General features: G+C 51.2%; 4 protein-coding genes and 2 long non-coding RNA genes across 13 annotated transcripts; 2 read left to right on the top strand and 4 right to left on the bottom strand.

Moving 5' to 3' along the window:
• Positions 1-202: 202 nt before the first annotated feature.
• Positions 203-2016, bottom strand: B3GALT9 (beta-1,3-galactosyltransferase 9). Its single transcript, XM_075259817.1, has 2 exons — positions 1967-2016; positions 203-1526 (listed from the first exon to the last, which is right to left on the bottom strand). The coding sequence occupies exons 1-2, from the start codon at positions 2014-2016 to the stop codon at positions 413-415; spliced, it is 1164 nt and encodes a 387-aa protein (XP_075115918.1). The 3' UTR covers positions 203-412.
• Positions 2017-2828: 812 nt separating this feature from the next.
• VAV2 (vav guanine nucleotide exchange factor 2) lies at positions 2829-57619 on the bottom strand. 3 transcript variants are annotated; one of them, XM_075260705.1, is made up of 30 exons: positions 57031-57619; positions 41319-41435; positions 23524-23582; positions 21708-21776; positions 19446-19542; positions 19210-19224; positions 18803-18901; positions 18375-18443; positions 18105-18205; positions 15694-15793; positions 15510-15605; positions 15287-15355; positions 11822-11908; positions 11656-11741; positions 11432-11564; positions 11272-11286; positions 8161-8270; positions 7963-8064; positions 7796-7884; positions 7700-7716; positions 7433-7454; positions 6860-6987; positions 6718-6783; positions 6535-6572; positions 6346-6462; positions 4885-4972; positions 4686-4800; positions 4438-4524; positions 3741-3895; positions 2829-3085 (listed from the first exon to the last, which is right to left on the bottom strand). In XM_075260705.1, exons 1-30 carry the CDS (start codon positions 57232-57234, stop codon positions 3038-3040), a joined length of 2598 nt encoding a protein of 865 aa, XP_075116806.1. In that variant the 5' UTR covers positions 57235-57619; the 3' UTR covers positions 2829-3037. The 3 variants fall into 3 exon arrangements, with proteins under 3 accessions (XP_075116806.1, XP_075116807.1, XP_075116808.1); XM_075260706.1 differs by lacking the exons at positions 11272-11286; positions 19210-19224; XM_075260707.1 differs by lacking the exons at positions 4438-4524; positions 11272-11286; positions 19210-19224.
• On the top strand, positions 57312-57770 carry LOC142185361 (uncharacterized). 2 transcript variants are annotated; one of them, XR_012711864.1, is made up of 3 exons: positions 57335-57409; positions 57522-57568; positions 57645-57770. It is a non-coding gene; the product is annotated as an uncharacterized LOC142185361 (long non-coding RNA). The 2 variants fall into 2 exon arrangements; XR_012711863.1 differs by having other exon boundaries at positions 57312-57409; positions 57522-57770.
• A 4499-nt stretch (positions 57771-62269) lies between these two features.
• Positions 62270-66383, top strand: BRD3OS (BRD3 opposite strand). Its single transcript, XM_075260766.1, has 2 exons — positions 62270-62322; positions 65624-66383. Exon 2 carries the CDS (start codon positions 65788-65790, stop codon positions 66037-66039), a length of 252 nt encoding a protein of 83 aa, XP_075116867.1. The 5' UTR covers positions 62270-62322; positions 65624-65787; the 3' UTR covers positions 66040-66383.
• Positions 66384-67679: 1296 nt separating this feature from the next.
• Positions 67680-98465, bottom strand: BRD3 (bromodomain containing 3). Of its 5 annotated transcripts, none has more exons than XM_075260709.1 (14): positions 98434-98465; positions 83504-83641; positions 81954-82258; positions 80654-80791; positions 80119-80269; positions 76427-76621; positions 75843-76060; positions 75269-75640; positions 74483-74611; positions 73681-73872; positions 73126-73394; positions 70257-70555; positions 69321-69446; positions 67680-68656 (listed from the first exon to the last, which is right to left on the bottom strand). In XM_075260709.1, exons 3-14 carry the CDS (start codon positions 82146-82148, stop codon positions 68538-68540), a joined length of 2403 nt encoding a protein of 800 aa, XP_075116810.1. In that variant the 5' UTR covers positions 82149-82258; positions 83504-83641; positions 98434-98465; the 3' UTR covers positions 67680-68537. The 5 variants fall into 5 exon arrangements, with proteins under 5 accessions (XP_075116810.1, XP_075116809.1, XP_075116812.1 ...); XM_075260708.1 differs by having other exon boundaries at positions 98358-98447; XM_075260711.1 differs by having other exon boundaries at positions 69321-69443; positions 98358-98447.
• Positions 81003-81807, bottom strand: LOC142185362 (uncharacterized). The gene is made up of 3 exons (XR_012711865.1): positions 81429-81807; positions 81145-81257; positions 81003-81087 (listed from the first exon to the last, which is right to left on the bottom strand). It is a non-coding gene; the product is annotated as an uncharacterized LOC142185362 (long non-coding RNA).
• Positions 98466-105043: the final 6578 nt, after the last annotated feature.

Genomic DNA, 105043 nt, shown 5'->3' with positions numbered 1-105043 from the left:
TTCTCCTGCTATTACCCCTGTCTGAGTTGCTGTGTACACAATGTGGTTGGAGTCCGGCAGTGTTGTCACAGGGAAATAGTGTCGCACATCACAATGGTGGCAGATCACAAGCACAAGGGAACACATTGCAGCTCTGGATGTGAATGGATTAGAGGGTCTTAATGTGTTTCATTAGCATAGTGACTTCAACTTTGGATGTGACTGGAGTATAAGACATGATATAGTAACAGAACAGTGAGTACAGCTCTTGCTGTAACTAGAGTATAAGGCATGACTGTGCGACTAGTCCAGTCCTGGATTTCTCATTGTCTTGACCCTCTTCTCTTTTTCGTCTTCCTTCATAGATTGTCGCTGCATCCAGAAGACGGATTCATGGTGGTCATCACATCTGGTGCTGGATGGAGCCGACCCTTCAGAAGGACCAACCCCCATCATCCTCTGAGTTGTAATACTTGATCCTGTCCAGGTAGGACCAGACCTTACAGGACACCAGGCCATAGTAGGTCTCCAGCTTGGAGCAGTCGTGGTTTTGGGTCAGGTCCGTCCACACTCTGGCAAGGTCGTCGTCGGTGACCCCAGAGGATGAGAAGATGATCCGGTAGCAGCAGCGATTGTAGTGGATGTGCTTGGCCCCAGAGAAGCGAGAGCTGTGGATGGGGATGACCCCGGCCTGCTGAGCACAGAGCCCAATGAAGACCTCCGAGGGCACCACCATGGGCACCCTGTGTGAGACCAGGTACATCTTCCTAACAACGTCCTGAGAGATGACCATGGCGGAGCCGCTGCAGTAGTCAGGATAGAAGGTCTCCGAATAAGATGCTATGGGGACAAAGCTTGGACTGAGGGGGTCCCGGTCAGGCCGGGCTTGGTGTATGACCCTCCCGCTATAGACGTCAGCAGTATGAGTCCCCAGCGTCAGCAGGTAGCGGGTCAGGCTCTCAGCATTGACAAACATCTGCTCATCGGCCTTCAGGATGAAGCTGGCACCGGGGCAGAAGGTTACGATCCACTCCATCATCATCATCACCTTCAGCGTTCTATTGAAAGGAGAATCCAGAAAACATCCCTGGACCAAGTCCTGGTGGAGCTGAGATTCGTTGAGGAGGTTGTACTGAGTGGAATCTACCTGTGGCCTCCCCAGCATAAAGACGTGGGCGACCTCCAGGCCCCGTAGCACCGTCATGTTCGCCCAGGTCTGTCGGATTCGCTCCCGTCTGATCCTGTTTTCTGGAGAGCTGAAAATGATGAGAAGCAGGAAGACTTCACGGCCAGTGCAGAGCTCCGATCCGCTCATCACGTAGGACTTGGAGATGTTCTCCCGCTGCAGGCTCATGTTCAGCCGCCGAGCCCGAACTCTCAGCTCTGCAAACTTCCCATCAGTGTAAGAGGACGGAGCGGAACGCAGGAAATATTCCTCTAGGAAATCTGCTCCGAACAGCAGAGCATGGAAGAGGAACAGGTTAAAGAGGATGAAGCAGCACTGGTGGGTGCGGAGCCGGCAGAGGGACACCTGCAAGACAGCAAGACTAGGTCAGGAGGGGGGCAAGTATGTGGGGGAGGGGGTACAGAAAGCAACGCCAGGTCAGGAGGGGGGACAAGTATGTGGGATACAGAGAGCAATGCCAGGTCAGGAGGGGGGACAAGTATGTGGGGGGTACAGAAAGCAACGCCAGGTCAGGAGGGGGGACAAGTATGTGGGATACAGAGAGCAACGCCAGGTCAGGAGGGACAAGTATGTGGGATACAGAGAGCAATGCCAGGTCAGGAGGGGGGACAAGGGGGGGGGGGGGGGGGGGGGGGGGGGGGGGCACAAAAAGGACAACATTAGGATCTGTCCTGTGATGTGCCCTATACACGCGTGTGAATAGGGTCATAGAAATGCATGCCTAGCACTTGTGTATGGAGCACCACTTTCATCATGCCCTCTGAAGGGTTAAATATGACATCATAGTGGATGGTCACTCACCTGCATGGCGCCGGGGACACGTCTGCTCTGGGCACTGCTGGTGTGATCATATCCCAATGTCTTCTGATCCGCCGCTCGCAGGGTTAGGTTACCTCCTGGAGAACCTGAGCCGGCTACAGCGCACCTGACCAAAGCTGCGGTAACCAGACACCAGCCCAGGATCAGATGGATGGCTTGCGGCTGTACCCTCTCTGTCACTAGTCCTGCAGAGGGCGCTCTCATAGCAGCCTCCTCCTATGTTACATGGACATTGTGTTTGCTCTGGGTTACCTGAACAGACCCTTTGTATGGACTTAATGTCTTGTGACTATCTGGTTATCATGGCAATCCCAGAGCAAGCACAATGGTCCTGTACTCATCTGCAGGATGGGAGTGATTTGCTGACTGATGACATCAGGTTCTTGGTGTCGCTTGTGGAGTCAGTTTCATATTTGCTGACACTTCTGTGGAGCGGTAATTCCCTCCAAAGCGTCTCGATCTGCAGAATACTGACTGGGGCCCCACAACCAGTTACTCCTCCTGGTACCAGGTGACCACATTGCCAGACCAGGTCGTGTAGGGTCACACCTCCTTCACAAGAGGAACCGTGCACTAAGTTGTGATTCTATGCCTACATTTCCAGGAGGAATAACACAGTATAGCGACATCACAGAGCTCTGAGGTAAGACACACAGGAGCCGATCCTCTGTAGTGTGCGCGCGTCTCACCACTCCCCCTGCGGACTGTGGGATGGTTTCCAGGTGGCGGCTGGTAAGTGTCCTGTATCATGTGCTCTAGTCCCTGCCAGAGCTGTAGTTCTAGTCATGTAGTGTTCACAGAAGGAGGAGGCAGAGCTCAGAAATGGAATGACTTTATTTCCCTTTACAAGCCGCAGCCGCTCATCAGAATTATAAATCTTATATACAAGTAATACCAGCGAGGAAGACCCCGACCCCTCCCCCGGGCACTGGCGCTGCGGCAACGCTGGGAGGGGATCGGTACAGGAACATCGTCCCTACTGTGCAAACAAATCATGGAAGGAAGAGAAGACGTCATGAGGTGACAGCCCCAGCCGCCATCGCCACCGGCAGCTCACTGCACCCCTTCTTCTTCAACATAAGTGGAGGGGAACCAACCGACCTGCAGAGACAGAGAGACGGGTCACAGCTGAGGTCTGTCCAGGGGATCAGTCCAACCCCCGCCCCAATAAAAGTCCTCTCCGTCACACCGAACCGGCCTCTTACGGTGTAGCTAAACATTCCTGGCAGTAATACATGGGGGGGGGGGGGGGTGTGTGTTATAATACGACAGCTCGGCCCCGTATACAGCCTGTATATATATGATAATATTGGGGGGGAGTGGAGGAGGGGCTGGTTAATGTCACAGACACATCCTAAGAATAAACCCTTAGGGCCCCTTCACACGGAATTTACGCTCCGCTCATTCAGACATGTACACACGAGCGCTTCAAAGCACATGCCATTCATTTCAATGGGAACGTGTGTATAGCCGGTTTTACGCGCGCTCCAATTGAAGTGAATGGGATGTGTTTTGAAGCGCTCGTGTGTACATGTCTGAATGAGCGGAGCGTAAACTCCGTGTGAAGGGGCCCTTAAGGTCAGACTGATGGGGAAGCCTCCGCCAGGTCACATGATCAGAACCGTTCCCCAAAACACGGGAGAGGAGGCAGAGCCACTCCGGAGCTTCTTCTGACCATGTGACCCAGGGCTGGCCCTACGTTGCCCGCCATAGACCTGATCAGGATGGGCTCTGGGGTCCCTTAGTAAATACGCACTTTTCCGTTCGTCTCTCCTTTCCACCATCCCTGATCCCCTCCAATCCGGCTGTAGATCTTCACCACGTCTCCTTCCCGCAGCGAGAGCTCCCTCATATCTCTGGCTGCAAAATTGTACCTGGCGACGGCGGTTCCTACAGGACGTGGCGTGAAAACTGCGGAGAGAAGACAAGAGGCGGAGTTATAAGACGGCCTGGGCTCACCGCGTACGACTGAGCATGCTCACATGAGACAACCAATGGCCGATTCCTGGCGATGTGATGGTGGATCGTCGCCCCCTCCCCCACAGTGCAGATTTCAGCAGATGGATCCCCCGAGCTGTGACAGACATGAGGATGGATGAATGGCGACCATAGATGTGATGATGATGAAGCACAATGGAGACCGCCATCACTGTATAATGAAAAGCTCTGAGCGGATATCGTACATGGCGGCCAATAGCATTGCAGCTTGTTGCTATGGTGACTGCACCAATAATCACCTCTTCAATTACAGAACTTTTCAATGCACTTTGATGAAGATTGTACCGGCCCTTTAAGAAGAACCTTGGCACCCCGGCCCCCAATACATCATCTCCTTACACTGCTGGAGTTTAGGGCCCTAAATTCCTCCAGAATAAGGAGCTGGTGGTGGTTTAGGGGCCCCGGGGGTCACACACAATATAATGCTGACAGACGGGCCGCGGGGGGCGCAGTACCTGACCAGAAGGGTGTGGACGGGTTCTGACAGGGAAAGTTGAGACCCTGAGGACTGAGAAAAGAAAAGTTGTAGGAAGCACAGGAGGCTGCAAGAGTCCAGAACAAGAGAGACCGGTCAACGCTGCGAGAACAGGAAAGGGTTAAACGGCAGGGAGCGGCACAGCATTACAGTAAAGCAAAGAGAGGGAGAGCCAGTGCAGGGGCTGCTGGAGGAACCAAGGAAAGGGTTAACACACAAGCTGCTTACCGGGAGATCTGGGGGTGCTGCGGCCCTTCTGCAGCTTGTAGGGGAACTTCAGGGTGGTGTCCAGCTGCTTGAAGCTTTCCTTCAGTGAGTGCGTCTGGTAATACTCCACCAGCTCCTAAAAAACAGCACCGAGTCACCCCCGACATCACAGCCAGCGCCCCTCCCCGCTGACGGCCGCCCCAGGGCCTAATCCACATACCAGTAAACTTTCAAACTTCTTGGCCTCAGTGATGTGAATCCAACTGTCCTTCTCCACCACCTTTATGTGCTTCACCTCATCATTAAACCTGGGGGAGGAATCCGAAAACTACAACCACCATCATCACCTTTACTAGCTGTGTGCAGTCTGTATGTAGTGAGTCTGTAGAATCTGTATGTAGTGAGCGCCCCCTAGTGGTGACTGTATAATCTGTATCTAGTGAGCGCCCCCTAGTGGTGACTGTATAATCGGTATCTAGTGAGCGCCCCCTAATGGTGACTGTATAATCTGTATGTAGTGAGCTCCCCCTAGTGGTGACTGTATAATCTGTATGTAGAGAGCTCCACCTAGTGGTGACTGTATAATCTGTATGTAGTGAGCTCCACCTAGTGGTGACTGTATAATCTGTATGTAGTGAGCTCCCCCTAGTGGTGACTGTATAATCTGTATGTAGTGAGCTCCACCTAGTGGTGACTGTATAATCTGTATGTAGTGAGCTCCCCCTAGTGGTGACTGTATAATCTGTATGTAGTAGCTCCCCCTAGTGGTGACTGTATAATCTGTATGTAGTGAGCTCCCCCTAGTGGTGACTGTATAATCTGTATGTAGTGAGCTCCCCCTAGTGGTGACTGTATAATCTGTATGTAGTGAGCTCCCCCTAGTGGTGACTGTATAATCTGTATGTAGTGAGCTCCCCTAGTGGTGACTGTATAATCTGTATGTAGTGAGTGCCCCCTAGTGGTGACTGTATAATCTGTATGTAGTGAGCTCTCCCTAGTGGTGACTGTATAATCTGTATGTAGTGAGTGCCCCCTAGTGGTGACTGTATAATCTGTATATAGTGAGCTCCCCTAGTGGTGACTGTATAATCTGTATGTCGTGAGCTCCCCCTAGTGGTGACTGTATAATCTGTATGTCGTGAGCTCCCCCTAGTGGTGACTGTATAATCTGTATGTAGTGAGCTCCCCCTAGTGGTGACAGTATAATCTGTATGTAGTAAACTCCTCCTAGTGGTGACTGTATAATCTGTATGTAGTGAGCTCCCCCTAGTGGTGACTGTATAATCTGTATGTCGTGAGCTCCCCCTAGTGGTGACTGTATAATCTGTATGTAGTGAGCTCCCCCTAGTGGTGACAGTATAATCTGTATGTAGTGAACTCCTCCTAGTGGTGACTGTATAATCTGTATGTAGTGAGCTCCCCCTAGTGGTGACTGTATAATCTGTATGTAGTGAGCTCCCCCTAGTGGTGACTGTATAATCTGTATGTAGTAGCTCCCCCTAGTGGTGACTGTATAATCTGTATGTCGTGAGCTCCCCCTAGTGGTGACAGTATAATCTGTATGTAGTGAACTCCTCCTAGTGGTGACTGTATAATCTGTATGTAGTGAACTCCTCCTAGTGGTGACTGTATAATCTGTATGTAGTGAGCTCCCTCTAGTGGTGACTGTTGAGCTTCTTACTTGATGCTAATGGCGAATCTTTCAGCCTCGGCTGGTCGCTCCCGGATTAGATACGTTCCGCTGAGATGGGACTTTAAGAGATTATCAGCTTGTGGACGTTCGACATTCCCTGCAAACCTGGAGGATAGGACACTTGTGAGACGTGCGGTTCTAATAGTGAGGTGGCGGGCGGGGGAGGGGATCACCTACCAGGGGTATCTGCTGTAATCCGTGCGGTTCACCGGCTGCTGTAAATCACAGATACTGCAGGTTAGTGGATGATGGGGGTTTTACTCCTTTGTCCTGAATATTTGCCCTTGGCTCTATCACCCCACCCCCATATTGTCACATTCATGTATTACTATAGTTTGGGGTACAGGGGGCACCACTCACCACAGGATAGGGCTTCACAGAGGAGCTGGGGAAATAACCGGATTTCCTGGTGAGTACTAAGCGACCCTGTGGGGACAAGGAGAGCGCGCTCAGTCACCTGACACATCGCTGCCGGCGTCCTAGTAATATGGGGGTCACTTACCTCCCACCACTGGGAATCGGGGTCACCCCGCAGCAGTTCGATCACCTCTCCTGTTTGGAAGGTCAGGACCGGCTTCCCGGGCGGCGCGGGGTTTCCATAGTAATTCTGGATGGCCATCATCTTGGGCCCTGGGGTCGAGAGATTATGAACAATATGGTGACAGGTGGGGGCGGAGCCTCCTTGGCCGTCTGGGTATATGTATACTATAGTCACCTTTAGGGCGGAGCCTGTATATGACCATAGGGTGGGGGCGGGGCCTATACAGCAGCTCCACACCCGTAACCCTTTCTCTTGTCTGTGTCTGCTCTAGTCACAGCTAAAGCTGTAAAGGACTGAGCTGTCTCCCTGGCTGCCGTGAACACTACATCTCCCAGAATGCAGCGCAGCAGAGCTCAGGCCAATTAGCGAGTACCGATGACTCTGCGCGCCCCATTGCTGCCTGTGGTCAGTGACTGGAGACATGGAGCCCGCACACACTAACAAACCCTCCGCCTATGCTCATCTGTCATGTGACCCGTCATGTACCATGTGACCCGCCATTTGTGTCCTCGCCCACATTCCGAGTTTTCTCACCTGATACCGTGGTGAGCGGATCCTGCAAGAGAAAAACACAAATGTCAGCGCCATCTTGTGCCCAATACAACCCCCAGCATCCTGTCCACGTGATGGCGGCAGAAGGGAGACATATCTTGCTTGCTCTGGGGTTGCCATGGTAAGCTATTAGACTCCTCCCACCACAGGTGACATGCCCCGCCTCCTTGCCCACTATTATACCAGTGAAGTTCTGCAGCAGCTGTGCCCTGACTCGACACCCTCACCACTACATTTCGGGGCGCTTACCACTTCATCTGCAGGACCTGAAAGAAAAAGAGAAAACCACCATTATTGCTAGAGAAGGGGGGTGCGGGGCGAGGGGGGTGTTGGGGGGGCACTGACCCATCCTGCAGGGGGCGATCTTCTCCAGGCACTCCTTGTGGACCCCAACGCCGCACTTGGTGCAGTAATATCCCTGATAAAAGGTTCCCCTGGAGGAAGAGAGCGGAGCGTCAGCGCAGAGGTAGTATGGCGGCCGCCATGACAGCAGAGCTCCGCCCACCACTCACCTTAGGAACATCTTGCAGGCTTTACAGCTCGTGGTCCTGTCAAACGTGAACATCTGGAAGTTGTGGTGATTCGCCGTGGCCTTGTCCGGTTTGATGTTTGAGCTGAGAAAAAAACAGGAGGAGATGAGCGGCGCCCATGATGACCCAGTGAGAAGCAGCGCCACCATGACAACACTGACGGCATCTGCCGCTACCTACATCGCCATCTCAAACTGCTCCATCCACTTCCTCTTCATCTCCTCCGTCTTACAGAAGAACTGGAATCCCTGCTTACCCTGGAGGTGGATCAGGTAGAAGCCGTACGACCACTGCGGAGAGGAGAGAGGGTCAACCACCGAGGGCACAACCGCCATCCACGCACGCCCGCAGCAGACATACACCTACATACACACCGCCATCCACGCCCACCCGCAGCAGACATACACCTACATACACACCGCCATCCACGCCCGCCCGCAGCAGACATACACCTACATAGACATCTGCAGTACACACACCTACATACACACCGCCATCCACGCCCGCCCGCAGCAGACATACACCTACATAGACACACACACCTACATACACACCGCCATCCACGCCCACCCGCAGCAGACATACACCTACATAGACACACACACCTACATACACACCGCCATCCACACCCACCCGCAGCAGACATACACCTACATACACACCGCCATCCACACCCGCCCGCAGCAGACATACACCTACATACACACCGCCATCCACACCCGCCCGCAGCAGACATACACCTACATACACACCGCCATCCACGCCCACCCGCAGCAGACATACACCTACATAGACACACACACCTACATACACACCGCCATCCACGCCCACCCGCAGCAGACATACACCTACATACACACCGCCATCCACACCCGCCCGCAGCAGACATACACCTACATACACACCGCCATCCACGCCCACCCGCAGCAGACATACACCTACATACACACCGCCATCCACGCCCGCCCGCAGCAGACATACACCTACATAGACACCTGCAGTACACACACCTACATACACACCGCCATCCACGCCCGCCCGCAGCAGACATAAACCTACATAGACACACACACCTACATACACACCGCCATCCACGCCCACCCGCAGCAGACATACACCTACATACACACCGCCATCCACGCACACCCGCAGCAGACATACACCTACATACACACCGCCATCCACGCCCACCCGCAGCAGACATACACCTACATACACACCGCCATCCACGCCCGCCCGCAGCAGACATACACCTCATAGACATCTGCAGTACACACACCTACATACACACCGCCATCCACGCCCGCCCGCAGCAGACATACACCTACATAGACACACACACCTACATACACACCGCCATCCACGCCCACCCGCAGCAGACATACACCTACATAGACACACACACCTACATACACACCGCCATCCACGCCCACCCGCAGCAGACATACACCTACATACACACCGCCATCCACACCCGCCCGCAGCAGACATACACCTACATACACACCTGCAGTACACACACCTACATACACACCGCCATCCACGCCCGCCCGCAGCAGACATACACCTACATAGACACACACACCTACATACACACCGCCATCCACGCCCACCCGCAGCAGACATACACCTACATACACACCGCCATCCACGCCCACCCGCAGCAGACATACACCTACATACACACCTGCAGTACACACACCTACATACACACCGCCATCCACGCCCGCCCGCAGCAGACATACACCTACATAGACACACACACCTACATACACACCGCCATCCACGCCCACCCGCAGCAGACATACACCTACATACACACCGCCATCCACGCACACCCGCAGCAGACATACACCTACATACACACCGCCATCCACGCCCACCCGCAGCAGACATACACCTACATACACACCGCCATCCACGCCCGCCCGCAGCAGACATACACCTACATAGACATCTGCAGTACACACACCTACATACACACCGCCATCCACGCCCGCCCGCAGCAGACATACACCTACATAGACACACACACCTACATACACACCGCCATCCACGCCCACCCGCAGCAGACATACACCTACATACACACCGCCATCCACGCACACCCGCAGCAGACATACACCTACATACACACCGCCATCCACGCCCACCCGCAGCAGACATACACCTACATACACACCGCCATCCATGCCCGCCCGCAGCAGACATACACCTACATAGACATCTGCAGTACACACACCTACATACACACCGCCATCCACGCCCGCCCGCAGCAGACATACACCTACATAGACACACACACCTACATACACACCGCTATCCACGCCCACCCGCAGCAGACATACACCTACATACACACCGCCATCCACGCCCGCCCGCAGCAGACATACACCTACATAGACACACACACCTACATACACACCGCCATCCACGCCCACCCGCAGCAGACATACACCTACATACACACCGCCATCCACACCCGCCCGCAGCAGACATACACCTACATACACACCGCCATCCACGCCCACCCGCAGCAGACATACACCTACATAGACACACACACCTACATACACACCGCCATCCACGCCCACCCGCAGCAGACATACACCTACATACACACCGCCATCCACGCACACCCGCAGCAGACATACACCTACATACACACCGCCATCCACGCCCACCCGCAGCAGACATACACCTACATACACACCGCCATCCACGCCCACCCGCAGCAGACATACACCTACATACACACCGCCATCCACGCCCACCCGCAGCAGACATACACCTACATACACACCGCCATCCACGCACGCCCGCAGCAGACATACACCTACATACACACCGCCATCCACGCCCACCCGCAGCAGACATACACCTACATACACACCGCCATCCACGCCCACCCGCAGCAGACATACACCTACATACACACCGCCATCCACGCCCACCCGCAGCAGACATACACCTACATACACACCGCCATCCACGCACGCCCGCAGCAGACATACACCTACATACACACCGCCATCCACGCCCACCCGCAGCAGACATACACCTACATACACACCGCCATCCACGCCCGCCCGCAGCAGACATACACCTACATAGACACCTGCAGTACACACACCTACATACACACCGCCATCCACGCCCACCCGCAGCAACATACAACTACATACCCACCTGCAGCAGACATACACATCCATTTACGCACGCTCGCCCGCCCGCAGCAGCCACACGCTCTTACACACGCCCGCAGCAGACATGCCCATATCCACGTCTTACCATCTTGCCATGTGACTAGGGCCAGCGTGAAAGAACCAGAGAAAGTGAGTGTAAAACACAAGAAAACAAGGTGAAGAGACAGCAGAGAGCGGGCTAATCTCCGTGCGGTATATACCCGTATACACAGCTCCAGCCCCTCCTCCCTCTATAATGTCCTCACCTTCTTGATGTCCTTATTGTAGGTGGGGTCGTCAGACATCTTGTGATATAGCAGCTCTATAATCTCCTTCAGCTCAAAGTTATCTCCTTTCCGCTTACACACGATGACGACTTTATCAAACAGGAAGAGATATCTGTGGGGGAGGGGGCAGTAATGACATCATCAGTAGATGCAGGGGGCGTGGCAGTGACATCATCAGTGTACGTGGGGCGGCTGTCACTTACCTGTCCTGCTTTGCCTGATTTACTATCGATCGGACCTTTAGTTCACCATCGATCTTTGGTCGCCCGAACTCTTCCAGATTCACTTGCTATAATGAGAGACGAGAACCCCGTGACCTCTGACCTGTAGGGGAGCCTTTATGGGTGTCACATGACAAGGATCACTCACCAGGTTTTCGATGGAGTTCTGGAAATCACTGATCTTCTTCAGCGTCTCTTTGTCCCTTTTCACCTCATTAATGTACATGGCCAAATCCTAAGGAGAAATTGGGAAACGGGGTCAGAGGTCAGCGGAGGGGGTGATGGGAGATCCAGCTGTGCAGGAATGTGCGGAGGAGGGGAGCGCGGCTGTCCAACAGAAGGATTATCGGCCACTCACTGTGCTAGGGAACATGACAACAACGCCCAGAACTGTCATGACCCTGCTGCAGTCCCTACACTGACCAGCCCTATACACAGCGTACCCCAGCCCCTGTAGACTCACTGACCAGCCCTATACACAGCGCATCAAAGCCCCTGTAGTCTCACTGACCAGCCCTATACACAGTGCGCCGCAGCCCCTGTACACTCGCTGACCAGCCCTATACACAGTGCGCCGCAGCCCCTGTACACTCGCTGACCAGCCCAATACACAGTGCACCGCAGCCCCTGTACACTCGCTGACCAGCCCTATATACAGTGCGCCGCAGCCCCTGTAGACTCACTGACCAGCCCTATACACAGTGCGCCGCAGCCCCTGTACACTCGCTGACCAGCCCTATACACAGTGCGCCGCAGCCCCTGTACACTCGCTGACCAGCCCTATACACAGTGCGCCGCAGCCCCTGTAGACTCACTGCCCATCCCTATACACAGTGCGCTGCAGCCCCTGTACACTCGCTGACCAGCCCTATACACAGTGCGCTGCAGCCCCTGTACACTCGCTGACCAGCCCTATACACAGTGCGCCGCAGCCCCTGTAGACTCACTGACCAGCCCTATACACAGCGCACCACAGCCCTTGTAGACTCACTGACCAGCCCTATAAACAGTGCGCCGCAGCCCCTGTAGTCTCACTGACCAGCCCTATACACAGTGCGCCGCAGCCCCTGTACACTCGCTGTCCAGCCCTATACAGTGCGCCGCAGCCCCTGTACACTCGCTGACCAGCCCTATACACAGTGCGCCGCAGCCCCTCTAGACTCACTGCCCATCCCTATACACAGCGCACCACAGCCCTTGTAGACTCACTGACCAGCCCTATACACAGTGCGCCGCAGCCCCTGTAGTCTCACTGACCAGCCCTATACACAGTGCGCCGCAGCCCCTGTACACTCGCTGACCAGCCCTATACACTCGCTGACCAGCCCTATACACAGCGCACCACAGCCCTTGTAGACTCACTGACCAGCCCTATACACAGTGCGCCGCAGCCCCTGTAATCTCACTGACCAGCCCTATACACAGTGTGCCGCAGCCCCTGTACACTCGCTGACCAGCCCTATATACAGTGCGCCGCAGCCCCTGTAGTCTCACTGACCAGCCCTATACACAGTGCGCCGCAGCCCCTGTAGTCTCACTGACCAGCCCTATACACAGTGCGCCGCAGCCCCTGTACACTCGCTGACCAGCCCTATACACAGTGTGCCGCAGCCCCTGTAGACTCACTGCCCATCCCTATACACAGCGCACCACAGCCCTTGTAGACTCACTGACCAGCCCTATACACAGTGCACCACAGCCCCTGTAGTCTCACTGACCAGCCCTATACAAAGTGCGCCGCAGCCCCTGTAGTCTCACTGACCAGCCCTATACACAGTGCGCCGCAGCCCCTGTACACTCGCTGACCAGCCCTATACACAGTGCGCCGCAGCCCCTGTAGTCTCACTGACCAGCCCTATACACAGTGTGCTGCAGCCCCTGTACACTCGCTGACCAGCCCTATACACAGTGCGCCGCAGCCCCTGTAGACTCACTGACCAGCCCTACACAGCGCATCGCAGCCCATGTAGATTCACTGACCAGCCGTACACAGCGCACCACAGCCCCTGTAGACTCACTGACCAGCCCTATACACAGCACACTGCAGCCCCTGTATACTCACTGACCAGCCCTATACACAGTGTGCTGCAGCCCCTGTACACTCACTGACCAGCCCTACACAGCGCATCGCAGCCCCTGTAGACTCACTGACCAGCCCTACACAGCGCACCGCAGCCCCTGTGGACTCACTGACCAGCCCTATACACAGTGTGCTGCAGCCCCTGTACACTCACTGACCAGCCCTACACAGCGCATCGCAGCCCCTGTACACTCACTGACCAGCCCTATACACAGCACACTGCAGCCCCTGTATACTCACTGACCAGCCCTACACAGCACATCGCAGCCCCTGTACACTCACTGACCAGCCCTATACACAGCACACTGCAGCCCCTGTATACTCACTGACCAGCCCTACACAGCGCACCGCAGCCCCTGTGGACTCACTGACCAGCCCTATACACAGTGTGCTGCAGCCCCTGTACACTCACTGACCAGCCCTACACAGCGCATCGCAGCCCCTGTAGACTCACTGACCAGCCCTACACAGCGCACCACAGCCCCTGTGGACTCACTGACCAGCCCTATACACAGTGTGCTGCAGCCCCTGTACACTCACTGACCAGCCCTACACAGCGCACCGTAGCCCCTGTGGACTCACTGACCAGCCCTATACACAGTGTGCCGCAGCCCCTGTACACTCGCTGACCAGCCCTATACACAGTGCGCCGCAGCCCCTGTAGACTCACTGACCAGCCGTACACAGCGCACCACAGCCCCTGTAGACTCACTGACCAGCCCTTTACACAGTGCACCGCAGCCCCTGTAGACTCACTGACCAGCCCTACACAGCGCACCACAGCCCCTGTGGACTCACTGACCAGCCCTATACACAGTGTGCTGCAGCCCCTGTACACTCACTGACCAGCCCTACACAGCGCACCGCAGCCCCTGTGGACTCACTGACCAGCCCTATACACAGTGTGCCGCAGCCCCTGTACACTCGCTGACCAGCCCTATACACAGTGCGCCGCAGCCCCTGTAGACTCACTGACCAGCCGTACACAGCGCACCACAGCCCCTGTAGACTCACTGACCAGCCCTTTACACAGCGCACCACAGCCCCTGTAGACTCACTGACCAGCCCTTTACACAGTGCACCGCAGCCCCTGTAGACTCACTGACCAGCCCTATACACAGTGCGCCGCAGCCCCTGTACACTCACTGACCAGCCCTATACACAGTGCGCCGCAGCCCCTGTACACTCACTGACCAGCCCTATACACAGTGTGCCGCAGCCCCTGCAGACTCAGTGATCAGAAACATCGCAGATCCTGCAACCAACTGTAGTATAAATAGCTGCATGACCTGAGACAGTGGTACAAAGATGGCAGGAGGGAGGGACTTCATGAGGCCAGGGGGTGTGCCATGGAATTTTAGGGTCACACCTCAATTATATTATTGACTGCCATTAAAGAGGTTAAACGACTGAACCAGTGGAAGCCCTGACTAATGATCAAGAGTCAATGAGGAGGCTGGACACCGGCCCTTTAAGGCTAGCAGCGAGCAGCGGGTGGAGGGTTGTGTATTGCAGCGTGTAGGACGTTCCTACCTGCATAGCCTCTAGCGCCTCCTTCAGGGTGTGTCGCTCCGGGCAGTCCGCCGTGTGGCTCAGCAATTCCTGTGTACAAATTTGTGCTGTTGGAGCAGGTTGTAGTGTAACATGACACAAATACAAGTCTCAGCATGACCTGGCAACCATCCCTCTAATCCACATACATATGGGGGAGCAGAGATGTGTACCCCATACTGGGGGATTCCGCCCCCACACGCACCTTTAGCAGCAGGTGATACTTCAGGACTCTCTGCATAGGAATCACCAGCAGGTCCTGCAGCTTGAACTTCCCGTCCTGAACCTTCATGGAACATTCCTGTAAGAGACGACAGAAGGCTAGAACTGGGGGGGGGAGGGGTGCGCTAGGCTCTAGTACTACAACCCCCAGCAGAGCCGGTGCCCACCTCTATCTTTAACCGGACTTCATCCCGGGTGGCGATCAGCTGGTCCAGCGTCTTCTGCGAGTATTCAATGTGGCTGCAGTACTCGCCGTAGATCAGCAGCCTGAGGGAGACACAGGGTTAATACTGCAAATCCTGAACCACCCAGAAGTGGTACTGTGCAGTGTCCGTATATAGAGGGAAGTGGTACTGTGCAGTGTCTGTATAGAGAGGGAAGTGGTACTGTGCAGTGTCCGTATATAGAGGGAAGTGGTACTGTGCAGTGTCCGTATATAGAGGGAAGTGGTACTGTGCAGTGTCTGTATAGAGAGGGAAGTGGTACTGTGCAGTGTCTGTATAGAGAGGGAAGAGGTACTGTGCAGTGTCCGTATAGAGAGGGGAAGTGGTACTGTGCAGTGTCTGTATAGAGGGGAAGTGGTACTGTGCAGTGTCCGTATATAGAGAGGGAAGTGGTACTGTGCGGTGTCAGTATAGAGAGGGAAGTGGTACTGTGCGGTGTCAGTATAGAGAGGGAAGTGGTACTGTGCAGTGTCTGTATAGAGAGGGAAGTGGTACTGTGCAGTGTCCGTATATAGAGAGAGAAGTGGTACTGTGCAGTGTCTGTATAGAGGGAAGTGGTACTGTGCGGTGTCAGTATAGAGAGGGAAGTGGTACTGTGCGGTGTCAGTATAGAGAGGGAAGTGGTACTGTGCAGTGTCTGTATAGAGAGGGAAGTGGTACTGTGCAGTGTCCGTATATAGAGAGAGAAGTGGTACTGTGCAGTGCATATTGTGCACGGCTTGCAGTTACTGTCAGGAACACCACAAGGCAGCACATGCCATGCAGTAAAGGTCTATAAGGCTTGGTTCACACCAGTGCTTGGACTCCATCCTGGCAGACCCTATTATAGTCTGGTCTGCAGGTAACCCAATTGCAAGTGTGAACATAGAGTAACAAGGGATGTTAGTGCTCCATTTATCAGTACACCGGATCCAAGGGTGCACTTAACTCTCTACTCACCACATCCTGGACCTTAAGGACACGCGGCTGTGAATCTGCTCTAGAACATCCTGGAACTTCATGTGCAGTTTGTCTGATATGTGGCAGAGCACTGAGAACAGACACTAGATGAGGCCAATGGTGACATTCCACTATCCACCACTAGATGGCACAAGACGCAAAGCTACAATACATGGCCAAACATCTGTATATATGGACACCGCACAGTACTACTTCTCTTCTCCTGTATATATGGACAGTGCACAGTGCTACTTCTCTTCTCCTGTATATATGGACAGTGCACAGTGCTACTTCTCTTCTCCTGTATATATGGACAGTGCACAGTGCTACTTCTCTTCTCCTGTATATATGGACACCGCACAGTACTACTTCTCTTATTCTGTATATAATGACAGTGCACAGTACCACTTCTCTTGTCCTGTATACATGGACAGTGCACAGTACAACTGCTCTTCTCCTGTATATATGGACAGTGCACAGTACCACTACTCTTATATATATATATATATATATATATATATATATATATATGGACAGTGCACAGTACTACTTCTCTTGTCCTGTATATAAGGACAGTGCACAGTACCACTTCTCTTGTCCTGTATATAATGACAGTGCACAGTACCACTTCTCTTCTCCTGTATATAAGGACAGTGCACAGTACCACTTCTCTTCTCCTGTATATATGGACAGTGCACAGTACCACTTCTCTTCTCCTGTATATAAGGACAGTGCACAGTACCACTTCTCTTGTCCTGTATATAATGACAGTGCACAGTACCACTTCTCTTCTCCTGTATATAAGGACAGTGCACAGTACCACTTCTCTTGTCCTGTATACATGGACAGTGCACAGTACCACTACTCTTGTCCTGTATATATGGACAGTGCACAGTACCACTTCTCATGCTCTATATATGGACAGTGCACAGTACCACTTCTCTTGTCCTGTATACATGGACAGTGCACAGTACCACTACTCTTGTCCTGTATATATGGACAGTGCACAGTACCACTTCTCATGCTCTATATATGGACAGTGCACAGTACCACTTCTCTTGTCCTGTATACATGGACAGTGCACAGTACCACTACTCTTGTCCTGTATATATGGACAGTGCACAGTACCACTTCTCTTCTCCTGTATATAAGGACAGTGCACAGTACCACTTCTCTTGTCCTGTATACATGGACAGTGCACAGTACCACTACTCTTGTCCTGTATATATGGACAGTGCACAGTACCACTTCTCATGCTCTATATATGGACAGTGCACAGTACTACTTCTCTTGTTCTGTATATATCGACAGTGCACAGTACCACTTCTCTTGTCCTGTATATGAGGACAGCGCACAGTACCACCTCCCCTGTCTGGGTGCATTCCGGCCTATGACCAGCAGGGGGTGACACTCACTTCTCCTTGTAGTCCAGGAAGACTTGGCCGATGTTGCTCCCTCCAGACATGATTGACTGCTTAATGGTTCGCAGGAAGTTGAAATGAACCTTTATAAGTTCCTGTGGAGCGGAGAAGACGGTGAGGTGAGGTCACATGACCGCGACTCAGACAATGGTGTGTCCGGTTACCACAGGGCTCAGAATCTATAGGTACAGTAACATGGCAGCCGTTACCCGCAATGGACAGCAGTGGCGGAAGCCATATTGGGCATGAGGTGCCAGCGCTCACCTCCAGGTTTATGAAGATGACGGTGGTCTCGGCGGGCGGCAGGATCTGCTTCAGGGGCAACATGTAATTCTGAAAGAGAAGGCAGTCAGGGCAGAGGTCACAGGTCAGCAACACAAGGTCAGAGCAGAGGTCACCAAGCACAAGGTCAGGACAGAGGTCACAGGTCAGCAGCACAAGGTCAGGGCAGAGGTCACAGGTCAGCAGCACAAAGCCAGGGCAGAGGTCACAGATCAGCAACACAAGGTCAGGGCAGAGGTCACAGGTCAGCAGCACAAGGTCAGGGCAGAGGTCACAACACCTGGTGTTATTTATTGTGTCACATGACTGTGTAGTCCAATTCTCACCCAACTTTCCCGGACTCCTGACTGGCAGCTCAGTTACCATTTAAGGCAGTGGGAAAGCTGGGTGACAGAATGTGGGGCACTGACCAGTTGGATGTCCTCCAGCGTGTGGTAGTAGCGGTCCTCGGTGTCGCGTATCTCCACCAGGCAGCAATGTCTTTTGTCGTCTTCAGTCATTCCCATCTTCTGGAGGAAGAAGACAAAGGTGAGGTGAGCGCTGCCCTGCAGCCGCTGCCCGGTACTGCACATCGAGAGGATCTAGTAATCTGTCCTGATGGCACAGCTGAGGGTTTGGTACAATGTGTCAGTCTGGTTAATGTCACCAGGCTCCTGCGGTCAGGGTGGGGGCGCCCTATGCATGAAGCATGGTAAGCGATGGTAAGGGGTTGGTCGGACGCCTCGCCGTTAATGTCATCACCCCATAACAGAATAACCCCTCCCCCCTGACAGCACGAAGACAGACAACACTACACAACAGCATCGGCCGCCCTTACCTGCATGTACCGAATCTGCCGCATGGGGGAGACGAGGAAACAGAAGAACATTCATGTTACACAATCTCTACATGTACAGGGAGGACATGCTGGGAGTTGTAGTCCCAACACAATCAGAGTGCCAGGGTGTTGGGTTGGGTTGAGATGCACTTTATCGAAGCTAGACAGGCTCAGTGTCAGACATGGACATGGTGGTGGCAGCACAGGGCGGTGGCGGTGTACACCTCAGGACTCACCATCGGTTGCTGATTCTCCACTTTGATGATGTCTTCGTAAATGTCGTCCTCCTCACACGGAACATCGTACGTATCATTCTCCCCCAAATCATGTTCACTGCAAAACAAGAAAGAAAACATCACTAATAACCCCTGCACCCTCAGTCACCCCATCAGTAACCCGGGTACCACCAGTCACCCCATCAGTAACCCGGGTACCACCAGTCACCCCATCAGTAACCCGGGTACCACCAGTCACCCCATCAGTAACCCGGGTACCACCAGTCACCCCATCAGTAACCCGGGTACCACCAGTCACCCCACCAGTAACCCCTGCACCCTCAGTCACCCCACCAGTTACCCCTGCACCCTCAGTCACCCTACCAGTAACCCCTGCCTCCTCAGTCACCCCAACAGTAACCCCTGCACCACCAGTCACCCCACCAGTAACCCCTGCACCCTCAGTCACCCCACCAGTAACCCCTGCACCCTCAGTCACCCCACCAGTAACCCCTGCACCCTCAGTCACCCCACCAGTTACCCCTGCACCCTCAGTCACCCCACCAGTAACCCCTGGAGCCTCAGTCACCCCATCAGTAACCCCTGCACCCTCAGTCACCCCACCAGTTACCCCTGCAGCCTCAGTCACCCCATCAGTAACCCCTGCACCCTCAGTCACCCCACCAGTAACCCCTGCACCCTCAGTCACCCCATCAGTAAGCCCTGCACCCTCAGTCACCCCATCAGTAACCCCTGCACCCTCAGTCACCCCTGTATCACCAGTCACCCCACCAGTAACCTCTGCATCTCCAGTCACCTACAGTAATCTCACCATTAACCCTTACACACAAGGCCTGTAAATTGGGGGGGGGAGGGTGATAATTATAAGTCCCGCCGCAGCGCTGACACTTTTGGTTGGGGCCAGGAGCAGCGGGTGAGATATTTTGGGTGACAGTTATGAGTTCCAGCAAGCGCAGCTACAGAACCATCATTACATATATACTAAACAGCCGAAGCCACGACACTCTGCACAGTCACCCTCCCCCACTGCGCTTCCCACCCGGGATAGTGGTGAACTGTCCCAATACCTGGATGGGGGAGGGATTGGCACAATGACACCATGGGCTGAGCTCCGGCTCCTGCACAGTGGTGACAATATGGCAGCATCAGATAAATGTGATGACTGCCATCCCGCTCGCCACCATCGTCTGCTCCTATGTGGCCGCCATCTGCCCAACTACCATCCTGGGAGACCGCACGGCCACAGGTCACATGACATTTACGTGAATACATATAACATGCCGCACTGTGCTGCTGTATGGCGCCATTCTAGTGCGGGAACTCTCTAATTGCGGTTTCATACAATTAACCCTGTGATGACCCTGACATTCACACGTCAAAAGCGTTCCCGGTTTGCTACAGTTTTCCCTCACCCCTATTCGCCGTTGTGATCCGTTGATAACCTACAGAGCTGCGGGTGTGAAAGGGTTAACAGCTCGTGACATTTCCCTCCTGGCGGCCGGTGGAGCGTGCGCTTCAGTCTCTGCGCAGGTTGTCGGCGCAGCTCAGCCGGCTGCTACTTTCTGCCTCAGGCAGCAACTCGGAAGCCGAGAACCGCACCGGCCGGAGGGCAAAACATGTTAGAAAACCGCGGCCGGAATAAATCTGTGCGAGCGGGAGGAAGCGGCGCCGACAAGCACAACCTGACATGACAGCCGCAGGAAGAGACGGGGCGCCCACAATTACAGCAGCTCTGGATGTGACTGGAGGATAAGCGAATATTCACACGTACAGACTGCAAATAGCAGAATAGTGACCGTAGCATCAACTGTGACTAGAGTATAAGATGTGAGGTGACCGCAGCATCAACTGTGACTAGAGTATAAGACATGAAGTGACCACAGCATCAACTGTGACTAGAGTATAAGATGTGAGGTGACCGCAGCATCAACTGTGACTAGAGTATAAGACGTGAGGTGACCGCAGCATCAACTGTGACTAGAGTATAAGATGTGAGGTGACCGCAGCATCAACTGTGACTAGAGTATAAGACGTGAGGTGACCGCAGCATCAACTGTGACTAGAGTTATAAGATGTGAGGTGACCGCAGCATCAACTGTGACTAGAGTATAAGACATAACGTGGCAGGAGCAGTGGGCACACAGCTGGAAGGGGGGGCAGGGGTTATTGAGATCACTGTCTCTGCAGGATCCAGCTTTCCCAGACTCCTGAGTGGCCACTCCATGTGATCGCTGTGGGCGGTCCCTGTCAGTGGATACTTACTCGGCGAGCTCCTCCAGGCTCCGGTAGACGTCGTCATCGTTCTCGGTTGTGTCTTCTGATGGGAAAGATCTGGAAGGAGAAGAAAAGACAAATTATAGAAGAAGCGACAGGACGAAATATGAACGGCGCCGCCACATAGAGGTCACTGACAGCACCGGGGACACGACCCCCAGAGAGGTCACTGACAGCACCGGGGACACGGACTGCACAAAGGTCACTGACAGCACCGGGGACACGGACTGCACAAAGGTCACTGACAGCACCGAGGACACGGACTGCACAAAGGTCACTGACAGCACCGGGGACACGACCCCCAGAGAGGTCACTGACAGCACCGGGGACACGGACTGCACAGAGGTCAATGACAGCACCGAGGACACGGACTGCACAGAGGTCACTGACAGCACCGAGGACACGGACTGCACAGAGGTCACTGACAGCAACATGACCCCCAGAGAGGTCACTGACAGCACCGAGGACATGACCCCCAGGGAGGCCACTGACAGCACCGAGGACATGACCCCCAGGGAGGCCACTGACAGCACCGAGGACACGACCCCAGAGAGGTCACTGACAGCACCGGGGACACGGACTGCACAGAGGTCACTGACAGCACCGAGGACACGGACTGCACAAAGGTCACTGACAGCACCGGGGACACGACCCCCAGAGAGGTCACTGACAGCACCGGGGACACGACCCCCAGAGAGGTCACTGACGGCACAGAGGACACGGACTGCACAGAGGTCACTGACAGCACCGGGGACACGGACTGCACAGAGGTCACTGACAGCACCGGGGACACGGACTGCACAGAGGTCACTGACAGCACCGGGGACACGGACTGCACATTGGTCAATGACAGCACCGAGGACAAGACCCCCAGAGAGGTCACTGACAGCACCGAGGACACGGACTGCACAGAGGTCACTGACAGCAACAGGAACACAACCCCCAGAGAGGTCACTGACAGCACCGAGGACACCACCCCCAGAGAGGTCACTGACAGCACCGGGGACACGGACTGCACAGAGGTCACTGACAGCAACATGACCCCCAGAGAGGTCACTGACAGCACCGAGGACACGGACTGCAAAAAGGTCACTGACAGCAACAGGAACACGACCCCCAGAGAGGTCACAACCCCCAGAAAGGTCACTGACAGCACCGAGGACACGGACTGCACAAACGTCACTGACAGCAACAGGAACACGACCCCCAGAGAGGTCACTGACACCCCCGAGGACACGACCCCCAGAGAGGTCACTGACACCCCCGAGGACACGACCCCCAGAGAGGTCACTGACAGCACCGAGGACACGACCCCCAGAGAGGTCACTGACAGCACCGAGGACACAACCAGACGCCTTCTGTTTCATGAATACAGTACTAGAGCCAATAACATGGCTGTCTGCCACTCAGGGTCAATGTAAAGTTGAGTTAACCTCACCGTCTGTATTATGTGAGGGGGTGTCAGCCAGCAGAGACCCAGACCCTGAGTATTTAGGTCAGTTCACACACAGAACAAGTCACATGATCCATGAAAAATTGCAGGTGTGACGGGTGCCGGAAAATAGGGCGAGACAGAGAGCAATGGAGGGCGAGGCGACTGGAAAAGGTGCAAAAACATGGAGGCCGAGTGTGAGCGGAGTGTGAAAATGTGAGAGATCCGATGGCCGAAGAATCCACCGCCACTTAAACCATCAGTGACATCAGCAGAATCACCATCCTCTGCTGATTGGCTGTAGGGGAGAAGTGGGCGGGGTAGCAGCCACCCTAATTTACATATGTGGGAAGATAATAGGAACATATTTACCGGATTCCTTTGTTCTGAGCGATAACGTGGTGCGAGATCTTCGAAAGCGCCGAGATCACCTGCAAGAAAGCACAAGAGCGTCACCTACGGAGTGCTGGATGGGGCCCTGACCATCTGCCTGCCCCTCCCACCGGGCTCCACTGCATTAACCCCTTCTGTACAAAACACCCCAGAAATAAAGCAGAAGTAGTAATGTAATGTATGTACACAGTGACTGTACCAGCAGAATAGTGAGCGCAGCTCTGGGGTATAATACAGGATAAGTAATGTAATGTATGTACACAGTGACTGTACCAGCAGAATAGTGAGCGCAGCTCTGGAGTATAATGCAGGATAAGTAATGTATGTACACAGTGACTGTACCAGCAGAACAGTGAGCGCAGCTCTGGAGTATAATACAGGATAAGTAATGTATGTACACAGTGACTGTACCAGCAGAACAGTGAGCGCAGCTCTGGAGTATAATACAGGATAAGTAATGTAATGTATGTACACAGTGACTGCACCAGCAGAATAGTGAGTGCAGCTCTGGAGTATAATACAGGATAAGTAATGTAATGTATGTACACAGTGACTGCACCAGTAGAATAGTGAGTGCAGCTCTGGAGTATAATACAGGATAAGTAATGTATGTACACAGTGACTGCACCAGCAGAATAGTGAGTGCAGCTCTGGAGTATAATACAGGATAAGTAATGTAATGTATGTACACAGTGACTGTACCAGCAGAACAGTGAGCGCAGCTCTGGAGTATAATACAGGATAAGTAATGTAATGTATGTACACAGTGACTGCACCAGCAGAATAGTGAGTGCAGCTCTGGAGTATAATACAGGATAAGTAATGTAATGTATGTACACAGTGACTGCACCAGCAGAATAGTGAGCGCAGCTCTGGAGTATAATACAGGATAAGTAATGTTATGTATGTACACAGTGACTGCACCAGCAGAATAGTGAGCGCAGCTCTGGAGTATAATACAGGATAAGTAATGTTATGTATGTACACAGTGACTGTACCAGCAGAATAGTGAGTGCAGCTCTGGAGTATAATACAGGATAAGTAATGTAATGTATGTACACAGTGACTGTACCAGCAGAATAGTGAGCGCAGCTCTGGAGTATAATACAGGATAAGTAATGTAATGTATGTACACAGTGACTGCACCAGCAGAATAGTGAGCACAGCTCTGGAGTATAATACAGGATAAGTAATGTTATGTATGTACACAGTGACTGCACCAGCAGAATAGTGAGCACAGCTCTGGAGTATAATACAGGATAAGTAATGTAATGTATGTACACAGTGACTGCACCAGCAGAATAGTGAGTGCAGCTCTGGAGTATAATACAGGATAAGTAATGTAATGTATGTACACAGTGACTGTACCAGCAGAATAGTGAGCGCAGCTCTGGAGTATAATACAGGATAAGTAATGTAATGTATGTACACAGTGACTGTACCAGCAGAACAGTGAGCGCAGCTCTGGAGTATAATACAGGATAAGTAATGTAATGTATGTACACAGTGACTGCACCAGCAGAATAGTGAGTGCAGCTCTGGAGTATAATACAGGATAAGTAATGTAATGTATGTACACAGTGACTGCACCAGCAGAATAGTGAGCGCAGCTCTGGAGTATAATACAGGATAAGTAATGTTATGTATGTACACAGTGACTGCACCAGCAGAATAGTGAGCGCAGCTCTGGAGTATAATACAGGATAAGTAATGTTATGTATGTACACAGTGACTGTACCAGCAGAATAGTGAGTGCAGCTCTGGAGTATAATACAGGATAAGTAATGTAATGTATGTACACAGTGACTGTACCAGCAGAATAGTGAGCGCAGCTCTGGAGTATAATACAGGATAAGTAATGTAATGTATGTACACAGTGACTGCACCAGCAGAATAGTGAGCACAGCTCTGGAGTATAATACAGGATAAGTAATGTTATGTATGTACACAGTGACTGCACCAGCAGAATAGTGAGCACAGCTCTGGAGTATAATACAGGATAAGTAATGTAATGTATGTACACAGTGACTGCACCAGCAGAATAGTGAGTGCAGCTCTGGAGTATAATACAGGATAAGTAATGTAATGTATGTACACAGTGACTGTACCAGCAGAATAGTGAGCGCAGCTCTGGAGTATAATACAGGATAAGTAATGTAATGTATGTACACAGTGACTGTACCAGCAGAATAGTGAGTGCAGCTCTGGAGCAGTTTATAGAAATTATTCTTCTACGCAGCACCAGGGGGCTTGTATTATTATTTCGGGCACTCCCCCTTCTCTCCTAGGGTCTCTCTGTACACAGATATATTAGTAATATCAGCTCTTTATGCATCAGTGATTATCAGGTCGCTCCGCACATCACATGCCAACTTCAGGCCACTATACGCAGCATGATACATCCGCATGTGCCAAAAGTGAATGTTATCTCCCCCCCACCCATTAACATGATGAATATTCTCGCCCCTCCCCCTCTCATCTGATGAAGTCATCAGTCAGGATCTTTCTCCACAATGGCCATCTATATAACACACGACTTCAAAGGAAGTGGCGCGGCAGGACGCCACAGAGGAGGCGCACGTGGAGGGCCGAGGGAGGCTGACCCCAAAGCTGGAGGGGACATACATTATACATGAGGGGACGAATCATGAGATTCAGGGGATGATTGGCCCGTTCATCACCTAATCTTCTATTGAGATGTAACTAGGATAATTTGGTAATCAGGAGCTTTGGAAAGCTGGGTGTTAATCTGTGCAAGACTGAATTGGATCCTAGCTTAGAATATACTGGCACTGATGTGGTTAAGCGTGGGCTGTGAGGCGGCCGGCCGTATGAGGAGAATGGAGAGGGGTTTGGCAGCGGCCAGCGAGGAGGAATCCAATATGGGTATTGATTTCTAGTGGATTGCAGGAAGGGTCACAACAATAGAATGACCGTGGGCGGAGACAGAAAAAGGGGAGGAGACACAGGGGCCAGAGCTGGGGCAAGAGGAGGCACATGGGGGCAAGAGCTGGGGGCAGGAGGAGGCACGGGGGCCAGAGCCAGGGGCAGGAGGAGGCACGGGGGCCAGAGCCGGGGGCAGGAGGAGGCACAGGGGCCAGAGCCGGGGCAAGAAGAGGCACGGGGGCCAGAGCTGGGGCAGGAGGAGGCACAGGGGCCAGAGCCGGGGGCAGGAGGAGGCACGGGGGCCAGAGCCGGGGCAAGAAGAGGCACGGGGGCCAGAGCTGGGGCAGGAGGAGGCACAGGGGCCAGAGCCGGGGGCAGGAGGAGGCACGGGGGCAAGAGCCGGGGGCAGGAGGAGGCACAGGGGCCAGAGCCGGGGGCAGGAGGAGGCACGGGGGCAAGAGCCGGGGGCAGGAGGAGTCACAGGGACCAGAGCCGGGGCAAGAAGAGGCACGGGGGCCAGAGCCGGGGGCAGGAAGAGGCACGGGGGCCAGAGCTGGGGTAGGAGGAGACACAGGGAGCAGACAGTCAGGTGCACCAAGGCAAGGTCCAGATGGGTACGGGTACTGGGGCCAGGCAGGGGCACACTCCAGCAGCCATGATGGGCAATATGGATGAAGGTTTAATTATCTACTGACTACAAAAAAACAAAGACAGCTTCATGATATCACAGGCGGCGGCCATCACTGCACTCAGACAACAGATGGCACAGAGTCTCAGCCAAAATGCTACCGGCACTGCTACATCTTAAAGAGACAGAAGAAGTGCAGCTACAGATGGATACAGGGAGCCCGCTATATACATGGGGTCACCAGGCACATGATATAAAACTTCACCTGTCTCAGGGAGGTTTTCTGCAGCACAGAGTGTTTCAGGCACTTAGGATCTCGTGCAGGAATCTTTCCGCTGCGGTGGAATCTGCGCGGTCGTTATAAATAAATCATCAGAATTATCGCAGCGTCTCGTATCATCGCCATCGTCTCCTCCTCCTCTGGACATCGCTTCCTGACATCCATGAAATATTCATCTCTGCCGGCTCCAAGTGCGGCCGGCGAGGTGAGTGATGCCCCGCTGATCATCAGGATTCATATCTAGGCACATTTGCCATGCAGAGCACAGGGAAAGCTGGGTGACAACTATTCTGCAAGCAGCGATAGGGGGGCATGTTAAATAATAAGAATCAAAAAAAGTTGGGTGACAACTAATGTGGACGACCATGCTGACAGTCACCCAGCTTTTCCAAAATCAGAAAAAAACAAAAAAAAAATCCGCTAATACTTTAGAGCGATGGACGGCGAGCGGTGTAATAATAAGGGCGCTCGTATATGTGCTTGTCTGCCACGTGTACATGAATTTGGACGAGACAGACGTGACCATGGAGGTATGTGAGGGCACATGGGTAGTATATGAGAGTATTGCGCAATGGCGGCGTCTCCTGGGTATAGAGTTACTGCCGGTGCATTATTGCTTTATGGATGGTGATGCGCCAATTTACAACTACTTGCTCAGTGCACGCGCACTCGATATCAGAGACACTTTTGTGATCGCGCACAATCATAGTAAAATGTACGTGTAGCTGTGGACTGTTCACTACGAATGGTGCAGCTCGCTATAGGAGACAGCCGTCCCCTATGGAGGTAAGTACCCTCTGGTGATGGGCCATACGTGTACGAGTGCTATGGGGTAAGACATGGCTATTGTCCGTACAAGATTTTAGCTGCAGACACGAGCTGGTTCGTCTGAAATTTCCATTCATTTCAGTGAGATTTTATCTTGCGTCTGTTTACGCCCAAGTCTGTTTTTTCAAGCCACAGCCGCCACCACCGTCAGCCATGTGAATATTCTGGAGCCTTTCGGTCTCTGCAGCGTTCTCCGGTTGTCCGTCCTCAGCGCCACGGTGATGAATGATATGGAACGCGCAGCCGGAGACACCACGGAGAATCCTAACAAAGACAAGCATAGAAGACGCACAGGAGAGAGCGGCGGCGGCGGCTGCCAAGAATAACGCTGATCCCAGGACAGGAAGGGGAAATCCAGAAATAACTCCCATCTGTCACTGACACCCCGGGGCGAGACAAGTACAAGATCTGATCGGAAAGGGTTAATGGGGGTCATTTAACGCTCTGTGTGACCCCTGTGCAAAAATAACTGCGCCCCACTTATGACAGACGTGGTGGGCAGGAGGGGGCGCTATACCTGCTGTCAGGACAGAACCTGATGTACCCCACTGTAGGTCCCCATCCCCCTGCACCCCCTCCTGTGACCTATACGGCGCTCTATAATCGAGAGAGCTGACATTTAGCAGCCACAGTATTGGCGGCCGCAGGATGACAGTGATCCGCCCGCCGCCATCAGGTTGTGTATCATCACTCGCCACGCTCAGGCGCCCGATCTGGAGGTAATGGCCCGAAATAATAAGAGTGACAAGAACCATGATGACTCCAGGAGGGGGGTCACACCAGGACACGGCAGACGCCATGGACACAGGTAGGGGGCAGCATCAGACGTGTGCCGACCACCAGGACACCGCAGACACAGGTAGGGGGCAGCACCAGGCGTGTGCCAACCGCCGGGACACTGCAGACACAGGTAGGGGGCAGCACCAGGCGTGTGCCAACCGCCGGGACACTGCAGACACAGGTAGGGGGCAGCATCAGATATGTGCCGACCACCAGGACACCGCAGACACAGGTAGGGGGCAGCATCAGACGTGTGCCGACCACCAGGACACCGCAGATACAGGTAGGGGGCAGCATCAGACGTGTGCCGACCACCAGGACACCGCAGATACAGGTAGGGGGCAGCACCAGGCGTGTGCCAACCACCAGGACACCACAGACACAGGTAGGGGGCAGCACCAGACGTGTGCCAACCACCAGGACACCACAGACACAGGTAGGGGGCAGCACCAGACGTGTGCCAACCACCAGGACACCACAGACACAGGTAGGGGGCAGCACCAGACGTGTGCCAACCACCAGGACACCACAGACACAGGTAGGGGGCAGCACCAGACGTGTGCCAACCACCAGGACACCACAGACACCATGGACACAGGTAGTGGGCAGCACCAGACGTGTGCCGACCACCAGGACACCACAGACACAGGTAGTGGGCAGCATGAGACGTGTGCCGACCACCAGGACACCACAGACACCATGGACACAGGTAGTGGGCAGCACCAGACGTGTGCCGACCACCAGGACACCGCAGACACAGGTAGTGGGCAGCACCAGACGTGTGCCGACCACCAGGACACCGCAGACACAGGTAGTGGGCAGCATCAGACATGTGCCGACCACCAGGACACGACAGAGGCCGTGGTGTTTCTCACTTTAAGGCGGTTTTCACTCGGCAGTGACATCACTACAAGGACTCCATGAAACAATTCTGTATTTGGAGAATCCACATGAGGACAGGGGCAGTGCGGTAGAGTCGGACAATTCCCCCCTCTGGGCAGTTTCTCTGGTGATGACGAGCGGCGAGGCGAGGATGGAGTAATTGACTCTGCTGTGACAATGCGCCAGGGGCATCCATTATCTACAGTCCCCCAGACAGTCACAAAACCAGCCCCGCTCCTACAACACTGACACCTCGCTCATTAAGCAGAGGTTACATGCTAATAAAGCAAAAGTTGTCAACATGGCCGACCCGGGGACCTGCCCTCAAAATAATCTAAGGTATAGAGCAACCTATTCCAGAGCGCAGTACGGCTCACCATTATATTGGCGCAGAACGTAACGTCACATGGCGAATTCTTCCATATTTGTACTGACCGCCCTCCAGGTCACCCAGCTCGCCCGCCGTGCCGCTACTAGAGGGACGGATTAAACATTCTCACTACCCAAACACGAAGAAGGAATACAAGATGGTTTCCTTGGAAACAAGCTCCACAAATTCTCGCTGCGGGTCCTGTGCCCACCTGGGGTGCAGAAAATTTGCAAATTCGGGTGTAGCTGCATATTAACCCCTTCTTGCTTAGACAGTAGGATGGACTATAGAGACATGTCTGACGCTTCTTATCCCTGGCGGCGGTCACGGGATGTCACTGACTATGGCACCGCCACTTGCTCCTTAGAAACAAAATACAAGTTGTCACTTCTACAAAGAACAGGATGAGACTAAGGAGCAAGTAAAATCTGATCACTTCTGTCTATATCCCATCTAGGAATGTGGCCCCAGGGCGGTGACGTCAGGGGCCACAACTGCACAAAGCCTATAAGAGCAGGGGGAGAACTAGAAACAGGCAGTGACGGAGTTAAAGTCGGCGGTCTCTTTTATTAAGCTGCAGGCGCCATTGTTTGTCTATTAAAGCGTCATGCATCAGGGGAGGTCAGTGCCCCCCATAACACAGACGAGCCCCCATTCTTGAGACCACCTGGGCCGCTGCTGGCACATACGCTGTATATTTAGCAGAGTGCAGCGACCATTAGTGTGGCAGAGGCGTGCTCGCCGAAGCGTCCCCGAGATAGCACCAACTAATCACATTATACATGCGGCTCATTGTGCGGAGTGTCGGCCGGCCGTGGCGCCAGATGAGCCCCTTCATCCTCATGTAATGAGCAGGTGACAATGACAAGTGTGGGAGCGACCACCAGCGACACTGCGGTCTGACAGGTGGCGCTGTATTAAGTGCTGGCGCAGATGCAGCGACATACAGAGGATTCCAGTGGGAGGGGCATCACAGGGCAAACTAGAAAGATCCGACGCTGTCCCTGCTGACCGCTACAGTGTATCACATTACATTACAGGTGTTGTCACTGCTGACGGATCTCATTACAGTGTATCACATTACATTACAGGTGTTGTCCCTGCTGACCGCTACAGTGTATCACATTACATTACAGGTGTTGTCACTGCTGACGGATCTCATTACAGTGTATCACATTACATTACAGGTGTTGTCACTGCTGATAGATCTCATTACATTGTATCACATTACATTACAGGTGTTGTCACTGCTGACGGATCTCATTACAGTGTATCACATGACATTACAGGTGTTGTCACTGCTGACGGATCTCATTACATTGTATCACATGACATTACAGGTGTTGTCACTGCTGACAGTTCCCGTTACATTGTATCACATGACATTACAGGTGTTGTCACTGCTGACAGTTCCCATTACATTGTATCACATGACATTACAGGTGTTGTCACTGCTGACAGTTCTCGTTACATTGTATTACATGACATTGCAGGTGTTGTCACTGCTGACAGTTCCCGTTACATTGTATCACATGACATTGCAGGTGTTGCCACTTCTGACTGATCTCGTTACATTGTATCACATGACATTGCAGGTGTTGCCACTTCTGACTGATCTCGTTACATTGTATCACATGACATTGCAGGTGTTGTCACTGCTGACAGTTCCCGTTACATTGTATCACATGACACTGCAGGTGTTGCCACTTCTGACTGATCTCGTTACATTGTATCACATGACATTGCAGGTGTTGTCATTATAGAACGTTGATAGACACAGTCTCTGTCTCGCTGACGTACATCTTTCATCAGTGTGGAGGTAAAGATGGAGTCTTATACTGCAGCCCTGTCGTCCGGCTCTGTGCTGTAAATTGGGTATGACTGCGGGGCACGACCTGTCACCCCGCGTCTCCTCACCATCACTAGCAGGACAGGATCAGCGGTAACATCTGTCTCTCTTTATTACATTCTGGGAGTCTCAGAGCCCAGAGAGACGACATTATCTGCCGGGTGTGAGGTGAATTGTGCGGTCAGCTCGGGGGTAGCGTCCTATACCAGAGTGCCCAGCCAAGACTAACAGGACCCGGGGCGCCATCCTGGGGACCCCAAACATCTGCCTATACCTAATACACAGAGGGCGAATATCAGCCACCAAGAGGTCACCCCCATATGTGCAAGTCTTTCTGTCACATCTCTCTAATACCGCTCTCTCCGTGTCACATCTCTCTACACCGCTCTCTCTGTGTCACATCTCTCTACTCCGCTCTCCGTGTCACATCTCTCTATACCGCTCTCTGTGTCACATCTCTCTATACCGCTCTCTGTGTCACATCTCTCTATACCGCTCTATCCATGTCACGTCTCTCTACTCCGCTCTCCGTGTCACATCTCTCTATACCGCTCTCTCCACGTCACATCTCTCTATACCGCTCTCTCTGTGTCACATCTCTCTATACCGCTCTCTCCGTGTCACATCTCTCTATACCGCTCTCTCCGTGTCACATCTCTCTATACCGCTCTCTCCGTGTCACATCTCTCTATACCGCGCTATCCGTGTCACGTCTCTCTACTCCGCTCTCTGTGTCACATCTCTCTATACCGCTCTATCCGTGTCACGTCTCTCTACTCCGCTCTCCGTGTCACATCTCTCTATACCGCTCTCTCAACGTCACATCTCTCTATACCGCTCTCTCCGTGTCACATCTCTCTACACCGCTCTCTCCGTGTCACATCTCTCTATACCGCGCTATCCGTGTCACGTCTCTCTACTCCGCTCTCTGTGTCACATCTCTCTAATACCGCTCTCTGTCACATCTCTCTATACTGCTCTCTCCGTGTCACATCTCTCTATACCGCTCTCTCTGTGTAACATCTCTCTAATACCGCTCTCTCCGTGTCACATCTCTCTATACCGCTTTATCCGTGTCACGTCTCTCTACTCCGCTCTCTGTCACAACTCTCTAATACCGCTCTCTGTGTCAAATCTCTACATACCGCTCCGTGTCACACCTCTCTATACCGCTCTCAGTCACATCTCTCTATACCGCTCTCTCCATGTCATCTCTCTGAAATTCCCCCAATGTGGGACTATTAAAGGATTATCTTATCTTTATACCGCTCTCTGTCACATCTCTATACCGCTCTCTGTGTCATCGCTCTATACCGCTCTCTGTGTCACATCTCTCTATACCGCTCTCTCCGTGTCACATCTCTCTATACCGCGCTATCCGTGTCACGTCTCTCTACTCCGCTCTCTGTGTCACATCTCTCTAATACCGCTCTCTGTCACATCTCTCTATACTGCTCTCTCCGTGTCACATCTCTCTATACTGCTCTCTCCGTGTCACATCTCTCTATACTGCTCTCTCTGTGTCACATCTCTCTATACCGCTCTCTCTGTGTCACATCTCTCTAATACCGCTCTCTCTGTGTCACATCTCTCTAATACCGCTCTCTCTGTGTCACATCTCTCTATACCGCTCTCTCTGTGTCACATCTCTCTAATACCGCTCTCTCTGTGTCACATCTCTCTATACCGCTCTCTCTGTGTCACATCTCTCTAATACCGCTCTCTCTGTGTCACATCTCTCTATACCGCTCTCTCCACGTCACATCTCTCTATACCGCTCTCTCTGTGTCACATCTCTCTATACCGCTCTCTCTGTGTCACATCTCTCTATACCGCTCTCTCCGTGTCATCTCTCTATACCGCTCTGTCACATCTCTATACTACTCTCTGTCACATCTCTCTATACTGCTCTCTCCGTGTCACATCACTCTATACTGCTCTCTCTGCGTAATCTCTCTATACTGTTCTCTCCGTGTCACATCTCTCTATATCGCTCTATACCGCTCTCTCCGTGTCACATCTCTCTATACCGCTCTCTCCGTGTCACATCTCTCTATACCGCTCTCTCCGTGTCACATCTCTCTATACCGCTCTCTCCGTGTCACATCTCTCTATACCGCTCTCTCCGTGTCACATCTCTCTATACCGCTCTCTCCGTGTCACATCTCTCTATACCGCTCTCTCCGTGTTATATCTCTCTATACCGCTCTCTTCCCCCTATAGCAGTGGCCCCAGATGTAGTGTTGAGCAGATCCTTCCATTCCATCAGTGACCATGAAAGAGCGCAGTGTTTGGGGCGAGCGCTCTCGGTGACTCAGCCCCTGTATACACTGCAGGCACAGCGAGGGGGGTAAGCTGGGGGGCATTAACCTCTTCACGTCCTGCCGTTACTGACACACACTCCATTCACAATGTACAAATGTTAAAGTAAATGAGCGGCAGCAGGAACCGGAGGTCTGAGCCATTATCTGTACAGCAAAGCCGGTAAGGACGGGGTTACTACAACAGCCAACAAAGACTCATTCATCAGACCCGGAGATAAGACTCAGTGTAAGAGACTGCCAACCGAGCACAGCGCCACCCTCGCCCGGGCACACATAGACCACTCCGCAACAACCAGCCGCACCCTGACACATCTACTGCTCTCTGTTATCAGCCATGTCAGGAGAGGAGAGGCCGACTGAAGGAGAGGGGAATACAATCGATTACTATCTGTTATCAGCCATGTCAGGAGAGGAGAGGCCGACTGTAGGACAGGAGAATACAATCTATTACTATCTGTCATCAGCCATGTCAGGAGAGGAGAGGCCGACTGTAGGACAGGGGAATACAATCTATTACTATCTGTTATCAGCCATGTCAGGAGAGGCCGACTGTAGGACAGGGGAATACAATCTATTACTGTCTGTTATCAGCCATGTCAGGAGAGGAGAGGAGAGGCCGACTGTAGGACAGGGGAATACAATCTATTACTATCTGTTATCAGCCATGTCAGGAGAGGCTGACTGTAGGACAGGAGAATACAATCTATTACTATCTGTCATCAGCCATGTCAGGAGAGGCCGACTGTAGGACAGGGGAATACAATCTATTACTATCTGTTATCAGCCATGTCAGGAGAGGCCGACTGTAGGACAAGAGAATACAATCTATTACTATCTGTTATCAGCCATGTCAGGAGAGGAGAGGCCGACTGTAGGACAGGGGAATACAATCTATTACTATCTGTTATCAGCCATGTCAGGAGAGGCCGACTGTAGGACAAGAGAATACAATCTATTACTTTCTGTTATCAGCCATGTCAGGAGAGGAGAGGAGAGGCCGACTGTAGGACAGGGGAATACAATCTATTACTATCTGTTATCAGCCATGTCAGGAGAGGCCGACTGTAGGACAAGAGAATACAATCTATTACTATCTGTTATCAGCCATGTCAGGAGAGGAGAGGCCGACTGTAGGACAGGGGAATACAATCTATTACTATCTGTTATCAGCCATGTCAGGAGAGGCCGACTGTAGGACAAGAGAATACAATCTATTACTTTCTGTTATCAGCCATGTCAGCAGAGGAGAGGCCGACTGTAGGACAGAGGAATACAATCTATTACTATCTGTTATCAGCCATGTCAGGAGAGGCCGACTGTAGGACAGGAGAATACAATATATTACTAACTGTTATCAGCCATATCAGGAGAGGCCGACTGTAGGACAGGGGAATACAATCTATTACTATCTGTTATCAGCCATATCAGGAGAGGCCGACTGTAGGACAGGGGAATATAATCTATTACTATCTGTTATCAGCCATGTCAGGAGAGGCCGACTGTAGGACAGGAGAATACAATATATTACTAACTGTTATCAGCCATATCAGGAGAGGCCGACTGTAGGACAGGGTAATACAATCTATTACTATCTGTTATCAGCCATATCAGGAGAGGCCGACTGTAGGACAGGGGAATACAATCTATTACTATCTGTTATCAGCCATATCAGGAGAGGCCGACTGTAGGACAGGGGAATACAATCTATTACTATCTGTTATCAGCCATGTCAGGAGAGGAGAGGCTGACTGTAGGACAGGGGAATACAATCTATTACTATCTGTTATCAGCCATGTCAGGAGAGGAGAGGCCGACTGTAGGACAGGTGAATACAATCTATTACTATCTGTTATCAGCCATGTCAGGAGAGGCCGACTGTAGAACAAGGGAATACAATCTATTACTATCTGTTATCAGCCATGTCAGGAGAGGAGAGGCCGACTGTAGGACAGGTGAATACAATCTATTACTATCTGTTATCAGCCATGTCAGGAGAGGCCGACTGTAGGAATCTATTGCTGCGCCTCCATATATGTTGCTGCCATCTGTGGTTCCTCTATTACGCGACTGCTGACATGTAAGGTGAAGCAGGGTACGAAACACATGTTGGTGCTGTGAGTGGAGGTCGCAGTGGTAAGTACATGGATATACAATTGTTTGTTGTACTAGTTTTGTATGTGGTGTCACTTTTATAGGTACTTTATCTCACACAGAAATGAGTCCATTTTGAGGTGTTTATAGGGGGTAACGTGATGCAATATATCCCCCTCTTATAGTCTCACTACATTTACTAATAATGACATTTTGGTGGTTTGGGGGACCCTGTATTTATATCATACCTCCCTACTAAGGCTTATGTCTGAGGGTTCCAGCTATTTTGGATTGATATTGTATTACCTTACTAAGGACTATATTCTGAGTATTTGTAATACACCCCAACCATGTATTAACCCCTTGGACACCTAATCTATTTAGTGTGAGACAACCTCAACTCACACCACAACCTTTGGTACTGAAGGTATCGACATATATGTATTTAATGCATACAATTGTATATGTCCTATCATACACACACTGTTGTTATAGTTGATTATCTATACATGTGTGTGATTACTATATACAGTGCGGCAGTGCGACCTCCACTCATATTACTATATACAGTGCGGCAGTGCGACCTCCACTCATATTACTATATACTGTGCGGCAGTGCGACCTCCTCTCATATTACTATATACAGTGCGGCAGTGCGACCTCCTCTCATATTACTATATACTGTGCGGCAGTGCGACCTCCTCTCATATTACTATATACTGTGCGGCAGTGCGACCTCCACTCATATTACTATATACTGTGCGGCAGTGCGACCTCCTCTCATATTACTATATACTGTGCGGCAGTGCGACCTCCACTCATATTACTATATACTGTGCGGCAGTGTGACCTCCACTCATATTACTATATACTGTGCGGCAGTGCGACCTCCTCTCATATTACTATATACAGTGCGGCAGTGCGACCTCCTCTCATATTACTATATACTATGCGGCAGTGCGACCTCCTCTCATATTACTATATACTGTGCGGCAGTGTGACCTCCACTCATATTACTATATACTGTGCGGCAGTGCGACCTCCTCTCATATTACTATATACTGTGCGGCAGTGCGACCTCCACTCATATTACTATATACTGTGCGGCAGTGCGACCTCCTCTCATATTACTATATACTGTGCGGCAGTGCGACCTCCTCTCATATTACTATATACTGTGCGGCAGTGCGACCTCCACTCATATTACTATATACTGTGCGGCAGTGCGACCTCCTCTCATATTACTATATACTGTGCGGCAGTGCGACCTTCTCTCATATTACTATATACTGTGCGGCAGTGCGACCTCCACTCATATTACTATATACTGTGCGGCAGTGCGACCTCCTCTCATATTACTATATACTGTGCGGCAGTGCGACCTCCTCTCATATTACTATATACTGTGCGGCAGTGCGACCTCCTCTCATATTACTATATACTGTGCGGCAGTGCGACCTCCACTCATATTACTATATACTGTGCGGCAGTGCGACCTCCTCTCATATTACTATATACTGTGCGGCAGTGCGACCTCCTCTCATATTACTATATACTGTGCGGCAGTGCGACCTCCTCTCATATTACTATATACTGTGCGGCAGTGCGACCTCCACTCATATTACTATATACTGTGCGGCAGTGCGACCTCCACTCATATTACTATATACTGTGCGGCAGTGCGACCTCCACTCATATTACTATATACTGTGCGGCAGTGCGACCTCCACTCATATTACTATATATATATATACTATTATATTAACTGTTTTTATTAGGTCTCATTTTTCTTTCTTTTGCCGATTATAATAAAATACTGATTTTTGTGGTTATATTTATTACCTGATACAGATACCAAATAGGTCCGCCATGTAAGGCGAGGCTGTGTACAGATGGAGCGCTCTGTAGTGTACTGTGCCTGGTGCAGTCGGGTCTGTCATGTATTACACACTTATCTTGTATGAGCCCCCTCCCCCTCCTCCCCCAGGTATTGTATTGTACAGGGGGCTCATTTCCTGTGATCTCCGCACTATGAGACGTGTAATATTACAGCACGCTTATTATTACCATCCAGATAACGGTCTTGGCGCTTCGATAATTACCCGCTGCATTGTGAAGATAATGAGACGCTGCGGGAGATGAGAGATCTGTGATAAGATAGGTCTGTAATAACAGGAGTTGCTGGAAACGCATATCTGACTATGGGAAAGATGGGTGTCAGCCAATATGGCTGCGAGTACAGTTTTCACAGGGGCGGCCATGCTCCTCTACATCACAGCCTACTTGTGTCAGTCTTATCTGTGCTCTTGTCATTGAATTCAGAAAGCCTAGGGCAGCAGGTCATGTGATGAGGGCGGAGGTGAGGTCCGGGCGTCCATCTGCTGCCCGGCTGTGACCCCGGCAATGGAGCAATGACTGACCATCTGGCCTTTACACAGCAGATTTCTCCTGTGTCGTCACAATGTATCTGAGCCAGCAGTCACTGACCACCAGCGAGACATAAACATCTCAGGGTCACATGACACAGCTACATGGTATGATGTAGCCGAGACCAGTGCGCGCTAAAGTTACCAGACAGACAATAAATGATGTCACGATACAGCGCAAGATTCTCATAGCAAACGCTGAAGCTCAGGCGACTCTGTGTCCGCGGAGAAGCGTCTAATATATGCGCCGCATCCTATTAATCTCCAGTAAATCTTTGTCTCCTGCGCAGGTGGTGGAACCTGCTGGAGGCTAATTGTGCGGCAGTCTTTGTACCGTCTTCTTATTGAGGGGTTTACGTTGGCGTTTTCCATAGCGGCAGAAGCAGCATAAACGGCGATTGATACCAGCCTAAGATAAGCGGCCACAGGACGCCGGGGGCAGAGCCGTCAGCACCGCCGCAGAACAGCAGCAAAATGGACATATTAACAACCGTCAACTTATCAACATGTAAAACGGATCCCCCCTCCTCCACCCGCTGCTAGGTCCGGTTGTGCAGACAGTGCTACCCAGCTTTTCACAGACCCTGGGATCCATATATAGAGGTCACGGCTCCCAATGATAATCTGGCCCTCCCCTGACAGACATGGACAGAGGCGGCGGGGAAGGGGAGCGCCAATCCGCAGCACCCACCACATGAACGTCACGTGACCAATGACAGCTCACCAGGGCAGGTGCAGTAAAGAGTCCAGGGGGCGGGGCTCCTTACAGGGTGCAGCCACATATTGTAAGGTTAATACATCCCCCTCTGAATGCAGGAAGACGTCCCGCACAATTGGGGAATGTCAATGATAATCTCCGCCCCCCCTCAGTATTATAACATCCCTCTGACAGTTCTTATTGTCACCAAGACCATATATATATATATATATATATATATATATATATATATATATATATATAGCCTGAACACTGTAAGCACCATCTGAAGGGAAGGGGCAGCAGGGATCTAGAAGGGGTGTGGGGAGCAGCACAGATCTAGAAGGGAGCAGCAGGGATCGAGAGGGGATGTGGGGAGCAGCCGGGATCTACTGGGGAGCAGCTGGGATCGAGAGGGGGTGTGGGGAGCAGCAGGGGGCTGGCAGCAGTGTACTCCCCTCTCCTCATTGAGATTTCTTGCCTACAACAAGCATGCATGTGTGTGTGGAGGTGAGGAGGAATAGCTGCAGCTGGGGGTGTGCAGTGATCCAGGTGAGCGCAGCGCACAGACGGCTCATTACATCAGGCTTCATACTGTGCTCATTAGAGCGAGAGCGTCTGTCACTAGAGAGCAGGGAAAGCTGGGTGAGAGGCTGAGCAGGAGGGCTGCTGATGGAACTAGTCAGGAGGGGTCAGCGCATCTGTCTGTGACTGGGGGAGGGGGGCTGACACAAAGCGTCCCATCACAGAGAACCTGCCGCATCATAAGGCGAGGGAAATGGACTAAAAGTAATGTGATGTGCGGTGGAGAGCCGAGAACCGCACAGCCAGCAAGTGAAGCGCAACGAAAATACTGCTGCAGCTCTAAGAGGTGTGAGATACCGGGACTCCGCCACTGTGTGCCCGCAGCAGAGCTGCGCTCGCTATTTTGCTACATGCTCCGGAGCTGAACTCGCTATTCTGCTACACGCTCCGGAGCTGAACTCGCTATTCTGCTACACGCTCCAGAGCTGAACTCCCTATTCTGCTACACGCTCCAGAGCTGAACTCGCTATTCTGCTACACGCTCCAGAGCTGAACTCGCTATTCTGCTACATGCTCCAGAGCTGAACTCCCTATTCTGCTACATGCTCCAGAGCTGAACTCCCTATTCTGCTACATGCTCCGGAGCTGAACTCGCTATTCTGCTACACGCTCCGGAGCTGAACTCCCTATTCTGCTACACGCTCCGGAGCTGAACTCGCTATTCTGCTACACGCTCCGGAGCTGAACTCCCTATTCTGCTACACGCGCCGGAGCTGAACTCGCCATTCTGCTAGACGCTCCAGAGCTGAACTCACTATTCTGCTACACGCTCCGGAGCTGAACTCCCTATTCTGCTGTATCATCTCTCTATAAAATATCACTGCACAGGTGTCCACATAGATATTAGAAGGTACTAGCATTAGATCAGGTCCTATTCCCACAGCTGAGAGTCTGTTACAATGTATTAGAGAAGTTAGTCCCAGCACAAATCTGTTGCTCATTCCTGCACTAATACACTGTAACAAGCTGCAGCTGTGAGTCAGATCAGGACGGCAAAACGAATGCTGAAAATCCATCATGGCGTCCAGGAAGCGACTACAGCAAGGGGGGCAGGGAGACAGGTGAGATCACATGACCTGGCCCCTGTATCTTACACTCAAGACGCTCTTATTAACCCTGTTATGACCAGACAAGTAGCACTCACTTACCTTCCCGAAATCCCGAACATCAAAGAGGTCAAAAGGGTCAAAAAGGTCACAGTTCCGTAATCCAAATTTATCGTGGCAAACCTTCAGAAAGGTGCGGATATTCTTCAGGCACAAGAACTGCGGAGGAAGAAGACAGACAAGTGTTAAAGGAGAACTCCACCCAATAAAGCGGACTACAACCCCCAGCAGGGGCGAGAACAATGGCGCAGCGTCATCCATGAGCTTATAATCTGCCAGGACACCTTGGAGCAGCGCTGGGTACAAGGTGTCAGGTCATATGGCCTGTGGGTGGCGCTGCGTCCTTACATGTCACAGGGGTCCCCCAGCCCTAGTAAGAAGCAAGTCAGGCTGCAAGGGGTTAAAAAATAGAGGAAGTGAAGACCTGAAGATAAAAATGCAAATGATGCGACAACTAAGACAAAAATATCAAGGGGGCTGTAAGTAATGAGTAGGGGGAAATGGCCCCCTCTGAGCCCCAGCACATAGACCTGAGCCTCAGAGCTGCGCTCATGAATAATACATACTGCCAATGACCAGCAGGTAACCTGAAATAGTCTAATTGGAGCAGAGACGCAGGAAGCGGCAGCAGCCTCAGGGGTAGCAGATGCCAGCCGCCACACAGCCCGCCACCCCGACCCCGGATACTGGAGAGATTACACCGCCACACAGCCCGCCACCCCAACCCTGGATACTGGAGAGATTACACCGCCACACAGCCCGCTACCCCGACCCCGGATACTGGAGAGATTACGCCGCACACAGCCCGCCACCCCGACACCGGATACTGGAGAGATTACGCCGCACACAGCCCGTCACCCCGACCCCGGATACTGGAGAGATTACGCCGCACACAGCCCGCCACCCCGACCCCGGATACTGGAGAGATTACACCGCACACAGCCCGCCACCCCGACCCCGGATACTGGAGAGATTACACCGCCACACACAGCCCGCCACCCCGACCCCGGATACTGGAGAGATTACACCGCACACAGCCCGCCACCCCGACCCCGGATACTGGAGAGATTACACCGCACACAGACCACCACTGGACACTGGAGAGATTACACCGCACACAGCCCGCCACCCCAACCCCGGATACTGGAGAGATTACACCGCACACAGACCACCACTGGACACTGGAGAGATTACACCGCACACAGCCCGCCACCCCAACCCCGGATACTGGAGAGATTACACCGCACACAGCCCGCCACCCCGACCCTGGATACTGGAGAGATTACGCCGCACACAGCCCGCCACCCCGACCCCGGATACTGGAGAGATTACACCGCACACAGCCCGCCACCCCGACCCCGGATACTGGAGAGATTACGCCGCACACAGCCCGCCACCCCGACACCGGATACTGGAGAGATTACGCCGCACACAGCCCGTCACCCCGACCCCGGATACTGGAGAGATTACGCCGCACACAGCCCGCCACCCCGACCCCGGATACTGGAGAGATTACACCGCACACAGCCCGCCACCCCGACCCCGGATACTGGAGAGATTACACCGCCACACACAGCCCGCCACCCCGACCCCGGATACTGGAGAGATTACACCGCACACAGCCCGCCACCCCGACCCCGGATACTGGAGAGATTACACCGCACACAGACCACCACTGGACACTGGAGAGATTACACCGCACACAGCCCGCCACCCCAACCCCGGATACTGGAGAGATTACACCGCACACAGCCCGCCACCCCGACCCTGGATACTGGAGAGATTACACCGCACACAGCCCGCCACCCCAACCCCGGATACTGGAGAGATTACACCGCACACAGACCACCACTGGACACTGGAGAGATTACACCGCACACAGCCCGCCACCCCAACCCCGGATACTGGAGAGATTACACCGCACACAGCCCGCCACCCCAACCCCGGATACTGGAGAGATTACACCGCACACAGCCCGCCACCCCGACCCTGGATACTGGAGAGATTACGCCGCACACAGCCCGCCACCCCGACCCCGGATACTGGAGAGATTACACCGCACACAGCCCGCTACCCCGACCCCGGATACTGGAGAGATTACGCCGCCACACAGCCCGCCACCCCGACCCCGGATACTGGAGAGATTACACCGCACACAGCCCGCCACCCCGACCCCGGATACTGGAGAGATTACACCGCACACAGCCCGCCACCCCGACCCCGGATACTGGAGAGATTACGCCGCACACATCCCGCCACCCCGACCCCGGATACTGGAGAGATTACACCGCCACACACAGCCCGCCACCGGATACTGGAGAGATTACACCGCACACAGCCCGCCACCCCAACCCTGGATACTGGAGAGATTACGCCGCACACAGCCCGCCACCCCGACCCCGGATACTGGAGAGATTACACTGCACACAGCCCGCCACCCCGACCCCGGATACTGGAGAGATTACACCGCCACACACAGCCCGCCACCCCGACCCCGGATACTGGAGAGATTACACCGCACACAGCCCGCCACCCCAACCCTGGATACTGGAGAGATTACGCCGCACACAGCCCGCCACCCTGACCCCGGATACTGGAGAGATTACACCGCACACAGCCCGCCACCCCGACCCCGGATACTGGAGAGATTACACCGCACACAGACCACCACTGGACACTGGAGAGATTACACCGCACACAGCCCGCCACCCCAACCCCGGATACTGGAGAGATTACACCGCACACAGCCCGCCACCCCGACCCTGGATACTGGAGAGATTACGCCGCACACAGCCCGCCACCCCGACCCCAGATACTGGAGAGATTACACCGCACACAGCCCGCCACCCCGACCCCGGATACTGGAGAGATTACACCGCACACAGCCCGCCACCCCGACCCCGGATACTGGAGAGATTACGCTGCACAAAGCTCGCCACCCAGACCTTGGATACTGGAGAGATTACACCGCACACAGCCCACCACACAGCCTGCCACCCCGACCCTGGATAGATTACACCGCACACAGCCCACCACACAGCCCGCCACCCCGACCCCGGATACTGGAGAGATTACACCGCACACAGCCCGCCACCCCGACCCTGGATACTGGAGAGATTACACCGCACACAGCCCACCACACAGCCTGCCACCCCGACCCTGGATAGATTATACCGCACACAGCCCACCACACAGCCCGCCACCCCGACCCTGGATACTGGAGAGATTACGCCGCACAAAGCCTGCCACCCAGACCTTGGATACTGGAGAGATTACACCACACACAGCCCGCTACCCCGACCCCGGATACTGGAGAGATTACACCGCACACAGCCCGCCACCCCGACCCTGGACACTGGAGAGATTACACCGCACACAGCCCGCCACCCTGACCTTGGATACTGGAGAGATTACGCCGCACACATCCCGCCACCCCGACCTTGGATACTGGAGAGATTACGCCGCACACAGCCTGCCACCCCGACCTCGGATACTGGAGAGATTACACCGCACACAGCCCGCCACCCAGACCCTGGATACTGGAGAGATTACACCGCACACAGCCCGCCACCCATACCCCGGATACTGGAGAGATTACACCACACACAGCCCGCCACCCCGACCCCAGATACTGGAGAGATTACACCACACACAGCCCGCCCCCCCGACCCCGGATACTGGAGAGATTACACCGCACACAGCCCACCACCCAGACCCTGGATCCTGGAGAGATTACACCGCACACAGCCCGCCACCCCGACCCCGGATACTGGAGAGATTACACCGCACACAGCCCGCCACCCCGACCCTGGATACTGGAGAGATTACACCGCACACCACCCCGACCCACCACCCCGACCCCGAATACTGGAGAGATTACACCGCACACAGCCCGCCACCCCAACCTTGGATACTGGAGAGATTACACCCCACACAACCCACCACCCCGACCCTAGATACTGGAGAGCTTAAACCACACAAGGTACACTGTAACAAACCCTCACCAGTGACAAGCAGAAGGCGGAGGTTTTAAAGTTGACAGTAGGAAACAACGTCTATCAGTTGGCTTCAGGAGACTGCGCCGGCCCTTTAACTCCAGGCTACATGGCGATGGTGGGGGACGGTGTAACATGGAGGGTTGTTCGCCATCCCACACTAAGTGCCACTACGGACTATGGCCATGACCCTATAGAATAGATGCCCCTCCCAATCACCAGCGCCCGGTGCTAAGGTGGGGGGAGGAGGTCGTCACCATCACTGTAACCGCTCAGCCTCATCAATTATTATTAGACTGATACACTGTAACAAACCATCAGACAGCTGCTGTATCTCACAGAGCATGGTCCAGACACAACAGGTACAAAACCTCAGCTGTGTGAGCAGGACTAGGCCAGGATCACTGTCACCTCTATTCAGAATAGTGACTGCAGCTGTGGGTTTGACCGGAGTATAAGGCAAGCAACGACTACCAGCAGGTCTCCACTATAAGGACAATGTGGAATATAAAGGGTTATTTCTGGGGCCTCCAATCGACCGAGCAGGGTTATGTGGTGATTCTGCAAGGAGATTGAGGACACTGAAGGCTATTGACCTCGAACGACCAATAGGAGCCCTGCTTGTAGTCATGTGACTCTCAGGAGCCGCCAAACTCTGTGTCCTTGAATTAATTCACCACAAACTGTGAGAAAATCATTAAATGTAGAAAAAGAGCGAAACCTGCTAATAATAATAATGTCCTGCGGGGGGCGCAATGACTGCAGGGCATCATGGGAAGGAGCAGAGCGGGGGGGGGGGGCGCGTTAGTATAACAGAACAAAATACACAGCAGCACAGAGGATTTCAGAAGACCAGTGTGCTGACCTTATAGAGGAGGTCACAGGGTGAGAGTTACATAGTGGGAGGAGCAGGGTCCCAGCAGTACAGAGGATTTCAGGAGAGGAGTGTGCTGATCTTATAGAGGTCACAGAAAGAGAGTTACATAGTGGGAGGAGCAGGGTCCCAGCAGTACAGAGGATTTCAGGAGAGGAGTGTGCTGATCTTATAGAGGAGGTCAGAGGGTGGGAGTTACATAGTGGAGGAGCAGGGTCCTAGCAGTACAGAGTATTTCAGGAGTGCTGGTTTGGGGTCAGCTGTGCCTCTCGGTGACCTCTCCGCAGTCTCTCTCGGTATTTGGCGACTACTCAGGACTTTGCTCTCAGGTGACTTCTGGGGAATCTTCTTCTAACCAGTTGAACAGGAAGAAATGAAATATACCGTGAGGCAGCGCCAGGAGTGACGACCTTTACACCAGTCATAAAGGAGAACTCTGCCCCCGGGGAAAAGACACCGAACACCTCAGAGCTCTGGGCGAGGACACGAGATCGCCACTGCCCGCCATTACTGAAATGTAAGCTGAAGACCAAAGTGTGAATAAAGCGTTACCGGCGGCGCCATTACTATATAATACCTGCAGCCACCTATAGGAGACGAGCGCCATTTCTATATATTACCTGCCGCCACCTATAGGAAACGAGCGCCATTTCTATATATTACCTGCCACCACCTATAGGAGACGAGCGCCATTTCTATATATTACCTGGCGCCACCTATAGGAGACGAGCGCCATTTCTATATATTACCTGGCGCCACCTATAGGAGATGAGCGCCATTTCTATATATTACCTGGCGCCACCTATAGGAGACGAGCGCCATTTCTATATATTACCTGCCGCCACCTATAGGAGACGAGCGCCATTTCTATATATTACCTGCCGCCACCTATAGGAGACGAGCGCCATTTCTATATATTACCTGCCGCCACCTATAGGAGACGAGCGCCATTTCTATATATTACCTGGCGCCACCTATAGGAGACGAGCGCCATTTCTATATATTACCTGGCGCCACCTATAGGAGACGAGCGCCATTTCTATATATTACCTGCCGCCACCTATAGGAGACGAGCGCCATTTCTATATATTACCTGCCACCACCTATAGGAGACGAGCGCCATTTCTATATATTACCTGGCGCCACCTATAAGAGACGAGCGCCATTTCTATATATTACCTGCCGCCACCTATAGGAGACGAGCGCCATTTCTATATATTACCTGCCGCCACCTATAGGAGACGAGCGCCATTTCTATATATTACCTGCCGCCACCTACAGGAGACGAGCCCCATTTCTATATATTACCTGCCGCCATCTATAGGAGACGAGCGCCATTTCTATATATTACCTGCCGCCATCTATAAGAGACGAGCGCCATTTCTATATATTACCTGCCGCCATCTATAGGAGACGGGCGCCATTTCTATATAGTACTTGGCGCCACCTATAGGAGACGAGCGCCATTTCGATATATTACCTACCGCCATCTATAGGAGACGAGCGCCATTTCCATATATTACCTGCCGCCATCTATAGGAGACGAGCGCCATTTCCATATATTACCTGGCGCCACCTATAGGATACGAGCGCCATTTCTATATATTACCTGCCGCCACCTATAGGAGACGAGCGCCATTTCTATATATTACCTGCAGCCACCTACAGGAGACGAGCGCCATTTCTATATATTACCTGGCGCCACCTATAGGAGACGAGCGCCATTTCTATATATTACCTGGCGCCACCTATAGGAGACGAGCGCCATTTCTATATATTACCTGGCGCCATCTATGGGAGACGAGCGCCATTTCTATATATTACCTGCCGCCACCTACAGGAGACGAGCGCAATTTCTATATATTACCTGGCGCCACCTATAGGAGACGAGCGCCATTTCTATATATTACCTGCCGCCACCTACAGGAGACGAGCGCCATTTCTATATATTACCTGGCGCCACCTATAGGAGACGAGCGCCATTTCTATATATTACCTGGCGCCATCTATGGGGGGGGGGGGGGATCTGGGATAACACAACAAGAAATCCTGGGAATTCCAGGCAGCCTGGGAGGATATTCGGAGGGAGGAGACGCTGCCCGCCCTCAGATCCTTCTGCTTCCTGGATGGAGGGATTTTCGGGAAGGCCCACACAGCAGACTTGGCCGGCATCCATGTTTCCTGGCTCATTGCCTAGATCTGCAGTCATCCCAAGGATCAGTCACCCGTCATCCGGCTTCCGACACCATCATGAACGCCATCCGAGCAGCGCCGGTCGCTAGGAGACAATATTGAGGCTGCGGAAGTGTAACAGATAAACAGCCGCGACCTGACCTCGCGCACGAGCTGCGCCAATCACAGCCCTGCAACCTGGACCCAAGAGCTAGCAATCCATAGAGGAGAATGTATTCCCAAGTCTAGGCTGACTAACCATTCAGGACCCTGAAAAAGCTGGATGACAACCTCTGTGGGGGGAGCTGGAATCATCACACAGCTTTCCCAGGCTCAGATGCAGACAGTATGACACGTCATCCATCACTGCTTGACAGACAGGCGGCGCCAATTGATCAATAATCTGCAGGTCACATGACAATAATCGGCTGCGCGGCGTCCTGGGGAGCGCAGCACATTGACGGCACATGTGACTGCTGCAGAAACTAATCCCTGACCTGGGATAATCCTGCAGGCGGCTCAGACCCAGAGCGCCACCACGAAGACGGCGACTCCTAGAATAAAAACAAATATGACAACCGTACGCGACAAAATATCAGCCCGTACGTCTGACAACGCGCAGCAAGAGCCACAAACCTGGTATTAAGGAGGAGATGGAGCCAACACGATCGCCGCCAGCTGCCGTATTCAGGAGGGAGATCCCTCGCACGTCTAATATTCGCCGTCCTTTATTTCCAGGCCGCAGTCTCGCCACTATGTGATTAGGATTAGTGGGCGAGCAGCATGGCCGCCATCTTCATCCTGGCCCAGGCCTCAGCTGTCACCTGGCAACCCAGGACAACCAATCACAGCGCAGCTTTCACTTTACCACGGCAGCTGAAGAAGAAGAATCGCACTGTGATTGGTTGCTCTGGATAACAGGGAGACGCCCACAAACCTCTCAGATACCCCAGGCCATGCTGGGAGTTGTAGTTCTCAGCAGCAGAGACTTGTCTCTGTGGTCACCGGATTATACCGTCTGTAGGTCGCAGGGAAGTGACGACACTGCGGAAGAAAAGCCCAAGTCTGTGCGGCCATTTCCCTGAAGAAAGTCGCTGATCTGATGAAATCCCTGAAGTGTTTGAGGGAAATGATGCGATAAGTCAGGACTCGCTCAGCTCTGGGCTTCTCTTGTTATCACTCCCCCCGGAGGCCGGGTCACACAAGGGGGGGATTTGGCCACGGGAAGCCGTCTCAGAATCCGGATCAGAAAACGCCTCCCACGGCTAGCCGCGACTGTCACGGCATTCTGCTCTGGATTAGGCCCAAATGAATGGACCCGGTCCGGAGGGAGTGTCTTAACGCGGACGCAGAATACGCGTCGAGATAGGGCAGATCGTGGTAAAATACCGCTCGCAGAAAACGGAAATGACCGGCTCCTGTTGAAATCAATGGGAAGCAGTTTTTTTACCCGGATTTTGAGTCAAAATCCGGACCCAATAACTATGTGTGAACTAGCGCTAATAACGCGGCGTTACTAATTAAACACTTCTCCTATCTTACACAAGATTTTCTCAGCATTCACTCAAACACTTCAAGGATTTCATCAGATCAGAGACTTTCTTCATGGAAATGACCCCCCAGACTTGGGATTTTATCATCTTCCCGAATTTGATCACATCTCTAGTGTCATCATTTCCCTGTGACATACATAAGCACAAGTCCCAGATCAGGCCAAGATGGCGGGAAGGAATGGAAGACGAGCAGCGGAGAGCGTCCGCCCCAAAGACCCGAACATGGCGGCTGAGAGTCCGAGGAGAAGACATGGCAGATCTAATGATATAGAGGGAGACAATCACCATAGTAACAGGAAGACCACTAAGAAGAACAGCGCCATCACCAGGCCATCCTGTAAGTCATTGACTGTACCCCCAAAACGGGAGAAGATGAAAACCATGTAAAATCCTGTACCCCAAGTATCAGCCTGTCATTACCCTGTACCCCGAGTGTCAGCCTGTCATTATCCTGCACCTCAAGTATCAGCCTGTCATTATCCTGCACCCCAAGTGTCAGCCTGTCATTACCCTGTACCCCCAGTGTCAGCCTGTCATTATCCTGCACCCCAAGTATCAGCCTGTCATTATCCTGCACCCCAAGTGTCAGCCTGTCATTATCCTGCACCCCAAGTGTCAGCCTGTCATTATCCTGCACCCCAAATATCAGCCTGTCATTACCCTGTACCCCGAGTGTCAGCCTGTCATTATCCTGTACCCCGAGTGTCAGCCTGTTATTACCCTGTACCCCGAGTGTCAGCTTGTCATTATCCTGTACCCCGAGTGTCAGCTTGTCATTATCCTGTACCCCGAGTATCAGCCTGTCATTATCCTGTACCCCGAGTATCAGCCTGTCATTACCCCGTACCCCGAGTCAGTCTGTCATTACCCTGTACCCCGAGTGTCAGCCTGTCATTATCCTGTACCCAGAGTGTCAGCCTGTCATTACCCTGTACCCCGAGTATCAGCCTGTCATTATCCTGTACCCCAAGTATCAGCCTGTCATTACCCCGTACCCCGAGTGTCAGCCTGTCATTATCCCGTACCCCGAGTGTCAGCCTGTCATTACCCTGTACCCCGAGTATCAGCCTGTCATTACCCCGTACCCCGAGTGTCAGCCTGTCATTATCCTGTACCCCAAGTATCAGCCTGTCATTATCCTGTACCCAGAGTGTCAGCCTGTCATTATCCTGCACCCTGACCCTGCTTTACACTTCTCCACAACTTTATCTCTGAGCTGTCTGGTGAGTTCCTTGGTCTTCATGATGCTGTTTGTTTACTAGTGTCCTCTATCAAACCACTGAGGCCTTCACAGAACATATAGAAGGGGGTCCAGAAAGTACACAACATGACAGGGCGGACTTTAGCCGGTATATGATGCGGTTTTTATTAATGCACACGTGACCGGACATGCATGGTTGCGGCGCTGCAGGTATCAAGATGTCGGTTTCTATCCCTCACTGCATCATGTGAAAGGAAAAACGAAGAAGAAAAAGTGCTTTAAAGGTAAATCCGTTTAATCAGTGTTACTTATTACAAGAATTGCTGGAAGTGCTGGTGCTTTCCCAGATGTAAGCAGTGCAACGCCGGGAGATGGATTGCCGCAGCCGCTCACAGACTCCTGGCATAGCCCTCACCACGACCAACGCAGCCTGGATGCGGCTCACGAGCTCTTCGCGGGTTGGCACAGGTGTTACGTACACAATGGACTTCACATGTCCCCACAAGAATTACTGTCACAATCACAATGACAAGCTTACAGTCACGGTTTCGCTCTACCTGCAGCGCCGCAACCGTCTGGTCTCATGTTCATTAATAGAAAACGCTTCCTGTACCGGTTACAGTCTGCCCCATCATGTTGTGTACTTACTTTATAGACCGTGTGTGTGTATATATGTATATATATATATATATATATACACACACGAGACTACATTACACACAGCCGGACTCATCTATTGACTCATTCAGTGACTCCTGAAGACAATTGTGTGCACTGGATTGTATCTGAGTACGGGGGGGGGGGGGGGGGGGGGGGGGATGAAGACTTTTGCACGTCACTTGTCAGATGTTTATTGGATTACAATGTAAGAACTTTCTAGCACTTTCCTTCCACAATTCTCTGATACTTTGTGTTGGTCATTTCAGTTTGTGGTTGTTCGGTGACAAATGATGACTCAGGTCGAGGGATGTGAATACTTTTGCAAGTCGCAATAGGTAAATCTGGGGTGTCATCTCTGGAGCTGCAGCCTCATATTCCTTTAACATGTTGCTGGTCCCAACATGGCCCCTACTACATTCATTCAGCTTTCCTCGACTCCTGAAAGCCAAACATCCACAAGCACAAAGTGTAGAGTCATCAAGAGCTGGTGTGGGAAAGCTGGGTGATAAAACTGCTGAGAAACCACTAGGGGGTATCTGCTTAACGGGGGCAACATGAGACAGGGGCAGCTTCACCAGGGGGGCACAGAACCAGTTCACCTGTGGGCAGTGCTGAGGCCAGAGTCCGCACTTCTCAGTTAAGTCTGTACTCATCACCTGTGGCCAAGACGGACTCAGCCCCAGTCCTGCTGGGTGATAATGGCCAATGTATTGTCTGGATGACATCTCTCAGCTCCGGCCCTACCAGAGGGCACAGATCTCCGGCCATGCCAGCTGACTCCTCAGTGCCCAGCACACCCGCAGATCTATGAGTGAGCGCTCACCTGCCGCCATGACAGAGCAGTCCGAAAATATAGGAATAAGAGGCCCCTAGCAGATTAGTGGGAACACCTTGTAAGGGGGGGGGGGGGGTCACCATGGATACAATATCGCATCCCACATGGCGACTTTCCTTCACGCGCCATTGCTTAGGAGCTGCGGGAACAGATTTTATGTATCAGTTGACTCCTGACATAAAGATGGCGGCAGGAGGAGATGTGGCGATCCACTATCACATGACCAGGAATGTTTACATATTAATCCTGAATCATCGCCATATCAATGTGGAGAGAATCTGCAAACCGTCGGTGCGGCACATAGCAACGCAGGACAATATGGACGCCCACCAGAGCTCGAGATCACGTGGCACCTGGGAGTGTGTGTCAGTCTGTACAGAAGCTCTTGCATTCTACTCCTGCAGCGGGAGGCTTTGCTTATCACATGAATCTACATTTTTCTCATTCCTCTTACTTAGATTGTTTTCCTTCCCAATGACGCCGACTCCACTCGCCACCCACCCTGCACGGCCTGGTGATTTCTCCACTACAAGGAAGTTCAGATATTTTTTTTTTTTCTGGAATGTAGATGGGGGCAAAAAGTCAGCGAGAGGCGACGTACAACGCACCCACTGCCCCAGTACACACCAGGAACTGAGCCTGATTCTGGAGGATCCACCCCTCCCCCACTACTGGGTGCTGCATGGCAGTCCTACCATTCAGGAGCCTGGGAGATGGACAGACAATGTCACAGACTGTCATGTGACCTCAGGAGGGCGCTGTACAGGTGGATAAAATACAGATCCGGCATAAAAAGGAAATTATACTCCCCCAAAATGAAGCGCGAAGCGTTAAATATCTGCCCCTCCCCCTCCAGGACCGTGAGCCGCAGTTTATCGGATTTGGGGCTAATTCCACTTGACATGAACACGTAATGACTTTCTCCGTATCGATGTCCGGTCTAAGCCGCTTTATCCTGCACCAGATGTCACAGTGATCAGTAATTACCCGTCCGATCACCCCCCCCCCCCCCGACCCCACGGTCAGACCGACAAGAAAGTAAATCTAAGGATTTCGCCCCATATTCCCTCATTGCTGATGAGGCAGGGTGAATATTCACAAGTATTCCCCAATCATCTGAATGCGCCCGTGAACCCTCCACCACCATACCTCCGCGTACCCCTCCACCATACCTCTGTGCACCCCTCCATCATACCGCCGTGCACCCCTCCATCATACCTCTGTGCACCCCTCCATCATACCTCTGTGCACCCCTCCATCATACCGCCGTGCACCCCTCCATCATACCTCTGTGCACCCCTCCATCATACCGCCGTGCACCCCTCCACCATACCTCTGCGTACCCCTGAGACCCCCCACAACAAGCTCCTCAAACATAAGCACTTCTGACACTATATCACAAAATCACAGCCCCACGTTTACACCCCATAACATGACACCGAATGTGCTGACCTCGAGCCGGACAGCCACAGCAACCAGTGGCGTCAGTCTGAGATATCACAGTGAGTACACGGACACCGCTCCAGGGCATCTCCATGGCAACAGCATCGACCACACCTGAACTCCGTCCACACCAATTCTGGGGGTAACAAAACTTATCTGACTGCACCCACAAACCACTGAACAGGGAGAAGACACCAAGCCTGTCATTATACTGTACCCCGAGTGTCAGCCTGTCATTACCCTGTACCTCGAGTGTCAGCCTGTCATTATCCTGTACCCCGAGTGTCAGCCTGTCATTACCCTGTACCTCGAGTGTCAGCCTGTCATTATCCTGTACACGAGTATCAGCCTGTCATTATCCTGTACCCCGAGTGTCAGCCTGTCATTATCCTGTACCCCGAGTGTCAGCCTGTCATTATCCTGTACCCCAAATATCAGCCTGTCATTACCCTGTACCCCCAGTGTCAGCCTGTCATTATCCTGTACCCCAAATATCAGCCTGTCATTACCCTGTCCCCCGAGTGTCAACCTGTCATTATCCTGTACTCCGAGTGTCAACCTGTCACTATACTGTACCCCGAGTGTCAGTCTGTCATTACCCTGTACCCCGAGTGTCAGCCTGTCATTACCCTGTACCCCGAGTGTCAGCCTGTCATTACCCTGTACCCCGAGTGTCAGCCTGTCATTACCCTGTACCCCGAGTGTCAGCCTGTCATTATCCTGTACCCCGGGTGTCACCCTGTCATTATCCTGTACTCCGAGTGTCAACCTGTCACTATACTGTACCCCGAGTGTCAGCCTGTCATTATCCTGTACCCCGAGTGTCAGTCTGTCATTTCCCTGTACCCCGAGTGTCAGCCTGTCATTACCCTGTACCCCGAGTGTCAGCCTGTCATTACCCTGTACCCCGAGTGTCAGTCTGTCATTACCCTGTACCCCGAGTGTCAGCCTGTCATTACCCTGTACCCCGAGTGTCAGCCTGTCATTACCCTGTACCCCGAGTGTCAGTCTGTCATTTCCCTGTACCCCGAGTGTCAGTCTGTCATTTCCCTGTACCCCGAGTGTCAGCCTGTCATTACCCTGTACCCCAAGTGTCAGCCTGTCATTACCCTGTACCCCGAGTGTCAGCCTGTCATTACCCTGTACCCCGAGTGTCAGTCTGTCATTACCCTGTATCCCCCAGCGTCAGTCTGTCATGGTCCTTTGGCTACTCCTCCTGTCAGTCTTCCTGTGTGATTTGTCAATCTATTGTTTTAGGGAGCAGTGGGTGACCGCCACAAAAGATAAGGGGTGCTCCGTCAGGTGTGGCCCCACCCCCAGTGCACTGGACATCTCATTTGCATATGCAGTAACAGTTGATTTTCTCAGCTATAAGCTTACACTGACACGAGACCCTCCGTCCACTATGGCCGCCCTACACCAGCAAATAAGGGGAGTGGGAGAGATCCTGGGGATGATGAATCCCTTTAATCTATGTCAATTAGTGTTTGTGCAGATGGACAATCCCTTTAAGAGCAGGTGGCCCACTACCACATCAGGATCCTGTGGCTAATCATCGGGGTCTCGTCCACAGTCGCGGCCTCAGCAGGTTTATCAAAGTAAAAATATTGAAAAAATTAACGAGATGAAATTAGTGAAAAGTCCGAAATCTCCCCAAATCCGGCTCAAGAGAGTGCGGGGGGGACAGTCGCCTGCCAGGGGGTCAAACCACCATGATGAAAAGTGACATATGTAGTGGAGAGGGCACTATACGAGGAGGGGTCCCCAATCTTTAACTCCTATAACCTTAAGTGACCTTGATCCTGCTCACAGCTGAGGGTTTGTTACAGTTCGCAGGGCAGCCAATACATCAGACAGGCTGGGAGTAACCAAACAAGTGTGCACAGTGGCGAGTGAGCGCAACGTCTGGGGCCCCGCACTATGGCGGCAACAAGGCCGCGGCGCAGCTCATATGCTTCACTCACCCAGGAAACTCATCAGGAAAAAAGAAGTGAGAACAATTTGCATCAAGTCACAGGTGCGAGATAGTGAAACAACCGAACCGTCCCTCCCCCAGCACCACTCCAGGGGTCCTCACCCAGCTTTCCTAGGCTCCTGACCTCTTATTGGCCACTGAACCCCAAAAATAACTATCACAGCAAGAAGACTCGAGTACAAACAATGAAGCTCCACGACGCGGTCAGTGCGACTACGAGGAAATACATACAATCAGCCCGCACTACCGTCCTGCCTGGAGACAGAAATTGTATCTAAGGATGATCGGATACATCACCCCGGTGGACAGGGAGCGCGAGTGTCAGCCATGAGTTACCCCAATACAACTCCATCTCATGTCCTGCCGAGTGTATCTGGGGTCACATGACAGGTCTACGGTTCCTCCATCACTGTGTTGTACCGTTCCCCGCTCACATGGAACATCCCACAGATGAGGGGAGCGGACCAAGGAGACCCCCCCCCCCCTCCCCGACTCGACACAGGGGGTCTCCAGATCACAAAAAAGAGAGCCGTGTCAGGAGTCACATGACCACTTTTGTGCAACTTATCTTCCCTTAGAATGAATGGAAACATCACGGACAATCGCGGCGACTTCTGTCACGGTCACAAGTCATTGGTTACAAATCTGGTGCTCAGGATTGGCGTTTCCTATGAGCAGGACGAGTGATTCCAAGTCACTATGTTCTCGGTGACGCAGGCATAGCGGGTAACGGCGACTTCACCTATTGTCTTCCCACCATATTGCATCCAGTTTAAAACTATGACATCATATGACAAGTAGCAAAAGTCCCCCTGACCCCGTCTGCTGAGCGGCGAGCGGCCCCGTTTGCCATTATTAACCCATTTACCACCACAGCACTCCTGCCACCGGATAATGAACAGCGCGGCCAGGAGCGAGTGCACTGCAGGAGTGCGGGTTACCTCGCAGTGATGGGACAAACCCAGAACAGGAAGACATTAGCAGCGACCATGCAGCCAGATGACACAAAGACAGCAGCCCCCCAGGGATACCCCCCTCCCCCATACCTGTGACATCTGAGGCCTGAAGTTGATGTCCTTGAGGTCGATGGATCCCGGGGACAGGTTGTGGAGCAGCTGGCACAGCAAGACGCCATCGCGGAGAGCCTGCGCCAAATCAAACACCACCGCAGAGGGCCACACCACCCTGTGGTCCGGGGGGAGCACCTTACAGTCTATCAGCCAGCGGCCGCACTGCCTCCACTCCTCCATGCTGGCAGCACAATACCTCCAGCGGGCAGCACAGCAGGGAGATCACACAGCCGGGCACCGCATGGCACGGGGGCAGAGGGTATTGTCTGCACTGAAGGGGACCGTGGAGAGAGGCAGATCTGTGCCAACTGTGGTGTGTACAGAGGGTGCAGTGTAAATTAGGGGTGCACAGAGGGTGCAGTGTATATCAGGGGTGCAATGTATATCAGGGGTGCACAGAAGGTGCAGTATATATCAGGGGTGCAATGTATATCAGGGGTGCAATGTATATCAGGGGTGCACAGAAGGTGCAGTATATATCAGGGGTGCACAGAGGGTGCAGTGTATATCAGGGGTGCAATGTATATCAGGGGTGCACAAAGGGTGCAGTATATATCAGGGGTGCACAGAGGGTGCAATGTATATCAGAGGTGCACAGAGGGTGCAGTGTATATCAGGGGTGCAATGTATATCAGGGGTGCACAAAGGGTGTAGTATATATCAGGGGTGCAAAGAAGGTGCAGTGTATATCAGGGGTGCACAGAGGGTGCAATGTATATCAGAGGTGCACAGAGGGTGCAGTGTATATCAGGGGTGCAATGTATATCAGGGGTGCACAAAGGGTGTAGTATATATCAGGGGTGCACAGAGGGTGCAGTGTATGCTATGGGGGTGCAGGCTGTGTGTATCAGGGGGTGCCGTGCAGTCGGCTGTATGTGGTGTCGGGCTGCCTCTCCTCCGGCCTGTGCCCCGGCTCCTCTTCCTCCTCCTCTTCTCTTCTTCTCTCCCGGAGCTCGCGGCTCTGATTCCCGGATCGTCCCCGCAGACAGGAGCGCGCACTGGGCGGGGCCACTGAGTGGGAGGGGCGGTAGAGGAGGGGGCGACAGGGGCGGGGCCAAATCACAGCGCAGAAGAGAGAACAGGAATAATAACCCGGAGAGGAACAGAAAAGAAGCAACAATCCCGATCATGTAATATCAGGAGACCCCCCATCATGTGTACAGGAGAGTATAACCCCCATCATGTGTACAAGAGAGTAACAACCCCCATCATGTGTAATATCAGGAGAGTATAACCCCCATCATGTGTACAGGAGAGTAACAACCCCCATCATGTGTAATATCAGGAGAGTATAACCCCCATCACGTGTACAGGAGAGTATAACCCCCATCATGTGTAATATCAGGAGAGAATAACCCCAATCATGTGTACAGGAGAGTAACAACCCCCATCATGTGTACAAGAGAGTATAACCCCCATCATGTGTACAGGAGAGTAACAACCCCCCAATACGTGTACAGGAGAGAAACAACCCCAATCATGTGTACAGGAGAGTATATACCCCCATCATGTGTGCAGGAGAGTATAACCCCCATCATGTGTGCAGGAGAGTATAACCCCCATCATGTGTACAGGAGAGTATAACCCCCCATCATGTGTACAGGAGAGTAACAACCCCAATCATGTGTAATATCAGGAGAGTATAACCCCCCATCATGTGTACAGGAGAGTATAACCCCCATCATGTGTGCAGGAGAGTATATACCCCCATCATGTGTACAGGAGAGTATATACCCCCATCATGTGTACAGGAGAGTATAACCCCCATCATGTGTACAGGAGAGTATAACCCCCATCATGTGTACAGGAGAGTAACAACCCCAATCATGTGTACAGGAGAGTAACAACCCCCCATCATGTGTAATATCAGGAGAGCATAACCCCCATCATGTGTACAGGAGAGTAACAACCCCCATCATGTGTAATATCAGGAGAGTATAACCCCCATCACGTGCACAGGAGAGTATAACCCCCATCATCTGTAATATCAGGAGAGTATAACCCCCATCACGTGCACAGGAAAGTATAACCCCCATCATCTGTAATATCAGGAGAGTATAACCCCCATCACGTGCACAGGAGAGTATAACCCCCATCATCTGTAATATCAGATTATGATCAGTACCACTGTCTGTGTTATTAGAAACAGTGTGATACAATTAGATACTTAGTAGCAGTGATCAGAGCAAGGGAGCTATAGGATGATCTACGGGGCGATATGCTGTGTGATCTACGGGGCGATATGCTGTGTGATCTACGGGGCGATATGCTGTGTGATCTACGGGGCGATATGCTGTGTGATCTACGGGGCGATATGCTGTGTGATCTACGGGGCGATATGCTGTGTGATCTACGGGGCGATATGCTGTGTGATCTACGGGGCGATATGCTGTGTGATCTACGGGGCGATATGCTGTGTGATCTAAGGGGCGATATGCTGTGTGATCTATGGGGCGATATGCTGTGTGATCTATGGGGCGATATGCTGTGTGACCTATGGGGTGATATGCTGTGTGATCTGTGAGGTTATTTGTGGGGTGGTCTATTGGGTGATCTGAGGGGTGATATACGGTTTGATCTATAGTTTGAATTTGGGGTGATCTGTTGAGTAAAGTGCTGTGATTTGTGGGGCGGTCTATGGGATCATATGTTACGTGATCTGCAAGTTGATCTTTAGGGTGATCTTCAGTGTCTATGGGATGATTTGCTGCATGATCTGGGGGGCAACGTACCCCATCACCTTCTATTGATCACCATGAGCACATTAACTCTTCACCCCCTGGCACAGTCTGCCTGTATTGTCACCGTCTCTCCCCAGAGGGCAGACTGCAGCCACCAATCTAGGTATGTGCTGCCATCTGGTGGTAAAATACAGTCACAGCACTTGCCTGTCATACCCATTCCCCTCCACGGGTCCTACAGGCAGCATTAAAGATGGCGGCCAATGTAGAGGTGTCCAACAAATAATGAGACCCTGCTACTGCCGCTCTGTACGTTTCTTGTTGACTGGAAGGATTTGACTTACACCTACTGATGGGCACAAAATACAATCACTCCTATCAGGAAACAAGACAACAACTCTACCCATCATTCTATAGAATATCTGTAGGGAAAATGTGGCCAATGACTGTCCAATCCAATGCGTACAATATCATATCTATCATAATGGAGTATCAGCAGTATACAGATGTCACCAAGCCGTCGTCTGATACTAGAAAAGCTGGGTGATATCCAATCTGGGACTGTACACCGCCGTCCATATTATTACTGTATACAAATGAGATTTCCTACATGTGGGGTGTCATGGCCGCCAGTCTCATGGTCAGAACTTCTTCCCTTACAGGGTAATTCACCTTTATCAGATAAACCTCCCAATGAGAACATTGTCTTCCCTGTTTCAAACTATTCTGCACAACCAGAATTATAGGATATAAAAAAACCCAAAAATGGTCATTTGTAGAATATGCAGCATTAAGACGTGACACCAGAACCATCTGAACAGTTACCTGATAACAGAGGAGCCTTCTGTGATGTCACCTGATAACACCGGAGCCTTCTGTGATGTCACCTGATAAAAACGGAGCCTTCTGTGATGTCATCTGATAACACCGGAGCCTTCTGTGATGTCACCTGATAAAACCGGAGCCTTCTGTGATGTCACCTGATAAAACCGGAGCCTTCTGTGATGTCATCTGATAAAAGAGGAGCCTTCTGTGATGTCATCTGATAAAAGAGGAGCCTTCTGTGATGTCACCTGATAACACCGGAGCCTTCTGTGATGTCACCTGATAACACCGGAGCCTTCTGTGATGTCACCTGATAACACCGGAGCCTTCTGTGATGTCACCTGATAAAACCGGAGCCTTCTGTGATGTCATCTGATAACAGAGGAGCCTTCTGTGATGTCATCTGATAACAGAGGAGCCTTCTGTGATGTCACCTGATAACACCGGAGCCTTCTGTGATGTCACCTGATAACACCGGAGCCTTCTGTGATGTCACCTGATACACCGGAGCCTTCTGTGATGTCACCTGATAACACTGGAGCCTTCTGTGATGTCATCTGATAACAGAGGAGCCTTCTGTGATGTCACCTGATAACACCGGAGCCTTCTGTGATGTCACCTGATAAAACTGGAGCCTTCTGTGATGTCACCTGATAACACCGGAGCCTTCTGTGATGTCACCTGATAACACCGGAGTCTTCTGTGATGTCACCTGATAACACCGGAGCCTTCTGTGATGTCATCTGATAAAAGAGGAGCCTTCTGTGATGTCACCTGATAACACCAGAGCCTTCTGTGATGTCACCTGATAACACCGGAGCCTTCTGTGATGTCACAAAACAGAGGCCGTGATTCACACACAGGTCTCTCACCAGAGGTCAGGCTGTAGGGACAGGACCCAGCTCCTCCACTCTTCCCCAGGACTGAAGTCTTGTCAGGCTTTATAGGCCTATCATGAGAGCTCCTTCTGCTGTAGGACAAGAAGGGGTTAAGCTCACAGGTGAGGTTTTGCTACTGCTCTTTGTTAACCTCAATCATTGCACATACGTGAGGAATCTGGGGGAGACATAGCGACCTTCCAGAACTTTCCTGTCACTTTATCACACATGAAAGAAACTATATATACTGTGAAGACTCCAATAAGATGACTTCTGAGCTGTATCTAATCCTATCCTGTGTGATACTGTCTGCTGAGCTGTGTATCTAATCCTATCCTGTGTGATACTGTATACTGAGCTGTGTATCTAATCCTATCCTGTGTGATACAGTCTGCTGAGCTGTGTATCTAATCCTATCCTGTGTGATACTGTATACTGAGCTGTGTATCTAATCCTATCCTGTGTGATACTGTATACTGAGCTGTGTATCTAATCCTATCCTGTGTGATACAGTATACTGAGCTGTGTATCTAATCCTATCCTATCTAATCCTATCCTGTGTGATACAGTCTGCTGAGCTGTATCTAATCCTATCCTATGTGATACTGCTGAGCTGTGTATCTAATCCTATGTGATACTGCTGAGCTGTATCTAATCCTGCAGGTTTTCAGACCTTTCCGCTCTTGTACACGGTGCAGCACATAATACTGTCCCCTCCACAGCAGTCAGACCGGAACCTTTGTGCTGCTGCGCTGTGTCCGGGTGACGTGTTTATGTGAAGCGCCGCATTCGTCGCTTGGTTGCCATGGCTGCTGTGCTCGGGTGATTGACAGGTGATGAGCTGCTGCTGCTGCTGCTGATGGGGAGGGCGGGTGACCCGGCGGGTGAGTCTGAGCTGGAGAGATGACGGAGGCCCCGAGGACTGAGTGACCTAGGAAGCCGCGTGTATGTGTGCACAGTGACCAAGCAGAGCCGTTAGGAGGCGCCGGGGGAGATGGAGGAGCAAAAACGAGCAGGACACACTGACAACTGGAGCCTGGGGATGGGGGCCGACGATAAGCTGAGGGACCGGGGATATGGGGCGACAATAAGCTGAGGGACCAGCGCTAGGTGGAGACAATAAGCCGAACGACCAGGGATAGGGGGCGACAATAAGCTGAGGGATCGGGGACGACAATAAGCCGAGGGACCGGGGATAGGGGGCAACAATAAGCCGAGGGACCAGCGCTAGGGGGAGACAATAAGCCGAGGGACCGGGGATAGGGGGCGACAATAAGCCGAGGGACCGGGGATAGGGGGCGACAATAAGCCGAGGGATCGGGGACGACAATAAGCCGAGGGACCGGGGATACAGAGCGACAATAAGCCGAGGGACCGGGAATACGGGGCGACAATAAGCTGAGGGACCGGGAATACGGGCGACAATAAGCTGAGGGACCAGCGCTAGGGGGCGACAATAAGCTGAGGGACCGGGGAGACAATAAGCCGAGAGACCGGGGATAGGGGGCGACAATAAGCCGAGGGACCGGGGATGCGGGGCGACAATAAGCCGGGGGATCGGGGGCGACAATAAGCCGAGGGACCGGGGATACGGGGCGACAATAAACCGAGGGACCGGGGATAGGGGGCGACAATAAGCCGAGGGACCGGGGATACGGGGCGACAATAAGCCGAGGGATCGGGGACGACAATAAGCCGAGGGATCGGGGACGACAATAAGCCGAGGGACCGGGGGCGACAATAAGCCGAGGGATCGGGGACGACAATAAGCCGAGGGACCGGGGATACAGAGCGACAATAAGCCGAGGGACCGGGAATACGGGGCGACAATAAGCTGAGGGACCGGGAATACGGGGCGACAATAAGCTGAGGGACCGGGGAGACAATAAGCCGAGAGACCGGGGATAGGGGGCAACAATAAGCCGAGGGATCGGGGATGCGGGGCGACAATAAGCCGGGGGATCGGGGGCGACAATAAGCCGAGGGACCGGGGATACGGGGCGACAATAAACCGAGGGACCGGGGATAGGGGGCGACAATAAGCTGAGAGACCGGGGATAGGGGGCGACAATAAGCCGAGGGACCGGGGATACGGGGCGACAATAAGCCGAGGGACCGGGGATAGGGGGCGACAATAAGCCGAGGGACCGGGGATAGGGGGCGACAATAAGCCGAGGGACCGGGGATAGGGGGCGACAATAAGCCGAGGGATCGGGGACGACAATAAGCCGAGGGACCGGGGATACAGAGCGACAATAAGCCGAGGGACCGGGAATACGGGGCGACAATAAGCTGAGGGACCGGGAATACGGGCGACAATAAGCTGAGGGACCAGCGCTAGGGGGCGACAATAAGCTGAGGGACCGGGGAGACAATAAGCCGAGAGACCGGGGATAGGGGGCGACAATAAGCCGAGGGACCGGGGATGCGGGGCGACAATAAGCCGGGGGATCGGGGGCGACAATAAGCCGAGGGACCGGGGATACGGGGCGACAATAAACCGAGGGACCGGGGATAGGGGGCGACAATAAGCCGAGGGACCGGGGATACGGGGCGACAATAAGCCGAGGGATCGGGGACGACAATAAGCCGAGGGATCGGGGACGACAATAAGCCGAGGGACCGGGGGCGACAATAAGCCGAGGGATCGGGGACGACAATAAGCCGAGGGACCGGGGATACAGAGCGACAATAAGCCGAGGGACCGGGAATACGGGGCGACAATAAGCTGAGGGACCGGGAATACGGGGCGACAATAAGCTGAGGGACTGGGGAGACAATAAGCCGAGAGACCGGGGATAGGGGGCAACAATAAGCCGAGGGATCGGGGATGCGGGGCGACAATAAGCCGGGGGATCGGGGGCGACAATAAGCCGAGGGACCGGGGATACGGGGCGACAATAAACCGAGGGACCGGGGATAGGGGGCGACAATAAGCTGAGAGACCGGGGATAGGGGGCGACAATAAGCCGAGGGACCGGGGATACGGGGCGACAATAAGCCGAGGGACCGGGGATAGGGGGCGACAATAAGCCGAGGGACCGGGGATAGGGGGCGACAATAAGCCGAGGGACCGGGGATAGGGGGCGACAATAAGCCGAGGGACCGGGGATACGGGGCGACAATAAGCCGAGGGACCGGGGATAGGGGGCGACAATAAGCCGAGGGACCGGGGATAGGGGGTGACAATAAGCCGAGGGACCGGGGATAGGGGGTGACAATAAGCCGAGGGACCGGGGATACGGGGCGACAATAAGCCGAGGGACCGGGGATATGGGGCGACAATAAGCCGAGGGATCGGGGACGACAATAAGCTGAGAGACCGGGGATAGGGGGCGACAATAAGCCGAGGGATCGGGGACGACAATAAGCTGAGAGACCGGGGATAGGGGGCGACAATAAGCCGAGGGATCGGGGATAGGGGGCGACAATAAGCCGAGGGACCGGGGATACGGGGCGACAATAAGCCGAGGGATCGGGGACGACAATAAGCTGAGAGACCGGGGATACGGGGTGACAATAAGCCGAGGGACCGGGGATAGGGGGCGACAATAAGCCGAGGGATCGGGGATAGGGGGCGACAATAAGCCGAGGGATCGGGGATAGGGGGCGACAATAAGCCGAGGGACCGGGGATAGGGGGCGACAATAAGCCGAGGGACCGGGGATATGGGGCGACAATAAGCCGAGGGATCGGGGACGACAATAAGCTGAGAGACCGGGGATACGGGGTGACAATAAGCCGAGGGACCGGGGATAGGGGGCGACAATAAGCCGAGGGACCGGGGATAGGGGGCGACAATAAGCCGAGGGATCGGGGACGACAATAAGCTGAGAGACCGGGGATAGGGGGCGACAATAAGCCGAGGGACCGGGGATAGGGGGCGACAATAAGCCGAGGGATCGGGGACGACAATAAGCTGAGAGACCGGGGATAGGGGGCGACAATAAGCCGAGGGATCGGGGATAGGGGGCGACAATAAGCCGAGGGACCGGGGATAGGGGGCGACAATAAGCCGAGGGACCGGGGATAGGGGGCGACAATAAGCCGAGGGACTGGAGACCAGCATTTGGGGGAGGGTGTTATGGATGATGAGGCTCTGCCATTGCGCGGGGGGGGTATAGACGATGCTAATTTGTTCTCTGGATTATGGATTATTCTTTGTGACTTTCCCGTTTCTCGCAGGTCATGTGACTTACATTGCCGCAGATCTTCTGGTGGGTTTTTTTTCCCATTCCTCTGCTGTTAGTGGAGTCTCAGGTGTTAATATGGGGTTGATTCTGCAGCTTCCTGATATTTGGGGTGAGGGCCCAAAGTTTCTAGAATATTGCCAGGAGCTTTGAACCACGATGAGCACGGGGCGCGTGCCGCTGGCGGAGAAGGCCATGTCTGAGGGATACGCCAGGCTGAGATTCCGTGATACCTCGCTACTCATCTGGCAGCAGCAGCAGCAGAAATTGGAGTCGGCCCCCCCGGGCACCTACCTGAGCCGCAGTCAGAGCATGTGGTACTCCCAGTACGGGAATCAGTCCATCCTGGTCCGGGATAAGAACAGCATATCCCGGGACACCGGCCAGTCCAAGTTTTGCGCAATCATGTGATGTCCTAGCGCCTCGGTCATCGCTGTGGATGGTTGATGAATGCAGGAAATGATGACATCACAGGAATGGAGAACGGACCGGGCACCAATACCCACTGCACCCCAAATCCCCATCTCTTCCCCCCCCCCCCCCCCCCCATGTACAAAGGCTGGATTGCGCCATTTGATCACTAACAGAGGAGGCATACACATGGTACGGTCCGACTCAGACACCAGCACCAGATGATGAGACGAACGGTGACTTCTAGACAAACCAAGGCTGGTCCAAGCAGTGGAGGTCAGTGTTCACAGTGATGTCATCAGTGACCTGTGCGATACGACCTGCTGTGGTGGGGGGAGATTACCTCTGTGGCCCCCATTGTGTGACGAGCTATATTTTGTACGTGTATTCATTGTCACGCTGCCACTTGTCTACCATTAAAAATCTTCACACAATCTGCTCTGCTTTTATTATACTGGTTATAGGTGGGGGGGGTCGGTGTCAATAAACAAAACCTGCCCTGGGGAGCAACAGAGATGAGGCTTCTGCCAATGGGCTACTGTAAAGGTGTAACAGAGTAGTCAGGACACAGCCTAGATCTATCACGATGGCTGATTTACGAGATCTGTGCACTATCTCTGTGGTATTGGTGCATCATTGCTCATTAAAGCCACACCCACATGCCTATCTAGCAAGTACAAACCATTAAGCCCAGTGTCTGGTCATCTGCACAGTACACATGGGTACAGGCCATGGCCACCATTAGAGCAGTGATTGGGCGAGCTGTGTACTGTGGCGAGAGGCCGTCCTAGGGACAACCCGGAGGAGGAAGAGGAGGTGACGATCACATTCAAGGAGCGCCGTGTCATGTGACCTGCAATGTATACAGAATGGGGGGTGGGGGTAGTATATAAGGATTACCGACCTATCACCTTCATCAGAAACCCAATCAAGTCCAGATCAATCAGCACAAGAAGCCGGAGATACAGAGGAATCACACAAGTAAAAATAGACAACTACTTTTATTGTTCACAAACCCTTGAAAATGCGCCAGTATGAACAGCGAGCTACAATGGTCAGAGCTGCCACGTTGGTTCGGTTTTTGTATTTTTTTTTTGGTAGCTGCAAAAATTGAACAAAAACGGCCTAAACTCTGCATAACATGATATGGAAGAGAGCAGGGCCGCCACAGGGAACTCGGGGGTTAAAGAGATATACTGTACAGAAAATCATATAAAATAAGCAGGATAGAAGGGGTTAAAAAAAAAAAATCACTCCCGGGACGTCCAGCAGTGAAAGGGTCAACACCAGGAAAAGAAAAACGGGGGGAAAAAATAAAAAAGTTACCTCCGATCCCACCATGCAAGTCTGAGACAAAGCAGCAAACCCTCTGCTGTGGATGTACAGAATGTGCGGAGGGGGGCGAGAGGTGACCCCGCCCACAGCCCCCGCCTCAGCATTAAAAAAGATTTATATAGATTTATCATTAACCCCAAAGATCCCAATATATAAAACATCAATGTCAGGAGAATATATACACACACTACACCATGAGATTGTCCGACCCCTAACAGCATCTGCAAGTGCACACGCACTCCTGTCCTAGCGCCAAACACGGAAGCCAACGCCCCCCCACCCCACTCCCACCACCAAACCCCCTCCTCACCTTTACGCAATTTATTTCAAATGGAAAGAAAAAAAAAAACCCATCAAGGATATCATAGGGTTAATAAATAATGTGTCTATGTACATACAAAATGGAGTACGGAAGCCAATGGAATGTGGCTGCGGGGGAGGGGCATGCAGAAAAACAAAAAAAATCTTAGAGTTAAAAAATAATGTTTGCGTTTGTATATTTTGTTCTGAGGTAAATAAGAAAATACATTAAAAATATATATCCTGACCGACCGAGCGTAGACGACTCCCTACAGGTGTGGCGTGCACGGTGGCGAGGTGTCCGCCTTCCCACAAAGAATCCCGGCAGGGTGCAGAAGCGGCTGGAGGAGAGATTAGTAGATCTACCAACACATCTATGTAATGACAAGGCGCAGAGAGTCTGAGAGTCGCCGCCGCAGAGAGTCTGAGAGTCGCCGCCGCAGAGAGTCGCCGCCGCAGGGGCCGCAGTCCATCACCTCCACACAAACAAGAGGGGAGAAGAAAGTAAAAACACAATTAAAACTTCTTTATTAATATATAGTAAACCTTCATAAAATCCGGCGCGGCGGCGATGGCGGTCTCGGCCGGGGCTCGCTGCTTATTGCTGACGCCTCTGCCCGGGCTGCAGAATTTACTATTTCATCTTCTTTAAAAATAAAATTAGTTTGTCGTTTTCGCCTCCGATTTTGGGAATCTGGTTTTTAAAATATTTTTTGTTCCTTTTTTGTGTTTTTTTTTTTTTTTCTTAAAAGTTTTTCTTTAAACTGCACACAAAAGTGTTAGGCGGGCGGCTGAGCGGCCTTGGACTCCGGGCGACAAGCACAAGACGTCCGTCACATCTCCATCTCATGGGGGAAGGGATTTTACTCAGAGTCACTGCTGTCTGAACTGGATCCACTGGAACTACTGCTGCCCGATTCTGAGGAACTGCTGCTGCTGCTGAGCCGCGAGGGTCCTCCTGCCGCCCCCGAGCCCGACTTCTCTGTAAGGGAGACAAAAACAGGCGACACTGTAACGGCACCTCAGCGAGCACACATGAATACAGGCGACACGGGGAGGCTGGACAGGAAAGCTTCAGAGGAGAGCAGGCGGCCAGCAGGGGAGGGGGAAGCGTCTGCAGAGTTATGGCTGGTTAATATGGGGGAGGGGGAATGAATGCAGCAGCTGTAAGGAGCGCTGATCCCTACAGTATGGATGAGGGCCTCATGCAGCAGTCACAGCCACATGGAGCACCTTTCCTGCACGGTCACATCTCTCAGCAATGGCACTTACCCAATTGTGTCCTCCAGCCCCCCCCACCAAAAAAAAGGCAACTGCAGGTACTACCATAAAATCCATCCCCCACCCCCCAAAAAAAGGACAACTCCAGGCACTACAGTAGAGTCCAACCCAGTGCCAGCCCCCCACACGTGTCCCTCCTGTAATTCCCATCACGCTGGAGATGCCCCCCCATCCTCCACTAGGTCGCAGAGGATGGGAGTTGTAGTATGTCCCTGCACCACCCCACCCCCACTGTCAGTCAGAGCGCCGAGGGACGGGCCAAAAACTGAACCTACAATGACGAAGAGTCAAGAAAATAAAATCCCATCTGCAGCGTCTCCAGGCTCATTAACCCTTTGGGGGAGGGGGGTCCACCACAACGGTACCTTTTTTTGCGGGTTTCTTGTTATTTAATTGGCCGCTCACATCCTGGAGTCTCCTCTCCAGCTCCTTTTTCTTTTCCTGAGCCAACTCCTCCTTGGACTTTACACCTTGCTTCTTCCCCGACGCTGCTGGGAAAGTGAAGCAATCAGCCAGACGGCAACAGACAGAGGTTTACAGAAGAACCTCGAGAGCAGTGTTTGCCAACTCCGCTCCTCAAGCCCCAGCAATGGCGGCTTCGGCTCAGGTTGTGAGGAAATCCTCCTTGCAGACCGGTGAGAGAGAATACCCAGCTCAGCTCAGAAGCGCCTGCGAGAACCCAAGATTATCCTCAAAACCTGACCTGTTGGGGGGGGCTTGAGGACTAGAGTTGGAAAACACTGCTCCGGAGGGCTCGAGGGAACTTTGCAGGACTCCCAACAGGCCAAAATTTGAAGCTTAATCATTGCGTGAGCACAGGGGGCGACTGACACGAGCAATGCAGCGAGCGAGCCACCTGCGGCCATGCACTGATCAGGCCCAGAAATCCAATAGGGACCTTTGAGCATAAATGTTTTCAACAAGAAGCAAAATGTGAAAAGTTTGGAGGTAAAAGCTGAAGTGCGAAAGCAACAGATGCCGAAAGAGAAAGGTACAGGATATAATCTCTAGGAGAACGGCCTCATCCTCATCATCCTCATCACTGCAGGAAAGTCATGGAAATGGAAATGCAGAACTGAAGCCTGAAGTATGGACGGAGGAGATGGAACGGGATGTGGAGGATACAGCGGAGCTCATCAGTCATGTGACCGCCACACATCACCGCATGTCATCCCGAAATATCATCAGGGCCTCAGAAACTACAGACTAACGTCACAGCCTGTTAGCACCTATGGGCCCCCCTCGATGTGTACGGACCCCAGGAGAGCCCACCCCTGCCCCCTAAGCCTCCATCTACTCACAGAAAGGCTTCCGCTGCTTCTTCTGTAGACAGGACTTGACGTATCGCTCCAGCTCCCGCAGGGTCGTTGGCTTCAACGTTTCAAAGTCAATTTCTATCTCGTCAGGGTTGGAGTCTCTTAGAGAAGGTTCTCGGGATTGTATGATGTGAACCACACGGCCCAGCTTCTCCCCTGGGAGCCGGTTGATGTCCAGGCTGAGCTGCCGCTTCTCGTCATAAGTCATGGGCAGACCCTCCTCCTCCTCGTCAGAGTCGTAGGATGCGGATGGAGGTTGCTTCCCCCCTTTTTTCGGCTGCTTGCTGCAGAGAGACAGACAGCTGTGATAACAGGCCGACATATTGTATGAGCGACACCTTCAATACCCCCCTCTACATCGGATTGCAAAAGTATTCACACCCTTAGAATTTTTTCACATTGTGTCACAACCACAAACAAATGGATTTTCTTGAGATTCTCACTGATAACACAAAGTATCAGATAATCGTGAAGTGGAAGGAAAATGATAGAAGGGCATCAACACTAATCCAATACACATCTGACAAGTGATGTGCAAAAGTCTTCAACCTCTCCCCCCCCCCCCCCCGTACTCAGATCCCCCTAAATACAATCCAGTGCACACAATTGTCTCCAGAAGTCATTGAATGAGTTAAAAGATTAATCCCGGGCCTCAGCGCTCTCCGACGTACCGTTCCTGAGATACAGCTCTCACAAAACAATGACCTGCATTAGCCCAAACCTGCAAGTCTTTCACTCATATTCCAACTGCAATACACACTGCACATGTACAATCCAAAACTGATATCCAAACTGAGATACACACATCAGAGGATTAGATACACCGCTCAGCACACATCAGAGGATTAGATACACAACTCAGCACACATCAGAGAATTAGATACACCACTTAGCACACATCAGAGGATTAGATACACAGCTCAGCACACATCAGAGAATTAGATACACCACTTAGCACACATCAGAGGATTAGATACACAGCTCTGCACACATCAGAGGATTAGATACACAGCTCTGCACACATCAGAGCTCAGCACACATCAGAGGATTAGATACGCGGCTCAGCACACACATCAGATCTGTACTCCAGGTTTCCAGAACAACCCAGCCATTTTTCTTCACTGCTGTATGTCAGCTTTAAAGGGGCTGTTACATAAGTTCACATTCACACAGCTTTACTCCAGGTCTCCAGAACAACCGATCGCCGGTTTTTCACCAATATTCAAACTGAGATACATGATCACATGACGCTTATGGACACACAAATGACATACAAAATACACCAGTGCAAAACTGGGCAATTCTTATAGGGCCACTAGACAAACAAAACATGAAATATACCCGTGCGAAGCCGCGTCCTCCTGCAAATAAATACATTTCTATACATACACCGTATATATTCGAGTATAAGCCAAGGCTCCTATTTTACCACAAAAAACTGGGAAAACTTATTGACTCGAGTATAAGCTGAGGGAAGGGGGGGGATGCAGCAGCTACTGGAAAATTTCAAAAAATTAAAATGGTCGGAGTTTTTGGGTGCAGTAGTTGTTGGGTGATGGGGAGGGGGTGTTTTGGTTGTCTGTCTGCCCCTTCCCTGAGCTTGATGACTGGGGTTTTTCCCCCCATTTGGAATTCAGCCTGGCTGAATATAGGGCATCTGCAGTGCTACTATTAACCCCTTTCCCGACAGAACAGGAGCAGATCCCCTATATTGAGTAGACCGGGCACTGTCAGACACAGGGATACCTAATGTGTATGTGTTACAGTCATTTTCTACTTTTTTATGTATTCTAGGGAAAGGAGGGATTAAGAAGTTTTATTTTTCTTTAAAGCTTCTTTTTCCCCCCACTATTTTATGGGAGATTCTATACATTGATATTGCGAATGGTCATAGACCCCCCCCCCCTTAAAATTATTTTTTTTTTTTGCTGACTCGAGTATAAGCAAAGGGGGGCTTTTTTAGCTTATACTCGAGTATATACGGTATTATTATTTTTTTTTATTTATCTGTTCTGTGAAAACCTCAGTGGTTTGTTAGAGGACACTAGTAAACAAACAGCATCATGAAGACCAAGGAACTCACCAGACAGCTCAGAGATAAAGTTGTGGAGAAGTGTAAAGCAGGGTCAGGTTATAAAAACATCTCCCAAGTTCTGAGCATCCCAAGGAGCCCTGTACAATCCATCATCCAAACACGTAGACAGTATTCACAACTGCAAACCAACAAGACATGGCCGTCCACCTAAACTAACAGATCACTGATAAGGAGAGCGCTGGTCAGAGAAGCCGCCAAGAGGCCCAGGGTCAGTGTGGAGGAGCCGCAGAAATCCTCAGGTACAGGAAAAATCTGTCCACAGGACAACTAGAAGTCACTGCGCACCCCACAAATCTGACCATCTATATGGGAGAGCGGCAAGAAGGAAATCATTGTTGTAAGAAAGACATAAGAAGGGGCGTCTGCAGGTTATGGCCACAAAACATATAGTCTTGTAGATGGGATTGGAGCCAAAGTATTGGGACAGGGGGTGAAGACTTTTACACCTCACTTTGTCAGATGATTATTGGGTTACTATGTGATATGTGAAATTTCAAGAAAATACATTGAAGTTTGTGGTTGTGATGACTTTTACAAGGCCCTGTATATGATACGTGAATGAGGGCTCTATATAAGCAGTATACAGGGGGTGTGAATACTATTACAAGGCCCTGTATATGATACGTGAATGAGGGGTATATATGAGCAGTATACAGGGGGTGTGAATATGATTACAAGGCCCTGTATAGGATACATGAATGAGGGGTATATATGAGCAGTATACAGGGGGTGTGAAGACTTTTACAAGGCTATTCTCACCTGTTGGCGGTGGGGGTGACTGTGCTGGATGTAGTGGTGGCCGTCGTGCTGTTTGCTTTCTTGGCCGGAGCCTTTTTCGGGGGGACGGGTTTCGTTGGCTGCGGCGCCTTCTTCTTCTCCTCCTCACTTTTCATTTTGTGCTTTTCTTTCTCCTTTTCTTTCTCTTTGTCCTTTTTCTTCTTCTCTTTCTCCTTTTTCTCTTTCTTCTTCTTTGGTTTATTGACGGGCGCCTGGGACAATGCGGCGAGCTGCTCGTGTACGGCCTTGAGCTGCGGAGACGCATCAGAGGGGGGGTGAGGGTGGAGACGGCGCGGACACTTAGATTCTACATTAATGAATACGACAGGTTAATACTCACTAGTTATACCTAAAGACTGGAGCCAACCATCGGTCAGCACTAGCTTTGTTACAATGTGTCAGCGCAGAGAGCTGCACATCTTATATGGTCCTAACCTATAGTCTCCTGGTCTGACCCATGGATGCAGGTTGTAGCCGCCGGCCCTTGTGCAGGTGGATGGCTGGGAATGGCGGCTCCACCTGTTACCCCGGTCTCACCTGCTCCTGCAGCTCGGCCAGCCGCGTGGCACGCTCTTCTTCGGAGTCTGAGCTGTCGGACTGAGAGGAGCTCTCCTCACTGGTGTGACTGCTCTCCATGCTCTTACTGACCACCGGGGCCGCTGCTGGGGGAGGGGCGGGGGGCTCGGCCGGCTCATCTGGCATCTTGGCAAATCTCATCTCAAAAACATCCTGTGGAAAGAGAAGAGGTCACAGATAGCGGTGAGGACAATGAGCAGGAGGGCTGAGGGTCAAGGCAAAGGTAGAAGAGAAAATCGTAGAGAACGTCAGTGACTGTAACGTGCATGACAGGAGGGCGGGGCCAAGAGCTACGGGGCAAATCAATGACTACTGATACTTATGGGTAGGCTATCAATATCAGATCTATAGGGCCCTCCGACACCCACTGATCAGCTGATGAGCTGAAGGGGCTGCGGGCTTGGATGTGTGCTGTGACCTCTTTACCACTTGCCAAACACAGTGCCGCCCGCCGTATAGTGGCTGTGCTTTGGTATTGCGGCTCTACCCTATTCTTATAAATGGGAGCGAGTTGCTGTGTGACCAGGAGACCAAAGACGACAACGTGGAGCACCGCAGGCTCTTCACACAGCTGATCGGCTGATACTGATAGTGGATCCCAAGGATAAGTCATCACCGAAGTCCTTGGACACCCCTTTAATAATATAAGGCTATCCTGGGGAAAAGCCCAGTCCCATAGCCCACCGCCCAGGATAAGACAAGAAGGGGGATGGGGCAGGTGAGGTGTACAGAGGAGTCACTGGGGAGGGGGCAGTGGCTGTACCTGAAGCTTCCTGGCCATGGCCACCACCTCGTGGTCAGGAGGGTTGTACTTGTAACAGTTTGAGAACATTAACCGTATATCGGCTGCAAAGGCCTGTGCGTCCGGGTACTCCCGACCATCCATCTTCTTCTGCAATCAAAGAAATGCAAGACATGGAAACAAAGACTAGAAGCAGAGGAAGAGGAGCTGAGCGGGTCCTGTGCACTGCGGGGCCCAGGGTCCTGTGCACTGCGGGGCCCGGGGTCAGTTCCCATCACATCCTAAGTAGTGAGGGGACAAACTACACTCAGCTAAAAGCTGTTGTCCAAGACCAAAGGGTAATGGGTACTGATAATCTAGGCCCAGTGACCCCAGGGGGGCCAACAGCTCTGCTCACATGAACAGGACCTGCTTCTGGCCAGATAATCGGTGCAAGGCCTGGGAGTGGGACACCAGATGACCAGATATGGACGACCTACCCTGTGGATGCAACATAGCCTTTAGTTTTGGACAACCCCTTTAAGACATCCACAAATGATTCTGCAAGTCTCTGATACAACTTCTTGCTCTTAGTCAGTGACAGTTTAGATCAGAGACAAAGCCCTGTTGTATCGTAGCTCGTGTAACCCAGCGGAGGTTTTGTTGCAGTGTGTCAGTGAAGGATTTTGGTGCTGCTGTCAGACTAGATAGAACAGTAAAGCACAGAGGTCAGTCGGGATTGACGCAGCCTCTGGACCATTCACTGACAGCAAGCGGAGCCTAAGATTAACCTCTTATGTCCAGGTGGGCACCCGGGGAAGGACCAACCTTGACAGTACTGAGGTCCATGGGGTGCTTGATGATATCGTGGTAGTCGTGCAGCTCCAGGGCCTCGGCGTCCACAGGTTTGTAGAAGGGCCAGGCGTAGGCGGCGTGCTTCTTGGAGAGCATCTCCTTCAGGATACTGTCGCAGTATTTCAGGTGCTCGGTCAGTTTGCCCTTCTTGCCGGCATGCTGCGGGACCTCCCCATCCTCCAGATCCTTCTTTGGTGGTTTGATGGGGCGCCCGGTGCTCTCTCTCCTGTTTGCCACTTTAGCTTGCTTAGGATCAGAGACTGGGACAGGAGACTCGCTGCGGCTGGCGGTAATGGCGGACGTGGTGGGCGTGGTGGTGTCCGCTTTTCTTTTTACACCTTTTTTCTAATGAAGGAAACAGAAGGACAAGAAGCGTGCGGGAGCCATGACACATCATCGTCTATGGGTTACAGCATCTTCAGGGTCAGGACACAGAGGCCCACGACGTCATGTGTATGTCACCCACCCAGCAGGGCACCATGCCTAGATTAACCCTCTAATGGTAGGTACTGTTCCATAAACATGTAATACAGACATCTGCCATTACCTTGATGACCGGGGCGGCTGGAGGAACGACTGGTGCGACCGGGACTGGTGCAGCTGGAGGCGGCTGAGGGGCACTGGGGGCTACGGGTACCGTTACATTAGCTGTTATAGTTGGCACAGGAGTGGCGGCAATGACTGGCGTCTGGGATACAAGGGGGGCGATATTGGTGAGCTGGACTGTGGGGCTGACCGTGGAGACGCTGGAGGTTTGGGTCGTGGCTGGAAAGAAACAACATCGAGGAGATAAATCCAAGATCAGAAAATAAGATGGAGGCTGCCCGTCAGGAATCAGCGGCCCCCACACAGGCAAGATGGGAGGGGCATCAAATACAGATGGTCAAGTGCTGGGTGACTACTACTAATGGCCGCCATTATAAGGTAACTCTGCAGTGTTATATGGCTGAGCCTTCCACTTATGCAGCTACATTCTGCCTCATCTACTGGCATGTCAGTCTGTACTGCAATAATGGAATTTTATTCATGAAGCAGGAGGCCCAGGCTGGTAGATTGGCTTTCTATATACATCTGTATAGAGAATACCCCTCCTCATATTACACCATGTCTCTATATAAACAATTAGCGTACAACTCCGGGGACCTTTATATCGCTCCCGGCGCCGTTCCACGGGTGGCTCGGCTCGCCTTCCAGAAGTGCGCTCCACGATGGCAGGCTTGGGGGGGCTGCGCTCCACCACAGTTGCTTTGGGAGGACTGCGCTCCACCACCACCGGTTTAGGAGACGGCGCGGCTTTCTCCACAGCAGGCTCTTGTTCTATGATAACTGGTGGAAAACGAGACCTGGTTAGGAGGACGCCATCATCAACATGGAGGAATGGTACTGGCAAGGCAGAAGCATATGCTGAGAACCCCAACACCAGCGCCCCCTGTGGTCAGGACCAGACCTGCAGCATTATAAGGACCTGTCTGCTAGAGACATCATTCTGGAAAAAACTTTCCTTATAAGTCTCCATTGTGCTGTTCCTAAGTTATTCCTCCACTTGTCAGAGGTGTGTCCTTACACTGACAGAACAGACTGAAGGCTGACCTCTCCTCCTGACCCCCCCTGTACACATACACCCTTGGATTGAACAAGCAATTCATGTGTTTTCAGTGGGAAGAGGGAAGTAACACTGAAAAGAAGAGATTTAGTGATGAAATCCCAGGTGTCTGTCAGACGGTTGGTAAAGAGTAAGACCCCAACACCCAGTATTTACTTATATGACAAGTCAGGAGAGCGAAAACAAGTGACCTGAGGGATGATGGTGTCCACCGACAACCTAGGATAAGCGACAAATCATATGTGACCTCCGGAAACATGGAGACAATCAGAAGGACGTGCTGCTATCTATCTCCCCACTCCAGGACACATATGCTGCTGCGGCCGTAGCCTCCCTTCTCTCCTCCCGCTTTCTCAAACTCAACATGGAGAAAACAGTTCATCATCTTCACCCCACCCCGTACGACCCCTCTACCTGACCCCTCTACCAAAGTTAATGTAACCACAATTACCTCTGTCCCATAGGTCCGATGTCTTGGGGTAACCTTGGACTCCGACCTATCCTTCAAGTCACAAGTTCAAACCCTCAACACTTCCTTCCACCTCCAACTCAAGAACATCCACCGAATTTGCACCTTCCTCATCCCAGAAACTACTAAGATACTCGTCCATGCCCTCATAATCTCCTGCTTAGATTACTGCAACACCCTTCTCCATGGACTCCCCGCTAACACCCTCGCCCCCCCTTCAGTCCATGCTAAATTGTGCAGCTCACTTAATTCACCTCACCCCCTGATCTTCATCCGCTGCTCCCCTATGCCAATCCCTTCACTGGTTATCAATAGCCCTGAGATACAAAGCCATCCACACCTGTCCCCTCCATATATCTCTGACCTCATCCACACCGGTCCCCTCCATAGATCTCTGACCTCATCCATATATCTCTGACCTCATCCATATATCTCTGACCTCATCCACACCTGTCTCCTCCATATATCTCTGACCACCTCCATATATCTCTGACCTCATCCACAACCTGTCCCCTCCATATATCTCTGACCTCATCCTCACCTGTCCCCTCCATATATCTCTGACCTCATCCTCACCTGTCCCCTCCATATATCTCTGACCTCATCCACAACCTGTCCCCTCCATATATCTCTGACCTCATCCTCACCTGTCTCCTCCATATATCTCTGACCCCCTCCATATATCTCTGACCTCATCCACAGCTGTCTCCTCCATATATCTCTGACCCCCTCCATATATCTCTGACCTCATCCACACCTGTCCCCTCCATATATCTCTGACCTCATCCTCACCTGTCCCCTCCATATATCTCTGACCTCATCCTCACCTGTCCCCTCCATATATCTCTGACCTCATCCTCACCTGTCCTCTCCATATATCTCTGACCTCATCCACACCTGTCCTCTCCATATATCTCTGACCTCATCCTCACCTGTCCCCTCCATATATCTCTGACCTCATCCTCACCTGTCCCCTCCATATATCTCTGACCTCATCCACAACCTGTCCCCTCCATATATATCTCTGACCTCATCCACATCTGTCCTCTCCATATATCTCTGACCTCCTCAGGGCATGTTCACATATGCGCCCCAGAGTCCGTTCTGCAGGTTTCCGTTTCCTGCACAAAACTGGGCAGGAGACGGAAACCTGCTGGCATCTTTTCAAACCCATTCATTTGAATGGGATTGAAAAGTGTCCCGCCATGAGCGCCTGTGAGTGTTTTATGCTCTCCGTGGCGAAGCAGTTTTTTTTTTTTTTTTTTTTTTTAAACCAGACACAGAGTTGGACATGCTGGACTCGGTGTCCGGTTTTAAAAAAAAAAAAAAAACACGTTTTCACCGCAGAGAACGTAAAACGTTCACCGGCGCTCACCGCTGAACTCGGCATGACAGGTTTCTGTCTTCTGCATGTGGAAGACGGAAACCTGAGAACGGACTGCCGAACGCTGGTGTGAACCCAGCGTCACCTGCCTCCTCCATACATCTCTGACCACGCCGGTCCTCTCTATATATCTCTGACCACACCTGTCCCCTCCATATATCTCTGACCACACCTGTCCCCTCCATATATCTCTGACCACACCTGTCCCCTCCATATATCTCTGACCACACCTGTCCCCTCCATATATCTCTGACCACACCTGTCCCCTCCATATATCTCTGACCACACCTGTCCCCTCCATATATCTCTGACCACACCTGTCCCCTCCATATATCTCTGACCACACCTGTCCCCCTCCATATATCTCTGACCACACCTGTCCTCTCCATATATCTCTGACCACGCCTGTCCCCTCCATATATCTCTGACCTTATCTCCTGCTACCTGCCCACATATAACCTCAGATCCTCCATAGTCCTCCTACTCCGCTCTGCTCTCATCCGCTCCTCACACAACAGTCTCCAAGATTTCTCCTGTGCTTCCCTCATACTCTGGATCTCCTTACCAAGACACATAAGACTGACCCCCACAATCACAGGCTTCAAGAAGGCCCTGAAGACTCCCCTATTCTGGAAGGCCTACAACCCCCAATAACACTACTGTCACCACATCCCCATCTGTACGGCCTCTTCCCTCACCTTCTGTCTCTATCCCTCTCCCTCATAGACTGTAAGCTCTTGTGGGCCAGGCCCTCTACCCCCCTGTGCCAGTGATCACTGCTAGGATTATATTGATCTGTATATTTAGTGTACTGTATGTAAACCCCCAAATGTACAACACCATGGGAATAATAATAATATATTAATTATTATTAGCATTATTATCATCATCATCATCATCATCATCTCCTCAACACTGGAACTACAACCCAAAGTAGGAGGCCAGAGTCACAAAGATGTGCCAGCCCCAATCTGTGACACGTGGAGGGGCAGAAGAAAGACTGGAGGTGTCTTAGTCACGTGAAAAGTAGAGTGGGATGATCGTCTCCAATCCAGCACATGTGACGTCATTGTAGGGGGAGCGGCAGCAGACAATCCTGAAAATGTGTGGCCCCAAGTACCTGACAACCTCATAGATAGGACAGGAAAAGTGTAAGTGCAGCGATTCCTGCAGGGGGCGCTCACTTACAGGTCTGTCCCTCCTGAGATTCCTGCAGGGGGCGCTCGTTTACAGGTCTGTCCCTCCTGAGATTCCTGCAGGCGGCGCTCACTTACAGGTTTGTCCATCCTGAGACTCCTGCAGTGTTGAGGGGTATCTGACGTACACAAGGTGGGGGGGGTGTAATACAGGGGGGGAGGGGGAAGTACCTGGTGTCTGAGCAGCTGGAGGGGTCTGCTTCTTTCCTTTGCCTTTCGGGACCGGGGGTAATAACTCTACCTCTTCTTGAGGCATCTGTGCTACTTTCTGGAGGAAAATCTTTTCCAAGGCCTGAGCCATGAGGACAATGTCATCTGTGGACTAAGTCAGAAGAGCATCCGTTACTACAGGACAAGAGAGCAGAATGTGGCATGTGGGAGGAGACAGTGCCACGTATCACACATTGCTGTATCTAGGACCCTACTGACGCCCCTCACCCATGACACTCACCGCTGCGGTATCGGAACCTCCTGAGTAACGCCATTGAGACGGGTGCACTGCTAAGGCCCAAAGGTCATGTATATGATATCGCACTGACACACCCACATGACTACTGAGGTCCTATCATAGACATTACTCAGGAGGCCACGGAGAGGTGAAGAAAAGCGAGGCCAAGACTCCAGACTAGTAAAAGAGCCAAAACCTCACAAGATGAATCTTGTGACTGCTGAGCTGCGGGGCGCCGTCCTCGGGGGGGTCACTTACCTTGTTGTAAATGTAACAGTTGGTGAACATGGTGTTGAAGTCCTGCATACACTCGTTGGCGCTCCAATAGTAATTGTTCTCCAGCCGCTTCTTAATCGTCCCCATGTCCATCGGGTTCTTAATGATCTTGTGATAGTCCTGGAAGGAAGGAGGTCGAAGAGTTAATACGAGCCCTCCCGAAACTGGTGAATATAGCAAATAATAGTCCGAAGTCTATTAACCCCTGCAATACCTCAGTGAGTGGACGCCGAGGCGGATTTAAGATCCGTAAACCACTGCAATAGATCCTGAGCACCCCGCTAGATGCCATCTTGTCCTGAACCCCATACACATGAAGAATAATTCCTGAGCACCCCGCTAGACGCCATCTTGTCCTGACTGCCATACATGAGGAATATATCCTGAGCACCCCGCTAGACGCCATCTTGTCCTGACTGCCATACATGAGGAATATATCCTGAGCACCCCGCTAGACGCCGCCTTGTCCTGACTGCCATACGTGAGGAATATATCCTAAGCACCCCACTAGATGCCATCTTGTCCTGAACCCCATACACATGAAGAATAATTCCTGAGCACCCCGCTAGACGCCATCTTGTCCTGACTGCCATACATGAGGAATATATCCTGAGCACCCCGCTAGACGCCGCCTTGTCCTGACTGCCATACGTGAGGAATATATCCTAAGCACCCCACTAGATGCCATCTTGTCCTGAACCCCATACACATGAAGAATAATTCCTGAGCACCCCGCTAGACGCCATCTTGGCCTGACTGCCATACATGAGGAATATATCCTGAGCACCCCGCTAGACGCCATCTTGTCCTGACCGCCATACGTGAGGAATATATCCTGAGCGCCCCACTAGACGCCATCTTGTCCTGACCGCCATACATGAGGAATATATCCTGAGCACCCCACTAGACGCCATCTTGGCCTGACTGCCATACATGAGGAATATATCCTGATCACCCCGCTAGACGCCATCTTGTCCTGACTGCCATACATGAGGAATATATCCTGAGCACCCCGCTAGACGCCATCTTGTCCTGACTGCCATACGTGAGGAATATATCCTAAGCACCCCACTAGACGCCATCTTGTCCTGAACCCCATACACGAGGAATATATCCTGAGCACCCCGCTAGACGCCATCTTGGATCCATTGGCAGGGCCTGTCTGCCCTTTGGCCCTATCACCTGCAGTTCTGCCCCCCACTGTTGCTCCCTATAGACTGTACAGACCGAGCACTTGTCACAGCGGAGGTTTTGCCACAATGTGCGAGTTCCTGAGACTCACGGGCAGGTTGAGCTTGATGCAGTCCACGGGCTGGTAGAAGGGCCAGGCGAATTGATGCTTCCACAGCGTCTTCACCACCACGTTCTGCATGTACTGCAGCTGGTTGGTTTTACGTCCGGGTTTATTGGGGTTGGTGACTTCGGGCGGGGGCGGGTTCACGGGCCCTTGCGGAGCTGCAGCCGTCACGGCAGACATTTTTCTTTTCTCAGGGTCACTTCCTTTCACAGAAGCTCTGCAAGGCAATCTCTTCCTTTATGGCCCCTGACAGGGAAGGACATCCCATCTCAGGGGTCCAACCATAGAACCTAAAGGAGGAGAGGAAAGACGTACGAGAACGTAAGAGAAACCGCCATCACAGAGCGACCCCCTGCCACCCCCAATACTCCAGTCACACTCGGAGCAGCATACACAACATTACAGACTCCGCACTAACAATTTACCTGAACACCCCACATAACACAATACATAAGCCCCAAGAACAACTACTAAGGGTCTAGACCAGACCTGGGCAAAGCACGGCCCGCGGGCTATATCCGGCCCTCTGACTGATTCAAATCGGCCCGCACAGCTTGACTAGGGAGGCGTGTCTTAGTGCCGGCAGGACAGTGCAGCAAGATGGAGACATGTGGTGTGTGTCATAAGGTACTGGGGAATGTGAGATGCAGGGAGGTGTGTGTGTGTGTGTGTGTGTGTGTGTGTGTGTGTGTGTGTGTGTGTGTGTGTGTGTGTGTCTGTATGTGTGTATATGTGTCTGTGTGTGTATATGTGTCTGTATGTGTGTGTCTCAGTAACCTAGGGGCAGAGATGGAAGGAGAATGTTATACTAGGGCAGAGATGGCAGATGGAGGGGGACATGAAAATGGGGGAGAGATGGAGGGAGGACATGAAACTGGGGCAAATGAAGGGGGATATGAAAATGAGGGAGACATGGAGGGGGGACATGAAATTGGGGGTAGATGAAGAGGGCACTTAAACTGGGTGGACATTAAAATGGGGACAACTGGAGGGGGCATTAAACCGTGGAGGTAGCTGGAGGAGGACTTGTCTGCCTCTAGTTGCTCCCAGTTTAATGTCACCCTCCAGCTACCCCTACGGTTTAATGTCTGCTTCCAGCTTCCCGATTTTAATGTCCTCCTCTAGTTGCCCCCAGTTTCATGTCCCGCTCCAGCTGTCAATTTATTGCCCCCTCCAACTACCCCCACTGTTTAATGTCCCCCTCCAGCTGTCCCAGCTTCATGTCCCCTCTAGTTTCCACCAGTTTAAACTGAGGAGAGGGACCTAATACTGTGGGGCAGTTGGAAGGGAACATTATAATGTGGGGACAAATGTACGGGTGACTGTAGGGGGATTATACTGTGTGGGGGCACATGGAAAGATGATTGGGAATGGGCGGAGTCAACGTAGAAGTGGGTGGAGCTAAATTTGCCATGGTGCAGCCCTCTAGCATAGTTTCAATTTCTTATGCGGCCCCATGGGAAAATTAATTGCCCACCCCTGGTCTAGACAGTCAGACCCCTCCCCGCAATAAAGAGAGAGTTTGCTTCTCTTACGCTCGTGCGCTGGTCAGGAAGCCGCCATCTTGGATCAGGACATCATTCTCAATTGCAGCGAGAGTTCAGCATTCAGACTCCTCACCAGCTGCGGTTTGGATTCTTCAGAAACACCAGGATGAGGCGTCTGCCGGACAACTGCAGGGACAAAACCAGGAAGGGGCAAGCGGTCAGTAATATTCCCAAAAAGTAGGGAAAAAAGAAAGCGCTGAACAGGGGGGAATCTAACACCACGTTACCCAGTGCCGACGATATCTATACACACTATATACATATAAATATATGGGGGGGGGCAAGGACCACAACAAAAATACTAAGCACATCTGTTATATATTACATATAGGGGAGGGGTCACTGCACCCTAAAAAATACTCAATGTCCCCAGCAGCACTCCTGACATACTCTGTACTGCTGGGGATCCTGCTCCTCCCACTATGTAGCTCTCACCCTGTGACCTATTATAAGATCAGCACACTGCTCTCCTGAAATCCTCTGTACTGCTGTGACCCTGCTCCTCCCACTATGGACATAAAGACATACAAGGTACAGTAATATAAGACTATAGCAGCCAGCTACACACCCCACCGACGTACTAACCCATCCTACAGAACGGGCACAGCTAACAAGAACTGACTACAACAGAACCGAGAACCACCCGCAGACAGATCAGAGGCTGACATCAGATAGCAGAAGCTCTCACGTGGTTCCATCTTGGCCAAACAAGCAAACATGTAAAGAATCAAACAACTCGGGACACGACACAGACAGAAGAGAAGCCATAACATCCTAATACTACAGGACACAGCAGAGAGGCCATAACATCCTAATACTACAGGACACAGCAGAGAGGCCATAACATCCTAATACTACAGGACACAGCAGAGAGGCCATAACATGCTAATACTACAGGACACAGCAGAGGCCATAACATGCTAATACTACAGGACACAGCAGAGGCCATAACATGCTAATACTACAGGACACAGAAGACGCCATAACATCCTAATACTACAGGACACAGAAGAGAGGGGATAACATCCTAATACTACAGGACACAGCAGAGAGGCCATAACATCCTAATACTACAGGACACAGAAGACGCCATAACATCCTAATACTACAGGACACAGAAGAGAGGGGATAACATCCTAATACTACAGGACACAGCAGAGAGGCCATAACATCCTAATACTACAGGACACAGCAGAGAGGCCATAACATCCTAATACTACAGGACACAGCAGAGAGGCCATAACATCCTAATACTACAGGACACAGCAGAGAGGAGATAACATCCTAATACTACAGGACACAGCAGAGAGGAGATAACATCCTAATACTACAGGACACAGCAGAGAGGAGATAACATCCTAATACTACAGGACACAGCAGAGAGGAGATAACATCCTAATACTACAGGACACAGCAGAGAGGCCATAACATCCTAATACTACAGGACACAGCAGGGAGGCCATAACATCCTAATACTACAGGACACAGCAGAGAGGCCATAACATCCTAATACTACAGGACACAGCAGAGAGGAGATAACATCCTAATACTACAGGACACAGCAGAGAGGAGATAACATCCTAATACTACAGGACACAGCAGAGAGGAGATAACATCCTAATACTACAGGACACAGCAGAGAGGCCATAACATCCTAATACTACAGGACACAGCAGGGAGGCCATAACATCCTAATACTACAGGACACAGCAGAGAGGAGATAACATCCTAATACTACAGGACACAGCAGAGAGGAGATAACATCCTAATACTACAGGACACAGCTGAGGCCATAACATCCTAAAACTACAGGACACCACAGAGAGGCCATAACATCCTAATACTACAGGACACAGCAGAGAGGCCATAACATCCTAATACTACAGGACACAGCAGAGAGGAGACAACATCCTAATACTACAGGACACAGCAGAGAAGCCATAACATCCTAATACTACAGGACACAGCAGAGAGGCCATAACATCCTAATACTACAGGACACAGCAGGGAGGCCATAACATCCTAATACTACAGGACACAGCAGAGAGGAGATAACATCCTAATACTACAGGACACAGCAGAGAGGAGATAACATCCTAATACTACAGGGAACAGCAGAGAGGCCATAACATCCTAATACTACAGGACACAGCAGAGAGGCCATAACATCCTAATACTACAGGACACAGCAGAGAGGAGATAACATCCTAATACTACAGGACACAGCAGAGAGGAGATAACATCCTAATACTACAGGGAACAGCAGAGAGGCCATAACATCCTAATACTACAGGACACAGCAGGGAGGCCATAACATCCTAATACTACAGGACACAGCAGAGAGGAGATAACATCCTAATACTACAGGACACAGCAGAGAGGAGATAACATCCTAATACTACAGGACACAGCAGAGAGGCCATAACATCCTAATACTACAGGACACAGCAGAGAGGCCATAACATCCTAATACTACAGGACACAGCTGAGGCCATAACATCCTAAAACTACAGGACACCACAGAGAGGCCATAACATCCTAATACTACAGGACACAGCAGAGAGGCCATAACATCCTAATACTACAGGACACAGCAGAGAGGAGACAACATCCTAATACTACAGGACACAGCAGAGAAGCCATAACATCCTAATACTACAGGACACAGCAGAGAGGAGACAACATCCTAATACTACAGGACACAGCAGAGAAGCCATAACATCCTAATACTACAGGACACAGCAGAGAGGCCATAACATCCTAATACTACAGGACACAGCAGGGAGGAGATAACATCCTAATACTACAGGACACAGCAGAGAGGAGATAACATCCTAATACTACAGGACACAGCAGAGAGGCCATAACATCCTAATACTACAGGACACAGCAGGGAGGAGATAACATCCTAATACTACAGGACACAGCAGAGAGGCCATAACATCCTAATACTACAGGACACAGCAGAGAGGCCATAACATCCTAATACTACAGGACAGCAGAGAGGAGATAACATCCTAATACTACAGGACACAGCAGAGAGGCCATAACATCCTAATACTACAGGACAGCAGAGAGGAGATAACATCCTAATACTACAGGACACAGCAGAGAGGCCATAACATCCTAATACTACAGGACACAGCAGAGAGGCCATAACATCCTAATACTACAGGACACAGCAGAGAGGCCATAACATCCTAATACTACAGGACACAGCAGAGAGGCCATAACATCCTAATACTACAGGACACAGCAGAGAGGCCATAACATCCTAATACTACAGGACACAGCAGAGAGGTCATAACATCCTAATACTACAGGACACAGCAGAGAGGAGATAACATCCTAATACTACAGGACACAGCAGAGAGGAGATAACATCCTAATGCTACAGGACACAGCAGAGAGGAGATAACATCCTAATACTACAGGACACAGCAGAGAGGCCATAACATCCTAATACTACAGGACACAGCAGAGAGGCCATAACATCCTAATACTACAGGACACAGCAGAGAGGCCATAACATCCTAATACTACAGGACACAGCAGAGAGGCCATAACATCCTAATACTACAGGGAACAGCAGAGAGGCCATAACATCCTAATACTACAGGACACAGCAGAGAGGCCATAACATCCTAATACTACAGGACACAGCAGAGAGGAGATAACATCCTAATACTACAGGACACAGCAGAGAGGAGATAACATCCTAATACTACAGGACACAGCAGAGAGGCCATAACATCCTAATACTACAGGACACAGCAGAGAGGAGATAACATCCTAATACTACAGGACACAGCAGAAAGGCCATAACATCCTAATACTACAGGACACAGCAGAGAGGAGATAACATCCTAATACTACAGGACACAGCAGAGAGGAGATAACATCCTAATACTACAGGACACAGCAGAGAGGCCATAACATCCTAATACTACAGGACACAGCAGAGAGGGGATAACATCCTAATACTACAGGACACAGCAGAGAGGCCATAACATCCTAATACTACAGGACACAGCAGAGAGGCCATAACATCCTAATACTACAGGACACAGCAGAGAGGCCATAACATCCTAATACTACAGGACACAGCAGGGAGGCCATAACATCCTAATACTACAGGACACAGCAGAGAGGAGATAACATCCTAATACTACAGGACACAGCAGAGAGGCCATAACATCCTAATACTACAGGACACAGCAGGGAGGCCATAACATCCTAATACTACAGGACACAGCAGAGAGGAGATAACATCCTAATACTACAGGACACAGCAGAGAGGAGATAACATCCTAATACTACAGGACACAGCAGAGAGGCCATAACATCCTAATACTACAGGACACAGCAGGGAGGAGATAACATCCTAATACTACAGGACACAGCAGAGAGGCCATAACATCCTAATACTACAGGACACAGCAGAGAGGCCATAACATCCTAATACTACAGGACAGCAGAGAGGAGATAACATCCTAATACTACAGGACACAGCAGAGAGGCCATAACATCCTAATACTACAGGACACAGCAGAGAGGCCATAACATCCTAATACTACAGGACAGCAGAGAGGCCATAACATCCTAATACTACAGGACAGCAGAGAGGAGATAACATCCTAATACTACAGGACACAGCAGAGAGGCCATAACATCCTAATACTACAGGACACAGCAGAGAGGCCATAACATCCTAATACTACAGGACACAGCAGAGAGGCCATAACATCCTAATACTACAGGACACAGCAAATACTACAGGACACAGCAGAGAGGTCATAACATCCTAATACTACAGGACACAGCAGAGAGGAGATAACATCCTAATACTACAGGACACAGCAGAGAGGAGATAACATCCTAATACTACAGGACACAGCAGAGAGGAGATAACATCCTAATACTACAGGACACAGCAGAGAGGCCATAACATCCTAATACTACAGGACACAGCAGAGAGGCCGTAACATCCTAATACTACAGGACACAGCAGAGAGGCCATAACATCCTAATACTACAGGACACAGCAGAGAGGCCATAACATCCTAATACTACAGGACACAGCAGAGAGGCCATAACATCCTAATACTACAGGACACAGCAGAAAGGCCATAACATCCTAATACTACAGGACACAGCAGAGAGGAGATAACATCCTAATACTACAGGACACAGCAGAGGCCATAACATCCTAATACTAGTCTTGTCTGTATTTGAGCCCTACAAATAGTACAGAGCTGCGGAATATGTTGGCGCTATGTAAATAAAATTTATTATTATTATTTATTAATACTACAGGACACAGCAGAGAGGAGATAACATAAGATAAGATAATCCTTTAACCCCTTATTGACCAGCCAGTTTTGGACCTTAATGACCAAGTCAAATTTTGGAAATTTGCCCTGTGTGACTTTATCAGTTAATAATTCTGTAACAGTATTAGGCATCCAAGCGATTCTGATACTGTTTTTTCGTGTCATGTTGTACTTTACTGAGAAGGTAAAATTAGACTGATATAACTTATGTAAATTTATTTTAAAAACTCGCAAATGCTGAAAATTTTGCAATTTTTCCATTTTCAGCTGCGATATCTCACATATGCACAAAAAGACTGGGCAAAAAAAGTTAGTAGTTATGTATTTCCAAATGTTCCTTTTGTGTTTCAAGCATATTTGAAATAATTTTAGCATATTTGAGTAACTTAGACAATTTACAAGTTTATAAGCAAATTTTGGAAATTTGGAGTATGTGATTTTTTCCTGTACCAAGCTATGTTTGCTGACAGGAATAGGTGGCATAATGACAGAACCTCCCATTAAATGACCCAATTTGTAAAACTAGACCCCTTCAGGTATTCTTTGAGGGGTATAGTGAGTATTTTGATCAAACAAATATTGTTTTGCAAGAATTATTACAAATAATGAAAAAAAAATTTAATTTTTATTTTCTTCAAATATGTGTCATTTTAAAGCCAGATTTTTTGCACACAACACATCAAAAAGAAGAAACACACCCCAAAAATATATCACCCCACTTCTCCCGTGTTAAAAAATGTACACTTTGTGGCCTTAGTCCTATGTACACACATACAATAGGGCCCAAGAGGTAGGGAGGGTCAAATGGATTTCAAAACACAAATTTTTCTTGCAGATATTTTAGGCCCATTGCACATTTGAACAAGATTTCAGTTACCAAAGCAATTGAAATCCCCCATAAATGACACAATTTTATAAACTAGACCCCTTAAGGTATTCATTGAGGGGTATAGTGAGTACTTTGACCCCATAAGTTTTTAGAAAATTTGTGTCGAACAAAAAAATTTATTTATTTATTTATTTTTACACAAAAGTGTCATTTAATAGGCAGGTTTTTTTGCACATAACACATTAAAATGAAGAAAAACACCCTAAAATAGATGACTCCATTTCTCCGGTGTTCAAAAATGTACACTTTGTGGCCATAATCCTATGTACGGACTCACAGTAGGGCCCAAAAAGAAGGGAGCACCAACTGGATTTCAAGACACAATTTTTGCTTCTAAATGTTTCAGGCCCACTGCGCATTTAAACAAGATTTGAGTTACCAAAACAATTGAAACCCCCCATAAATGACCCCATTTTATAAACTAGACCCCTTAAGGTATTTATTGAGGGGTATAGCGAGTATTTTGACCCTATAGCCATTTCACAGATTTTACTAACCTTGGGATGTGTAGGTTAAAAATTACTAAAATGTCCCTTTATCCCCAAAGTTTTCATTTTCACAAGGGGTTAAAAGAGAAAAAGCCCCCCACAGTTTGTTACACAATTTCTCCTGAACACGGCAATACCCCATATGTGGCCATAATTTGCTGTATGGGTACATGGTGGGGCTCAGAATGGAAAGAGCGCTATTTGGGTTTTGGAGGGCAGATTTTGCTGGAATAGTTTTCTGGTGCCATGTCGCATTTGCAGAGCCCCTAAAGTATCAATACAATGGAAACCCCTCAAATGTGACCCCATTTTAAAAACTACACCCATCAAAGAATGTATCAAGGCGTATTATCGCTTTGAGCCTAAAAATGCTTCCCAAAAATTAATGTACAAAATGAAAATTGAAATTTTGAAAGAAATCTGCCATTTCGGTGCCCAATACGTTGCACCACTCTCTGTTGTCAGTGACCTGCACTCCTAAAACTATTAAGGGGCCGTCCCGAGGGGCAAAAAATTATATATGTGGGTGTAAACTGCTGCTTGGGCACACAGCAGGGCTCAGAAGGGAAGGAGCACTGCGCTTTTGGGGTACAGATTTAGAGGGACTTTCTGGGCGCCATGTTGTTTTTGCAGAGCCCTGGAGTTGACAGTAAACTGGAATGTCCCAAGAAGTGACCCCATTTTGTAGGTGCAATTTTAGGGTCTCTGCAAATGTGACATGGTGTCCAAAAACCAAGAATCTGAATCTGCACTCCAAAAGCACATATCGCTCCTTCACACCTGCGCCCTGCTGTGTGCCCAAATGGTGGTGTATGCCCACATGTCTGACACTGGTGTACCCCGGATAACGTACGTAATGACATATGTGGGTAGAGATAGCTGTTTGGGCACAGCCGGGCACAGAATGGAAGGAGTGCCATTTTGGTTTTTGGAGCACAGTTTGGTTTTTGGACGTCACTTTTGCAAAGCCCCTGAATTGCCAATAAAGTGGAATCCACAGACATGTCACTACATTTTGGACACTAGCCCACTGATGGGATTTATCAAGTGGCGTAGCGAGCGTTTTTAACCCTTGAGTGTTGCATTTATTTAGTTCCAGAAATGAAATCGCAACAGATAATGAGAAGTTAAAAATGAAATTTTTCCAGAGATTCGCCATTTTAGCGCCCGATATGTTGTGCCCAACTTATGTCAGCAGAGATACACACTCCGAAAACTGGTAAGCGGGTATCCTGGGCACAACAGCTTTTAGAGCGTTCATCTCTGATACAAGGCGGGCACAATATATTACGCACTCAAATGACGGATTCCTGGAAAGATGGTCATTTTCACCTCTCACAATCAGCTTCGTATTCATTTATGGATAATAAGTTATAGCAACACTTGGGGGTTAAAAATGCTCTCTGTGCCCCTGGATAAATCCTTCAGGAGTGTAGTTTCCAAAATAAGGTCTCATATCAGTGGATTCCACTTTACTGGCGTTTCAGCTCTGCAAAAGTGTCATGGCATCCAAAACCCAAACCGGCTGTGCTCCAAAAACCCAATAACCTTTCTGTGTCTAGCTGTGCCCCAATATCAGTTTATACCACATATGACGTTACGTCCGTTATCCGGGGTTCACCAGTGTTATACATGTGGCATAAACTGCAGTTTGGGCGCACAGCAGGGCAGGAGCGCGATGAGGCTTTTGGAGTGCAGATTCAGATGTTTGGTATCTGGACGCCATGTCATGTTTGTAGAGCCTGTAAGGTACCAGAAAAGTGGTTTCCCCAAAGGAGTGACCCCATTTTGAAAACTGTACCCCCCAAAGAATTTATCAGGGGGTGTAGTGAGTATTAGTATCCCAGACAGGAATGCACAGCGGATGGCAAAGAGGGAATATGTAGCTGTGCGAAGGACATTGCAAACACCAATTTCCCTACTATGTCCCAGTAGCTCCTATGATTGGGGGAGTCACTCTGGGAGTCACTTTGGGGGTCACTTCTGGTGTCTCTTCGCTCATAAGCTGTAAATCTGAGGTGTCCCCTGATATTCTCTCGCACAGCTTATACATTCCCTTCCTGCCGCAGCCAGTTGTGTTCTAATGATTTGGCGATTTTTGTGGGTTTTTTGTCCTCACTTTGCTAGATGCTATATTTTCTTTATTTTTCTGGTGACGCGGCCATATTTGTTTGCGGGATGCGATGTATTTTGTAATGACACCATTTATGGGTGCCTACAATTTAATGAATACATTTTATTAACTTTTTTTTTGCTGGATTTAAAAAAATAAAGTCACTTCTGGCATCGAGTTTTACCATTTAAATTTTTCGCCATGCAGCGTACAGTATAAGTAACATGTTCCCTTTATTCTGCGGGTCGGTACAGTTACGGCGATACCTCATTTATAGTATTTTTTTATGCAATACTAATTCTGCAGAACAAAAACACAATTGGGGACATAAATCAGTGATTTTTGCATCGCCATCTTCTGACAGGCGTAACATTTTATTTTTCGGTTGATGGTGTTGGTCGGGAGTTTATTTATTGCAGGACAACCTGCACTTTGTATTGGTACTGCTGTGGGGTGTATATGACTTTTTGATAACTTTTTATAGCATATTTTCGAAGGTGAGATGGCGAAAAATCATTACTTCCGGCTGGATGTTTCAGTTTTATTGTACAGATTGTTACAGATGCGATGATACCAAATATGCATTGTTTTTATTCATTTTTAGGTTGTTTTTTTTTTTTACATAACTCACTTTCTATAGAAAAAAGGGGATTTTGGGGGCTTTATAAATTTATTCATTTTTTTCAAAAGCTTTATTTTTCACTTTTTTATGTGTCCCTTTTAGGACACTTGATTCAGCAATGATTTCATTGCTGAATAAGTGTTACAGGCAGGAGACACAGGCTGCACGTGTCTCCAGTCTGTAACAGGAAGCCAAGCGATGCAGAGGCATCGCTTGGCTTCCCGAGTACCCGGCACGATCAACCAGGTAACGGGGGGCTCAGGCAGTCTGGGGTCACTGGCCAGACCCCAGGCTACATGTTTTACATATCGGCACCCCCCAATCTCGCCGCGGGGGGGGGCTGCTGATACCGCCGGCACAATCACGGAACCGCTTCAGTTGCGTGATCATGTTTGATCATGGAACTGAAGGGGTTAAAACTCCGCCATCGGAGCCCCCTCCAATGGGGGGTTATGGAGAAGGGTCTTAGCTGTCAGATACAGCTAAGACTTGCTCCAATTATGTCGGCACTGACAGGGAATCCTTCCCTGACTGCCCAACGTAGTTCTCCTATGGGCCGGTCGTTAAGGGGTTAATAGTCCCACAGTGGGGAAATTTCAGCATGTTACAGGATAATACACAGTAATATGTTACAGAAGTAGACACACATATGCTGAGAAGAGAAGATATACTAGCAGTTCATAGCAGCTAAGGAACAGAAGAAGAAAGAAGGAAGACTTCATAATCATTAGTTCTCTGTGCGGAGTCTTTGCTTGGTCTGATGTAGATTATACAGCCTGGTCGCGGGTGGAAGGAAGGACTTGTGATAGCTCCTTCTCACACTTGGGGTGAAGCAGACGGTCACTTACAGTACTGCCCAGTGCCATCAAGGTCTCATACATGGGGTGGGAGATGTTCTCCAGCATGGAGCTCACCATGGACAATATCCTTCTGTCACCCACCACCTGTACTGGGTCCAGGGGGCTCCCCAGGACAGAGCCGGCCCTTCTGATCAGCCTGTCAAGTCTATTTCTGTCCCTGGCTGGTATATTGCTACCCAAGCAGGCCACGCCGAAAAAGATGGCTGAAGCAACCACAGAGTTGAAAAAGGCCCTAAGAAGTGTCCCCTGGACTCCTAAGGCCCTCAGCCTCCTGAGCAGGTAGAGCCTGCTGTGGCCCTTTCTGTGCAGCGCCTCCAGGTGATCGGTCCAGTCTAGTTTATTATTGAGGAGCACACCCAGGTACTTATAGGTCCTGACTATAAGGACAGGACACAGCAGAGAGGCCATAACATCCTAATACTACAGGACACAGCAGAGAGGCCATAACCACTTCACACCTCGCTGGCCATTGCCATTACACAGACCCGTCTGTAGCGGCTTCAGGACACATAGCAGTGACACAAAGTGTTATCATAGTCCCTTTACAAGTAATAAACACCCGCGCAGAGCCAAGGACAGACGTGAGTATTCTTCCCTATCCTAACATTGAGATGGGTCTAGGCTGTTATTCACACTCCTAAGTTTTGCTTCCATGAACTACAGTAACAGTGTGAACACAGGTCAGGTAAGGACACCAATATATTGTAACGAGCAGAGATAACTAGAAGAGCCGTCCGGACAACACCAGATGGATTAGGAGGAGGCTCCCACCTCAGTCCGCCTTGTGCAGGGCCCGCGGGGTCACCATTATGGTCACACACCTTATAGCTCAATATCATAATACCGCCTAATACCTGCTGGATAGGAAGAAGCCACCAGCCCCTCACTCAGCCGACGCAGAGGGGGAGGGGGTGGAGTCACTTGTGTGTCCTCAGCCGATGCGGAGTGGGAAGGGGGTGTCAGTTTTGGGTCCACTCTTAGCTGGTAGGTAGGGGGATTTGGGGGTGACTTGTGGGTCTGCGCTTAGTCGGTCCTTTACAACCACTTAGGAGGTGTTCACACTACCGTCGGTGTCCGACAGGTAGTGTCCGCTCAAACTCTGTCACGGACATCAGGAGCGGACACTAGCTGTGTCCGTGACACCTGTCATTTATTTCAATGGGCATCGGGTGCGTTCTTTTGCACCCCAGGGTTCCTCTGTCCGCTTGAGAAGTCGGACATCTTCTCTTGCGGACAGGGAAGGACGGGCACGGAGTGCAAAAGAACGCACCCGATGCCCATTGAAATAAATGACAGGTGTCTCGGACACAGCTAGTGTCCGCTCCTGATGTCCGTGACAGATTTTGAGCGGACACTAGGAGCGGACACTACCTGTCGGACACCGACGGTAGTGTGAACGCTCCCTAAGTGTGACCATACACACTACATATCTACACGGAAGTGGATGTAGCCATGGCAACCAAGATGAACGCCGCCATTCTCCAGGCCGGGTAGTACAATGTAATGTGGGACAATCACAACCAAAGCTGCAGCAAAGTGCACAGTCAAGTCTTCACACACATGCAATGCAGGACTAGTGCCATAGCGTGCAGTTTTAGACACCAGGTGTGAACAGAGCCCTGTCCTCCGGAGAAGCGCACAGCCAGCACAGTATATAGTATATACTTCTATATACCCAAGACCCATCTCTGTGACGTTTTCCACCAGAGTGAAATAAAGGTCCTACTGCTTTCTGCTTGGACTAGGGGAGTGTTCACATGTGACAGATTGGGTTCCATCAAACATCCCTTTAATTCTTAAGATGGATTGTCATAGAAATATCTGCAGCATGTGAATGTGCACAAACAGGCCGCCCTCAGCAACCACAAGTGCCAGCATGCCCTGACAACCACAATACCCAGGTATCAGATGGCCTGGCACTGTACCAAGCGATGGCCCCCAGAGGCCAGGCCGCTCGGCACTCAGCTTTTCCAAAGCCCAGAATAAACCCATTCCACAGACTCCGAGGACGGGAGGGACCAAACTCAGAATTCCAGACAAAAACAAAAGCGTCAGGTTATTCCCCAAAAGATGGAGAAGATTTTATCCACAAATCCCAAAGGGAGTAAAAGTAACTGGTTGTGTGCCGGAGCGCCGCCATCCCTGAAGGAATATTGTGTAACCGGTAGACACCGTATACAGGAGCAGAAGGGCTGGGACCCCCCACAGGACCCCCCCCCGGACCAGCTGTGGACAGAGCTCCACAACCAGGCACTAAGGAGACGGAAACTTCTGCTACAGCCAATATCCAAAAGGTGGCCGGCCATGCTGGGACTTGTAGTTTACCAAAGCTGGATTGCCAAATGGACACAACATGCCGCTCAGGAAAAAAGTAAGCTAGCGGTCTCCATAGACCTCCACTGTGAGGGGGCGGATTATGACGTAGATTCAGCACCAAAATCCGCTCCCTCTTGACCCGTGTGAACGGGGCCTTACTGAGACCAGAGACAAAGTAACAGACTCAACATCCACAATATAGTATGGAAACTACGACGCCTGAGCCGTGGGAGAAGCCACTGACCACAGCCCATCCACAGACCTCTCCTAGTGGGTACACCATCCCAGGTACTGGAGCCGCAACAGCACCAGGTGTGTGGAGAGCAGTGACAGGAGACCAGATACATTATATACAGGACAGTATAAGGAACATCCACAGCAAAGACTCAGAAGGGGGGACTCCGGACCATAACATACACATTAAGGGGGAGTGCAGACCACACAGGGAGTGGACAGACCTCCACCAGTAATAGGATCTGTCAGTGCTGAGATAAAGTATACTACACACACCATAAGGGGGGACTCCAGAACATGGCGCGCGCACACAGTAAGGGGGGACTCCAGAACATGGCGCGCGCGAGCACACAGTAAGGGGGGACTCCAGAACATGGCGCACGCACACAGTAAGGGGGGACTCCAGAACACAGCGTGCGCACAGAGTAAGGGGGGACTCCAGAACATGGCGCACGCACACAGTAAGGGGGGACTCCAGAACACGGCACACGCACACAGTAAGGGGGGATTCCAGAACACGGCACACGCACACAGTAAGGGGGGACTCCAGAACACGGCGCATGCACACACAGTAAGGGGGGACTCCAGAACACGGTGCACGCGCACACAGTAAGGGGGGACTCCAGAACACGGCGCACGCGCACACAGTAAGGGGGACTCCAGAACACGGCGCACGCGCACACAGTAAGGAGGGACTCCAGAACACGGCGCGTGCACAAACACAGTAAGGGGGGACTCCAGAACACGGCACGCGCACAAATACAGTAAGGGGGGACTCCAGAACACAGCGCGTGCACAAACACAGGTTCACGGCCAGCACCAAGAACATGGTAAGATCTATAAAGTGACAGGAGACGACGTGATCTGTCACTGCTAAGATACAGAATATACAGGACACTATAAGGGGGGGCTCCACACCACAACAAATGGCATCACCACAATAATAACTCTGTACAGAGAGACTCAAGAATAAAAAGAACAAATAAATAGTAACCACAATAATGCCAATAACCCCCTGCAGTAATGATAAATAGCATATTGGGGGCCAGCTGGTACCCCCCTCAGTGATAAGCTATATACACAGTACAGTATATTGGGGTCTCCCCAGTGATAAGCTATATATACAGTACAATATATTGGGGCCCCCCTCAGTGATAAGCTATATACACAAAGTATATTGGGGTCCCCCCTCCCCATTGATAAGCTATACACACAGTACAGTATATTGGGGTCCCCCCCGTCTCCATTGATAAGCTATATACACACAGTACAGTATATTGGGGTCCCCTCCCCAGTAATAAGCTATATATACAGTACAGTATATCGGGGTCCCCCAGTGATAAACTATGTATACAGTACAGTATTTTAGGTTCTCCTCCCCAGTGATAAGCTATATATACAGTACATTGGGGTCCCCCAGTAATAAGCTATATATACAGTGCAGTATATTGGGGTCCCCCCAGTAATAAGTTATATACACAGTACAGTATATTGGGGTCCCCCCAGCTATATATACAGTATATTGGGGCCCAGTCCTCCCCGGCCTCTACCTGCCCGGCTCCTCCACGTCCCCGCCGCTACTGCTGCTCCTCAGGCCCCGGCCGGGGCTGCTGCTGCCCGGGATCCGCCTCTCCCCGCTCCCGGGGCCGCCTCCTGCTCCCTCTCCCTGGATTTGCTCCCCTTTAAAAGATGGCGGGCAGGTAAAATGTCCCCGCTCCCGGGCTGGGTGTCCCCTCAGCGGCAGCAGCGGCCCCCCTGGCCCCGGGCTGAGGAGAAGCGGCGCCACACAGCGCCCCCTACCCCGACTACACCGCCACAGACGGCTCCGGCCCTCACAGTGTACCGGGGGCTCCGCGCGGAGAACAAAGCCCGGTCCGGCCACAGGGGGGAGGGGGCCCCGCGGCTCTGCTTCCCCCCTCCCCGGAGCCCGCACCCCCCGCCCGTACACACACAGACACCGGCACACAAGGAGCGGGCCGAGCATTACTTGTCCCCGCCGCTCCTCCGCCGCCGTCCCCTCAGTCCCGCTCAGTCCCCTCAGCGCCTCTTCTTTTTATCCTCACCAAGGCAGCATAATAGACGAGCTCTAAGTCAGAGACGCGCATGCGCCAAGCCCGCACTGCCCGCCGGGACTTGTAGTCTCTGAGCCGCATGCGCTGCAACTGCAGGAAATGGAAAAGCGGGCCTGGACAGACTACAACTCCCAGCAGCGCCCTGGCCCAGCCTTCCCTTCCCCCCATCATGGAGTGGCCGGGAAAGGGAGAGAGGAGAGCAGTGCGGGGGGAGAGTCCGCGGCCGGCGGCTGCTGCTGGTGGCTGTTGTCACGGCCTAATACACGACTACAGTAGTCGGGAGCCCTAGACTGGTGCCTGGGTAGTGGGGAGGCCCCAGCACCACCTCCTCCATGACTTCCCTCTCTTCTAGTCACTGACTGGAGCTCATTGTCCCTATTTATATCCAGCGCCCCCTGTGGTGACCACACCTGATGGTGATAACATGGTTGCCTCCATATTGGGGAGTCATCCCCAATCCATTCCTTCTCTTGCCTCCTTTCTGTGCGTTTTCCTGTCATGTTTGCGCCACTTTCCGTCCATGACGGGGACGCTGCAGAAATCTGTCCACGTGTTCCCTTAAAGCAAAAAATGAGAGAGCTGACCTGAGTGGGGGGGAACATCCATGGCTCCGCGGGGGTGGTCGCAGTCTGGCCTGGTGGAGTGACAACCCTCTGCTATGGCACATCTGGTACAGGTGTAATGTAGTCAGGGGTCCTCAAGGCTGCCCATACCAAAGACTCCCTTGTACCACCAAGACAGACTGAACTAGCCGATCCCTCACCTGTATCACCAAGGCAGACTGAACTGGCCGATCGCCCACCTGTATCACCAAGACAGACTGAACTGGCCGATCCCTCACCTGTATCACCAAGACAGACTGAACTAGCCGATCGCCCACCTGTATCACCAAGACAGACTGAACTGGCCGATCCCCCACCTGTATCACCAAGGCAGATTGAACTGGCCGATCCCCCACCTGTATCACTGATACCACCGAGGCAGACTGAACTAGCCGATCCCTCACCTGTATCACCAATACAGACTGAACTAGCCGATCGCTCACCAATATCACCAAGACAGACTGAACTGGCCAATCCCCCACCTGTATCACTGATACCACCGAGGCAGACTGAACTAGCCGATCCCTCTCCTGTATTCCCAAGACAGACTGAACTGGCCGATCCCCCACCTGTATCACCAAGGCAGACCGAACTGGCTGATCCCCCACCTGTATCACCAAGGCAGACTGAACTAGCCGAACCCCCACCTGTATCACTGATACCACCAAGGCAGACTGAACTAGCCGATCCCTCACCTGTATTCCCAAGACAGACTGAACTAGCCGATCGCTCACCAATATCACCAAGACAGACTGAACTGGCCAATCCCCCACCTGTATCACCAAGGCAGACTGAACTGGCCGATCCCCCACCTGTATCACCAAGGCAGACTGAACTGGCCGATCCCCCACCTGTATCACTGATACCACCGAGGCAGACTGAACTAGCTGATCCCTCACCTGTATTCCCAAGACAGACTGAACTGGCCGATCGCCCACCTGTATCACCAAGGCAGACTGAACTGGCCGATCCCCCACCTGTATCACCAAGGCAGACTGAACTGGCCGAACCCCCACCTGTATCACTGATACCACCAAGGCAGACTGAACTAGCCAATCCCTCACCTGTATTACCAATATCACCAAGACAGACTGAACTAGCCGATCCCTCACCTGTTTCACCACGAGAGACTGAACTGGCCGATCCCTCACCTGTATCACCAAGACAGACTGAACTAGCCGATCGCCCACCTGTATCACCAAGACAGACTGAACTGGCCGATCCCCCACCTGTATCACCAAGGCAGATTGAACTGGCCGATCCCCCACCTGTATCACTGATACCACCGAGGCAGACTGAACTAGCCGATCCCTCACCTGTATCACCAAGACAGACTGAACTGGCCGATCGCTCACCAATATCACCAAGACAGACTGAACTGGCCAATCCCCCACCTGTATCACCAAGGCAGACTGAACTGGCCGATCCCCTACCTGTATCACTGATACCACCGAGGCAGACTGAACTAGCCGATCCCTCACCTGTATTCCCAAGACAGACTGAACTGGCCGATCCCCCACCTGTATCACCAAGGCAGACTGAACTGGCCGATCCCCCACCTGTATCACCAAGGCAGACTGAACTGGCCGAACCCCCACCTGTATCACTGATACCACCAAGGCAGACTGAACTAGCCGATCCCTCACCTGTATCACCAAGACAGACTGAACTAGCCGATCGCTCACCAATATCACCAAGACAGACTGAACTGGCCAATCCCCCACCTGTATCACCAAGGCAGACTGAACTGGCCGATCCCCCACCTGTATCACCAAGACAGACTGAACTGGCCGAACCCCCACCTGTATCACTGATACCACCAAGGCAGACTGAACTAGCCAATCCCTCACCTGTATTACCAATATCACCAAGACAGACTGAACTAGCCGATCCCTCACCTGTATCACCACAAGAGACTGAACTAGCCGATCACTCACCAATATCACCAAGACAGACTGAATTGGCCGATCCCCCGCTTGTGTCACCGATATCACCAACTCAGACTGATTGTTCCATATGCTGGTATTGTTGCCAACGGTCAGACGTTGCTATTAATAATCTGCATATAATATACAAGATAACTTAGATGATTGTATATTTGGGCAGCCTTGGGATATGTTCACATGATGGAATTTGCACAAGCTCAATAATTCGGCTAATATCTTCTGCTGGAGCAATCTCTGCGGAGGAATCTACTGCGGGGTCTGCACATTGTGCACCGGCCAGGCCCTATTATTTGCCCCCACTGGGAATTCTCAGGGGCTCTGAAGAGCAGTCCCTGCAAATAATAGGAAACAGATTTCACACAGAATTTGGAACTGATTTTGAACAGAATCCATAATTCAGTGTTAACATACCCTTACAGTCTGCCGTGTAACAACTCAATGCCACGATTGGGGCAATAATCCGGATCTGTGTGGGCAGATATTGAGCAATACTACACCTAACCATGCAAATTTGGGCCGTTCTCTAGTGACTTCTGATTTAGACATGAGTCACTTTCCATGACATAGATTAAAGTCAGTTATGGAAACCCCAGTCTGATGTGCGGTATACAGGCCGCTGCTCGGGCCAAACAGCAGATACATGGCCATAGAGAGGCGGTGCTACTACAGTCACCCCTTCAGAGGAACCCCTTAGGAATTAAGAGGGTGAGTAGCCGCCAGTCCTCTATTAATTGATCTTTAGTACATGTAATCACTGCTATAAAGGCAGAAGTTTTGGCAGTTTGCTGGTCTGGAGCCTTCAGTTGTGTTAATACAATCCCAAGGAGGAAAGATATCAGTGATGACCTTAGAGAAGTAATTGTTGCTGCCTATCAATCTGGGACGAGTTATAAGACCATTTCCAAACAATCTGAAGACCATCATTCTACAGTGAGAAAAAATACTCTCAAGTGGAGAACATTCACAACCGCTGACAACCTTCCCAAGAGAGGACGCCACAGAAAATTCACCAAGAGAAATTCCAACAAAACAAAATCTCCATCTCAGAAGCTTAAGAAGTAGGAGTGTGTGGAAGGGTTGTCAGGAGGAAACTGAAGAAGTAGGATGTGTGGAAGGGTTGTCAGGAGGAAGTCTTCTCTTTGTGACGACAGTGCGGAGTTGTCTGTAAAGCTGCATGTGAACAAACGTTTGGCCATAATGTCCAGCGCCAGGTCTGGTGAAGACCTCACCCAGTAGGTCAGTGCAAACACCTTATAGCGACTGACACGTGTTTCCGCTGCTGTGTGAATAAGCCTTTAGAGTCCAGGAAGATGTCCCTGTGTCTACAGGTGGTCGGCATCACACTCTGAAAGACTGTCAATGTAAGTTACTGTCAGTCTGAACGCTGTCAGGCAGTGCTGCTTTTAAAGAGACAGTGTCCCTATTTGAGACTAGATTATAGGGGCTAAGAACATTGACATATACTATATAAGATACTAATAATAAGTGTGTATAATTGCAGTGGGGTACAGTGACATCACTGTCACCACCACAGGGGGGAGCTATGGGCGGCATTACAGTCTGTCTCATCAGAGAATCCCCAAATACTTGCACCCCTGACCCCAAAATATCACCAGAGCATGCGCTGAGCCCTCACACACAGGGTTGGCCGTCGTGCACTGCTCACAGCTGGATGACGAAGTGTCATGTCTGCCCATTATTCTGGAATCTGAGTGTAAATCTGAAATCTATCCGAGGAAACTGCGGAATATACAGGCTGCCCGCTCCGGGGTCTGCACCTTTCCTGCCACCTCTCTAGGGCCAGATGGCATGTCTGGCTGAAGAACACATGAGGTAGCCGTGACCGGTATGCCCTACCACAAGAGTCAGCGGTCAGTCAGCTGGTTGGGACAGATGGCCGGGGAATGGCTCACAGAGCCATCAATATGCAATGCTGTAGGTACACGGTCATACACATACAGTACATATAATACCGGGACACAAAATGTGCAGCAAAATGGTTTATTTTTTAAAAAACAGCAAAATAAATAAACCTTCACATCAGGTTCAAATGAGCAAAATAAAATCCAGCCTTAACTTCAGGCAAAAGTATGTCAAACAAAACCCTGCTTGTCCGAGCACTAACTAGACAAGAGGTACTAACTATGTTTGGCTTACTACCAGCCACACGAGTCAACAAAAAGTGCACAATACCATCTCAGCAGTCTCAGGGCCAAGGCCAATTTTGAATTGTAAGCAGCCATTTTCTTGTGGCCAGTGGGCATGCGCAGTCGGCTTTGCCATAGGCCTGAGGCCTAGAAGTTTTAAGCCATTGCTGGAAGAAGACGCGATGAAGACCCATTCCTGAAGAAGATGGTGGCGGCGCTAAAGAGTTCTCTGGAAGCATTGGGCCCGCCCCCAGTGCTGCAAGTGAGCTCATTTGCATACACCAGTGTCATACATGTGGCATAGACTGCAGTTTGGTCACAGCAGGGCGCAGATGTGAAGGAGCGCCATGTGACTTATGGAGTATAGATTCAGATGTTTGGTATCTGGACACCATGTCATGTCTGCACAGACTCTAAGGTACCAGAAAAGTGGAATCCCCTAAGGAGTGACCCCATTGTGAATACTGCACCCCTCAAAGAATTTATCAGGGGGTGTAGTGAGTATTAGTAGTCTCAGACGTGACTGCACAGCGGATGGTGAAGAGTGAATATGTATCTGTGCGGAGGACATTTCCAACACCAAATTCCCTCCTTTTTCCCCAGTAGCTCCTATGATTGGGGGAGTCACTCTGGGAGTCATTTCTGGTATATTTTCCCTCATAAGCTGTAAATCTGGGGTGTCCCCGGATATTTGCTCGCACAGCTTATATATTCCCTTCCTGCCACACCCAGTTGTGTTCTAATGATTTGGGGGGTTTTCTCTTCATGTTATTGAAGCTATAGTTTTTAAAATTTTTCTGGTGATATGGCCACATGAGGGCTTGTTATTTGTGAGATGAGATGTATTTTGTAATGACACCATTTCTGGGTGCCTATACAGTGAGTCCAGAAAGTCTTCAGACCCCTTCACATTTTCCCTCTTTGACTCCTTGCCGCCATGTTATGTCTCAGTAATGGCAAGAAAAAAAACACAAAGACAGCACCGCGCGGCACCTAGCGCATTATCCCTTATAGTGTGATGTATTCAAACATAGGGATAACATCTAGATAATCACCTTATGGTATAGTATTAATAGTACCCAATGATATATCCAATGGCGTGAGGAACCCAAAGCAGCAGAAACCACCGTACAAGTACGTAACATTAAGAAAACTGGGACCAATCCATTCACTATTTAAAAATGGAAAGAAGTAGTAGATCCGCGCTTACCCTCACACAAACGTTTATTCAAACTTTCAAAAATACACAACGCGTTTCGGAACAATATCTGTTCTTTTTTCAAGTGTCCGTTCAGTCAGCATTGATTTTCTTAATGTCTCAGTAATGGACACTCGGCCCCATCTTCACAGAAAAAACAGAAATGTAGAGATTTTTGCAAGTTTATAAAAACCTGAACTCTCCCCCGGCCATAAGTATTCGGAGACTTTGCTGTGACTCTCATATGTAACCCACACGTGTCCATTTCCTTCTGATCCTCCTTGAGATGCTTCTTCTCCTTCATTGGAGTCCGGCTGTGTGTAATTAACCTGATTGGACTGATTAGGAAAGGCGCAGACCTGTCTATATAAGACCTCACAGCACAGGTCACAGCAAAGGAGAATCAGGAGGTCAAAGGAACTGTCCAAGGAGCTCAGAGACAGGATTGTGGCAAGGCCCAGATCTGGCCAAGGTTCCTCAGGGCACAGCAGCCTCCATAATCCTTACATGGAAGAAGTTTGGGACGACCAGAACTCTTCCTAGACCGGGCCGTCCAGCCAAACTGAGCAATGGTGGGAGAAGAGCCTTGTGAGAGAGGTATAGAAGTATCCAAAGATCATTGTGGCCAAGCTCCAGAGATACAGGAGGGGGATGGGAGAACGTTCCACAAAGTCACCTATCACTGCAGTCTCCACCAGTCAGGGCTTT

The sequence above is a fragment of the Leptodactylus fuscus genome, chromosome 11 (assembly GCF_031893055.1).
Source record: "Leptodactylus fuscus isolate aLepFus1 chromosome 11, aLepFus1.hap2, whole genome shotgun sequence".
Classification (NCBI taxonomy): domain Eukaryota; kingdom Metazoa; phylum Chordata; class Amphibia; order Anura; family Leptodactylidae; genus Leptodactylus; species Leptodactylus fuscus.
The sequence above is the reverse complement of the archived record's forward strand: the minus strand, read 5'-3'. Positions and strand labels throughout refer to the sequence as shown.

Excerpts from the sequence above, each read along its gene's own strand:
- B3GALT9 (XM_075259817.1), bottom strand. The coding sequence starts at position 2,016 with ATGATCACACCAGCAGTGCCCAGAGCAGACGTGTCCCCGGCGCCATGC. Across the intron at positions 1,527-1,966 it reads GTGTCCCCGGCGCCATGCAG|TCTTGCTGTCTTGCAGGTGT; the intron begins GTGAGTGACCAT and ends CTCCTGACCTAG.
- VAV2 (XM_075260705.1), bottom strand. The coding sequence starts at position 57,234 with ATGGAGGAGTGGAGGCAGTGCGGCCGCTGGCTGATAGACTGTAAGGTG. Across the intron at positions 4,525-4,685 it reads CAGCACCCCCAGATCTCCCG|CCTCCTGTGCTTCCTACAAC; the intron begins GTAAGCAGCTTG and ends GGACTCTTGCAG. Across the intron at positions 3,896-4,437 it reads GTCCACACCCTTCTGGTCAG|TTTTCACGCCACGTCCTGTA; the intron begins GTACTGCGCCCC and ends TTCTCTCCGCAG.
- BRD3OS (XM_075260766.1), top strand. The coding sequence starts at position 65,788 with ATGAGCACGGGGCGCGTGCCGCTGGCGGAGAAGGCCATGTCTGAGGGA.
- BRD3 (XM_075260709.1), bottom strand. The coding sequence starts at position 82,148 with ATGTCTGCCGTGACGGCTGCAGCTCCGCAAGGGCCCGTGAACCCGCCC. Across the intron at positions 80,792-81,953 it reads GCATCAAGCTCAACCTGCCC|GACTATCACAAGATCATTAA; the intron begins GTGAGTCTCAGG and ends CCTTCCTTCCAG. Across the intron at positions 74,612-75,268 it reads TGGACCTCAGTACTGTCAAG|AAGAAGATGGATGGTCGGGA; the intron begins GTTGGTCCTTCC and ends CTTTGATTGCAG.